Raw genomic sequence first — 144,179 nt, 5'->3', positions numbered from 1 at the left:
AGTTCAGTATGGGATCCACATACCAAGAGCAATATACAGAAAGTTGAAGCTGTCCAAAGACGAGCGGCACGGTTCATCCTTAATGATTATAAACGTGAAAGCTCTGTCACAGCCATGCTTGCATCCCTCCAACTCCCACCCCTCCAACATAGAAGATTCATCAACAGGCAGGTCATGATGCACAAGATGATCCACAACAATGTAGATCACCCCATTACGGATTACTTGGAATTTAAGAAACGAGACCCCTCTGAGTCTACAAGAAGATCTCACCCGCTCTCCCTTGAGGTTCCTTTTAGCAAGACCAACTGCTTCAAACAGTCTTTTTTCCCCAAATCTGCCAAAGATTGGAACTCCCTCCCCCACTCATTAATTTCCATCAAGGACTCAATGATATTCAAACAAAAGCTAAAGAGCATACAGCTCGATTAGATACCATTCCCTCACAGACCGCTATCAACGTTGAGTGATGTTCCGGATGGAGCTTTTCAACCGTGATACCGTGAAACCGTGAAATTGGCATTGCTCGAATTTAGGGTAATATCTCGCACCGACAATTACCCTCCATACCATACCCTCAATCATACACTACAGTCTACATACAGTCTACATACAGAGAGTAACGACCGTACAGTTAACAAGACTCAAGAGGCCACCGAACAAGAGGCAGATTTATCGGTCTACTAAACGTTAACGTTTATGTTAGGCAGGTTTTAATATTGGCTACCATTCACACTGCATGTATATGCACTGCATTGCACAGTGCACTGCCACTGAGTGCTGCACTTGAATACACTATTCACACTTGCTTGTTTGTGCAAATCGACCGTTTGCACTCTATGACACGGATTCCTAAAATAAGGGAACATGAAGTATGAAGTACGTGATCATTAAGTACAATTAACTAATTGATTTTAGAACAAAAGGATCTTACCATCAGAGAAAGTGTTAGCATACAAATGCCCTACTGTTCGAAGAAGGTAAACACTGGAATTCTCCATTCGAAAATTAATTACGTTACCGCGTACCATGTACCGCCGCCGCGCGCCGCCGCACGACTTCTTCTGGTAGCGTACCGTAGAGGGCGTACTCTTCAAAAAAAGAGTACACCGACCTCAGTACCCAGTCCACAGAAAGGATACATAAAATCTCCTTCTCCTTCTCCTTCTCCTTCAATAAGCTCAAGATTCTTGCAGACGGTGTTATTTACATTTATAATGCAGTTTATTTACAGATATTTACAAGCACATAACAAATATGAAGAACAAGACTAGTCACAGTGATCAACCGTTAGTCGGTTACGGAATGCTCCCATTTATGCTAACCATTAATAATCGTGTGTGCAAGTAATATTTTTGTGACCTCATGCAGCAGGCCTACGGGAATTTAACTTTGAGTATTTTTCAGGTTCTCCTCCCACCCCCCCCCCTCTCTCTCTATAAATAAGTTATAAGATGTGGTATGTGGGAATTTATTTTAGCGGCCGTATAATTCAGGTGGCCGCTGAGGCAGGTTTGATTGTTATATGATGTCATAATATTACAATGAATGATATATTACAGATGAATAATATTGATTGTTAGTTTTCTCTTCTTCACCATTTTCCTTTAATGCACAATAAGAATTTCAACTAGATTTCAGCAACTTAAACAATATTATAAAGAAAGGAAACACAACGATCGCAATTATCAACTTGAGATTGAAAGTATTGAAAAATTAAGAACATAATTAGAATACAATCATGTATATTATTATATATTACATAATTTATATATAATTATATCGTCAAATTATCGAAGAGTTTGGTCAACGGGTTAAGTACCTTTTTCAAACGTTTAAAACACTGGTCAATCACTATCTAATGTATCAGCACACTACATAAACTTCGCATCTATTATAGGACTTATAAGATGTGAAAAGAGCAAAATAAGACATGAAAGGAGCAAAATAAGACATTCTGGTGATACCTCACTTCAGTCACTTGCTACATAAGAGGGAATATTTTAGAAGATATAATCGAAATATTCCACATTTTCTTATTTGCTTTGTTGTTGTTGTTGTTGTTGTTGTTGTTGTTGTTGTTGTTGTTTTTAGCAGCTTAGCTCACTGAACATGAAGCTAACTTTTCTTAGTAACCGGCGCAGTATATCATCGAAAGATTATTATTCTTCCAATATTTGATGATGTCCTTACTATAAAAAATGACAACTTTAAAAAATATGGTGCTTTATAATGTTCTTGCATTCAAATTCTTCACGTACAATACGGTGTAATGAAAATATCAAACAGGTAATTTATCACGCTAAAAGCATATCTGTAATATTTTGATTTGATTTGATTTATTTTTTTCAACATATGAATCACAATTCTTTTCGTAAAATTTTAGAAAACATTAATTCAAAGGAGGAAAAACGTGTACATTGATTCCATTACTAAAATATATTGTACTTACCAGATTTTCACACAATTACCTAAGAAATTATGTAGAAGGACTGCCACTATAAGCGGATGCTTGAAAACTTGAAAACGCGGCAGCCCATGAAACCGGTTACAGCTCGTTATTCCGAAGGTTCGTTATTCCGAAGGCTCTTTATTCCTAAGATTCGTTATTCCGAAGGTTCATTGTTCCGAATTTCGTTTTCGGATTAACCAATCTTCGGAATAACGAACCTTCGGAATAACGCCACAAATTTTCGGATTAACGAACCCTTTTTCATTTTCGGATTAACGAACCTCTGGGTATAGGGAATTTGCGTGTTTCGGATTAACGACCCTTCGGAATAACGAACCTTCGGAATAGCGAACCTTCGGAATAACGAACAGCACCCCATGAAACCTATATGTTTAAATGTGATGTGTTTAGTTTAAAAGAATGGAGAAAAATCTAAGCATGCTATATATAATGCACTCAGGTTTCATATTCCAGTACGTATAAATACTAAGAATATAGCAAGTTATGATTATGATGAAAGGGTGATGATGAGAAGAAATAAAAAATAAAATGTGATCATGAAGATGAAGATGATGGCGATAGTGATGGTGATGATGATAAAATGAAATGGTAGACACGGAAACATTGTGTATACTTATTGTTTATTGTAGTTTTAAATCTACTTCACGGGTAAAAATCTGATCAAAACAAAACAAAATCGATGTTCACAAATTGTAGTCTGACAGTAGCATAACTTTCAATCTTGTCTTAAAAGAATATAACGTTTTACATGATCTAACATAGGGACTGGAAGGATATGTTCAAAAGATCTTGTCCATTATGTCTTATGGATTTTTGAGCAATTAATGTAACTTGGGATTTACTATATAATTATGACAATTTTGAGAAGTACCCGTACGAGTATATGATAAGAATGAATATAGTATAACTATTCAGTTTGAAAAACTCATGAAAAGAAGCTGATGGGAGTAAATTATTCAAATATTTAAACATAAACAATTCACAAACATTTACATTTCTCTATGTCAAGAATATGCTATATTCATTGATATTCATTTGAAAGCGTTTTAAGGTATTTAACTTTAAAGGCAACTGAAAACTCACTGGAGGGGGAGGGGAGAGGGGGAGGCGGGAGAGACAGCGTGCAGACAGACAGACAGACAGACAAACAAACAAACAGACAGACAGACAGAATAAAACTGACCGTTTGACCGTTAGACAGACAACTTGATCCTTCCTCTTCCCCTCCCTTCACCCACAGACAATCCAAGCAACAGAGAATTCACACACAGCACATTGTAGCAGGGGTGGATCCAGGAATTCCGTAAAAGGGGAGGCGCCTTTACAAATTAAAGGGGGCGCATGCCCCTTTTTATTCTCTTTAATTGTAAACAAAAAAATAAAGAGAGGTGCTACCCCCTCCTCTGGGCCCGCCATCACTGCGGTTATAGTATTATCATCAAGTTCGAAACTTACCAGTATATCCGTATACTCGTGGGTGCAGGAAACTCACAGGATAATGTGTGATGGGAAACAGCGCCATCTCACCTCCTATACAGGGCATCGATCATCATTCTGATACCCATTATGAGTTTTGTCCCCTGTTCACACTATTTCTTTATTTCAATGATTCGTCATCCTTTTACATGATTATGACCTCTCATATAGTTCAGATAGTATGATTATTTTGTTTGTATGCCGTACCACTTATCTTCTTATAATGAGTGTAATACCGTATAGCATTTAACACAACGCTGGCCCCGGAGATTTTTTTTGTATCACTGTGAATAATATGTTATAACACTGACAAAAAACAAAACAAAAACAAAAACAAAAACAAAAACAAAAACAAAAACAAAAACAAAACAAAACAAAACAAACTTTAAACAACCATAACTACCAGGTATATCTTCTCGAACCAATCCCAGGAATTCAAAATTCCTTGTGACCTTGAAATCCAGACTTTCATGGTAGAAAGTCAAATCTCCTTTATCTAATGCTGTGATACTCTGGTAGTAATTTGAATGTCAAGAATTACCAAAGCGCTTTTTTTTTTGAAGCGTGGCAAATAGTGATAAATAGCGATAATTCTGGGGAACACGCAAGCGGGGAGGGCAGAAGATCCCCTCCTACACGAGCTATATGATAGCTTTTGCTTTTTCTACTAGAATTTATCATTTTGAAAATTGTCATAAAAATGAAAGAAAATAAATATTCAAGGAAAATGTGATTGGTGAATACACGTGTATTGGTATCTGTTGTGTCTGGTGAGGGGTGAACCGGGCATTCCCTCTATAGACATATACAACACGAAGGAGTTTTTCCATTTTGTTTTGTTTTGTTTTTTTTTTTTGCATTGAAATGCCACGATCTGGTGCAAGTTTGGCATAGTATTTGCAAAACATTTTGTAAAAAAAAGTTAGAAAATACTAACTAATGTAAATGGATGGATTGTGTGTATAGGGACTATAAAATCTTTCAAATCGATTTTTTTTTCTTTGCGCCTATGCGTCACTGTGTGTTATGATCAAGAGGTGGACAAGATTATCAAAGAGATTTTCCCCGAAGGAGAAAAATCTCTTTGACAAGTATATATATATATATATATATATATATATATATTTTTTTTTTTTTTTTTTTTTTTTAGTATCAGAATTGGAATTCAACGATTCGTTTGACGATTTGGGGGAATTATGGTTTTTGGAAAAAAAATCAATTAAAATATACAAACAACTTATATCAGGGGAAAATGTAAACGGCTATAAATTGGGTATTTCTGTCAAGTATAGCTTTGTGTACCATCAAAATGTAGAGCCTCTGGAGCACCAGGTGCGCGCATGTATCACCGGCAGTGAACGCAAATGCTATATAGAACACGTATACTTTAATGCCGTGTGCACGACATTAAAGGAGGATTATTAATTGGTATAAAGAAAAATGAAAACAAACACCACACTAGATTCTATAATGTAACATGAACTTTCTCACTAACTGATCAAATTACTATTTGAAATAGAGTCTAAACAAAAAGGGAGGTTTGAAAGTTTGGTCCATTTGCTCCTGCGACATTATTGCTCCCATGAAATATCTGCACGCTAAGCCAAACATAAAACTCACCACAAAAAAAAAAAAACAAAACAAAAACAAAAACCATAACCCATATCCTATAATTGATTATCCCCATCAAACTAAAGCTAAAACCCATATCACAACTTTATAACCCTATATAATCCTAAGTCCTTGGAGAAAATAAGACTAATAAGGCCGCAGGAGCAAACATATTATTAAATGTCATGTCAGATTTTTTTTTCGGGGGGGGGGGGGGGGGGGGAGGGCAACTGCTCCTCCATGAGAATCATGTAGGCTTAAGTGATTAATTGCAAATTTCAAATATTTGCGTGTATACGTTTTATCTCAATACTATGATTGATTTCTCAATCGCAACAATTGACGGCTTTTGAGTCCGAAAAGTTGCGAAATCTTGCTGTCAATCGCAACCGAACCGAAGATCAAACGCAAAGTTGCGAATCGATTCGGGGGACTTGCGATTTATTCGAACACATCTAAAATTGGGAACTGATATTAATTCCATTTAGATACAATGTCATGGACATGGGTTATTAAGATTTTGCATACACCGGATTGTACCAGTTAGATGCATCATGGTTTGGTTTGGTTTGGTTTCCCGTCATGAAAAGGCATACAAATGAAATAACTTTACAAATATACAGAGTTTACAGAAATGCAATGTTATACAAACATATACAAATAAGAGAAAATTGATATTTAAGCAGTACGAGTATGAGTTTACAGACAGAGAACCTAAACAATAATAACAAAGACAAAGTAATAGATGAGATAGTGGAAAACGGCGGGCTGGAAAACCCATATTTAGCGACACTGTTGTAGAGTCACTGGTCCTCCATGGGGACCAGAAGAAGAAGAAGAAGAAGAAGAAGAAGAAGAAGAAGAAGAAGAAGAAGAAGAAAAGAACACGATAGAAAAAAAGAGGGAGGAAAGGGGGTTATCGTCTTGTAATAACAATAATGATATTCAATATTATCTTCTTAGGCCCTATTCAAAGTAGAAATCGATATACAAATCAAAATGATCATTAATTATACAAACATCATACATGAAAATCTTTGAATTGTTCATAAAAAGAAACCATTGAGTCTTATTCAGTTTAATCATTTAACAAATTGTTGGGCAGTTACGAATATAAATGGGAAGACTATTATGCAACTTTGATACCTCTATAAAAAATGTGCGTTTACAACTATATTGTTCGAGGTATCAATTTCACTAGTAAGCCTATAGCGCCGGAATGTTGTAAAGCTTAGCTATGTTATACAGATTTTAGCAACTAGTGTATCATTAATCTTATTGTATTTAATCTAACTGGCGCTCATCAGAAATTCGCTTTTTTTTTTTTTTTTTTTTTTTTTTTTTTTAGTTCCATTTGTAGGTCTGTGATCCACAGTTTGAGGATTGGGCGTCGTCGTCTGAATGTATGAACTGAAACCAATTCAACCGTGTGAACGAGCCGACTTCTGCACGCACGAGTACGAGTAGAGCTATGAGTCAATATAGCGAAGTGCAAGTGACGTGAGTGCATTACTAAGGGCGGACTCACACTGTGCGATTTTTACTGCGATTTACCCTTTGCGATGTCGCACGACGAGAAATCGCACAGTGTGAGGATGTCTGCGATACGACAACCGGCGATTTGGGGATATCGCAGGGATCGCAGCCCCATCGCAGAACTTTGAACATGTTCAAAATTCTGCGACAATCGCTTGCGACGATGATCGAAAACTTTCAGTGAAGCAAGGTGGTATAAGAAGTACTAATCAAGATTTGGCTAGATATGCTTCCTTTATTCCTCAATTGCTTACTGATCTATCTCAACATGATGACGAAGATGAGATGGGGAGGGTGTTTTACAACGACTTAGAGTGCAATCGTGAGTAATTCTACCATGAATATGGGCTTCTCGCGTCCATTGCAGCGGTTTTGTCCATACGTAGTCCCATGTGTAGAGTTTGAACGAGGGCAGATTAAACAGTCTGTGGGTTGGTTAAAATTTTGTTTGCGTTCCGCCGGACCGGTACTGTATGCATAGCCTTGGACTAACTTGTTAAGTGTTAGATCTAATGTTTAAATTATACTAAGCCTAGGCCCTACTGAGTATGCTATAAACTAGACCCATATCTAGCTGGGCCTAAATACGTGTGTGGGCCTAGAAGTGGTTCTAGGCCTAGTCTGCCCTAGATCTATGTACGTGCCTAACTCGTTACGTGTTCCAGTCGAATTTTATAAATTAAATCGACATACACGTTGTATAAACTACTAGGGCCAGGCCCCTGGTCTGGACAGGCCCTAGATCTAAGTCTAGACCACAATGGCTTAGTATTGCACTGCTACTGGATCGACTGACGTGGACGTGAACACTAACAGTAACAGTAAACACATAACGTTAGGGCCTAACGTTAGACGTGGTTTCTGTCTAACGACATAACGTTGAAAAACAGTAACCAACAGTTAGAGATCTAGTCTAGTCTAGTAGAGGCTTCAAATGTGAAACATTCTTCCTGCCCTGCACACACGACCATACTAACACACAGTTACAAAACGTTGGTGGAGTACAGTTAATTCTGAGTACCGGTAGACATCTATACCGACGGAACCGGAACAGAAACAGAAACAGATCCAGATATTTTTTACACGTTGATAGGAAAGGATATTGATAATTGAAAGTCTAGCCCATCAAGATGTAACTGATATTATCAGTGATAAGATCTCTAGAAATCTACATTTTCTTATTAGAGTCTTATATAGATTATTCACTAAACTGGTCTGTCTAGACCCTAAGCACTAGATCTAACAGTTGATTAGTCTAGCACTAGCAGTCGTAGCATGCACTAACGTTAGCACTGCTCGCAGTCAGCAGGCTTCTTCTTAGTTTTAGACCCGTTCTACAACATTAAACGATAGTAATGTTAGTCCCTTACGGTGATCTAACGTTAGGGTACTAACGTTAGATTGGTCTACATTTTTTTTTTTTTTTTTGTGCTCATGGATTTCAAAATCATACGGTAGGCCTACTCTGGTTAAGCTAGTGATGGCTACAGAAATACAGTGTCGATCATTACTTAGACCTAGGCACCTACTGGATCTAGATTGTCAGTAGCTGTGCTAGCCTTTCCTGCCCTTGGCTGTGGTCTAACGCTAGAACCGTAGGCTTAGACCTATTTTGTATTAAACATTAGAGGAATTAGAACTCTAACCGTTGGAGTTAGACCTACGTGTACACTGTAATTGAGATCCATTGCTATAGTTACAAGCAGTATGAATCCAGATCCTAGACAAAAAATAAACAAACTGTTCCCAAACTTTTTTTAAGAGTAGACGTAGTGTCTAGTCTCATGGAAATTACCTAACTAAGCCAGGAGTATAGCACTCTAGATTTTTAACAATAAGGCCTAAGTGGAGCTGAGGTAACTTAGATTGATCAGTTGTTCTTGGAGATTTGTACAGAAATTGTAGTCTAGAAACACACACACACACAAAACAAATGCAATGCATTGAAGTGACCCTCTCTACATGTAGGTTACTAGGTGATTAACATTTTATCCATATTTGTCCGAGTTTTTATGTGATGATCGATCATGCACTCCAAACTGAAAGTTGTTACTGTATGAGGCTGTAACATGTTCATGCTCAGGTCTGCAGACTAGTGCTACAAAGTATTTGATTATCCGGCAGTGCGTCATTTGTTAATCTGTGTTGATAATAAACACAGCCTTGTCGTTGCTGACTCAGCAAGTCACAAACGTGCTGTGCACAGCACTTGGTAAGGCTATATAGTATACAGTAGGCCTACAGTACCGGTGTACATGTCACACTCTCTGTTAACTTTAATTGCCCTTTAATTTCATAACAAAGTATATCAAAATGAACTCTCAGTCTGAAATCATCAAAGACCCTGCCCCAATCTGTAGGGTGTACAAACTGTACTTGCAGTTTGATTGCGGAATGTAAAACATCATTCAAGGGCAGTCATGAATTATCCAAAATTGCAGACTGTAGGAAACAATGCTGTGTGCGTCATGTGTTACACATGTATGTATATTGACATACTTGTACTAAACGTACACTATATGTAATGCATAGTGTAATTTAGTTAAGCTTTCGAGCCCGTAGACCTTAGTAAATGACTGAAATAATTATGATTATGATATATGAATTTATGAAGCACTTATGTACAGGCCTGTCCAATGATCAACAATGGCGAATAGTTGAATAAATTTGTATATCACTATATGTGTTTGTTAACTCTAGATTCATTCCCAAATGTTGTCCTTTTTACCCAAATGGTAAATTTAGAGTCTACTGTAATTATCATAAATGCCTGAAAATAGTTGTCCCTTTGTGTCACCCTAAACAGGTCTGAATAAAAATGAAATCTCTAAGGAATTCATACTGGAGGCTTGTCTCAATGTTGAAAAGGAAGAGCAGAAAAGGAGCAGCTGGCAACTGGTTGTCCTGCAGAAGTACATGAATCCCTCTCTTACCTGCAATTTCTGAGGACAAACATGCCATGAGGATACCTAACCAATTTTGGAGACTGAGGTACAGTATATATGTTAGAAGATGAAATAAACACTTTTTCATACTTTCCAAAATGTTTATGTGACTGCATGTGTGAATACATCAGTTTCTCTTTTTCTTTTTATGGTGGCTTGACAATTTAAAAAAACACATTAAGTTGCGAGCAAGAAAGATATCATTTCAAAAAGTGTGATTTAATTGTCTTTTACAGTATTTTGAAGAAAATAGAAATTTCATTCATGCTACCCTAAAAGTGATGAATAGTTTATTCATAGAACTTCAAATAGAGTCATTGTAAGCAATTTCTAGAAATAAATGAAAACATCATTTCTTTGAAAGAATGAATCCATTGTAAGACATAGGGGGAATGCATCCCTCTTCATCATTCTAATTCAATACAATATGTAATCATGTTTGTGGTTTTTTTTTTCTTTTTCTTTTTCTCCTATTTACTAGGAATTACAAGATGGTAAAGACTCTACCAGCAAGGCGTCAAAGGCTGAAATGCTACACATAAGGAGCAGGAGAAGGAGAAGCAGGACCTGTCAAAGCAAAACCTAAGAAGATAAGGAGGAGTCAAGAAGCAAAGGAAACCAAAATTTTATCAGCAGTAGGTACCCTGCTGATGCACTAATGGAAAATGTTTGCTTTACCTCTAAAATAGAGAGAGAAAGAAAAACAAAAACATGCTTGTTGTTGTTGTTTTTTTCCTCTCTCTCTACAGACAAGTGCAACATATTTATGTATTTGGGGTGTACCTGAAAATCCCAAATTTTATTTACATACTTCAAAGAACATTGTTGAGTAGACTTTATTCAAAGAATTATCATCCAGGGATACTTCTTTTTGTCAGGGCGTTCAGATCTATGATCACTGTGGAAAGGATTATTCAGGCGTAAGTTCTCTAAGTATAAAATAAAAACATGCCACATTGTTCTTTTACTTTTTCAAGAAAATAAAATTCCACAGTCAATTCCATGGTCGAGGAACTTCATAAAAACTCAACTCGATAACTCAACTGTGGTTGTCAGTTGCTAATGTGTGTAGTTCAAGTGCTGTAAACACTGTAAGCAAATGGGCGGAAAGTTGGAGGCATCCTAAACTACAAACATTTGCTTCACAGGGAACCTTATGCATTTTTGTAACAATTAATATTTCCCCTATTTTCTCCCTTTTGCTCTCTTTTTTGTGTTTGTTTAGCCCTTGCTATGTAGTTCACCTCAACACTTACACCTGTAACTGCAAGATCGGTGTGGGATGACATTGCTGTCTCTCTGGGACTTACTGGAAACAAAATGTGACTTTTCAAAGCAGGAAAGTGATAGCTACTACAGCAGGCAGTCGTGAAGGTGGAACTTGAAGAAACTGACATATTAACTTGTTTCTTTCATTTATGTTGGACCAGTGCAAGTTTCCATGAACTTTACATGCATTTGATGTTAACTTACAATGGCTTGATTTCTGTTTTCCGACCAACTATAAACACAGCTACTCTCGAAAAACTCAAATTTACGTGCAATCACCATGAGTCATTTTTTTTTTCTGAAATACCATCAAACAGCTGAAGAATTTCAATATGCAAGGTTTTGTCATGATTTTAAGGCGATTATGCACTGTTACTCCGACAATGCACTTTCCCTTTCTCTTTAAAATGTATCCTGCAACTTTAAATCATGTACAACAAATGTACCATGTTTTGTTTGTATCACTGGAAAACTGGAGAGGGAAAAATTCCACAAGCTTTTGTTTGATTTGTGAGGGCCATTACAATGTTCAGAGACAATAGCAACACTCTTTCCACTACTGTTTAGAAATGTATGTTTTGTGCAACTTTACATTAAACTCAACATGTTGGCCAAACATTGTTTTAATGGCTCGAAAACTGGGGAAGAAAGCTGTTCTTAAAGCCGTTACATAACTTTGAGGGCAATTAGTGCTGTTACCACGGCATCACACTTTGCAGTGAGCTGTAAGCAAAACTTCTTTTGTAAGCAAAACTTCTTTTGAATCGATGGAAAACTTCAGAAGTTCAAGAGATGTTTTAGAAGTTGTTGTATATGACTTCCACTGTTGCAAAAGTAGTAGTGACATGACATCATATTTCTTCGTCACTCACAGGACTGCACAGAGTAAAAACACCTTAGGCCTTTGTGGAAGTGAGAGCTTATTGCAAGTTGTCTAATATTAGTTTAACTTGACCATTGAACAACTTAGTTTTGTAAACTTATTAATCACCCTAATAATGCCAGTCTACATCAATAAGGCTTTTAATAATCATTGCACAATGATGGAATTGCACAGTGTGTTTTCATCGCCCTTGTCTAAGCGTATTGAAATGTGAGTCTGACAATGATACATGTATTGCCAGAAATGTTTGAGATAGAAAAATGGAGAATGGCACATGTATCATTGCAATAAGTTGTACTATAGCTGCAAACAAGAAATCATGTTACTGTGCAATTCTGAATTTAGAGCAATGTGAATGCAGCAGTCAGCGTTTTGAGATAGCTATTTTTTTCCTATGCAGTCGTATGTATGCTACCGTATAAGTGCTGCATGGTATTTTAATCATACATATTTTATCTGCTGATCTCCCCCCTCTGCACAAAATTATGTTTGTTTGTTTGCTTATTTTTTATCATACCTCTATCTGTATCGATGGATAACATTTATCACTGTACTCAACATCTGAGAGTTTGAGTCAGCAAATTGTTATAGTTGTATTTGCTACATTGTAGGCTACAATTTGCCACTTACCCTTATCAGTCAAAGCAATTCAATGTTCATTCATTTGTATCTTCCTGATTTATTGGTAACACAATTGTATATTTCTTGCTTATAAGTCAATTCTGGAAAGTAATACATGTATGTGTAACCAAAATTACATGTACTCTAGCCTTGAAACTTTTATTTTTTTTCTTCCGCACATTTTAACCAGCACATCTTCTTGTAAAGAATGCCTAAGGTAGGCACCAACATAATCTGGGATGGACAGAAAATGGACAATGTTGAAGATGAGATCTCCTGTAATGATATTACATTTTTAAGGTATACAATTGACAAGGTTCACATACAGTTGGAATTTCAATTCAAATGATCGACTGCTTTGCCACAGTATTTTGCAGTGTATGCAGTGTCTGATTAATCTGGATTAGGACCAGTAGCACATTTAGTGCATCTCAAAGCACCCCTTCGGATGCTGGTATAATCATTTCAATTTGGCATTTTTCAAAATACACTGTATGTTTACAGTAAGTGTCTATGTACCTTTGTACACAAACTCTAACTGTAAACATTGCTTGTAGAGTATGTTAGATTGCAGCAATTTCCTCTCTGAGGTTTGTTTGTTTGTTTTTGCAACATTTTTTGGGAAATTATAGTGGCATAGGTAGTTGCCTCATGCAAATTGTAATGGTAACTCGTTGAGCTGAACTTATTGTAGATGTTCAAGTTGACTGAATTTATTCATTGTTTATGTGGAAAAGAAATGGAAGTTGATGTTTTTTTGTCACTTTGTGTGATACTTTTAAGAACTATGACATCCATACTGCAGTATGTATATATGAATTGTACAGCACAATTATGATATTGCTTTTCCTACTAATTTTGCATTTTTTTTTGCATTTTTTTGACAGTACAATTGTATTGAACTAATTGAAGCATACAGCTGTCGTCATGATATAGAAAGACAAATCGACAACTTGAACTGCTTTGTACCATCTTATCTTTTTCTTTTTTGATGATGAAAATAAATAAACTATTGAATTGACTTTAATTGTGATCAATGTGTCTATATTTTAGATTTAATTTAATGACTTGAATATATCATTAACTTTATTCTTGTCACGTTTTTATTTGTGAATCAATATATATTGTAAATAAGTGTGATTCCCTTACATCTGGATGGTAAGTACATACCGTACACAAAACAAGAGTGAATTTTTCAAGGGCCAACCAGAAAAATATGTCAGCACAATATTTTATGTGTTTGAGAAACCACAATGCTAGAATTCCACTATCAAAGCCTTAGAAAAGCACTCAGAGAATACAGACCTCCACCAAGCAGTACTTTTTCACCCTTACTGTGATTTCTACCCATTGTAATAATTATATAAATATGCGTAATATGCTGTAAATGACTATTTCCAATGATCAAGAATCCTACAACCACGTAACCCCCCCCCCCCCTTTGATCCAGGCAGTGATCCAAATTAATACCAAAATATGGCATTTCTTTTTTCTATCATTATTAACTTTATTTCTTAGAATATACAGTGTTATTCGATTCATATCTAGTAATTTCTGTAGTTACTTTAGAATAAAAAAAAGCAAGCTTGAACATACATGTACTTTTCAAACCAACGTCGCAAAAAAACAACAACAAAAAAAAACAGTCACGAGTGACTTCCTTCATGGTGACCGTTCTTCATGATGAACAGGTGCCGTAATGTACGATGTACGCATGCGCACGGTGTAAATCGTAGGCCACAAATCGCACAGTGTGCGGTATACATCGCAGCACCTGCGACAGAGTGCAACAGGCTGCGATATCGCGCATTGTCGCAGCGCAGCGCATCGCAGTAAAAATCGCACAGTGTGAGTCCGCCCTAACGGCACAGCTTCTGAGCGGGCGATAATCGGACTAGTATACCGTACCAAAACTTCCAAGTGAGGCTTTCAGGTGAGAATCTAAACCGTTTCATGACATATAGTTCGTCTAAATTATTTTGTATGAGCTTATTCACCATAAAATAGCATCCCGATTGCTACTGTATCTGGCAAAACAGGCTTTCTCTCGCGTTCTACCTCTCATCAGCTGCTCCCTTCATCCGGCTCTGTCGCTGAGGCAAGCCGACGCGTCGGCGGCTAGAGACACGGAGAATGGTGCACCCACTGCACTGGTACTTCGCGCGATCATTGCGGTGAATGATAAAGCGAAAAGGTGGATCCGTTACTTTTTAGGGAGGGCCTACCCATCCGGATACCGGGATAGTCAATCAATGAATGAACGTAGTGATAAGAGGAATCTGTGTGGTGTCTGATCCTTTTTATTTTCTGCTCTGTTTCATTATGCTAAAGCTAAATAGGTAGGCTTGGATGGCACTTACCCAATTGGAAGTTCAGTGTCTTTTTTGACTAAAATTACACTCGTACTCGTACCTTAACTGCAACTTGACAGTCAATGAATTAACTCATTCACATTTTTAATCACTTAAAACGATAGTTTAGGTAATCGGTTGATATAAATGCCTGCATATGCTGTCATGCTGAAGGTACTAAATCAAAAGTAAAGTGGTAGAGTTCAATCCTTGTTTTGAAATTTATGGTTATTGTGCAAGCCATAAAAGCAGACAAGCAATTTACTGATCTTGAAGCAACTTTACATGTGCTAAAAGAATGACAGTGCTTTGTTTTATTTTGAATAATTGGTGGGTCTTGCTCTTGGGGCTATGGGGGGGGGGGGGGGAGTACAGTTTTATATGTTGGTGTGTGTGCTCTCAAACTATCAGAAGTGGGAACTCTGCGTTGTGCAATAATGGAGCAAGATACCGGTGGGTATCAATGTACATGTTGGTCAGAATAGTCTACTCTCCACTTAATTGGGTACCTCGTGGTACTGCTTAATTGACTTTAACACGCTGAAAACAATTTTCAGTGTGTGTTTAATATTAACCGGATAATCAGGTAGGCCCTATAGGCATTCCAGTTAAACTGGTTGCAATTTTCCAGAGTAACCTGACCTACACAGTATTTCCATAGTTTCATGCAGAAAGCCTTTTTATGATTTGTGTAGACCAGAGTTAAGAAACTGTGAGGTGCTGAAATTTGATCTAGAGAGAGCTTGGGTTGACATCTTAAAGGGTGTGTACAGTTCTGGTTGAGGTGAGGATTTAGCTTTTAACGTTTTGCGAGATATTCAGAAACCAATCTATGAGATGTCAAAGAGCATTAAAGGGATGTCAAAGAGCATTAAAGGGGTATCAAAAGTTTATTTGATGAAAATCAGTTTTGAAATGGCTTAGATATCCAAAAACAAGATGAAACAAAGAGATCCTAATAAAAGGCGTGGCCTGTCGCCTTTTATTATTATCACTTTTTTTGGATATCTCAGCCATTTGATAACCAATTTTCATTAAATAAATGTTGAATCCTTCTTAGAATTACATGCTCTTTCATATTTCATAAGAGGTTTCTCATTATCTCACTTAGGAATGTTATAAACCTGAATCCCCACCTCAACTAGTACTGTACAGTCCCTTTAACATTACTTTAACATGTTTTAAAATGAGCAGTGTACAACCTATTTGTCGTATAACTGGTACCGGTACTTTATTTTAAGCAAACGCATTTATATGCATGCTGTGCACAAACCCTTGCACCAGCACCACACACATTACAAACACACACACACAAACGCACACACAGAGTGGCACACTTATAATCACTGTACACATGTCTTAATAGCTAGCTCTAATCTTTCTTCAGGCCATTCGTTGAAAACAAACATACCATTGCAAAGAAACACACAGGAACACAGCAGAATTCACCACAGCATTTGGCTGCATGCATAATATACAGTGTAGGAATCTAACTTCAAATGATACATGTTCAGAAGCGTGCATGGTGAGAATTTTGGGCTGCTTGCAGATCGTTTGCAGAATTAAATGCTGCAGACACTAAACTAAGGCTGTTGTGTGACATTAGATGAGCTGTAGCTACTTTAAGTGACATACCTTGCTGAATGCCTGATGCAGAGAGGTTTGTGATTAGTGTCATGGTATCTGCATTGTGAATAAATTAATATGCTTTGCAGTAAATATCGGATACTCTGCTTAATCGGGTAAGAAATGCTCTGCCAGACACTACCCGGTAAAGTGAGGACTACTGTATTAGCGCAAGATAAAAGGCATTGCATTGAGAGGGAGAGAGAGAGAGAGAGAGAGAGAGAGGGGGGGGGGGGGGGAGAGAGAACAGGGAGGAAGGGGTAGTGATTTTAAAATGGAAAGGTATAACAATTTCCCGTATGTTATAATGTATACTCTTAACGCAGTGTCAACGATACCCTCTCCTTTTTCAGGCCACCCCTTCTAGAAGGAAGTGAAGGGTTTATTATTTAAAAGAGAAGCCCTGTTTGAAAACGAGTTCCAGGAAGTCCCTGCCAGGAAACTAGATCCGCCCCTCTTCGCTGTCTCGCCTTAAGTCATGATGTACAGCATATCAAATGTCTGAACAACAAAACAAAACAAAGCATTGGGGATGGACTGGGATGGACAGTGAGTGGACAATAAAGGCCGGTCAGGCTACCATTAAAGGTCATCCCTGTTTGAGTATTATAGGTAATGGGTAATCTTTTCATTAGCCAGTTAACATACCCTGTAATGATTTACCTTGTGATATATTTGTACATTGGTAGTGGGCAGGTCTTGATATGATGATAGATCTCAATTTATAAAAAGGTTGTAATGAAAGGTGAGACCCACCTTTTATTAATGCCACCTTTTTTTTACTTTGGCTTTGGATATCTCAGCCTTTTCAAAGCTGATTTTTACCAAATAGACTTAATACATCTTAGAATTGTATGCTCTTTGATATTTCCTAAGTGATATCTAATTATTTCGCAAAATGTTAAATTCTGAATCCCCCATCTCAACCAAAACTACAGGTATACCATCCCTTTAAACATGCTAAATTTTCAAGTTATCAGGACCTTTTGACAATTGGCTGTCAAAATATGCAGTATACAAATGTATCTGCTGCATCATGACCCTGTATAATGTTGCTGTCACAGCAGTTGAATTCCTTCTGGGTTACTATGTGACCTATCTGTAGAATTTTGGACAGAAATGCATCTAGGTAATTTTCTTCAGACATTTTGGAATAATCAAACATCAGCATGAGTAACTATATACTGTTATACATGCTCTTAAAACAATAATCAAAATGTTAAATGTACAATTTTAAGTATATAAGATATGGGACTATTAACTTGTCATAAAAACTTAGCTACAAGATCTATCAAGTGCTAATCTTTATGAAAGTTTTGAACTGTATGCCTGAAATCTGGTCCAAGTATTTTACTGACTTGAACCGTTGTACATATGTAGGATTTCAACATTGAAGGAACATGATATTTGATAATTGAAAATGAAATGTCCAGATTTTATAGTTTGAATCCATGCAATATGATCATTATTCCTGCTCAGCCATTCAATAGTCATTTATTTTTCCTGCAAATTATACTAATTGAAGTATGGTACTGTACCTGAACAAATGTGAAAATCTTGAAACCTTTAAATGTTCTGCAGTTTATAGGTTAAAAACAAAGGCAGCAGCACTAGTAGAACTTCAATGTACACTAACATTGGGCCTCAGGGAAACTTCACTTCATATAACAATGCTGAGTATGGAAGGGGAACTTGGGTGTTCAAAGTTGTCCATTGTTTACTTTGATGCACGGGGCTTTACAAAGTGCGGCTTTGCACGGCAGCTGCCAATCTAGGGTCTAAAACTACTTGTATGACGCATCCAGTGCCTCACCAGTTAAAGGTGCAGATTTACCGTAGACTTGATAGTCTGTATGTTGACCTAGCAACATCTCACAGGCCAGCAGCAGTATGGACTGATCTGAATTAACAGTTCAATCTTTATGCTTCAGTAAGTGACTGTAAAGCCAGAAGTTTTTGTGTGCATTTTAACTTCGCAAATTTTGGGCAAGAGCCAAGATTCGCGAAATTACTGTAAAATGTATGCGAAAGTTCTCATCTGCACTATGCATTTAAAGCCAGTGGCAATTGGGGAAAATTTCATGCCAGAAAGAAAATGGTCACCAGCTCCAAATTGTGAAAGTTTCGTGCAGTGAATATTTCTGGTTTTACAGTAATCTCTTAAAATTGCTCTTACAGTATTCTGAAATAGCAAGTACCACTTCACACCTTGAGTGCTTAAATCATCTTTCATGGAGTGAAACTCTGTTACAGTTTCAGGAGCGAAACCCACTTGAACAGCAACTGGCACAATTGTGAATGGTGGAATATGAAAACATACTACCATTGTTCTTAATGAGCATAATATGTAGGTTAAAACTCAACATTAAAGGGATAGTGTGGTTATGGTTGAGATGGGGATTTAGGCTTTAACTTTTGCAAGATAATTTGAAATCTCATATATGAAATGTCAAAGAGCTTTCAATTCTAAGAGGAATTCAAAGTTTATTTGATGAAAATCGGTTTTGAAATGGCTGAGATATCCCCAAAACAGAGCAAAATTAAGTGGTCCTAATAAAAGGTAGGTCTGACCTTTTATTAGGACCTCTTTGTATATCTTGGCCATTTCAAATCTGATTTTCATCAAATAAACTTTTAATTCCTCTCAAAATCATAATATGCTCTTAATATTCTATATCATTGGTTTCTAATCCTCTCTCAAAAAGTTAAAACTTGAATAGACTGCATCTCAACCAAAACAAAATCATCCCCTTTTATTTATAGATTGATATGATTATGATACATACCCGGAAAGCTCCATGAAAGACACAATAAAGCATATCATAGTTTTTAGTTGGTTTGTTTATTTTTTTAATTCATTCTTTTTTTTTCAAGGAAGCATGTTTCAGAAATTCATGTATTAAATTCAACTGAAAGCAACTCTTGTGTGCATATCACAGTAATGGTCACACATGCTACAATGTATTAAAGTTGATTATTTCACGAATCATGTAAGGAAAGGAAAATATATCAATTTTTATTGTTCTTGTTCTGGGTACATTGGACTATTAAAGAGGTTTGTGATCATTGCAAAGTGCATTGATACTTTATCAATAAATGAGGCTTATCTGAGGTTCAGATTAGGACCTCTGCAATCAAAATGTTTTTCCAAAAGATCCTACACATAGCATGACTTTCAATCCTTGATTGATTAGCCTCTGTTATTTCCTGAAGGGATTCTCAGGTTAAAAAATACTTGCACTGGCCATGAGTGCAGCTAGGCAACAAGGACTCGACTGTGAGTGGGATTGTTGTTGTGGCTGCCATGGAAACTGCCAGTCACAGTGGATGGAAACTGCCAGTCACAGTGGATGCAAACCTCTGCATGGAATATGTTCCTGGCCTATAAGTGCTAGTACATCTTCTGAAGCAAAGGTACATTCATATTGCAGCTAATGGACACTGCCCAGGAGAAGCATGTCCCGTGTAGACCGGGGAGGAGAGAAAGTTCCCCACCTGGCTGGTGTAAAAAACCCTAGCCCGTAGGCCTACTGCAAAACGAGGAATGTTTGCGTGCATTTTAATTTTGCCAATTTTGCGAGAGCCAAGATTCGCGCAATGAAAATGCATGTGAAAGTTCTTGTCTACACTCTATGCTTTGAATGTTAGAGGCAACTCGCAAAACTTTCATGCTGCAAAAACAAGGTCGTCGGCTCCAATTCGCGAAAATTTCATGCTGAGAAAATATTACACATGTTTTACAGTATTGGGTGCTGCAGCTGTGATGTAATGAAACCAAAGTAACATTTTTTTTTTTTTTTGTCTCTCCAGAGGGAAGTGATATGGAGAAGTGTGGTACATGTCTGTAATTGTTGAGGCTACTAATTAATAATAAAAGGGGACAACCAATCTCATTGTCCGCTTTTACATGTACCTGCAACTGAATGATTGTAAATGTTCTTTCAATCAACTTGTATGGATTGTGCACTGTAGGAAGTGTGTCCTTGGAGACTAGGAGATGGTTTACCACTCAAAACTTGCACATATTTTTTGAATAGCTACCAAAACGAATAATTATAGTCCCTCTGAATTGAAAAGAACTAGTGCGTACCATCTGTTTATTAACTGTTACCAAGTTGGTGTGCCTTTAATTTCTTTTAACTTCCCTGAGTGTAGTCCATTTAATAGTCCAGGATGTTAATATCAGAACTCTTTATTATTGTAAGCGAAAAATATGTACTCATTTATATTTTATAGTTTGATATCATTGATGATGATGACATATGATGAGGAAAACACCTTGTTATAGAGACTCTTTTCTGTAATTTAGCAACATCTGCTTGTTGACCTACATTGTATGTCTACAATTTCTTTTTATTTGCTTTTATAAAAATGCAAAATTCTTTCACATTGGCAGCCATCTCATACAAGATCCTCATTGAAGCCTCCTCGGCAGGAGGATTAGTTTAAGACCATCTTGATGTGGTATGTACGTGACCACACCCCCTTTGAAATTAAGGTGGGATGTGTGTGTTCACACTGACAACAATCTTTCACGTCATGCTGGCAAGTTGCGCATCATCTCCGGAGTATTTTGAGTACAGTTGAACCTCTCTTGTCCGGCCTCCCTTTATCCGGATCTCTCTATTATACGGACGCAATCTCGCCGTGATTTTTATTTTTTTTTAAATAATAATGGGAGGAAAGGGGGATTCCCAACTCCTTGAGAACTCCTACACAAAGAACAAACACATATGAATTACGTATTACTTCCAACATGATTAACATACATTACATCAAATTTCCTTCCAAATTGCTTACCTTCAGACATTTTAACATCCCCAAACATCCCCAAATGTAACAATGAAAAGGTTGCAGTATACACATTACTACGTACTACAATGGGCTACATCAGTACATGTGTATGTATATATGTACACTGTATAAAGCATTGAGTCTCCCGTATCTGGCCAAATCCCTTATCCGGATGAGCCCCGGTCCCGACTTGTCCGGATACGAGAGGTTCAACTGTGCCTGGTATAGGTATATTTGGCTGTGTGTGTGATGTTACTTATATAAACAAAAATATTTTTCTTCAACTTTGAATGTCGTCCGTCAATCACCATTTTTATTATATTTTAACTTTTTCCAACCCACCATGGATGACTCTAACGCAACTTTCAAAAGAATGACCCTTCCTCTGTTGAAGAGGTGCAACTGTATTTGTCAGGATCAGGGATTCTGCCGAATGGAAAATGGCATCACAAACTTGAGCTGCTAGCACTAGAGCAGTGAAAGCTGTTGACATGTGCCGGCCCATTCAGCCATGCAACTGGTAAGAGTCAGTGAGAAGCAATGGCGACCATCCACTAATGGCAGCTCAGTGTTGGGGACTTGAATTGAAAGCTAGTGACATGCACCACTGGCTGGGAGTGCCTCCGAAAAATATAATGTGCTGATACATGTATTTTTATCTCGCTGTTGATTGAGGATGGACTGCTCACATACTCAATGAGAGATGACAATTACTGCATGCAGTGAAGAATGGCTGGATTCGAGATAATGAGGTGGCGGAGATAATTGCATTGTGAAATTCTTTCATACTGCAATGTGTGTGTGTGGTAGAATGCAGCACTCGCACCTTGTGCTTTTTGCTTTAAAGCTGAGTGGAAGTGTATGGGTTCCAAAAGTTGTCACATGAAAAAAACAAAATCAAAAAAAAAAAAAACACACACACACATAGAGCAAGAATTTGACATCTGGGTGCTTTTTAGAACTATTAAAAATCAAAAGCTGGATTTACACGTATGTTTTAAGCATTTATAACAACAAAGAGCGCCTTTAATAAGACAAAGGGGGGGGGGGTGGTTATGTCTCTGAATAGGCCCCACCCATACTAGGCCAAGTATAATAATATCCACGCCAGCTGAGCTGACTGTTAACAGTGAGTCACAATGGAAGTTAATGTACTGAGGGAAACTCCCAGTGTCATACAATAACTACAGCCATGGCTCAGTGGCTTGTGGAAAAAGCTGGGTGGGAATGTTGTTTTGAATTGGTGCATAACAATGTGGGATGTAAGGACATGACATGTGGGGGATTTTTTTTTTTAAGGTTCTATTTACGGTATTTCCCCACATTTCAACAATTTTCTCAATAGAAAGTCATGTCATTTAAAAATGATATGATAATGGACAGTGATTATATTACAAAAGTTATGCCGTAATTTTTATTCAAGTTTCAATTCAATTTAGATTCAGTTTCAGTGTACTGTTCAGTGTAATGATTAAGGAAATACTCAAATTACACAAATTTCCCATAAGTAGTACAACATATAAACACACATTAATTTCTTTCCTTGCAACTCGTGTTCACTCATTAATAGCTTTGTTGCAATCCAGGTCAGAAGATGTGGATATATTTTAAGTGGGGACTTCTGTGAAATTTATATTTCACGCTCACTTTTGTGAACCCCCACTTGTGTTTCTTTTCTGGAATGAGAATTTATCTTTACATGCTAATTACAACAGTTGTGTATTGGTTTTAATAGAAAAAGAGCAAATTTGGGAAAATTTCCTTTTCAGGGAATATACCTCATGATTATGGAAGAATGTCACAATAATGACAAGCAGAGATATAAGGGTTGGGGTTGATTGTCTGTAGATATGGTATCGACAATCACACATAAAGCGAAATTGTTACCTCAGCACTGTTAGTCTACGTTGCTATGCAGAGCAGGTTTTTTTCTTTTCTTATCATCCCCACAGAATCATCCAGTGCCTGTAGTATAGGGGAGAGAGATAGAGATAGTGTGTGCATCTGTGTATATCATGTTTGTTTGTTTGTTTGTTTGTTTGTTTGTTTGTGTGTGTGTGTGAATGTATGTTTGTGTAACAACAATTGTATACCATGTGCATGTGTAAGAGAGAAAAAAAAAGAGGATGGTTGAGAATGTGATTACACCAGTTTATCTCAATTCTGAACAATCAGAAGGAAGCTACAGGGTGATTTTTGCCTCTCAGGAAGAAATTCCTTGAAAGAAGTTGATTATAATAGAACTAGAAGCAGTAGATTGGTGAAAATTCAAGGAAACATGTAACCAAAGTTTAGGAAGTATAATAATAGATTGAATACATCAGTGTTAATCCTAGGTTTGCTCTGTACACTGATTGGTGCTCATGTTTGAGTTTGTTCTTTCCCCATAGGCACAGATGTCTGGAAACTGCTCTGTCAATGAATAGAGATTACCTAATCCCCCTAATCCCCATTGTGTCACCATGGCCATCCTGTTGGACTGAGGCACATTGCTACACCTGAGTGAGCTTGCTAAACTTTACAACCAAGTCAAGCTTTTCATACTGAAAGCTGATGAAAAGGTTTCGCAAGTTAAGCAAGCTGCCTGGGCACGTAGAGGATGAACAGTCATGAAATGGTGTCCAACATGGCTATCAAAAAAGTACTTGTAGCCAGCCATCTTGGTCATAGATGAGGCCATGTTCCATATTTGTGGAAATGAGCATATCATGTGCTCACTATAGGACCTACAGTAATCAAGATGTGTCTTGAATTTGAAATAACGGATCACATGGAGTAAATAAATGTTGTAACTTCAGTCATGAATGACCTACTGTATAAGCTGTTATTTTTGTGAGGGTTTAATTTTCGCAAATTTCGCAAAGCACAGTTAGGTTGCAAATTTAACAGCACGCGAAAATGTCTCCATGCGCTTGGGTAGTAGTGCATTTACGTTAGCGTCGGCGTCAGTTCGCGAAAACAACATCTCGCGAATATGTCTATGACCTCCTCATTTGCGAAAATATCTGTACGTGAAAATAACAGTGTATACAGTATGATTTTTTGCTCAAAAGTAAAAATGGATGCAGAATATCAGATATGGGACATTTTTGATACACATACTTGTACATGTAGCTATTAAAAGACAGCACTTGAAGTCTCCAGGGAATGCATGGATAGACTGTAAAAGCATTTGATAGGTTGTATCCTCTTCATATACCTATTACAGTCAAATTTTCACAGATCTGCTTTGCACCTTGGAGGCACAGAGAGCAAAAATAGTACCCCTATGCATGTACATTTTCATGTACAGTGTCGAGAGGTCAGTGTTGAATATTTTGGTTCAACAGTTTGTGATATTTTGATAACAAGTTGTACGAGTCCCAAGTATACTTGGGCAGGTGTCTGTGGGACATGCATGTTGTAGCAAAATCAGCTTGTCCTCAACAAATTCCTAGTGCTCAGCACACTGAACTCATGCGGACAAGCAGTGATTCGGTATGGGGGGATGGGAGGGGGGGATCAATTTGAACAGCCCTGGTATGCTTCAGTGGTTGTCAATCAAATGCACCTTTTAACTCAGCCTCTATATTGTTGGGTCATGGAAATGCTGGTTCTATAGCATCCTTCAGTGCTTTGACAAATCAGGAAGTAGAACTTGCTCACTTACGGAACCACAGTGAGTCTGCTCTGTGCAGTGAAACTTTAGGGACTACGGAAGTGTACACATTTACAATGTGTACTACTAGAGTGTCACTTGCCAGTATTCTCGCTATACCCCAAAAAACAGAAGCACCTAGTAGTACTAGTAGGCTGTTTGAAGGGAGCTGTTTTGGGACAACCAGTGTTGTGCTCACTTCAGTCAAGTGTGTCGGCAGAATTGTAGGTGAGATTACTGTGTGGGATTTATTCTTTGAATTCATTCTAGTCTGTTTTTGAGCGAGGGCATCACAAAGACCTGAAAAGAAAGATACACAAGTCGTAGGTGGGTGATTGATTGATGCATTCATGCACTCTGTCATTGTTGTTTACCTAGACATTTCTTTGACCTATTATTGTATTGTATCTGTGTACTGAAATTAGATGTCTTTGAATGCTCAATAATTACCAAGTGTTTGTTTACAAGTGTTTACAGGCAATACAGTGAATGTAATATTGATAAGAAATGTGAAAAATGATCGTCATTTACCTCAAAGTTAATGAACTGTTTTCTATGTACACATGCACAACTTATGCATAATATGTTTAATCTTTTTCGTCGTACATACACGATGTATATGCCTAAATATACTGTAGGTATTATACGAGATCATTTAGAAGTTCTGATAACCTATAAAGAGACTTCATTCGTGTCTGTGGGCGTATCAGATTCAGGCAGAGATTGAATGTTGAGATTGTTACAATTGAAACATACATCAGTTGACAAATGTCCAAGTTTCTATTGCAGTCTGGTCTCACATTTTACAGTCCAAGACATTTCCTTTGCAGACGTTTGTTGCATTGCAAAGTATGTATGTACTGCAGTTGCGTGAACTGACTGAACTACAATTATATATAGACACTTCTGATTAATGAAGTCTTTTTTTCTCTCTTTCTCACTCATTGTGCCACAGGTGCAGACCTTTTCAGCCATCACACTGACAAACTAAAGGCTTAATTGTTGGTCGGAACATGAAGTGCCAAGTTGAGACGGGGAGTTAAGAGTGGAATTCAGAGTGGAGGAGAGCAAATTGCTATGTCCTGAGGGAGTTTGGAAGGACTAGATCATTCAGTAGACCAGACCCACAGAAGGAAAAGAAAATGGTAAGATATTGTTTGTTTTTTTGACTATTATTTTTGTGGTAATTCAAGTATTTATCCCTTTTGTTTTCCATGCCTTATTGCCATATGATGTACAAAGTGTATGTACTGGATGGGGCTCTGTGGGTGAATGTGGTTGACGTATACTCTTTAAATCCCATATCTGCAGACTTTCGGTTATGATCATGACCGTTTTTTAACTTCCTTGAATCAATCTTGTGGTTGTGCCTACACTCTTAATTGTGTGATTATACGAAAAGTATGTTGTGTATTCTGTTAAGACTGCACTCTTTGATGGATTACTTTTTGCATCAAGTGATAGCTATATTGGATGAAAAAAGCTAGGCATGCGATGTTCCTTGCTGTGAAAGTGAGATTAGCAAGGCTTGATGACAAGGGAAACTTCTTCTTGACAACAAAGCACACATTGCTGAATAAAGTGCACGTACAATTATGTACATCAAACCCTTTGGGAAAGTATTGATGGTGTCTCACCGGCTCATTTTATGAGGTACATGTAGATGGGACAATTGTACTTTGAACTCGTGATCTATCATATCGACAACCATACCATGAACCAATATCATATCGCATTGTATTTCTCTGTACGGTACATTATGATCAGCTCATTTGCTTTTAATCATTGATACATTATGATACAGTGCCCATTTAAGTCAATCTTCATGCACTGGGTGTGTGATGTTTGTGTATGTGTGAGTGTGTCATTGCCAAGCCAGTACAAGGAATACATACTTGTGTATGATATGTATGCATTTCTGCTCAAAAGCTGTAATTTTGAAATAGACATTTAAAGCTACACGACACAGTGAACAGCAGGTCAAGAGAGTTATTGCAACACAATGTCATGGTAACAATAATAGTGATAATAATAATAATCATGAATGACATTTGATATAGTGCTTGATGTGGACATAAATTTCTAAGCACATTGATACAGATCTGAAAAGTTGAATTGATAAACAGAATATACTTGCATAGACTGAAAAGTGACTCTTATTGAATCAAAGCCCCCTACAGTATCCCATACTGTCCACTCCTGTACATGTGATTGTAATAAGTGTCAGATGTGTGCAATGCATTTGTTGCCTAGTGTTTGGCTAATATTGAGCAATTGACCACTTTGAAATGCCACGAGGTAGTCCGCAGGTTTTCAATCGCAAAGAACCTCCTTGTACATTAATACGTTGTGCATTGCTTCTGTAGTCGTTTTTGTTACGTAATGAGAGGCGATGATAGAGAATGTGTGCATTAAGATCCGCAGATACAGTGTAGCTCAGAATAGAATCTTGGAGTAAAGCTTTTATTATGCCTCCGCAACGAAGTGGCCGGAGGCATTATGTTTTCGGGTCGTCCGTCCGTCCGTCCGTCCGTCCGTCCGTACGTCCGTACGTCCGTACGTCCGTACGTCCCGTTTTGTTTTTGTCGATATCTCAAGAACCGTGTGGTGGTTTTACATCAAACTTGGTATGAGGGTATATCCTTGGGGGATAATACTTTGTGTGGATTTTAGGGTCACAGGGTCAAAGGTCAAAGGTCACAGGTTATTTTGTGAAAAAAAAATTGAAATTTCATGTTTTTCTCCATATCTCGCAAATGGTTCAAGGTATCTTCATGGAACTTAGTATATATGCTTGTACTGATGGGCAGTGATTATCTAGGGAAGTTGGGGTCGTGGGTCAAAGGTCAGGGGGTCAAAGGTCAAGGTCAACTCCTCAAAATATCACTACTTTCCTTAGAATGCAATATGCCTGAAGGTTTTTTTTTTTTTTAACTTGATGTATGGCATGTATTACCCAATATATATTTTTGGGGAAGTTTCTTGCCAAAAGGTCAAAGGTCAAGTGAAAGTGCTAAATTGCACTTTTTCCTCCATATCTCGAAAGTAACTCCAGGTATCATCATGAAACTTACATATTTATGCATGTTCAACCTAACAGTGATTCTCTTTGGAACTGTGAGGTCAAAGGTCAAAGGCCAGGTTTAGATAATGCTATTTTCCCATTTGATACTGAAATTATACTTTTCCTCAATACCTTGAAAATTACTCAATGCATAAACTTATAAAAGGGTCAAAAGTCAAGTAAAAATCATCAGTTCCCCAAATACCTGCACTCTGACATTTTAATCATTCATCCAATTGAACCTAGTTCTAGGAAAGTGAACATTCAGCACATTTGTGTCAAACCTGTCCTTTTAATATTTTGCCAGTTGTGTGAAACTGTCATCACACATTGTCAAGACATTGTACTATAGACCTATTAGGAGAACCATGCATTATGGCGGAGGCATATCAGTAGCCGTAGCGATATGTCTAGTTTATCATGACATAAATCTTCATTTGGAGACAATGGTGCATAAAACTGCTCAGGTACAGCTACAATGCAGAGAAACAACAAGTCCATTCAAAGATTCATAAGGCAATTGCAATTTGCTGCTGGACAAGTAAAAACAGGAGTGCACTTGCCCTGACTATTTACTGTAAGACGAGGAATGCATTTTAATTTCGCAAATTTCGCGAGTGCCAAAATTCGTGAAATTGAAATGCACGCGAAAGTTCTTGTCTACGATATATGCATTGAATGCCAGGGGCAATTTGCAAAAATTTCATGCCGCGAAAAAGGCTGTCGGCTCCAATTCACAAAAATTTCATGCCTTGAATGTATCATGTTTTACAGTACACATGTAGGCAATTGCAATTGATGCTGTGACTCAATGTTCTCACCATGAAAGAGAAAATATACAAATGAGATTGAGAAAGGGTTGTCCAAAGCACATCACTACAAAGCACTGATGTTAGGAGCGTACGATATGCACCAACTGTTCACATTTGTAGCAGTAGAAGTAGCAATAACCCGAATGAGCATTAGTAGGGTTTGTAGTGAGTAAGAAGAGTGGTAGTGTAATAGAAAGAGTGGTAGTAGTACAGAAGGTCTAGGAACATGAAAAATGTGTCAAGAGGAGGAGGAAATGAAAAAGGAAATGGAGTAGGATCATAAAGTACATTCTCTTTTTGGTATTGAATGAAGTTGTTTAAAAGGAGATAAGGCTTGTGAAGCTGAAAACGCAAAGGGGGCTCATTGTGTCTTCCTGTGTGGATTACGCTCTGTATTGGCTGAACAAAAAGAGGGTAAACCAGATTATGTGCAGTGGTATAAAAATGTATGATTCAATAAACAAAGTGCCCTCTGTGTTTGCAAGATTACGCTCAGCAGGAAATCAAAGTGAGTGATATCCCCTCAAAGTGGACTTATCAGTTACACCCACTCATTTTATATTTTTGTTCAATTTCTGTGATGTGTGAATTTTGTGCCATATAAAGTCATAGTTTGGAGTGTGTGTATTAGTGAGATATTCATCATTCATGTACAAAGGAAGTTGTTAATGATTCATTCTCTTTATAAAATTTCCTATGACTTTGCAACAATCTCAATGCCACAGAGTGATGTATAAATTATGTGAATGATGGTCTGTGCAGTATGGTGCTCTGATAATACGGATTGAACTTAAGACTAGAGCTTGTCTCTTTGTCGTAGTAGTCACTAGTGACCAATGTGTTTACATCATACACATGTACAGCTGTACCTGGAGTTCAATGCTATTAAAAATAGTCAAATTTGTGTTGTGCTTTCATGCTTATAAAGAGACTTAAATACAATAGATCACATAAATAATCATGATCATTTGTGTTTTTTCTGGTTTCATGTGCGTCAAATAATTCCCTTCAAATATTCTACTGCCTCAAACTGATGTTGGTTGGTGTTGACTATGGTTTCCTTGTGCTTGGTTCATAAAACAAAGTTCTTTTTGGCAATCTTGAATAAACTGGACAGTGAATGCCTGCTATCGATGGAAGGAGCCTTGTATGAAAAATGTTGTGTATTAATCTTTATACAATTCATACTCTTTTGATGTAAAAACGGAAGTTAGTCAAACATTTGAAAAAAGTAACCAGTAACCTTTTCAGATTTTGTTCCACACTAAAGCTACTTTTACACAGAATCCTGATGTAGTATAAAGTAAGAGGTTTGTCATTAAGGGGCTATCATACAGCTGTATGTAGATGATACCCCTTTCATACTTTAAAGGCCCTTTTAGACTGATTTGGAACAAGAGCACCTGGGGCTGAGTGAAGTGAAGCGGATGAATTTCTTAGATGAATTTCTGAAATGTCTGAAATGTCTATTGCATGAAACTTTTTAACGAAACTTTAGTGAAGGTACCTTCCTCACCTCTTGACTAGCTAGAGATTATAGTTCAGTGTTGATTCAATGGGAGGCACTGGTAAAAATGGCTCTTCAGGTGAAATCGCGATTATGAATGTGTGCATACTGGTCACTGATGAGTTGGTAGTGCTCACTCCTGCACCACCCTTCCTATGGATACACCCTGCAGACAGAGGTATACCGTTGTACCTACTGCCATGCAAGGGGGGGGGGGGGGAGTGTCTTTATACCATCTATTATTGGTATGCTATTTTCAACAGGTGTCATTGCCTTATAGTCTGGGAGAATTCATTGCAGATCAAAAAACGTACAATGTAAAATTATCTGTGTGGAGTCTGTGTGGAACTCACATGAAAAATCACTGCGCAAAGTTAGTGCGAAGGTGGCATTTACAATAAAGGCACGGTGCGTCATTCTGTAATGCTGCCAACATTGTTGCATCTAGATGATGGTGAATTCTCTTTTTCTTTTTTCTTTTTTTTTTTTTTCACAGGCCTACCACTGGCAGAGCCAAGGGCGGAAGCAGAGTGGGGTGGAGGACATGGTGCTCCTCAGTAAGATTCAGGAGGGCGCCATCGTTGACAACCTGAAGAAGAGGTTCTTGGATGACTTGATTTACGTATCCTTTGACACAATGTGGGTGATTGATTGCATGAGTGGATTGATGGATTGACTTCTTTCATGGATCAAATGTCATATAATCTGCCTCATGCATTGCATTTTCCATCACTGTTCAACAAGTGGAAAATATTAGATAAAATCATTATACAGACATTGTACCGCATTTGCACTGGGCGTGAATAGAATGTACAATGTGAATATGAGACCTTTAAAGTAGAGTCCACTGTATGGGAAAATGTGAAGGCATTTTGGATCTTTGTTTAAAAGCAAACTTTAAGAGAGAATTTCATTTGTAAGTGGAGCATTTTAAATGTCTGTGATTATTATGTGGTTCAATAAGAGGATTTAATATGTCTCATCAAGCCCTTGAAAAAGACTGGTTACACAGTCGAAAGTTTGGGAGAATAAAAGGCCATAGTGAACATTACTGCAACATCTGCAAGTCATTCCTCTGTCACACACACACATATGTCTATAGCAGTGAGGTGACATAACATTCTAACTACCCAAATTTGGCCATGAGAACTGCCAATTTCAGGCTGCACTGATGACATCATTTAGCTTGAATTGTCCATGAACTGTGAGAGTGGTGTCGGTTTAGGCATCAGTTTCTAATTGGCCCGACTCTGTTCCTCTTCCTGACCATTTCTACTGACTGCTGGCCTTGCTAGCTAATGCTGACTTACAACACTTTTTTTTTTCAAAAGTAGTAATACATACTTGAATTGCAAAGTTGTGCCAGCTTAGATGCATCTTTCAATAAAAGGTGCATTTGCATCAGAATGAATGTGGTACACATTTTGTATCACTTTGTATCATTTTGTATGTTGTGTCAGTTAGCCTTATCGGCTAGATTTCACTGAGGATTAATCCATTGAGGACGAGCTGATTTTGCTACGTACAGCAAGCATTTTCCCAAGACATCTGCCCAAGTATACTCTGGACTAGTCTTCAACAGGTTAAACATTTCAAACTGCTGAAATGAGTATATCGAATCACATACCGTACAGACACCAAAATTTAGACATGACATGAACACAAGCTCACTCACACATTTTTAAGATATATGCCTGCATGTAATTAGTGGCTGTTTTAAGTCCATGAAATTTAAGCCAATCATATTATATGAACTACATAAATGTTGTGCATTCTGGCCATTGATTTTGAGTCCTTTTATATTCTATTTCACTGGTATCATCTTTGTTCAAAATTCTGCTATTCATAAAATCGCAAAGTCATGTGATACCGTAGACTGCAGCAATTGATTCTAATGCAGGAAGGAATAGGCATCTGTGGTGTTAACTGTCTCCTCTTCGTCCTGCCGGTTGGTGGGCCTTAGTGCCTTTTCAATTCCTGGACATGGTGTCCAATGTCTTTTGGGCATCTGTGGTACTTACCTTCTGTCTGCTCATGCACTTCTGAGCTTATAATACATATATTCCTTCTTCATCTCTGTAGAATATCATTTCACTTCCGCTTATCTCAGTTGATAAGGGCTATTGTTGTAGAAATACAACATGTGTGTGAGTGTGTTTGTTGTGTGCATATTTTTCTAAAATTGCTGTGTGGTTCTAACTGTGAAACTCACATCCTATCCCTGAGGAAATACTTTGTATGGTTTTAGGTGCTCTTTGTTACCAATGACTCATCACATAAGGTTTTATTCAACAGGAATTCCACAAAAGTCAAAGGTTTCTATTTTATAACCAAATGGTGGCTAGGCAAAGTGTGAAAGTTCTATCAACCACTTTTGAACTTTCCAATTTCCTTCTCATACTTCAATCAGTTGATATACAATATAGTACTCTCTTGAGCTCAAGTGGGAAGCGGGAAGGTGTCTGTGCTGAAATCATGTCCAGCTAACACCAAGTTTACCAGACTAGAAATGTATACATTTACATTGGTTTACAGGGCTCGACACTAACGGTGGCCCGGTGGCCCGGGGCCACCAAAATTGAAAGTCGGGTCACCAAATTTAAAAAAAGAGCAAATTTGGTGGCCCACCTCGGGCCACCAATTTTTTTTTTGAAAAGTGTCATTTATTTATGTTAAGATGTTGCAACCCATGTGCCTGTCAATGAATATTTATACTTAGTCTTACCATTCAGCAGTTAAATTTGTTAAAAGGATGGATGAAAAGGACTGAATGAGTACCTGAGAGTGAGTGTTGCGAGTTTGTTGAGGTTTATTTATGAGTAGACATGTCCAGCTTCCAATTCTTACTATGATAAAACTTGAATATTTGACTCATCAAAAAAAAAAAAGCAAGAATTTTAATGTTTTTCGTTGTTTTGGGGGCCACCAAATTTTTCTCTCGGGCCACCAAAAATTTGAAATTTATGATTTTGGTGGCCCCATCGGGCCACCAAATAAAAAAGTTAGTGTGGAGCCCTGGTTTATATCTGTATCACATTCTTTTGAACAGAAAGCTATTTGCTGTGATCGATATGTTTGTTATTAAGGTGCTTGACATTTTAGTACTTTAAAGTTTCTGTCCAGCATCTACGTACTTACTGAAGTACATATAAACAGTAAATTCTACACCATTATTAGGGTTTTGTTTCTGACTGGTATGACTTGGGCATGCAAAGAACCATTCAAAATAATGAGAACAAGTCAAAGTGATATGATATATGATTCCAGCCAGGAAATACAGTACATATAGATTGTATATGTGTGGGTTATGTAATCCATTCCACACCCGCATCTTGTCTTCTACTGAATGAGGGTGTACTGTAACACAAGGAATGTTTGCGTGCATTTTAATTTCGCGAGCGCCAAGATTTGCGAAATTAGAATACATGCGAAACTTCTTGTCTACACTATATATGCATTGAACGTCAGTGGCAATTTGCGAAAATTTCATCCTGCGAAAAAGGCTGTTAGCTCCAATTTCCAAAAAAAAAAATTAATGCGGTGAATATATCATGTTTTGCAGTATATGGAAATATATCTTCATATTATATCATGCTACGTGTTTAGCCATGTACCCATAGATATTGCAAGTTTCAAACTCTAGAATGTCTGTCAGCCTGATGAATTGAATACATGATGGATTTTAGTGTACTGCTGTTAAAGACAAACACTGTTATAACGAAATTCTCTTTACAATTTCAAGTAAAAATTTGCGTCTCTAAATTATCATAGATCTGTACTTTTTATCTTTTATGTGTAGTGTACAGTTGTAGCAAAATTTTGATATCATGAAAGAAAACTGCTGGCCCCAAGAACTACACGTATATTATTTATAATTGGAGTTGCATGATATGGGAAAGTGCATTCATAACTTGTTGATGCAATTATTGTTCTGAAATAATTCTATGTTTAAAGGTGACACATGGTTATGTTCTTGCCAGCAATTAATAGTTCAATTGCTGTTTGAATCTGAATTAATGGTTTCACACAAAGGCTTTATTACATTTATTGATGAGGATATGGTCCCTCAGTATAGTTATGAAACTAGCTAATTACAGCCCCTGATACAATATTATCCAGAATGTAAATGTATGGCATGCTTATTTGCTATTAGCAGAGGGTTGTTTCAATCTACAGTGTAGATAAATCAAGCATTGCACACTGTTACTTCATGTCCTTGATTTATTTCTAGAAGTCTTATAATGCCTCGTTGGCACAGGATTTGTAATGAAATTAACACATCAAATTTCCAGGGACTTGTATATCTGGGACTCTCCCCCGAAAGGCTTCCAAAGTCAGGGACATTGTCATAACAAAAAAAAAAAGATAAAAAAAGATAATAATAATATTAATCTGACATGAAACTTGTGAAGTTTTATACTGCATGTCTTCATAACTATGAAAAGTTGTGAAATTAGCTCTGATGAAAAAAAAAAAAAGATTAAAAGTTTCTGGAAGAACTGTGCATGGCCAGTTTACTCATTCAACACGCGCTCATAGAAGAGCGGATATGGAATTCCCATGAGTAACTTTGCAAGTTTTCTACTATATGTGTGTTCTTGTTTAGTACAAAACACCGTCTTGCAAAGTTTCTTGCCAAGTTTCCTGTGGAATTTGGCTAAGTTGCTAGCCAACCTTTACCCTAACTTTGCAAGTTTTCAAACCCAGTTAAGATGGCCTGAGAGTTTAAAGGAGGATGTCATGCGACTGACTTCATTCACTTGAATAAAAGAAACAGAAGAGTGAAATTATGGATATTTAAATTGATGAATAGTGAAGAATGTAGAACCAGGGAAGAGGAAGAGGGCAGTATACAAGGACATTCTTCATCGATTTGTGATGAATTCACGAGTCTTAGTATGAAAAACATCATTGTTTTTATAACCTGTGAGATTTATACACACAACTTCCTTCTTGTCTTTTACGTGTCAGTACCCTCTGAATCCACTAGCAGGGCAACCGCTCCAAAAGATTATCACAGTTGGATTTACTTCGGAGAAGAAAACAAAAATCCTTGGTAATTGCATGTAATTGCGTGCATGTGGCGTCAAATTAAGGCTAAGTTTAGAGTCAGGAAACTGTCCTGTAGATAGCAAAGGTAGTGCCTGGACTCTCTCCCCCCCCCCCCCCTTCAGTGGCCACAACCTTATCTCGCCTGCTTACTTTAGATATCCTGCAAGTCTCCAGATTTCATTCTGACTCTGTTTTCTCAGGATCCCTGTGTTTCACAATGTATACATACTGTAGTCAATGCATGCTTCGTACATCAGGTCTGCAACAACGTTTAACACTAAACAGAAAAAGTTGCCAGAGTACTGTACGAGCTGAAATTTTCGCGTACAGATATTTTCGCGAATTGCTACTTGGAGGACATTTTCACATGTTGTTAATTTCGCGGTTGCAAGGGTCTAACTCGGCGTAGTTATTTGCGCGTTGAATATTTTCGCATGTTGTTATTTTTACGGTTTAAAGGCAATTCGCGAAATTCGCGAAGATAAAACCACCGCGAAAATTTCTGCTCGTACAGTATTCTGATTCTCGTGAGTGTACAAGGTGTATGTTGATTTTTGGTGTTGAATACTGTATTATGAGTTTTCTGATGTGATGTGTAAATTGTCAAGATCTAAAGACTGCAGAATTCAGTGGCAGGTCAGTTAAAAATGCCATTGGGGCATAACCACTTCTCCCATCATTCCTACAGAATTTTGAGGTCTCTGTTAAACATCTAAATTGGCAATGCTTTTGTTAAATTGTTGACAATTGTCATTCACTGCTCCACTGCTTTCTTTAATATTTAGTTCAGGTTTAACAACAACAACAACAACAACAACAACAACAACAACAACAACAACAACAACAACAACAACAACAACAACAACAACAACAACAACAACAACAACAACAACAACCTCTTTTCAAGTTCAGCACCCTTTAATGGTCTGCATGGTGAAGTCTTGCATCTCCGGTCATTACCCTCCCCTTTTCTGGCTGCAATTTGGAAAACAGAAATCTGTCTCGGAGTGTCAAATCTGTTGACTGTCCTTGTGCTCTGAAAATTAAATGTGTACACATAATACTGTGCAGTTTACCTTCAGCATTACAAGTGTTTAACTGCAGGAGGACTCTACAAGAATTTTAAGGACTGCAGTCTGTTGTCTGAGCATCGTGTACTTAGAATTTTGTCACCTTTCTAGTAGAACTATGGGCATGCATCTTAAACACAACAGATATTACTTTTAAACCGGAAATGCTCGCTTGCATTTTAATTTCGAGAATTTTGCGAGAACAAAGATTCACTACATTTAAATGAGCATGAGTGTTCTTGTCTACACTATTTTAGATGTAAATGCATGGGTTGCCAGTGGCTATTCACAAAAATTTCATGCTATGAAGAAGGCTGTCAATTTCAATTCATGAAAATGTCATGCTGAGAATATATCTTGCTTTGCAGTACCCTAAATACAGTTGTATTGTAGCAACTGGCATGTTCTTTAACCAATATATTCCTGTTGACTTTTTACGGAATGCAGTAAAGTGCTAATTCACCAGTGCCAGATTTAATGGCAGAATTAGGTACATTGTAAATAGCAGATCGTTGACTCCAGCACAAGATTTCTTTAACCGGGCAAACATGGGGAACTACAGTAGGATACAGAAAGATTAAGGAAACAAAGGAATCTGTCAGGCATACAGTGCAAACCGCCAAGATAAATAGGCATAGACAGTGATTGTCTGCTGATTTTGCTTGTAAACATGAAGTTGGCTCTCTGTCAGAGGAAAATAACAATCAACAGTTGTATGCTGCCCTCATTTGTGTGAACTACCTTTTGGAATAGCAGCTTTAACCTCAGCAGGAAATTTAATGTAGACATATTTGTGGATTCCATAATTGCAGAAATACTAGTATTTGATGCATCAGTGAAGTTTTAGGAAGATGAGATTGTCAGTTGAAAAGCTATGAACTTTAAGAAGCTTTGGTTCAATCCATCGCTGGGTATTATTGTGCAAACTAATCAAGGCTTGGGTGATTATCCTGAGCCCAAATCACGGTTTCATTAATAGTTCGGGTTAATTCATTCAGTGCAGGGTAATCATTCTATGCCAGATGAGAATTTCCTTGTTTGCTCTGCAGCGAGCTCATCAAAACTCCAGTCTAAACACACAACTGCACATTATGCATTTATGGTTTTGATCCTCGTTAATAGCGCAAAATCAGAAATCCTAATGGCTTTGAATTGATCACAACCAACAGCTTTGCGTGTTCCTCAACTAAACTATTATTTTGTTGCGAGCGTACGGTTTACCTTGAAATCTGTTTACCTTAAATAGTGTATGGTCGTTTTGATAGCATATGAAGCAATACTCAGCGGGAGGTCATGTTTGCACGGTCCAGACCTGCTTTCCACAAGAGGTTTATTTTTAGAACTGCTGCAATCAAGTATGACAGGCCGAATATGTTTATATTGTTTGCCATCAGGCAACCGCTGCATTGTATGCAAACATAACAAAAGACTGGTTATCCCTTGGAACTATTTGAGAGTGTTGCCACATTGTGCAAAACATAGACAACTTACATTGAACCTCATGAGAACTCTAGTGGTATGTTAACCCATTTCATCCTGAATTCTGACATCCCCTGAGACCTTGATGATTTACAAAATGCCACCAGGTTCCCACAGGGAATGGGTGAGTTGTACTAGCATGAAAAATTGTAATAAAGTATCCATGAAAGTGTAAACAGTGGCTTTAAATTTGGTAGTCTCCTTGAACACTTTAATCAAATGTGTTCAATATGTATGATTGAATATCTACATAGATTTGTTTTCAACTGTAACATATGAAAGAAGTATTTACACTTGCTTTGATTTAGCTTGAAATCTTAATTTTTATTGCAAGAAATGGTTATAAGATTGATATTGAAACATTTATTTTCTGGTTCAAATACATTGTATTTGTCCTTTGAGTCTCTGCTGGAAAAAAAAAATACATGTACATATACCGCATAGTATTTGGTGGCCAGTGTAAGGAACAAGCACGGTACAGGTATGGTTCTACAATTGTAAATGGCCTAATGAAGGCACTGTCTGAAGTTGTGTTTCTAGTTTGTAAATCTGAGTTCCGTGGTCATCCTTGTATGCGTACTACAATTGACTGGATTTACTGTGCTAAATGTGTCCCATAGACAATGGCAGTAAAATAAATCATCAACATTAATATTTTTGATACATTTGAGCATCATCATACAACCAGAGCTAGCAGAGTGGGACTGTACACTGTATTGGGAAATTGGCCACTACAGTGGCAAACAGTGGCTTTTAATCGAGTAACTTCCTTAAATTGCGTTAATAGTCAACTATGTGTGTGTGTGATTGAATATTTGTATATAGCTTTCTTTAATTGTGGGGTTCAGAGATCCAAAGAGTAAAATAACCCTCTTTATTCCATCATGCTTGTTGGTATAAATAAAATACTTAAATGGTACAGTAGTACAATAGGTGTGTAATTGTGTGTACAGTTGAACCTCTTGTATCCGGGCAAGTCGGGACCGGGGCTCATCCGGATAAGGGATTCGGCCGGATATGGGAGACTCCATGCTTTATACATGTACATATACATACACATGTACTGATGTAGCCCATTGTAGTACCACATGTAGTAATATGTATACTGCAACCTTTTCAATGTTACATTTGGGGATGTTTGGGGATGTTAAAATGTATGAAGGTAAGCAATTTGGAAGGAAATTTGATGTAATGTATGTTAATCATGTTGGAAGTAATATGTAATTCATGTGTGTTTGTGTAGGAGTTCAAGTTCTCAAGGAGTTGGGAATCCCCCTTTCCTCCCGTAATTATTAAAAAAAAAATCATGGCGAGATTGCGTCCGTATAATAGAGAGATCCGGATAAGAGAGGTACAACTGTATTTATGTGCAGGTCTGTGTTTGTATCATGGGGGGGGGGGGGGGGGGGGCAGTAGGATGGATAGGATGTCATGGACTAGTCAAATCTGTCAAATGCATGTATTATTGTCTCTGCTGGCTACATTACAATGTGATATTGTTAGAAGAGACCTTGGGGACATTTCATGAAGCGTTTTGTCCCAACAAATTTGTCGAACAATTTTGCTCTCAACCAATCAGATGCAAGGGTTTCAGTAGCTTATAACAGTTTGTCAAACAAAATATCTGACAAAACACTTCATAGAATGCCCCCTGGCAAAACAGGAAGTTATTACCTGTAATATCAAAAGTCTGTATGGAGGGCATGCTTATACAAGCTATGTCATCTGAGAAATGCATCACTATGGCAAAAATAATCCACACTACAGAGCACTTGGCATTGTGGATTTCTGCTAAAGGATAATTGCACAGTTCTTCCAAACCTTTAGTGGGACTTTCAGTGTGTGTATCTTTAGTTGTTTGACACTAAGAAGGAATTAAAATGTGCAGACATATTCATCGCGTTGTATTAAGGTATTTGTCATCCTTTTGAAAAATGATTGTTTCTAAATCCTGTCATTGAGACTATTAAAAGTGAGAAAGGTTGCAAAGATTTTGTGCAGAAGGGATTGACATGGTTTCACTCTGCAATTTTTCCTCGACTTTAACATCTCATAGTGCATCTAATATAATTGCAATAATGATCAGAAACATTGTTCAGCTATCAAATGGAATGACACTGTATTCTTCTCTGCATATATCAAGTTAGGCAGACTGTAATGTCTCATCTTCATTCGTTTATGCAGGAAGTGATGGACTAGCCCTCCGAGAGAGATTGATTTGGTTTGTTAGTTTCGATTTTAATGGTGTGATTTTTTTTTTCCTCAAATTTGTTTTGATACATAATAAGACGTTATTTGCTTGATGTTGGAGCACCACATACAGGAGCCAGTTTGCAAGCAAACCCCTGGATATGCCTGAGAGATGTTTTGGTGGTTTCGTGTGAAAACATCAGCCCTGGGTAAAAATGTCAGGGGGGTAAAAATGTCAGGAGGTAAAGATGTCAGAGGTTAACATGTCAGAGGTAAGAATGTCAGAGGTAGAAATGTCAGGGGGTAAAATTGTCAGAGGTAAATATGTCAGAGGTATTAATGTCAGAGGTAAAAATGTCAGAGGTAAAAATATTACAGGTAAAAATGTCAGAGGTAAGAATATCAGAGGTAAAGATGTCAGAGGTAAAAATGTCAGAGGTAAAGATGTCAGAGGTACAAATAGCCGGGTTCACACGTACAAAATAGCGGGATGATGATCGCGCTCCATATCTCGAGATTTTTTGCAACCGTTCACATGCTCCAAATAAGTGGGATAGGGATCGATCGCACTCAAAATCTCGAGTTTTTTGCAACTGTTCACACGTACAGAATTATCCCGCTAATTGCCGATCGAGAACAGCAAAGCCTGCAAACTGGGTCACACAGCGCCCTTCTCTATCACTGCCTGGGCGCACTTCTCTGACTGTGATGTCATTTACTTTCCTATGTATCAGCAGGAAATCACCTTTCTGGGAATTGCAGTTAATAGTGATCGGCGATTGCCGTTCTGCATGGAAAAATATCGTAAACTGCAGGAGACAAGAACCTCTGCAGAGCATATACACGCTTCTTGGAGTGAGATTGTGCAGTTACCATTTTATGATGTGGTATGATGGGCGGCCGGTTCCTCGCTGGTTTTGTTTCAGACACTTGACAGTGTCGGAATCGTACATGCAGATTAAAGGACAGTTTACCGCTCGTGTCGTGCTTCCAAAAAAAAAAAAAAAAGAGAGAGAGAGAGAGAGAGAGAAAAATGGATGGGATGGGGAGGGTGAGGATAGGCAAATCGCACACTACTTGTTTCTGGTTTATTAGTATTCTCAACCCATAGAAGCACAGCCAAGGATTCCATACTAAACTTTCAGCCAGAGGTCCGCATTCAAATTCAATCCACCAAATGTTAACCTAGGAATGAGAATCAGCATGAACATTTTTTTGTTGTTGTCTTTTACTTTAATTGCTAATGATTAGGAAATATCCATGTAAACTTGTCGTGAGATCACCTCCCACTTCCTTATATTCCTTAAGTGTTTTCACATCAGCCCGATGTTTCGAAATAGCTTGATATTTTCTGACTTGGGAAATTAACCCGATCACGAAATAGCGCGCTATTTGATAATGTGAATACAAATTATCGCTCTGATCTAGAAAATTTCTTGAGTCCAACTCGGAGAAATTTCCGAAATAGCAGCATAATTAATGCGAACTAGTGTGCTATTTGATAATGTTCGGGCTGATGTGAATAGGAAATGAAATAGTGCGCTAATTTGCGATCGCGGAAAATATCTGGAGCTTGGATTTTTATCAGGCTGATGTGAAAACGCCTATTATTTATACATGTTATCATACATACTCATAATTGTACGCATGATATGCATGCAAAAAGACTGTGCATTGGTGATATTCCCTCCAAACATTTTTTTTTTTTGAAGGGGAGATTCAGTCAGATATTGAGTCTTTTCCTTAACCATTTAGCTGCCAGACTTACATTGGCCCTGTGCTCATATCAGTCAACCCTTTCAAGCAGATGCCCTACTTCACAGACAAGGAGATTGACATGTACCAGGGAGCCGTGAGTACATTTTTCAGAGAAAAGCTACTCGACATTTCATTAAAATCAGACTTGAAATCAGGAAGGATTTTTCACGAACAGTAACATTGATTGCAACAGCATATTACATGCAAATTAGATGTCGTGATTGAGGTAATGATGCCATTACTTCACAACCCTCATATTGTTTGTACATTAAAATATAAAAAAATGTCATTTTTGGTTGATAGTTTTGCAAGTCTGATCCTCTCCCCATATCATATACTGAATTCCATGTGGCGAATTCATAAAGTACAGCACTGTACATTCTTACCAAATTTTGCTATGCCGGCATTCATTGCGCCATTTTGTTTTTGTTTTTGTTTTGTTTTGCAGGCTATTTATGAGAACCCCCCACACGTGTATGCCCTCACAGACGACATGTATCGGAACATGCTGATCGAGTATGAGAACCAGTGTGTCATCATCAGGTAAGTACAGGGGAGATGCATGGTGCAGCGGAATACGTTCGAGCGTATCTCATAATGTGGGCTGGGATATATCACCACTTGCCTCCATGTGCTGTACAAGAGGGCCATCTATAAATATGTGGTGCATCATCACATACTGTAGGCCATATACTGTAAGAGCTGAAATTTTCGCTGTGGTTTTATTTTCGCGAATTTCGTGAATCGCCTTTGAACCGCGAAAATAACAACACCTGAAAATAACAACGCTAGAATAACTAAGTTCAGTTAGACCCTCACAACCGCGAAATTAACAACACGCGAAAATGTCCTCCAAGTAGCAATTCGCAAAAATTTCAGCTCGTACAGTAATATTCAATAATGATTCTTTGGTTTTCAGCAGATATGAATTTGTCAGATGCTAAGCTTTGAATCAATATGTGATTTGCCCTATATCAATACAAAGAAAATATCTTAAAATGGAATTAAAGTTCGAAATCTGTAAAGGTTATAATGCCAAAGTTAGCGTGACACACATTTTTCTTCTGTCATGATCTTCAACTGTATAAGGGTGATGTGATGACGTACTACATATATGTGTTCCCTCTATTGTTTTGCATGATAACCAGCCTTCACAAAACTGTTTGTGACTCTTTTTGTGACAATTTCCTTTTTGCTATTTTACTTCTTGTTCTTCCTCCTTTATCACTCCTTGAAATGCCGACGTGTAAGACTAAAGTACCCATGGCCGATTTGGGCATTTTTCTTTGTTTTGTTTAAAGCTGTGGAACAGTGATAAAAAAACAAACAAACACCCAATCAGTAATTTCTTTCAGGACTGAAGAGCAAAGATGCACCTCTTTGCGTCAGCTATTCCTCCCTGTTTAAATTATTGCTAAAAAGCAGTTTGCATAGATGAAAGGGAAAAAATTACATTTTAGCCCCTCCTTGCAGTAACCACTGTTATAATGATCTACCTTCATCCATGCTTCATCCAAGGCAGTAATTTAATTTTATTTTTTTTTTAAATGCAGGAGAGTACTCGGTTTATCTTTTTGCTTCTCTAAATGTATGGAAATTACTATTATCATCACTATCATCATCATCGTCATTATCATCATCACTATCATCATCATCGTCATCATCATTAACAACAACACCATCATCAACAACACCATCATCATCACTACTGCTGATATGTCTATTATGGTCATCGTTATCATTATGGTTAATGTCCTTTGCAAGTCCTTTCACTTGTCCTGCGGCTGAAACTTGAGTGTTGCGGTATTCCTTCATATCATGACTGTATGACCTATTTTCCCCATATTCAGCAGCAGGCCGCATCAAGGATGTGTTACTTATATTACTGCATTTTAACTGGTACAAGGGATAGGAGAAAAAGAGGCGGGGGGGGGGGGGTAGTGGAAAATACCCAGAAAGAATAAGAAGAGTAAATGTACAACTTGAACACACCCTATGGCGAGACTATTTACTGAAACTGTAGTTGGGTCCTTAGTATAGAATTGCAAGATTTGTTATTGGAGCTAACCTTCAATGTATACTGTATCAGACAGCGGGTTTGCTGACTTTATAAATTACTTCCTTGTCTGTTTTTTTTTAATCTCATACATCATAGTCCTACACTTTTCCTTCACACCCAGAGTGAAATATTTGAAATAGATGATAGTAGGGCACCTAGATATTAGGTAGTCTGAGCTTGTTAGTGACATTAAAGTTTATGCAAGATATACTTTTCTTTGTAGGCCCTTGTATTCAACTTTGCAAAATATACAGATGAGTAAATATGTGACCTCTTTTGACCCGTTCTGTACTGAATTCTGAAATTCCCATATAGACTTAATACACAGGCCACCAGGTTCCCGTATGGAATGGGTTAACTGAGACAAGGGTCTTACTCCAAGGCTGTCACAGTTAAAGAGATAGTTTAGTTTCTGTTGTGGTCCAAATAAAAGAGGCACCTACCTTTTATTCGGACCACTTTGTGTTTTGATATCTCAGCCATTTCAAAACCAATATCCAAAACCACTTATAAGATATGAAAGAGCATACAATTTGAAGAGGAATTCAAAGTTTATTTGATGAAAATCGGTTTTGAAATGGCTGAAATATCAATAAAAAAGAAGTGATCCTAATGAAAAGTGGGACCCAGCTTTTATTGGGACCACAACCAAAACTATACCATCCCTTTAAAGGTAGGGAATCCCATTTGCATGCCTTAAATGAAGAGTTGTATAAATACAGTGGTATGTTGAAGAGAGTATCATTTTAGAAACTCCCATAAAGTATTGAAAGTGGAAGGTAACATTTAGTACATTTTTATTGACTGTTAGATTTTGAATTGAATTTTTTATGGGACTCACCGTAAATTCCAGTACATTACTAGGCTAGCTTTGCAGACCCATGCACTGCATGTATGTCCATCATGTATATTTTGTGAAGAAAGTTCATCAAAACTTACAGACATTTCTATATACGTTCTTGCCACACCCTCTATATGTGACCGGCGACAACGGTTTCAGGCAAAAGTCGGGAATTTTGAAAATTCATTTTTTCACTGAATCACATTGCTCATTTCCTAAGCTTTGCATTGATATAAAACACTTGTATTCTTCGGCACCATAAGTGGGCATAGAAAGAGAAATAAAATGCACTTTTTAAGTTGTTAGCCCCACAAAATTGCGAGAAAACAGGCTTTGAAGATTCACCTCTTTCTCAAGGACAATGTCCGAGCGGCGATGCGAGGGGAGAATCACCCATCCGTACGATGGTGTCAATCGATGTTAAGCCCCGCCTTTAGCAACCACATCGCCTTCTGATTGGCTCCCTGAGAGAGTCAAATTTCCCGGGCACCTTCCTCGGAGCTCAGCGTATGGAGCCGAAAAACAATGCGTTTCGCTCGGGTTTGTTTACCAGTACATCTTTCAAGATGGCGAATACGATAATTGCACGTATGGTGTACATGTACATGACGTGTATGGTGCACGTATACGCAATGGCATCCACACGCCATGACTGTGCAATGTGCATGTGTAACAGGAGCGGTGGCGAATCCACACATTTACAAATCGCGTTTTCATTGTGGTTAATTTGTCTTTATCATTGGCGACCCTTTTGAAAGCAGAATTGCTAGTGCTGGCAAGGGTCATGCTTAAATTTAAAAAAAAAAACACAACTCGTTAGTTTGATGCGATTTTGACGTGTAGTATTTGAATATAATTGGTCAAATGTGACTGCTCCTTTCCTCTTATCTGCCTTCCATTGAGTCAGTCTGCTGTCATAATCTTTACTACATGTACAAGTAGACACATTTGAGAATATTTAGTTTTCTTTTCACACGATTATGTCATGCTACACGATTTTTGTTTCACTTCCGTTGTCGAACATTGCGGTAGAATAGTTTGGACAGAAAGCCACACGAAGAGCACGCACTACAGAGCGAGCGAGCGAGCGTATAAACCACTATAGCAAGAGCAATGGAGCATGTAATCGTGCACGCGTGGACAAAGCATTCCCCACACGCTGCAACTGGTGTCTTCGAAAGCCGAATTATGTAAATGTATGCGACGCACCAGCCAATCGCATGCGAGACCGTGCGCCGTAGCAACGCTGGGGATATTGGCGCGGCATTCGAAAGAAGCTCGAAACTGACGAGTGCGATCCAACATAGGGTGCTTAAAATTCCATTTTCGATAGGAAAAACTTAGTCTTATGCTATGAAATTTAATGTAGATGTACAAAACATACCAAAGATTCGATTTCTGCAAAAAAACTAAATCGACAAAAATAATGGTCAAAATCTTTGTACCCCTCCTAGGAGGGAATTTGCTCTTGCGACTTTTGCCTGAAACCGTTGTCGCGGGTCACATATGTTATTACATCAGCTCTTATACTTTTAGATTTGTGTTTATAGATAAAAAATACAGAAGACTGCAACAAAAAGGCTTAAGTGTGGCTGACACACAGAACTACTGAGTAGTTGAGTTTTGTGCATTATTCAAATTGTAGATAACTGTTGACTTCCAAATTTCTCAGCAGTGGCCTAAACAAGTCCCCTGAGGTTCATATTTAATGTTTTGCTGCATTTTGGGAGGTCTGTAAAAGGTATCCCCTACCTTTAAGCTGTGGCGACTGTTACCTGTTTTTGGTTCTGGGGTGAATGGCTGTGTACAGAGTATCCAGTCTACTGCCATTTGCCCCATGTTGAAATACCTAGTCCTGTATGTCCTGATACTTCTCTGCATTCTTTACTGCAATCACTGGCTAAGAACATACCTCTGTTGCCTAGCAACCCCTGTTTATTGGGCACTCCTAGCCTTAAATGAGCCCTGACTGTTGGGAATGTGGTTTGTCGATTTCATTGGCCTATTTTTTTTTTTTTTTTAAGGTAGTCTTCATTGCTAGGCTCAGTATACATATTGGCTACATGTCTAGATACACAACCAAAACAAACAGACAAACAAATAAACAGTGACCATTCTGTCATAATCTTTTGAATGGAAGACAGACATAACCTTCAGATACTTTACTTGAAGTTAGTCGTATCATTATCAGTGAGGAAGGGCAAGAAGGAGGTACAAATGATTGGAGTAAAATTTGGGTTAGCAGTACAGACTACAATCTTGCACTAGAGTGTGATGTACTTCGCCAAGTTACTAAGTTAGAGCCGTGGGGACTTTGCTTTTAGCCAAGTGATTCATGAATGCGGGATTTTAAGAGCTAATCTCGTGCTGTTTTTTTCAGACCCAGAAAGCGTCTCTATTAGTCACTACAGGCCACTGCACTGCAAGAGCCAAAATCACTCCAAACCAACACAATGGCTGCATTAGCTCTGCCTCTTGTGATTGTATTTGACTTTGAATGCAAAAATGATTATGATTATACTTGTAATGATAGTAATTGTGACATATTTATTGTATAATAAATATGGATTTATTCTCTTTGTCCACATCATACATGTGATAGAAGTCATATACACACATAACAGCATGAAAGTATTTACTACCCAAGAATTAAAGGGTGTGTGACGTTCTGGTTGAGGTGAGGATTTAGCTTTTAACGTTTTGCGAGATATTCAGAAACCATTCTATGAGATGTCAGATAGCATGCAATTCTAAGGGGTCTCAAAAGTTTATTTTATAAAAATCGGTTTTGAAATGGCTGAGATATCCCAAACAAGGTGAAACAAAGAGATCCTAATAAAAGGCGTGGACTGTAGTCTTTTATAATTATCACTTTTTTGGATATCTCAGTCATTTGAAAACAATTTTCATCAAATAAACGTTGAATCCTTCTTAAAATAACGTGCTATTTCATATTCCATAAGAGGTTTCTCATTATCTCACATAGGAATGTTCAAAACATGAATCCCCGCCTCAACCAGTACTGTACAGTCCCTTTAGGGAAGTCATAAAATTGATTTCTCAAAAGTATTTTTATAGTAATCAAGGAAATCAGATCCTGCTCCTTTACTTTCAATAGGTATTGATCTTCCTGTTTCATATACATACCTATCTCTTTGCTTCTTTTGGCACATCTTGCTCACTGCAGCATACCAGTACTCAATGCAGAAGGTACCATCCAGTGTTTGGTGACCTGGAGAACATTGCTGCAGAAAATACCTTACTTTACAATCGTTCAAATTGGCAGCTCTGAATTTCACTTCATAATTTATAAGGGAGAAAAATTTGATGAAACATGTTAAATTGATTGAATCTGCAGAGTGTCAGAAAGATATTAAGAAAAGGAAAAATTCATGTGTTTAGAGAGAAACAAGATCTTTTGAAATTTGCAGAATTTGAGGATCAGTCGTGAGTTGATCAGTTTATATTTTTTGTATTTTGTATTTATTTATTCACCACTCATGGGATGGATAGCCCTTTCAGGGAATTGCTGTTTTTTGAAGGGGTACCACAAAAGTAAAAACAACATAACAGTACAGTTATAAGGGCCTTTTGAAAATTTGTAAACCAAACAAACAGATGGTCTTTAAACAATAAGGAATTGAATTAAAATTTTTTTCTCTAAGTTTACCCTTTCTAACATGAACAATAATGATGATAATGATGAATAAATGGTAATAATGACAATAACAACTTCAGCAACAGCTATGCTCGAGATTATTAATTAAGATGATAATACAGTTGAACCTCTCTAATCCGGCCTCCCTTTATCTGGATCTCTCTATTGTACGGACGCAATCTCGCCGTGATTTTTTTAAAAATAATTACGGGAGGAAAGGGGGATTCCCAACTACTTGACAACTCCTACCCAAACACACATGAATTACATATTACTTCCAACATGATTAACATACATTACATCAAATTTCCTTCCAAACTGCGTACCTTCAGACATTTCAACATCCCCAAACATCCCCAAATGTAACAATAAAAAGGTTGCAGTATACACATTACTACATGTGGTACTACAATGGGCTACCATCAGTACATGTGTATGTACATGTATAAAGCATTGAGTCTCCCGTATCCGGCCAAATCCCTTATCCAGATGAGCCCCGGTCCCGACTTGTCCGGATACGAGAGGTTCAACTGTAATGACAATGATAGTATGCTAGCAATACAAGCTTGTCTGGAATTTGGTATCACAGCATTACTGTATCATTCTGTAACTACTACTACACACTACAACAACAACTAATTTTACTACTTCTTCTACCCCTACTTCTACTGCTACTACTTAGATTTACAATAGATATTTACTGATAAATTGCATCCACTGTTCCTACTACCAGTAGTACTACAGGTATGTTTGCAGAGACTCCAACCCAAAGTACCTTCTGATCTGGAGATTCTCCCGACTGAAACCTCGAGTAAACGGGAGACTCAAAGTTGATGTGTGCGAAGCGCGAAATTCCTAGGGTTCTAGATGCTCTCTGGTGCTATCTAAGGCTTATTTTTTCAACATACGATAGAAATATGCAAGAAATCCTTTCCAACGGGAGATAAAGAGCCAGGGCGGGAGAAATTAAATCTCAAACGGGAGAACGGAAGATTTTGCAAAAATGGGTTTTCGGCGGGAGATCTCCCGTCGAAAACGGGAGAGTTGGAGTCTCTGTGTTTGCAGCGCAGACAGTACTGCTGTTATTGCTTTGTTTGTGGCTGAATTGTTCTTGCGAGTAGAACCTCTGTAGCCCACTCTACCAAGTTTCCCAGATAACTGTTTTCTTTTTCTTTTAACTCTTTATGTGCCACGTTCGCACGTCCGGCTTAGTCGACGGCGTGCCAACTTCGCATATTCTGCTCAACAAATAAAGCAGCCAAAACCGATCGATAAATCGCTAATCCTGCGGTACAATCAAAGCGTTTCTTGCGCTTTTGTTCCTCTCACATACGGCTTGCATTCTATGTGGTGATTGACTATCAAGCGGTGTTCCAAACTAGATTTGCGTATACATTCTAAGTTTCTGTCACTATTTTATGTGCAAAAGTCATGCCTTTACAGTAGTGTAACAACTGGTAATTCAAAAGAAAAATTGAAAATAAAATTGTTATACATTATATATGGAGTTTGGCATTCCTCTCTAACTTTGCTCACTATTATGTCCAGCTTAACAGAAATTTGTAGAAGTAATGCATATTGGAAAAACATAATTCTTTCTCAAAGCATGACTACCTTTTTGTCTCAGAATAACGTGGCACATAAAAAGTTAAAGCCCTGATGTGTACTTGGTGTAGAGTAAAAGTGATTCAATTTAGAAGTGACTCAGTTGATCATTTCACAAGAGCAAAACTGATAGTCAGGTTTATTACTGTATAAAATAAAATTTAAGGAAGTAATTTGTTTAAATGATGTGATAGTGTTGCACACACAGAGCTCTAGAAGATATCTGACAACAGTAAGCCATACTTAAAATGTCATCAGACATTGTTAGGCTGTTACCATAGATGTTCTTGCACCTATGAAATGTTTTTATAGCCATGTGTTCTGCAAAACATTCTTACAGTTTTTGTTACAGGTATATATTGTAAATATATTGTAAATGCAAAAATTCAATTTCTCATAATAGAGAATATCCAGTTGCCTTTCATTAGGCCATTTTTAATTTTATTATTATTATTTTTTTTTTTTTGGGGGGGGATGTTGTTGTTGTAGGAAAGTATGTTATTGCTTAGTCCCTGTCAAAAGGTGACACTGTAAAATGGATGCTAAAAAAGTGGACGGAGAGGGCTACGAACAGAAATAGTGGATCAGCAGGCAACAAACTGGATGATGTGTTCCGGTTTCCCCCTTTCCCCTGCACCACCATCACCACCACAACAGCAACAACCACCACAACAACCACCACCACAACAACCACCACCACAACAACCACCACCACAACAACCACCACCACAACAACCACCACCATCACCACCACCACCACAACAACAACAATAAGAAAAACAACAACAACAACAACCGCAACAACAACAAGAAAAACAAGGAAACAACCCCCACAACAACAACAACAACAACAACAACAACAACAACAACAACAACAACAACAACAACAGCGGGGGTGTCTATCATTCCTTTGGCTAACATTCACATGTACATGTAAGAGTCATTACATGATATGACCATGGGAAGGAATGCTGATTAGATATATCTGCATTAGTGGGGTGGGTACATCATGAAGTCTACGTTGTGCGGATGTAAACGGTGCTATTTCATGCAAAATTTTTTGTTCACATCACTTGAAAATCAAACATGCATGCTGTAAAACAACTAATGTTCGCATGCATTTTAATTTCGAGAATGTTGCGAGAGCCAAGATTCGCGAAATGAAAAAGCACGCGAAGGCTCTTGTCTACACTATATGCATTGTGTGCCAGAGGCACTCCATGAAAATTTCATGCCGCGAAAAAGGACATCGGCTCCAACTCGCAAAAAAGGCTGTCGGCTCCAAATCGCAAAAATTTCATGATGCTAAAATATCATGTTTTACAGTAGCTTTTGATGTTGTTTTGGTTTTGATCATCCCACAGTCCAAGTCGCGTTATTTTTCTTTTCCTCCAACGTAAATTATGTTGCTGCTGGTACACTGAGTGAGATTTGTCACTGTTGCTGCATTCACATTTGATGTCATGAAAGCTGCATCATACTTACAGCAAAAGGATGTTGCATCCATGTTGTGAAAATAACCATGACTATTGTTTCCCATGGCATTGATATGTTTGCCTGTTATGGTTACTTCAGGCAATATTGGCCAGCTTGAAGACTTAACTTGTACATGCAGTCGTGTGACTGCTCTACAAAATTTGATGCCGTCATGGAGAATTTGGCATGGGTATACGACTGCATGTAATCATAGTTTCAAATAAAACCGGCAGGTGATGTGAGAAGATTCTACTTGATTTTTGATATTTTAGTCTTATCTTGTGTCATCCTTGGCAATTCCCTCACTTCCAAATTGTTTTAGTAATCAGTTACATTTTTGCTCAAAATAACCACTAATCAGGAAGAAATAAAGCGATATTTAGTCGTGTAGGGTTTGCAGATATACCATGAAGTATTCCTCATAATCGAGCAGGCGATGTATGTGGTAAAAAGCATTGAAAGACCAATATTGAGCAGTTCTAGGAATTTTCATATTGTAGTGACACACAGCATTTGCATATTATGACCCCACACTGAAGGCGTGCCTCCTCTTTTTTAAAATGCTTCATGATGAGCCTGGATTTTAATCAGGAATATGTGCAAACAATGACAAAATTATGAAATGATCTGAAGTGTGCACCAGAGGATGCCACACATTATGCCCTGTACAATGTACTTTGTACATTGACACACCCGTATCATGTGTGATGCCAGCTGCTGCAAGAATATGAATTCGGTGTGAAAAACAGCCTGGATAAAATTAGGAGAAATTGATGTTAAAAGACCTATCATGTTTTATGTGAGCCATGGCAACAAATGCAAATTTGGTGTTAAACAACAATGCATCAAAAGACAACATAAAGACAGAGGGAAGAAGATTAGCTGACATCTTTTCCCTATGCTTACAAGTACAGAGCATTTGCCTGTGCAGCTCCCAAACTCTCGAATGATCTACCATTGGAAGTCCAGAAATCCCCAACTGTAGCAGTCTTTGAATCACGACTCAAAACACATCTTTTCATTTAACTGTTCATTATTATCAAGCACATCAGAAGCTTTTGCAGCGCAGAAGAATACATGTCTATAGGTTTTGTGCTTTATAAATTGATATATTATTATTATTATAGAAGAATGTATGTTTTTATTCACAATCATTCTTGCTGTCATTCATATTGACATGAATAGAAGAGCGATGGGCACATTTTATCTGTCAGACAAAGGGCATAATAGAATCTCTCAGCAAGAATTAGAGAGACTTGGGCAATTATGCAGTGCTCCATTAAACATCTAATGAGTCAATATATTGGGATGTTAGCCTTGCGTGGAAGTGTGTTATATGAAGTGAGGGGAGGAGAGAATTCTGTTGATTCATTCACCCAGCTGTTAATCCTTATTATAGACTGTTAAAGTGGAGCAACTGTGGCATTTGTTTCTTCTTATTCCTTTTTTTTTTTGGTATCTTCGATCCGAGAGTTCAGTTATCTTCCATTACCAGTCATGCTTAGAATTATCATATTTTTATGTGAAGAACATAACTTTGTCACAGTGCAATTAGAATGTTGATATTGTTGTGTTAAAAAAGGGACCCAATTAAAAAAATAATTTTCCCCAGACAATACTGACATGAAATCAGACCATAATAGATTATAAAGAAGTCATACATTGTTATGCTAATATAATGTCTCCACGAGCGAGCTCATAATGGGAGCTTATAAAAATGTTAATTATTACGATAATAATCAGAATGTTTTCATGAAAACACAAACCAGTTATTTAAAGGTGTCAGTTTTCTTCAATTTTGTCTCCTTCTAGAAGTGAAATTTGTAAGACAAAAGTGAAGAAAAGTCACACCTCAACTTTCACCTCTCTGCTTTATTATCTCTTGCTTTCAAGTTATTTCAAGTTCATTTTTGAAGTGTATGTATGTGTCTGTATGCATGTGTGTGTGTGTGTGTGTGTGTGTGTGTGTGTGTGTGTGTGTGTGTGTGTGCCTACATTGGATCTCATGTCATATCATTAACATGATAATTTCAAGTGAGGCATGAATTGACCAATCTTTATTTTTTAAATAATTTTTTTAAATAAAATTTTTCCTTCTCTGTACAGTGGTGAAAGTGGGGCTGGTAAGACGGTTGCAGCCAAATACATCATGGCTTACATCGCCAAGGTATCCGGGGGCGGGTCCACCGTACAGCACGTCAAGGATATCATCATCCAATCAAATCCACTACTGGAGGCATTCGGCAATGCTAAGACAGTGCGCAACAACAACTCCAGCCGATTCGTGAGTAGAGAACTCCTTATTTTGCCCGTTAACTTTCTTTTGCTTGATAGACTGATGAGCATGAATATATGCAAATGAGAAATTGTACTCCCACGTCCCCCCCCCCCCCCTGCCCCTTGCTGCTGTGAATAATGGTTGTATGTAGTTGTTAGATAACAATAGCAAGTCCCCTGACCAAGTAACTGCGATGTGTCAGATTAAAGCTGATCATTTTTTATTTGGTTATTTCAGCTTTTATGGGATTAGAACAAATTAGAACACTAACACAGTTAACTCTCTTCATAAAGGCACTTCGTAATCACATATTTTTGTATGAAAGTGTTTGAGAGTTCTAGCATCTGATCTAATCTGAGTTGTAAGATGTACGAGTTGAAAGTGCTCATCAGGAACTCCAGAGAAAAGAGAAAGACACTCGGTACAGCAGCTTCTCCAATGTCTTCAGCTTGTGTGCATATATATTTATCTGTAAGGTTTTTGGCTATATGCCCAAAGGTTGGTTGAGAATCCTACAACACTTACCCAACATATCAGCTATATGTCTACATATGTAATTACCATATATTTGCTTAGAAATATTACTTTTTATTTCTTTCAATATCAGTTTCACTCCATTGTTTTATACTATGCTATGGCAGGAAATGTGTTTATAGGTATATGGTTTATGGAGTTGGCTTATTGACAACTTGACACATTGGTCCTCTATGAGATTTATATAGTCAGGTACCTACTCCCCCTTTGGTGGTTAGTGCATGTGTGAGTATCTTACAATACCCCAGTGAAAGTAACGATACAAAGTTTGAAGGGGGTATAGAGGAATCAGCTTGTGGTTAGTCAATCAGGCAGTTGATCTACTGCAAATGTTATGGATCAAACTAGTTCTCCAGTTTTCTGGAGACTTAAAAGAAATTTGACGCACATGTTGAGCTGAATGGAAAGTTGTGCAAGACACATATTTCAACAGTAGCAGAGAGTGTATTGCCGTGCTAACAGCACATTTTGACCCCAAAATGAGGTAAAAGGCTTGCGGATTGAACTACTTCTTCAGTTTTTCAGCAACACTGGAGAAAACTGGCACATATGAAAAACTTTATTTGAAGTCGTGCAAGACACATTTCCCACGAGTACTGGAAAGTGTTTTGCCATGGTAACAGTACATTATGGCCTCCAAATCAGGAAAAAGCCTTGCAGATGAATAATGTCTTCTCCAATCTATTATAGCAAATCAAATCAACTTTGGTACACTTGTTGAACTTACATATAATTCTAATTTGTGCAGGACAAATTTGTAAGAGCAAAAAAAAAGTGCATTGCCATGGTAGCAATAATGCATTATGGGCCCAGAGGCAGTGTTTGAAAAGGGGTATTTATAACCTTCAACGATATCTCGTAGTCATGATAAAATTGGCACAGCTTGTGTATGAGATGAGCATTTAACTTTGAGATTGAACCTCATGACTTGCGCAAATGTTTCTGTCGCAGGGCAAGTACGTCGAGATCCAGTTCACGAGAGCAGGAGCCCCGGACGGTGGCAAGATATCCAACTTCTTGCTGGAGAAGTCTCGGGTTGTGAGCCAGAACCAGGATGAGAGAAATTTCCACATCTTCTACCAGCTGCTGACTGGTGCCAATCAGGAACAGAAAGGTGAAAGAAAAACCTCCATTTAACCACAGAAACAAACAAACAAATCAAACGGGAAAACCCACCCAGACCAATGCTGCTTTTTGTTCAATATGCACACAGTGTCCCTGGATTCACTGTATAAGCTGTTATTTTCGCTTACAGATATTATCGCATATTTGGGGAGGTTACAGACATTTTCGCGAGATGTTCTTGTCACGAATTGACACGGAGGCTATTATGGGTTATTACCCCGGCGCATGGTGATATTTTCATGTGTTGTTAAATCAGTGCGCTCCACCTCTGATTCGCAAAATTCTTGAAACTTAAACTGTCATGAAGATAACAGCTTAAACAGTGTGTCATTCATTTTTTGCTTGCTGTTCCTATTTTGGAAGATGTTAAATGTCATTGTAGCTCAGTGACATCAGGCCTTGATACATTGAGATGGGAGTCAGATGGGGGAGGGGGGGGGGGGGGGGAGGGGGAGGGAGGCACCTGGGCCAGAGAAATTCAGTTAGCTTTCTTCCACACCCAGGCATCTCATCTTGGTGCTCTTAGAGCCTGAGATGCTGTACATCATGCACGGGACTATACAAAATTATGTAATGTAAATGAGTCAGCCTATTTCTTCATATTTGTTTTTCTTATGATGATGCAAGGCAAAATACAACAAATAACGAGACATGAAAACTCGTCACATTGAGGACGAGTTAGGTGATACGCTTGTGGTCATCAGATGACGGTCATCTGTGATGGACAAGAAAAGAATGTGATATAGGCACCTTGAAGTTATATTGAGCGTGCATGCGAAACCGTTTCTGTAACCACTCGGCCACGGGTCATCCACGGAAATGGTAAGACAAAAAAAAAAACAACAACAATGTATAGATGTAACAGGGGGAAAGTCAATGCCCACTCAACTAACGTGGCCGTGTGAACATCTATTGCATTGCTAGACGGAAAAGCGGCCTTATAACGACTGAGGTCGCTATGCCATTTCTGGCAACTTGGGAAAAATACGTCCCGCAGACATCAAACCTATAATCGGCTGGTTTTGATACCTTGCCTTTAATCACAATTTTCAGTGTAATGACGTCATCAAATTACAAAACAATGACATCGTCTTGAAAGACAATTGTTCAAAGTACAACACCTCAGTCGTCGTCATTACATACTATGATCGGTTTGACAAAGTCAACCTGGAAAATTTTGCTGCAGTCGAAGCAATGTGGTCTCCAACACACAAAAAAGAGGGATATTGCGTGTGTGTGTGTGTCTGTGTGTGTGTATAGGTGCGTTTATATACGAACATGATTTCTACATGGACGAATATGTAATACAAAATTGAAGAAAAAAAAGTAAAATAGCTAAGTATTTTGTTTCGTGATCTTGTGGGGTTCGAACCCGCAACCTCAAGTCTCTGAGACGTCGCCTTTATCCACTCGGCCATACGTCTCGACGAGAAAATATGGGGAAAGTAAACTTATGTATGTGAAAGATACATGAGGAATCGTTTTGTCCACATTCCATTTTCATTTTCAGTTTTAAACTGCAAAATTGTCAATCTGATGAGAAGATTTCAAAGAATAAAATGCATGATTACTGCAGCTTATTGTCTCAGCTACAACATACTAAAGTTTCAGAGGAAATGGAGCAAAATCAGCTGAGATAAAGGTGCTTAAACGTTGTCAAGTCAATGCATGGTTTTTAAAAAAATCACCTCCCATAGACATAACACGTAAACTTGTCCGATTTTGTGTCTTTACTTTTAATCACAATTTAAAGTATGATGACGTCATCAAATTTTAAAACCATGACATGGACTTGAAAGGCAAATGTTCAAAGCAAAACATATCTGAATTTGGGGTAATATTAAGCTTAAACAATAGAGATACGAGCAAATGAATGTCAGAAACAGTACCTCAAAAAAATTAATTCCACTTTTTTGATTTCAGATGATGATATGATGACGTCATGAGTTTTCCTGGCAATATCGGTACTTGAAACGTTATTTCCAATTCATATGCTTTTGTAATATGCAAGAGAAATATAGGGTCAATGGACGATTTAAAGAGCTATGGCGAAATAAACAAAGACATGTTTTTTCACTATATTTGCAGAAAGACGCGCGCGCGGAATTTCAACTTTGACGCCAGTGCATTCCTTTGTTATAGGTCAAAATCGATCGGACATCAATGAATATTGTTACTCAAAGTATCAGAAATCCAAATCGGTCAAAAAAATTGCATTTTCATGTTAGTTACGCCCTCTGCGCGTGAAATTGCGCGGACGGACGCGCACGCGAGAAAATGTTTGAAACGCTTAAAATTGTCTGAAACTTCGAGATTTCCCATTGGGAAGTCGTTTTGAGCCTTTTAAAATTTTGACGCGCGCGCGTAATGATGACCTGGGTAACTAGCGTTAAAATGTAAGATAGAGCGTGACCTGAACTTTATGTCCACCGAAAATGATACAGAAATGATATCTAGTTATGAAGTTATGATCGATCATGTGACAAGGTCCGAAAATCACAAAATGGCGCCTAGATGACGTCATAGATATGTTACTGTCATGAAAACCTTATTGTAGCTAGATATTGTTATGAGACATGTTGACTGAAAATGTCATGTTATTCCGTAATGTCATTGTTGAGATATTGACGACACAAAATGTGGCAGAAAGAAAGAAGAATAAAAAACGAGATATGAAACTCGTCACGCTGACGAGTTAGGTGATACGCTTGGGGTCATCAGGTGTCGGTCATCTGTGATCGACAAAGAAAAGAATGTGATATAGGCACCTTGAAGTTATATTGAGCGTGCATGCAAAACCGTTTCTCTAACCACTCGGCCACGGGACATCCCCGGAAATGGTAAGGCAAAAAAGAAATGTATAGATATTACAGGGGGAAAAAGTCAATGCCCACTCAACAATCGCGGCCTTGTAACGACTGATGTCGCTATGCCATTTCTGGCAACTTGGGAAAAATACGCGCCGTAGACATTAAGCCTATAATCGGCTGGTTTTGATACCTTGCCTTTAATCACAATTTTCAGTGTGATGACGTCATCAAAGTACAAAACAATGACATGGTCTTGAAAGACAATTCTTCAAAGTACAACACCTCCGTCGTCGTCATTACATACTATGATCGGTTTGACAAAGTCAGCCTCCAAAATTTTGCAGCAGTCGAAGCAATGTGGTCTCCAACACAAAAAAGAGGGATATGGTGTGTGTCTGTGTGTGTATAGGTGCGTTTATATACGAACGTGATTTCTACATGGACGAATATGTAATACAAAATTGAAGAAAAAAAGTAAAATAGCTAAGTATTTTGTTTCGTGATCTTGTGGGGTTCGAACCCGCAACCTCACGTCTCTGAGACGTCGCCTTTAACCACTCGGCCATACGTCTCGGCGAGAAAATATGAGGAACGTAAACTTATGTATGTGAAAGCTGAATCGGGAATCGTTTTGTCCACATTCCATTCTCATTTTCAGTTTTAAACTGCAAAATTGTCAACCTGATGATGAGATTTCAATAAATAAAATGCATGATTACTGAAGCTTATTGTCTCAGCTACAACATACTTAAGTTTCAGAGCAAATGAAGCAAGATCAGCTGAGATAAAGGTGCTTAAACGTTGTCAAGTCAATGCATGGTTTTAAAAAAAATCACCTCCCATAGACATAACACGTAAACTTGTCCGATTTTGCATCTTTACCTTTAATCACAATTTAAGGTATGATGACGTCATCAAATTTCAAAACCATGACTTGGACTTGAAAGGCAAATGTTCAAAGTACAACATATCTGAATTTGGGATAATATTGAGCTTAAACAACAGAGATACGAGCAAATGAATGTCAGAAACAGTACCTCAAAAAACTAATTCCACTTTTTTGATTTCAGATGATGATATGATGACGTCATAATGTATTTAGGGAAATATTGATACTTGAAACGTTATTTCCAATTCATATGCTTTTGTAATATGCAATAAAAACTTAGGGTCACCTGACGTTTTAAAGAGCTATGGCGAAATAAACAAAGACATGTTTTTCGCTATATTTCCACATAGACGCGCACACGAAATTTCAACTTTGACGCCAGCGCATTCCTTTGTTATAGGTCGAAATTGATCAGAAATCAATGGATATTGTTACTTAATGTATCAGGAATCCAAATCTGTCAAAAAATGTGCATTTTCATATTGCTGACGCGCACTGCGCGCGGAAATGCGCGGACGGACGCGAACGCGCGGAACGCTTAAAATTGTCTGAAACTTCGAGATTTCCCATTGGGAAGTCGTTTTAAGCATTTAAAAACTTTGACGCGCGCTGATGCGCACGTAATGATGTCCTAGGTAATTAGCATTAAAAAGTAAGATAGAGCGTGACCTGAACTTTATGTCCAACGAAAATGATACAGAAACGACCTTTAGTTATGAAGTTATGATCGATCATGTAACATGGTCCGAAAATCACAAAATGGCGCCTAGATGACGTCATAGATATGTTACTGTCATGAAAACCTTATTGTGGCTAGATATTGTCATGAGACATGTTGACTGAAAATGTCATGTTATTCCGTCTTGTCAATGTTGAGATATTCACGACACAAAATGTGCCAGAAAGAAAGAAGAACGAGATATGAAACTCGTCACGCTGACGAGTTAGGTGATACGCTTGGGGTCATCAGGTGTCGGTCATCTGTGATCGACAAAGAAAAGAATGTGACATAGGCACCTTGAAGTTATATTGAGCTTGCATGCAAAACCGTTTCTCTAACCACTCGGCCACGGGACATCCCCGGAAATGGTAAGGCAAAAAAGAAATGTATAGATATTACAGGGGGGAAAAGTCAATGCCCACTCAACAATCGTGGCCGCGTGAACATGTATTGCATTGCTAGACGGAAATGCGGCCTTGTAACGACTGATGTCGCTATGCCATTTCTGGCAACTTGGGAAAAATACGCGCCGTAGACATAAAGCCTACAATCGACTGGTTTTGATACCTTGCCTTTAATCACAATTTTCAGTGTGATGACGTCATCAAAGTACAAAACAATGACATGGTCTTGAAAGACAATTGTTCAAAGTACAACACCTCCGTCATCGTCATTACATACTATGATCGGTTTGACAAAGTCAGCCTCCAAAATTTTGCAGCAGTCGAAGCAATGTGGTCTCCAACACAAAAAAGAGGGATATGGTGTGTGTCTGTGTGTCTGTGTGTGTGTATAGGTGCGTTTATATACGAACGTGATTTCTACATGGACGAATATGTAATACAAAATTGAAGAAAAAAAGTAAAATAGCTAAGTATTTTGTTTCGTGATCTTGTGGGGTTCGAACCCGCAACCTCACGTCTCTGAGACGTCGCCTTTAACCACTCGGCCATACGTCTCGGCGAGAAAATATGAGGAACGTAAACTTATGTATGTGAAAGCTGAATCGGGAATCGTTTTGTCCACATTCCATTTTCATTTTCAGTTTTAAACTGCAAAATTGTCAACCTGATGATGAGATTTCAAAAAATAAAATGCATGATTACTGAAGCTTATTGTCTCAGCTACAACATACTTAAGTTTCAGAGGAAATGAAGCAAAATCAGCTGAGATAAAGGTGCTTAAACGTTGTCAAGTCAATGCATGGTTTTAAAAAAAATCACCTCCCATAGACATAACACGTAAACTTGTCCGATTTTGCATCTCTACCTTTAATCACAATTTAAGGTATGATGACGTCATCAAATTTCAAAACCATGACTTGGACTTGAAAGGCAAATGTTCAAAGTACAACATATCTGAATTTGGGATAATATTGAGCTTAAACAACAGAGATACGAGCAAATGAATGTCAGAAACAGTACCTCAAAAAAATTAATTCCACTTTTTTGATTTCAGATGATGATATGATGACGTCATAATGTAATTAGCGAAATATTGATACTTGAAACGTTATTTTCAATTCATATGCTTGTGTAATATGCAATAAAAACATAGGGTCACCTGACGTTTTAAAGAGCTATGGCGAAATAAACAAAGACATGTTTTTCGCTATATTTCCACATAGACGCGCACACGAAATTTCAACTTTGACGCCAGCGCATTCCTTTGTTATAGGTCGAAATTGATCGGAAATCAATGGATATTGTTACTTAATGTATCAGGAATCCAAATCTGTCAAAGAATGTGCATTTTCATGTTGCTTACGCGCACTGCGCGCGGAAATGCGCGGACGGACGCGAACGCGCGGAACGCTTAAAATTGTCTGAAACTTCGAGATTTCCCATTGGGAAGTCGTTTTAAGCATTTAAAAACTTTGACGCGCGCTAATGCGCGCGTAATGAAGTCCTAAGTAATTAGCATTAAAAAGTAAGATAGAGCGTGACCTGAACTTTATGTCCAACGAAAATGATACAGAAACGACCTTCAGTTATGAAGTTATGATCGATCATGTAACATGGTCCAAAAATCACAAAATGGCGCCTAGATGACGTCATAGATATGTTACTGTCATGAAAACCTTATTGTGGCTAGATATTGTCATGAGACATGTTGACTGAAAATGTCATGTTATGCAGTCATGTCAATGTTGAGATATTCACGACACAAAATGTGCCAGAAAGAAAGAAGAATAAAAAGAAAGAAAGGAAGATTTTGACAAACACAATAGGTGATACGCTAAAAGCGTATCACCTAACGAGACATGAAAACTCGTCACATTGAGGACGAGTTAGGTGATACGCTTGTGGTCATCAGATGACGGTCATCTGTGATCGACAAAGAAAAGAATGTGATATAGGTACCTTGAAGTTATATTGAGCATACATGCGAAACCGTTTCTGTAACCACTCGGCCACGGGTCATCCACGGAAATGGTAAGACAAAAAAAAAAAACAATGTATAGATATAACAGGGGGAAAGTCAATGCCCACTCAACCAACGTGGCCGTGTAAACATCTATTGCATTGCTAGACGGAAAAGCGGCCTTGTAACGACTGAGGTCGCTATGCCATTTCTGGCAACTTGGGAAAAATATGTCCCGCAGACATAAAACCTATAATCGGCTGGTTTTGATACCTTGCCTTTAATCACAATTTTCAGTGTAATGACGTCATCAAATTACAAAACAATGACATCGTCTTGAAAGACAATTGTTCAAAGTACAACACCTCAGTCGTCGTCATTACATACTATGATCGGTTTGACAAAGTCAACCTGCAAAATTGTGCTGCAGTCGAAGCAATGTGGTCTCCAACACACAAAAAAGAGGGATATTGCGTGTGTGTGTGTGTCTGTGTGTGTGTATAGGTGCGTTTATATACGTACGTGATTTCTACATGGACGAATATGTAATACAAAATTGAAGAAAAAAAAGTAAAATAGCTAAGTATTTTGTTTCGTGATCTTGTTGGGTTCCAACCCGCAACCTTACGTCTCTGAGACGTCGCCTTTAGCCACTCGGCCATACGTCTCAACGAGAAAATATGGGGAACGTAAACTTATGTATGTGAAAGATACATGAGGAATCGTTTTGTCCACATTCCATTTTCCTTTTCAGTTTTAAACTGCAAAATTGTCAATCTGATGAGAAGATTTCAAAGAATAAAATGCATGATTACTGCAGCTTATTGTCTCAGCTACAACATACTAAAGTTTCAGAGGAAATGGAGCAAAATCAGCTGAGATAAAGGTGCTTAAACGTTGTCAAGTCAATGCATGGTTTTTAAAAAAATCACCTCCCATAGACATAACACGTAAACTTGTCCGATTTTGTGTCTTTACTTTTAATCACAATTTAAAGTATGATGACGTCATCAAATTTTAAAACCATGACATGGACTTGAAAGGCAAATGTTCAAAGCAAAACATATCTGAATTTGGGGTAATATTAAGCTTAAACAATAGAGATACGAGCAAATGAATGTCAGAAACAGTACCTCAAAAAAATTAATTCCACTTTTTTGATTTCAGATGATGATATGATGACGTCATGAGTTTTCCTGGCAATATCGGTACTTGAAACGTTATTTCCAATTCATATGCTTTTGTAATATGCAAGAGAAATATAGGGTCAATGGACGATTTAAAGAGCTAGGGCGAAATAAACAAAGACATGTTTTTTCACTATATTTGCAGAAAGACGCGCGCGCGGAATTTCAACTTTGACGCCAGTGCATTCCTTTGTTATAGGTCAAAATCGATCGGAAATCAATGAATATTGTTACTCAAAGTATCAGAAATCCAAATCGGTCAAAAAAATTGCATTTTCATATTAGTTACGCCCTCTGCGCGCGAAATTGCGCGGACGGACGCGCACGCGAGAAAATGTTTGAAACGCTTAAAATTGTCTGAAACTTCGAGATTTCCCATTGGGAAGTCGTTTTGAGCCTTTTAAAATTTTGACGCGCGCAAACGCGCGCGTAATGATGACCTGGGTAACTAGCGTTAAAATGTAAGATAGAGCGTGACCTGAACTTTATGTCCACCGAAAATGATACAGAAATGATATCTAGTTATGAAGTTATGATCGATCATGTGACAAGGTCCGAAAATCACAAAATGGCGCCTAGATGACGTCATAGATATGTTACTGTCATGAAAACCTTATTGTAGCTAGATATTGTTATGAGACATGTTGACTGAAAATGTCATGTTATTCCGTAATGTCATTGTTGAGATATTGACGACACAAAATGTGGCAGAAAGAAAGAAGAATAAAAAAAAAGAGAAATTTTGACAATCACAATAGGTGATACGCTGATAGCGTATCACCTAAAAAGAGAAATTTTGACAATCACAATAGGTGATACGCTGATAGCGTATCACCTAAAAAGAATCATTCACATTATATCGCCACTTCTGTTTCAGTTTTCTTTGATAGACATTCAGAGTGATTACTGCCCATGTCCTTGTGTCTTTCTGCATGGGAAGGGCTTCCCATCCTTCCTGTATCTTTCCTCATTCTGAAAGCTGCATTCATTAATTTCTTACCTACAAGCTTCCTTGTGCTCCGGGGTTCTTCCCTGTAATTCCATGTTGCAGGATGTAAGCTTCTATAAACGATTATTATTTCTCATGTGCAGCATCATAGATTATCTTTACTAAGTCTTCACTGAATTTCCTTCCCTGACAATCATCCAAAAGAAAAAAAGAAAAAAAATATTTATATATTGGGTCTATGATTTTACTGATGTAACAATGGTGACTGAGTAATGTTAAAGGGGAGGATATTAGTTGCTTAAGCATGAGTGTGATTTTATTAGATTTTTATGCACAAACAAATGAAAGAATATGAGGCAAAGATGTCTTTGAGGTTTTCTTGACCAATTTGCTCTTGTGAATATTGCTGATAGCATTGTATTGCTAAACATGATAACTTCACAAGTATCAAAGTAACTTTTTCTTTTCTGGCATGCCAGTATCAATGAAACTGTACTATTGTGCATAGTTCATGTTCCTCTTTGCACTGAATAAAATATCTTGACCATGTCATATAGGGCTTTCCTTTTGTAGTTTCCAAGGATGTCTGAATTGTTCCCTGCTCATGTTTGCAAATACTTTTCATGAAAGCCATCATACATGTACATCTATTACACATTTACTTGAATCCGTCCGTTGTTGCAAGAAAGTTTGAGCTGTACCGTACTTCACCAAAATGTTTTTCAGTTTTTCACTTCCTGGTTGTACCATGCATCTCTGTTCTCCAGGAATGGTAGTTGTGATTTGTATTAAGAAACCATTCATAGTTCCTACGACTGGAATCCTTTTCAGTGTAATTTTGAAACCTGTTTCATGAATAAAAGCAGTGCCACAGAAAAAAACAAAACACCCGTAACAATACTTTAATAGATTGTGAGAAGAATAATTGTACCTTGTCATCACTTTGAGTAGAATATTGTTAAAGCATCTATAGAGAAATAATTGTGTGCTTGTGAGTGATATCATTCAACAAAAGAAGCATCCAGCATTCCTCGCTTTTGAAATATTTTGTAAGTACAATATGAATGTCTGTGATTGCACTGTTAACCGAAGGCCATGTATAACACAGAGTAGTTCTCACAAGTTACTTTTACTTTCAGTTGAAGGGAGACCAAACTCGACTTTACAAGGCCTGTGTAGAATGTCGGGCAATCCTCTTAACTTAAGTTTGCACATTATGAAGACTCTTTCTTCAGGAAGATGTTCAAAAAGGGAATTTTCTAATTGAAGGTTAGATTTGAGGAAGAGAGGTTGCTCCTAGAATCATAACTTTCATATTCCAGTACAGGAAAGGCACACATGCAATTTCCTTCTTTCATTTTCATCATAGCAATGTACTTGTTGTTGGTGGTGATGTTATTCTCATGGTCAGACGTGAGGGTATTTAGCATTGGCTGGAGTGAAAATAAACTCACAATTGGCATATTTTTGAGATGCAATGATCTACTTTCTTCCACAATTGGCTTTGAAATGCCATGAAACTGTCCGATGTGGTCCATCTTAACATTTCTGATAACCACAAGAAATGTTATTGATAACTTACATCAACAACAACATGAAAACGAAAATTAAAAACTACCAACATTTTGCAAAGGCTCACATCAAATATTGGAGGAAAGGAATGAATCTCAAAAGAAAAAAAAATCCAACCGTTCCTATTCGACAGTCTTACCTCTAAAGAAGTTACGGTAAAATCCTTCAAGAAGAGAGAAAAATATACATTTCATGATCACACAATGGACATGTTGTCAAATAACATACTTTGAACATTGTGCAATTTGTGAAATGATGTTAAGAACAGAATTGTAAAAATCCTACACTTATACTAGGACAGGAATAATTTTTGGATAACAATAAAAGATGAAATCTAAGTGTTCCAACCTGCATCTGCATCTAATTCAGATGTCTTGTGCTCCACTTGAGTAACTGCAGTATCACATGAAAGTCACAGGGAAATTTTTCAGCTGCTGAATGGCTCGGTGGGGGTGGGGGGTGGGGGGTGGGGGATGTTTAGTTTGTATGTAGATGATGCTGGTGCTCCAGGGGTTGCCCTTGGGATGGGGCCAAAATTTTATATTTTTCAGCTGCTGAATGGCTCGGTGGGGGTGGGGGGTGGGGGGTGGGGGATGTTTAGTTTGTATGTAGATGGCCCATTCTCAGTAAAAGCGTTCAAATACGGAATTTTGGTGTCGCCGACATTCCATGACAGTTTGCGGTTCCCTGAAACCTATTAGATACTATTTAAATGTTTATAATATATCACGAGGACTTTATTTGTTAAAAATAAACACAATCAAATGCGGTTGTCTGCCTTTTTGTATAAAATTTTGCTGTTAAACTTCGTTAAGACCCCCAAAACGCAGTGTCGCCGGCTATTTTAGAATTATGTTTTATTGCTCCACTCCGTCCACAAACACACTTTCCAAATATACTTTTCATGGACGATGAGCATATCATATGTGCTAATCACAATACTCACAAAGTTCAAAAATTTTTATTGACTCCTTCTTTATAGCCTTTTGAAACCTGTCGCCAAGTTCACCGCCAGATACGTTACCAGTTTCTTTAGTGTTACAGCATTGCGAAAATAACAAGACTATGCAATGACCCTGTGTATATGAAACCCTGAGGATATACTTCATACATTGCAAGTACTTAGATTTTTTGTGCAACAGCTCCTTATTAAGAATACGGTACAATGTTTGAAATATCGGTTTTCTACACTTTTATTTGGACAGATACGTTACATACTTTTCACGCCACCCACTGCGACAGATATTGCAATGTCAGACAAATTGTATATTATACATTACTCCTCGGAATGACGCATCGATTCAACATTAAAGTTTAGTACAAGTGAGAAATATTTGGTAGATATCGCTCTCACAATTATATGATCGACCATATACGTTACCACAGATACGTTACCCCAGATACGTGACCGAATTTTGCTCATTGGTCTTGTGCTTTCTGGGGATCAAATCTGGTCAAAATTCATCCCTACACATTACATGCTTCGTTTTGTTGGACCTCAGGATTGTATTCTAAACATCAAAAGGACAGAGAGGTGAAAAAGAGCAACACTTCCACATGATTGTTCTTTCTGCGTAAGTGTCTCACAACTTAATGCCAAGTTTTTCGACAGATACGTTACCACATAATCAAAATGCTGAAAAGAAATTGTAAATGTTTTTACAAACAAATCGTTGTGTGCTCATAAACTCCAAAGTTCTATTGTATAAAACCCAGCCACTTTCATATTCTATGCAACAACTTTGAACGTTTATTTTACAAGACGAAGCTAAGATTCAGCATATCAGTTTTTTTGCTTTTCAGATTTAGCAGATACGTTACGTATAATTCAGGGCACCCACGGTGACAAATAATGTTATGTAAAACAAAGTGTTCATAAAACAATTCTGCATAGAAAGACGCTTCCATAAAAAATTAAAGTTATGTTCAAAATGAAGAATATTCAGTAGAAATTGCTCTGTAACTTCACCGACAGATTCATTTACGGTACGCCAGATACGTTACCAAACTTTGAAAGAGTAAAAAGTAGTTTATGAAACGCTTCCGAGAAAAGTTTCAGTGTTCTGTTGCATATTTATTCTAGTGTTTTTCAACATATGAAGAACTACTCAAAATTCATTGATAAGTTGAACAATTATTTATTCATTTTCATTAAAAGGGATGAGCCAGATACGTTACCATAGGTCAAACAACTGTTTAGCATATCGAGTTCATAAAGACTGTACCTACTTCCTTCTAAGTGCCTGCAAAAATATATTTTTTAAACCTTGTTTGTGTTATCCATCAAAACTTAATGAATATTTATAGTCAGATGGATGAATACATTCAGACGTAAGATGAGAATATTCTGTGAATGAAGAACTCAGCTTTCACATTTTGGGCTCTTTTCCACTACATTTCATAGTTTAGATATTAAGTACAATGTTTAAAATGGTTAATTTGGGCTTACATCATTCATTTTTACATCAATTCATGAGGTAAATAATTAAACAGGTGATATTTATTAATTCATACACAGCTAAAATTATTACTTATATTTTACCAGATACGTTACCAAAGGTGATTCGATGTTTTTCAATAGTTATTTCCCCAGGAAAGCAATTCATATTTGTTACCTGTGGAAATTCCAGATCGGATCGTTCCCTTTGCATGATTTGTGGGATTCGAAACTTTATTTGTAAGCGAAATTTGCTAAAAACACAAAGTGAATCTTAAGGTTATATTTCATTTCAGCAAAAAACATATTTTAACCTACCACACAAATAATTTCTACCAATTAGCAAGGGATGACAACATCTTTACCTCTTGAAAAACCCCAAAATCTTTAGGGGGGACAGATGTCTTTTCCTGAACAGAAATTGGATCAAAACAATGAATTTAATTCAAAGTTAGGAGTCCATTGCAACATGTAAATTTGCGGTAACGTATCTGATTGGTGATCAAAAATCATATATGATGCTCTATTTCAATTCATTTTTACTCAATGAATGGCCATCATTTAGAATGTTCCACTTTTTGTCTCGTATTTGACCGGTTTTGAAGTTACCGAAAACACATCTTTGAATGTATTACTTTGTGGTTGATTTTTCGGTTTTACTCACAGGGAATTGAACACTTAATCTGAGAATGGCCCAGATGATGCTGGTGCTCCAGGGGTTGCCCTTGGGATGGGGCCAAAATTTTATATTTTTCAGCTGCTGAATGGCTCGGTGGGGGTGGGGGGATTATAGAAAGGGTGTTGTAGCACTTTGTTTGAAATTCTGTAGAGGTGGAATTTTTTACATGAGTAATCCATTGCGCTCGTCCAGGTAAGATGAATTTCATGTGTTTTAAGTTCCGCAGAATCAAAATATAAGATATTATCACATGCATAGGAAGCAAAAATATTTGCATGCTTGAATTTTTGTGCAAGTTTCATGGCATGCAACATGTGTGGAAATTTCAACAGTGGAAAAATTTCCACTTTTACAGTAGTTTGCCTCAAGTGAAGTGCCATGAAGCCAATGTGTCACAGGCAGGTGAGTCCTATACCCACAGGGCTCTTGTTTTGTCTCTTTTGGCAAGAACTCTTTTATGGTACGTTGTACAAAAGAATTCAGTGTAACTCTTTGCTCTTCCGTCCCACTTTACCTGCAGAGAACCTCGGGCTGACGTCACCAGACTACTACTTCTATCTGAACCAGAGCGGGTCCTACGTAGTGGATGGCACCAATGACGCCAAGGAGTTCAAAGACACCCTGGTGAGTTGACTGGTTAATCTGTTGACTCTCACATGGGTTGATTCCTGTCGCTTTGACACATGGCTTATCTGACTCCAGCGTGTCACAGGAATAAATGTTTACAGTTCCAGGGAGCTATGCTTTCCATGTCTTGGTAAATGGAAGTTAAATACTCGTACTGGAAATGTCAATGTTTTTTGCTGATTGATTTTTAGCGCTGAGGGGCTCAAAAACATATTCATGGGTTCTTGAATTCGCACTGTGCAGTTGTCAACCCATTCAGAATGTGCAGAGAAAATTGTGATGATTATTTTGTGGGTTTCAGAATTTACGCTAGCCAGAAGTAGTGCTAAATACACAAAAATTAATGCACTGCAAAAATTTCTATGTTTACAGTAGTTGTCTTTTGTTGATTTGAACCCTTTCTTTGGGTTTTTCTGTGCTACTCAGCACTCAGAGCACATCAAGGGTTAGGGGAAAATAAATTACCTCCGCCAAGGAAGGAGGTTAAGTGATCATCGGCGTTGGTTTGTCTGTTTGCAAAATAACTCAAAAAATTGTGTACAGATTCAAACGAAACTTGCACAAAAAGTCAATATTGACGCAAGGAACACCTCATTCAATTTTGGTAGTGATCCGAGAATTTTTATGGATTTTTGAAGGATTTTTCGTCTTTTGGCATATAAGGTCAATGAACTGGGAGGTTTACATACGCGCACTGAAGCGCATGCTCTGCATGGCGCCGTGCAGTGACGTAAACAAAAGGCTTCTATTTGGGGAAATTGCTTGTGTGTAAGGGTGGAAATTAGTTGCTGGCTTGGCAGAGGTCTATGCTCTCCAAGTGCTTTTGTAGTTTTGTAAAGAGATCTTTGAGCGAGTATGATATAGGGCTGATGTACTTTCTCTGTGAGAATTGTGAGATATCTAGCTTGCTTCCATGTGTGACAATGATAGTACTCTCTCACACATGTTGATATTCTCATCCACTTGACTCACTTTCCTGGTTCATTATCATCTTTGCACGTCAAGTTTTGTGCTTCAACTTTTACTGTGAAGCTTCTTCACTTTCATCTATTCATTACCACATATGTGTGTATTCAAGGACTGCTAAAGGCTACTCAGGCAGTGGAAGTAGGCTGATTGTCATATCAATCATTTATATGAATAACTGTGAGTGCAGGATTCAGGAAATGGCTTTTCCTTTGTCTGAAAGTAATTCACTCCTGTCCGTCTAGATGAAAGGGAGATGCTCTTTCTCTTTCAATACTGAAAATATTTAATACTTCAATAACTGAAACCATTATCCATTTTCAATACTGAAAATATTTAATACTTCAATAACTGAAACTATTATCCATTAAGCTTCAAAGCTGATCTATGGGATATCCCATAGTGCTTGCAAATGCTGCAATCACCGATCTACTGGATATAATCCATACGACGTAGCAGATACAACTTGAGCGACAACATCATTTGTAGAGCTTTACACAGCCAGTGAACTCTGACCCAACAGTCCACACTCTCTTACCTCCTTCCCTGTCACTGTTGTATAAAGTGGTTACTTAAAATTGGAGTTTACAGCTAACAGAATAGGTCTGTATCAATGTTAATGGTATGATATCTACGATTGTTGGAAGAGCAAAGTGTTTATTCTCTTTGTTTTGTTTTTGTTTGTGTTTTGGGTTTTTTTTCTTTATAGTAATTGTATGCATTATTACTATCATTATCATTATTAAGAGGTTCCTTGTAGTATGCTTTGCTCGTACTGATGAGTTGTTTTTATGGCTTGGTTTGAAAGCATCAAACTTTCCATATAGGTTAGCTTCTATTCCTATCTCGGTAACTCATGTGATTTGCCATTAAATCTAATATAACTTATATAAGTATTTAGTTTCGAGATAGAGTGTGATGTCATGTTGTTTAGTTAACACTAACTGCCCAGTTCAATGGCGCTAACACCTCAACAGTGTTAATAAATTGTTCAGTTTTCATCAACATTGGCCTTGCATGGAGACTATTTAACCTACATGAGGTGTTCCAGCAAGACACACCCATGCAGGGATCTAAGTTGATGACCCATACAGCTACACATAGAGTGTGTCCTTCTGACATTGCATGGCATTGTCCTGGACGTACATCATATCATTATTGATAGCCTTCTTTCCAGACTGGAACCTCCATTATGTTTGGCAGGGTGTGTGTGTGTTGGGGGGGGGGGGGGGGGGGGAGAGGGAGAAACAGCCAACTACCAGGAAACTACAGCAGGGTTTATTGCGGACATTGTAGCAGCCTATAAATCCAAATGGAAGACTGCTCCGTGACCTGTCACTGTTATTGCCCTGTATTTCATCGCTAGGACAGTCGCGGCTCTGTGCGCTGTGCAATCCATCATGATCCTGTTAACATCAGAGCCATGCTATCCAGTCACGACGTTGTGCAATTCTCTGTACATGTAAAATGTAAAGATGCAGCCTGGGGAAATGAGCTAATAATCAACGGCATATGTCTCTTTGGGCACCTACACATGATATTTCAATCACTTTCACCACTCGCCACATCCTATAGGCTCTATCCCTGCAGGAAATGATTAATATATCAATTTATGTACGTTGTAGCCTCCTCACACCCTATCATTCTACCCCACCCCCAATTTCTTTCTCATTACAAGAACAATACCTATAGGGGTTTCTGGGTATGTCTATCCCCCGCCCCCACTTCCTATTCATATGAATGAAGTCTCAAGTGTACTCGATACAATGTTGGTGGAGAAGATGTATGAATGAAAGGAATACATGTATGTAGCCTTCCAAGCTTTGGCATAGTCTTTTGATTATGAGAAGCAAAGCTTTGCGTTGGGTTCACTTGAACGACCAAGACGAGTTTACAACGTTGTGTCCCGCACCATTGATCGATCAGAGTTGCAATTTATCATACTACACCTTGCTAATCATCAGCTTACAATTGATTATCAGTCTGCTAATGCAACCATTAATCTCATCTGCGGTCTAATCAATAGAACGGCAGGAGAGTGTGACTGAGATGTGATTTGATTTGATTTGATTTGATTTGATTTGATTCAATTCGATGCCATGCCATGCCATGCAATGCGATTCGATTCGATTCGATTCGATTTGATTCGATTTGATCCTGGCCAACACAGTAAGCAAAATGGTCGAGAATGTAAACATAGTGTAGAAAAAATGATTTATCTTCTTTTTTTTTTAATTGATAGTGTGTTTATTTGCAGGAGTAACATAATAGGGATAGAATCTGTACTTATAAATGATAAATAGATAATATAAGAGTGCTCTCATCCTATCGATGCAGAGCGTGAGAATGCGTGTACATTATGCAGACCAGTGCCTTGTAGCCTAGAAAGTTGCCAGTGATACTGAAACTGCAATTAAGACCAAGCCTTCATGTGAACGGCTCATGGCCAATGTTCATCTTTGCAGTGAGAGTTTCAGATGCGCAACTACATGTACAGTGTGTAGGTACAATGGTCTTAACCATCCTTTAAAATATGCATTATGAGCAGCTAGTATGGCAGCATGAATAAGGAAAGAGAAAAAGTATTTGACTCATGCTCTCCCCATTTTTTGCTCGCCCTTTCATTTTCCATCAAATTAAAGATATTGTAAGTGTGATAGTTGCCTTGCTGAGAAAATACAACAATCTTTACCAGATGCAAGCTTGGAATTGATAGCATGGCTGACAATGGTGTGACAAATGCTGCACTGAATGGGCTTGAAAATCTGTCAGCTTGATGGAGTGTGTGCGGCTGCTGTGCCAACTACACACACTACAAAATCAGTGTTTGAGTGAAAAGTTGTGAATTTGTACATTTTGGGGAGAATTGTCACAGTTAATGGATTACGGTAATCCTCTCTTTTGGCAAAGCAATCTGTGTGAAGTGTCGCAAATGCCAGTACCCCACCAGGATGAGCCAAAAGTTTGACCAATGCTGTGAAGATTGGACGTTGATATGTTGTGAAGTGGATCCAAATATTGGAGATTTAGGTTGGGTGGAGATGGGGAACTCATTCAGAAAAAAATAATTGATGTCAAGGTTGGGTGCGACCTGGAGGCAGTAGAGAATGCATGTACTTGTGTCAGCAGCTGGCAAAATGATATTGAATAGTAAATCTACTGATTTAATTGATTTCCATTACAGTAGGCTGGCAGCTATATACATCAAACCTATATCTCATCCTTGGCTCTTATGTATGAAATAATTTTCTTTGTACATGTATCGCTACATGTGTATGTATTTATAACAGTTTTTTTTTTTTTCTCCAGCTTGTAAATAATGTATGTCCTGGAATCTTTGATTGTTGTTATTATTGTCATTGCTGTTTTTATCATCATATCATTAGCTGAAAAAATATGATGTGAATACTCATGCAATTATGACATGACCATTGTTATCTATTATTATTTTTGCTTATTATTATTATTATTATTATTATTATTATTATTATTATTATTATTATCATTATTGCTTATTATTATTGTTGTTGTTATTATCATTATCATTATTATTATTATTATCATTGTTATCATTTTCATTATTATTATCATTATTGTTATCATTATTATTATTATTATTATTATTATTATTATTATTATTATTATTATCAATATTATATTTTTATTATTATCACATTTATTATTATCATGTTATATTGTTATTGTTGACACCTTAAATAGTTTGAGTGTATCATCACCTTTGTTATTGTTCTGTCTGTAGTGGCTTTATGCGATCATGAATCTGAATTCATGTTTGTTCTTGTCACTTGTCAGTATCATCATTAGCTTTAAATTCATAGTCACATGGCTGTGCTGTGAAGTGCTTATTCTCTCATGAAGTGCTCTTGTGCTGTTTACGTGTTTTTGGTGTTTTTGTTGTTGTTGTTGAAATTGACCCTTTTGATTTCATTCCCCCTTTCTCTGTGTTGCAATGCTATCCCAGAATGCCATGTCAGTCATCGGCATCTCGGAGGAAGATCAGGAGAATGTCCTGTCCTGCGTGGCGGGCATCCTGCACCTTGGCAACCTGCAGTTTGTGGAGAAGGGCAACTATGCAGTGGTGCACGACGATGAGTGTATGTACATTGTAGTGCTTACATCCATCCATTCCTCCTCTTCTGAAACTGTAAATTGACAGGGGGCATTTGTTCTTGCCACTGTCGTTCCATTCTGGCGACAGATGACAGAGAATGATCTCTGTACTTTAATACCATGTACTATGATTTTGAAGAGCGCTGACGTGAGCCCACATCAGTTTTCAGGGGAAACTGAAACCTTTGGATTTCTCTGTAAAATTTGTAGGTTTAGGAATTGCAGATGTTAGAAGTTTACAAATATGTTCCCTTACTTGACAGGTACATGATCAGCGAGTGTTACTCGTAATGTTTAACAAATCTGAAAGGACAGTTACTCGTATTAAATATTTGATGTTCACAAGTCTGATGAAAAAATATGCCACGAGGAAACTTGCCTGTAAGTACATGTAGACGGTGTTATACGCAATATAGAAGTAGCAGTCCAATGAAAATCTGTGTAGAAATTGACCAAAACAAAATAGATGTTATGAGCATTTTGAATGTTAGCACATCGTATGGAGTACCGGCAATGATTGCTTCCTACACAGAGTAAAGATGGGAAAGTAATGTCGTGTCTGCTAAATTTGTTTTATAATGATTCTATCCCTGAAGGTGTTGTACAGAATACAGAAGTGGCAGTCCGATGAAAACCTGTGTAGAATTTGACCAAAACAAAATAAAGTTATGAGCATTTTGAATGTTAGCATATTGTATTGAGTAATAATTGCTTCCTACACAGAGTAAAGATGGAAAATTAATGTCGTGTCTGCTAGATTTGTTTCATAATGATTCTATCCCTGCATTGGTCAAGAATGAAGTTTTGAACATCCGCATCCATTTTTGTCCTCCAATAGTTCTGGACTTCCCTGCATTCCTGTTGGGCATTGACCGTGAGGCACTACGACAAAAGCTGACCAGTCGGAGGATGGACAGCAAGTGGGGCGGGAAGGCGGAGTCCATCGAGGTCACGCTCAACCCCGAACAGGCTGCGTACACGCGGGACGCCCTCGCCAAGGCTGTCCACTCCCGCCTCTTTGACTTCCTCGTCGATGTGAGTGGATCTGCCCCAAACTTACCTTTGGACCAGAGCAGTTAATGCAGAAAAAAAAAATGCTGAAGAGATTGGTGAAATGCTCAGTGAAAGTTTGACAGCAATTGGACACTTTGTGTAGAAGTAATGTATTTTGAAAATGTTGATTGATTTAATGTGCTGCCATCTCTTGATGGAAACTCTACAACAATTTACGATGTCACAGTGTCAGAACAATTGAAAGGGAATATCAAAAGGATTTTCAACAAAATCATGTCATAGCTCCTGTAAAAAACATGGAGAATGACATTTGCCATACCATATCTCAGTAATACATCAAAGGAATGTGCACATTCAATAAGAAATTAAAATTCTGTTTTAAATGATGAGCAAGAGATTACTTGTCTTTAGGTCCTATTCCTCTAAGCTGCTTGATTGATGCAATTCACCCTTTTGTGAACAGAGAGTGCTGACATGCACATTTCATGATAGGAAAGAACAAATGAATATAATTATAGTAGGTGCTTCATAATCAAACTATCAGGTGTTGAACTGTATCTTTTGTGTGACCTGCCTTCCTCCCCAGTCAATAAACCGTGCCATGCAGAAGGATCGGGAGGAGATCGCCATCGGGGTTCTCGACATCTACGGCTTCGAGATCTTCCAGCAGAATGGCTTCGAGCAGTTCTGCATCAACTTTGTCAACGAGAAGCTCCAGCAGATCTTCATTGAGCTCACTCTGAAGGCAGAGCAGGTAAGACTGCAGCTTGATCTTTCCATCTTTGATCCTCAGGGCAGATGTTGCGGTCTAGAGGATCACACACTGCAGTCTTAAATGAGGTTTAGGGTTCAGGGCCTGCTACTATAACGCCTGTATTTTTTTAGCTTGGGACTTATCCAGAATACACCTTTCAAATGAGGGGTGTATACATGGATGCTTGTTGGGAAACAAACTGTTAACATTGCTCGATTTAGAGAGTATGTACTGTAAAACAAGATATATTCGCGGCACGAAATTTTCGCGAATTGGAGCCGACGGCCTTGTTCGTGGCAAGAAATTTTCGCGAATTGCCACTTGCGTTCAATGCATATAGTGTAGATAAGAAATTACGCGTGCATTTTAATTTCGCGAATCTTGGCGCTCGCGAAATTCACGACATTAAAATGCACGCGAACATTCCTCGTTTTACAGTATGCCCAAAAAGTAATAGCCTGATGAATATGGAGCAAAGAGAGAAAGTAATGAGTAAGTAATGTAAGAAGAGTCCAGCGAATGCCTTAATAATACATTGCAAAGTGCTTTGAGGGCTGCAGTGTCGTCGAAAGGTCATAAAACAGACAGTTGTAGTCAATACTAGAATAAAGAATGGCAAGCAGTATGTGGATGGACTCTGGTACAACAGACTTGGCTCTGCGAATCCTAAATTTTGTTTCCCTTTCTGTGGAAGCGTCATACTTTCCTTTGATACTTGGGAGCAGAGGGGGTACCTTAAAAAGATGTTGCAATGATGACGGTGGGGTGTTCTGTAAGAGCAGTGCTAAAGCTGTATCATGGGGTTGTACCATTTGCATCTTCACAGCTCTTGGGTGGGAAAGTAGTGTCTGTGTTACAGGTGCAGCTACCACTTTGGTAGAGACCATGTTGAGAAAGTGATACAAACAAATCATTTAAACTCACTTCATAGGAGAGTTCATTGAAAAAGATGTTAGTTATTGGTGAAGCTTATATTTTGTTAACAATTGTTACCTCTTTTGTCGTTCATTTCTGTATTTCAGGAAGAATACATCTCAGAAGGAATCAAGTGGAAGCAAATCGACTACTTCAACAACAAGATTGTGTGTGATCTCATCGAAAGCAAAGTAATAACGATTTACATTTCTTGTATCTCCTTTGCTGAAAATACAATTTTATATTAACACATGTTTTGGCAGAAAGTTGTACGTTTGTATGATGGGGCATATAGTTATGTTGTTACTATCCTAAAGAAACTTACTTTTGTCAGTGACATAATGGTATTGGTGATAACGATGATAACAACACTCACAATCCTAAAACCGAAAACTGTTAATTGCCAGTGATGCTCATATGTCCTTAATTGTTCAGCTTTTACTGATGTACTTGGTCAATGTATTTTGTGTAGATTTACCAATCACATCTCATAGTCATGCAGTCCAACCTGCTCTAGAGACCACCTGTCTATACTGACCACCTATTAATAGGGACCACATGAAAATCCCCTGAAAAAACAAAAACACATTGTTTAAATCTGTGCACAGGGAACACCTGCCTAACATGACCAAACAACAACCACAGATTCGGTTCTGCTGTATAAATGATTAAAAAAGTGTTTCCAACAACCTTCCAGAGGTGTGCTGTATGGGAAATATCCAGCTCACTACAACTGAAACCTGTCGACAATGCAACTGAAACTTGTCGATTACTCTTTAGACAAGTGGTGATTGTTTGATTCAGGGAGACCAGCAAACATGAATAAGTTTACATAAGTATTATATTTGCATAATGTAATACTGTGGTGTACATGCACTCTGCGTACAGGACATCAAAGATATCTCTCACAATAACTTCTGCATAGAACCTGTCTTCAACAACCACATTTCGTATTTCCCTTGAGCGTTCCTGGTACACAGGTTTAACTGTATATGCCTGAAGTGTCATGTATGTTATGTATAAGTTTAATAACGGGAACTTCCATTTGATATTCCCTTGCCCTAACTTTTAGCTAGTCATCATACACCACACAGTTCACATCTGTCTGCCTACCCTCCCTCCCCCTAGGTATCATTCCCTACCTTCCCGCCAGAAAAATAATATTTAAAAAAAAGATAGGTAAACGCTATAAAAAAAAAAGTAATGAACAAACAACAACCTCCATTGTTGATGTTTGGTAGATACCTCCTGGGATCATGTGTATCCTTGACGATGTGTGTGCCACCATGCACGCTGTCAGCGAAGGCGCCGATGAGAAGCTGCTGCAGAAGATGAACAGCGCCGTGGGAACGCATCAGCACTACCAGGTCCTGAGCGGAGGGTTCGTCATCCATCACTACGCTGGACAGGTGAGGGAGGGTGACATGATTATCATGAAGATTTTGTTCTCTTTGAAAAGTACCTGTTGGCTGGAAATGTTATTTGATATACATTTGTCAAAAGTATTTAGCTCCTCACCTTTTTCTAGTAAAGGAATTGAGAGAGTGACCCCTGGTGACCAACAGAGCACATGATGTCTAAAACTCTTGATATTTGACTGTACTTGTAGCCTCGTGCAGTGACGTAACAAGAAAGACCCTCTATTCCAACCATCCTTCCTGTTCTTCTTGGCATACCTGAATTCTTCTCCCTTCTGCCATATGCCCGTGATGTTTTGTATCCATTGAGTACCACGTGGGGTGTACATCACCAAAGACTTGATGTGAAGACTTAGTTTTGACACTATTTGATTTTCTGATGTCTTGCACAACTTAGAGGCATGTTAAAACCACCTGCTCCGTGAGGTATAGGAGCTGATGCAAGCACCACAAAGAAAAAAGCCTCAGTAGCAGTATTACAGTCATGGTAATTCTTGCTTTTTCTGATACAAGAGTTCTTGGTCCATCTGGACTCTCTGAAAGTCTGTGTTGCCAGAAGGGTTAAAGGGATCATACAGTTTTAGTTGAGCCTTAACTGCAGGTTTTTATCATTTTTTGGTGAGATAGTGAGAAACCTCTAATGAAATATGAAAGAGCATGTAATTCCAAGAGGGATTCAATGTTTATTTGATGAAAATTGGTTTTGAAATGGCCGAGATATCCAAAACAGAGCGATCCTAGTAAAGTGTGGGACCCACATTTTATTGCAATCGTTTTGTTTCACTTTGTTTTGGGATGTTTCAGCTATTCCAAACCCGATTTTTATGAAATAAACTTTGAATTCCTCTTAAAATGGTATGCTCTGGACTATTTCAAAAGTGTTTCTTGGTATCTCGCAAAAAAAGTTCAAGCCCAATTTTCATCTCCACCAATACTGTACCAGCCCTTTAAATTGCTGTTCAAATATGAGATGATTGAAATGTGTGGGTTTTTTTTGTTTGTTTGTTTTTGTTTTCAGGTGAGGTACACTGTGGAGGGATTCTGTGAAAGGAACCGTGATGTACTCTTCACTGACCTGATCGAGTTGATGCAGTCAAGTGAAAAGTGAGATGCTAAATATTAGGGTGAATTTGTTACTTTAATGGGCAATGGTTAAAGTAAGCACTTTGTATGTTACATATAGAGCGTAGAATCCATGAGGATGTTGCAGTCTTGTGTTTTACAGCTCTTGGAATCATAGACTATAGAGTCTTCTAAACTGTTGTGCCCATATGCAATGAAATCCTTTTTATAGGGTGGTATGACAAGTGTCAAGAAGAAATTATATTTTCATTATGTGTAGCAAATGAAGGCTATTCAGTATACCTATTTGAACTCTGTCTAAGTTACAGGGATGGCAATAGCACTGTGTTTCATCAGCATAAAGAAAAAAAAAAACCCATGTCATGTTCAGGTTGGATTTGATTCATACAGTAAAATTAATAACTAGAACAGTAGTAGTTTTGGTAGAATCAAGACAAATCATGAGTGAAGCACTTTGACTTTCTGCACCTGAAACAAACAATAAAAATGCATGAACCAAAAAAAAAAAAAGCTGAAAAAAAAGACAAAAATATTGCTGTACCTCATGAAACACTAACAATGAATAGTAAAACTTCCAACAAAAAGAAACTACACCAACCCATGGAAATGTGGCCCTGGGACTCAATGGGATACACCACAGATTATCTTAGCACCAAACGTTCTTTTGTTATCATTTTGGTATAGTTTGAGTAGGGTTTACATGGTTTAGTGTGGATGCAGTAGGTCACTGGGGATACCACACGCAATTTATACCACTCTGGATAAGAGTACCACCTGGTGTGTTTGTTCTTCTGTCCCCATACAGCTCATTTTTCCACACACTGTTCCCAGAGAAGGTCTCGGGGCAGGCCAAGTCTCGACCCAGCACAGCCAGCAGCAAGATCAAGGTAAAATCTCACCTGTTTCCAGGGCAACCACATCAGGACTTGCCCTGTCTGAATGAGAGACCAGTGATCCTGTTTCATGAAAGTATTATGAGAGACTTTTTTGCTCATAAGACACACTTATGACAGACTTCATGAAATGGATTTGAAAGTCTCGTAATAGCTACATTGTACGTGCAAGCAACTTTGGCCATTTTGAGAGTTATGTAATGACTTTCATGAAGTAATCACATAACTGTCTCTACATAAATCTCAGAATGGCCAAAGTTGCTCTTACATAGCTATGAGAGATCTTCAAAGAGAGAAGTAGAATCCATTTCATGACGTCTCTCGTAAGTGTGTCTTGCGAGCAAAAAGTCTCATGTAAGACTTACGTGAAATTGACCCCAGGTAGCGTGGGGAAACATGGATGGTCAGATTGATACAATCTTTATTCGCTGCCCACCAGGGTACATTGACCCTAACCAGGCCGGGCTTTTTTGGGTGTTCTGTGGCCGGGAAGGGGTTGATTCAACCCCCCTCCCCCCCCCCCCCCCCCCCCCCCCCCCCGCAAGATCTCGGCCGTCGCTCGCGCAATCGCCATGAAAATTGGCACATACATTACCTGTGGCGTAATCTACCAAACTATACAAAAAGAAATGGAAATTTTTGTCGTAATGATTAATTATGTTAATATATGCATAAAATCCTACTTTTTGCTCTAAATCAGAAAATAAAGCTCCTAGAATCCTAATTTTTGGTGATAACATTTGTAGCATTCCTAACAATGTACTTGAAAAAAAAATCTGGTATCAAAATCAATTTCTTATTTTTTTAATTGTTTTATGAATTTCTTATATATTTCTTTGTTTTTTCGACCTTTTGTTTTATCATTTTTTTCGCAAAATTTATGACAGAACCTATTTCAAGCGTAATTATGCTAAAATTAATTAGTTTCAGCCTATGAAAGTGAAAATAATCATATCTTTATGAATAAGAAGAGAAAACTCCATTTGCTTAGACTTTATACACAAAATCACGTTTGTGAGCCATTTTCGGTCCGAAAGGTATGTACTTTGTATAAAAGGTTGTGCAGCGTCGAAACGATATGCGCAATTTTCGCGAAAATGGTGTCAAAAGATGCGCGAGACTTGAAAGTAAAAAGTCAGCAGACGCCGCAGTCAAAAAATTTCGCGCAGTGGAGTAGTCGCGAAAAATGTCGACCGGCCTTTTTAGGGTTAAAAAAACCGTAAATAGTGCCCGGTCAGCAAATAGGTGCATCAAAGTGTCACTCATTGATCGACTCCCAGTCAAGATTCTTCAGCTGTGTGTGTACTTACATAGGGATCAGTAATAAAGCTGAACACAATTCGTAATGGCGATTCTCAAATATGCCTGATCCAGGCCAGCCATCGTTAGATACTACTTCATGGCATCCCCATGTTACCAGGTCCTTTAAAGGGGACTGCTGGGCTTATGATGACTTAAAAATTTAATATCCTGAAATTTAAGAAAAAAATAATCATTCCTTCTGTTTGTACTCCTAACTCCAAACTTTGATGATCAGAACAAGAGACAGGTTTACCACGAATTCATGTCAATTCCTGTCACAAGGTTAAATCGAGGCCTGTCAATAAACTTTTGTTCATGTGATTCTTATTGTATGCAGACCCAAGCTAATAAACTGGTAACAACGCTGATGCAGTGCACCCCACACTACATCCGCTGCATCAAACCCAACGAGACGAAGAGACCCCATGACTGGGAGGAGAAAAGGTAATGATAAAATATTTGTCTGTGATGAGAAAAGATTCAAGAGATTTGAGGAAGAGATGTTTGCGGTAACACCACGTATACATAGTCTTTACTGGGACCGTTGCTTGGCTGGAGCCTACAGAAAGAGGAGAGTGGAGGAGGGACGAGACATAGGGAGAGTGTAAGGAAGGCAAATAGTAACAATCCAGGGGAGTGTTTCACAAAGCTGTTCGTAAAGTTACGAACGATTTACGAGCGACTGGTGATCAGTTCTTGTGCTGAATTATTGAAATTCTGATAAGTACATGTATAGCACTTCAGAACTGATCACTAGTCACTCGTAAGTTGTTCGTAACTTTACGAACAGCTTTATGAAACACCCCCCAGGGGCAGTGGTGAGCTGGGAGTTGAAGTTGCGCTAGTGGAGACGGGAGAATAGGAAACAGAGAGAGTTGTAAAGGAGAATAGAGTAAAAATCAGGTAAAGAGTTTGGGAATCGTTGGGAGGAGAAAGATGAAACAGAGAGGAGTGGAGAGAGGAAGAAGTTCAAGGTTGAAAAGTCATGGAGATAGGAGAGAGAAGGGAAATAGACGTGAAGTTCCAACAGTTTCATGAAACGAAGGGAGATAAACAAAGTCAATGAGCAGTGCAGACTATGGAACATGGAATGGAAAAAATGAAAGGAGGACATATGAGATTAAGGAAGAAGGTAAGTCAAGGAGAGATGAGACTATAGTGTTAGAAAAAAAAAGGAATAAAGAATGAGATTTTTTTTCCTTGAAAGAAGGGAAGCTAAATAATTTGAGAGAAAGATGAAAGATGAAATCTCTTCAGGTTCACTTTGTCAATTGCAACTTTGAAAAACACATTTCAGTGTGTGGTAAGAATATTTCTAAAATTCTTCAAGGTGCATTGTCATGTTCAGTGGCAATTATGTTTAGCTGTATTTGTGTATTTATAAGCATGTACAGAAAAACAGTTATTTCAATATGAATGTTTTTGTGAATGCAAGTAGAACTTTATGTTTGTGACTAAATATTAAATTCATAGGCATTGATACAGTTAAGCATTAGATTGGGATATACCAGGAAGAGAGGAGTTCTGAGACATCCTAAACATGCACATGGAAATCTGTCACATTTGCTGTATGTTAGGTAAACATTTAGTTTTATGTTATGGCGTGATATTGAAAAATAAAAGATTATAATCATTGAGCAGTAAGCTTTTGCTACCAATGGTTCAGCATGTATGGCTTGGCTAGTATTTAGATCTGAATCTAAACGACAGGCAGTAAGAGCATGTAAACCAAGATGGTACAGGCGTTTGGCAAGATGAGATGAAAGCTGCTGGTTACAGAAGACTGCAGACAAAGTGTCTGGCTTCAGACCATGAGACAAACTCCATAAGACTTTGGAAGAGACACTCGCAGAGGACATTAGAGTATCAGGTCTTGCCTCATTAGATATCACAGACCAGGCAGGTTGAGGAAAGGCCATTTCATTCATTTTCATTCATTTCATTCATTTTCATTCATTTCATTGATAATAGAATAAAAAAAGGTTCAACCCTGCAGAGTGAGAAAACTTGAAGTTAAATGATGATTTTGTAAAGTTAACAAGCATGCACTAGGACTTTGCAAAGTTTGTGATGTTGTTGTGCAACTGCATGACAGTTACACATTGTTTAGTGGTGACATGGACCAGACTGACTGCAGTGTGAACATCATGAAATTGAAGGTATGGTTTGAAAAATATATGTATGTATATATTGTCTTCTTTAGGGTGTACCATCAAGTCGAGTACCTTGGACTGAAGGAGAACATTCGAGTGAGGCGAGCTGGATTCGCCTACAGGAGAGAATTTGACAAGTTTCTCAGGAGGTGAGTTGGCCATGTTGTTGGTGTTGTTTTATAGAAAGAAAGAAGAGAGAGAAAAATGGGGCCCTATACAAATAATTTTCCCCAGACAGCACTTAACATAAAACAGACATTATGAATCTTAGAAAAATGTAAACAAGATTATTGAATATATATGTACCAAGTCTCCACGAGGGAGCTCATATCGTCTCCACGAGGGAGCTCATATTGTCTCCACAAAGGAGGTCATTAAGTCTCCACGGGGGAGCTCATATTGTCTCCACAAAGGAGCTAAATAGGTCTCCACGAGGGAGCTATATGATATTTATGAATACCTCAAATTCTTTAGTTAAGCAAACTCAAATTAATATACAACACATGCGCGCGTGTACCGCACATTAACTCACCCATGTGCACATATACTCAAACACTTACACACATACATCTCCAACCACGCACACACTTACTAATATCAGTACGAGTACACCTGCGGGCTTCAAGCCAAAAAAGAATTTAAAGTAGAAATTTAGAGCCAGAAAGTGGGAGTCATAAAAATCTTCAAAATGAATTTAAACCACAAGTTTATAAGTATTAAATAAGTGCAGGCGACTCATACGAGAGGGGATTTGCAGAAATTAGAGTTGTTCTCACTATACAAAAAAAAAGTAAAGATATATCATTTATAGATACCTATATTTTAGTATGGACAAAGAAATCCCCTGTTCTTGCGAGGGAAATGCAAGCAAGGAACGCAGGATAATATATATATGTACATGTATATGTTTTACATAATAAAGACAAATTGAGGGAGATGCCGGGATCTGCAGCAGCGAGTGACAAGCCATGCTTGCTAAGTTAAACAAGCCCTGGTTGGTCTTCTCACTGTAATCTTGAGACTGCATCTTATAATTGTGTGTTCTTGCTGTAGTTAGTCATTCTATGTGTTTGCCTTCCTTTTTTTTCTCTCTTCTTTTCAGTGATTTTTTGATTTGATTTGATTTGATTTGATTTGATTTATTCATTTTCCGTATGGCATCATTTACAATTTTTTTTTCAACGTAATCAAACGTAATGATATACAAATATGAAACTCATTATAGCTAGTTTCCAACAATTTTGATTACAAATACATTTAAGACAAAATTACAATACATGTGTTATGAATTGCCATACAGAACGGTCGCCAATAATAAGCTATAAGCTTGACCCTTTGGCAACCGATAATACAATACGTTAATGCAATAAAAAAAGGGGGTCCAACATGATGCTCGTGGGTCAGGGGGATAATAGGAGAGACAGAAAGAGCAGGAAAAAGAGGGTGATAGAAACCTTCCGATACCAGGCTTGCCAGATCAAACTCACAGTAAATACATACAGGTGTACATATGATTATAGATTACAGTGATGTATTCACATTTCACGCACACATAGACATGATACAGTGTTGCTATTGTCGAATAAAAGTTACATTGAATTAAGAATAGAAGAGCAGTAAAAACAACTACGAAGTATACACAGTTCAGCGCCCTACCAGGGCGTATAGAAGAGGATAACTTGTCCGACATAACAAGAATAATAGATATCTGAGACAAGATATCAGAGACATGTTCATTTATATCACTTTGTAAATTTATATCATGGTATCTGTGTTTGTGTTTGTTTTTGGTTTGTTTGTTTTTTAGTCTTTGCATGGACATGCTGAAGAACAGCTCAGGCTGAAGCTTGTACTCTACTGACCCAAAATGAATGAAATGAATACTGCCAAGAGCTGATTCCATACTTGTATTTGCTTGTGCTTTCATATAACTCTGTGATTGATATCAACAACTGCAATATCGTTGAAGGAGACACATTTCTTCATAATCAGAAACAAGCACCATCATTCAGAAAAATATGTCGGTATTAACATACCTATTCTCCCACCAAAATTTCCGATGCCTGTTTTAGCCCGTAACAAAATAAAGATGCATTAGCTTACAATTCTGCTGCTGTGGATCTTTTCCTATCAGCTACTACACGTTTGTCACCAATCTGCATTTCAAGCATGCATAGAAGTCGGGTGAATATCATTATTATTATGATTATATCTTTCATCTAACAGGTATGCTATCCTGACGACCGAGACGTGGCCGCACTGGCGTGGAGATGTGAAGGCGGGGGTCACCCATCTTCTACGTTCAGTGAACATGGATGCAGATGAGTTCCAACTGGGCAAGACCAAAGTGTTCATCAGGAAACCAGAGTCGGTGAGGTCTTGTCAAGATTGTTTTTCATCCATTGCACACTCACATCTATTGTTGACTGCTGTTGACTGGAGACACATTGTTCAAAAGCTACTGCTACCTCAACTACTGACTCATGATTCTGTGGAGATTCCTCCCCTATTAGTTGCTACAGACACAAAGTGGGGGGGGGGGGGGGGAGGGCTGGTGGGTGTCCATCACATTACTCCCGGTGGTCAACTGCAAATCAATTCTTTCCACTGTGATCAAGAAGTCAGTTTTACTTGGTCATTTAAGAGTAGCAAGTTATTGCATTTGTTGTGCAATTTCTAATTTAGGTAATGATACCTTGCTAAAAGTGGAGTCCATGGATAATGATATGGCATTTAGATGTATTTTTATCTATGAAAGGATGATATTCTTTATGTATTTGTGATGATGAGGATGATAATGGTGGATGATAACTTCTTTTCACATGCAGCTGTTCCTTCTGGAGGAGCAGAGAGAGCGGAAGTTTGACTACTACGCCCGTATCATCCAGAAGGCACTGCGTCGCTTCAATGCACACAACTACTATCTCAAGCTCAAAGAGCAAGGTAGGAGAATGCACTCTTTGGCCCAAATTTACAAAAGTAGCTAAAATAAAATCCATGGTTTAAATTTAGTCTGTGAATTAAACAAGCACAAAATAGGTTTACTTTTCACATGCAGTAGTCAGCGCACATTCATTTTGTAATGTCTCTTGGCATACGCAATATATCATGCACATTTATGCAGTTAAAATTTGCACTAATCATTAATTCATAAGCCTTGGACTATTCTGTGTCTGCAGACACCTGGTTTATATCATCCTATAAAGCAAAAAAGCAAAACAAAAGAACAACACATTTTGATGGTTTGGTGTAGTATCTTTGTATTATCATGCGTACCATTTATTGTTAGTGGTTCATAATTTAGAGTAATAAATCTCTTTCATTTGAGCCGTATGCCGTTTATTTGTTGGTAACACATTTTACAGGATTAATTATCCTGTTTCTCTCACAGATAAGCAAAGTTTTCTAAATCTCTTTCTGATTGTGTATAAATTTAATGAAATGAATACATAATGTAGTTCCATCTAACTCTTCTCCAATTAAAACATTTGGAGATGCTGGTTTAATGACAGCAAGATAATGCCTGAAGGCAAATTTCCCTCAGGACTCAAAGAGTTTATGTTACAAATGATGAAATGTTCTGATGCACCAGTAAGTTTCATAATATTTCTATCTGCTCTGTGTGTTGCCAATTTGCTCTGTGCGTCTGCAGCCAGCGACATCCTGTTCAACAAGAAGGAACGAAGGCGGTACAGTCTCAACCGCAACTTTGTCGGTGACTACATTGGCTACGAGCACAACGTCTCCCTCCAGGCCCTGGTGGCGCGGAGAGAGAGGATAGAGTTCGCCGACAAGGTCAACAAGTACGACAGGCGGTTCAAGGTCAGCAACAGAAGGCGTCCTCATGAGAGAGAGAGAGAGATAGAAAGAGAGCTCGCATGTTGTATTTCAATATTGAAGGTTGCTATTCTGTGCTCCTGTCATATCAGGATAATTACCCCCGGCTAAATACTGGTTAGTGATAGCTTAGAGTAAAGATTAGGGCTAGGGTTAGGTTTAGGGTTAGAGTTTGGGTTAGGATTAGGAATAAGATTTAGGTTCAGGATTAGGATTAGGGTGAGGGTCAAGGGAAGGGTCTGGGGTAATTGCCCAAGGGGTAATTTCCCTAGAACCACTCCTATATTGTGTGCTAAAGTTCACTTTGCACACTTTGGGTTTGTTTTGTATTTGTGTCATGATTTGCAAGGACATGTTCTAATTGTCAGATGCATACAGAGGGAATGAACTTTGGTGTGGATAATACATCTACATATTGATCAAAGTTAATCAGTATCCAGGCAAACACAACTCCCAACTATGTTGACAGGTTGAACCCAACATTACGATTCTCAGCTCTTGGCCCATTCACTGAAATTTACTCCAAATATTGACGAAGTTTATGATGATGGTGATTATCTGGTAATAATGTCAATGATGGTGATCATCATGATGATTCTACAAAATAGAAGACAATTTGAAAGAAAATATGTATAATTTGATAAATACATATATGATTTTGATGATACATAGAAAAGACTAGTTGACATGTAGAAGATACACACTTTCGATAGTAGACAACTGTTCAGTATGAATGATGAGGTGAATTCAAGGTATGTTTTTCTACCAAGTGTTCCCGATCTAGTACTCACTGGTTCCTCTTTGCCGCTGCCCCCAGATAACAAAACGAGACCTACTCCTGTCAGCAAGGAACGTCTACCTGATTGGTCGAGAGCAGATCAAGAAGGGGCCGGAGAAGGGGCAGATCAAGGACGTGATCAAGCGAAAGATTCCTCTCAATCACATACGAAGTGTGTCGCTCAGGTGAGGTGCTGCTTCCCTTGAAGCCTTCAAAACATTGGTATCAGTCGTGTGAGTGTGGGCTCGTTATGACTTTCACCTGCAGAAAAAGCAGTGAGAAGATCCGAAGAAGTGAATTTAAGTCACAATGATATTCACACACAGTGAAGCTTAGAAAATTGCAAAGTACGGTGATATTGCTTTAAAGAAAAAGAATAGATAATGATTTTTGCGCAAAAGTTAAACGCTTGATACCTTGTCCACCTCCTGGCCCAAAGAGCATAGTTGAGGAGTATTTTGAACTTGAAAACCTTGAAATGTGGTTTTTTATGACCGATTCTTTTGGAATATTTTATTATCAATAGAATTTAGGTGTCATAGCTTAAAGGCATAATTTACCATTTGCCAAAGAAACAAAGACCCTGCATTAGTGCTTTGAAATAGTTTTAAAATGTGAGTTAGGGACAGAAACAACTACTGTAAAAATTTGAATCTGTATAATCAATGTTCAATATTGTTAAATACACAAAATGTGAACAATACTTGTAATCAAAATGATTCCAGACTAAACGTCTACAGTTATGGTTTAATGAGAAAAGTACTAATATCTCATATTTTAAGCCTAATTGCAAAAATTTTATATGGTAGGATGTGGTAGGATGTGATACAACAGACCTACACATATGCATCAAATGTGTAATCTTGAACATTTTTAAAATCACAGCTCCCAAAGGTAAACAGGACCTTTAAAACACTCATACATGGGTTTCATTTAAACTTCATCTGTTTATCTGCCCACCTGCCCCCTCCCAATCTCAATCTCTGTTCTGATATTCATCACACTGAGGCCCTTTAAGTTTTCCTTTACTTTTCAATTTCTGTACTTCTTCTTTTTTTTTTCTTTTCTTCTTCTTCTTCTTCTTCTTCTTCTTCTTCTTCTTCTTCTTCTTCTTATTCTTCTTCTTCTTCTTCTTCTTCTTCTTCTTCTTCTTCTTCTTCTTCTTCTTCTTCTTCTTCTTCTTCTTCTTCTCCTTCTGCTTTTTGGGCATCCTATTTTTTCTTGTGAATTTCTTTCTCTGTTATTCTAAATCCTGATTAATTTCTGACAGTGGACACAATCGCCATGAGCAGGGAATACGTCATGCATAGACATCTGTGCACATTTGTCCATTCTGGTACTGGGTGGAATGAAAACAACAATTCAGATATTTCACATAATTTGACTTAATATGGTTGGTTCAATTATGAGAAAAAAAAAACACACAACCAAGAAATTCTTCCTAACTCAACAGAGAATGAAAAACTAAGTACACACACCCTTCTCCACATGTTGCGGGTATTTACATGATTGCAAGGTGATGTGACAAATTGATTAGAATTTTCGAATAGGGGTTTGAAATTTCAGTGGAAACAGCAGTTCATAGTTAAATTTCAAACTTGAGTCAATTTAGTTCCTACATACAAGTTTGCTGGGCTGTTCTGGAATCTGTCCAGGTCTGCGACTCTTGAGGGGAAAGAAAAATTTCTTATCAGGCTGTATAAATATCAGCAGGTAATTAGTTCCAATTTGCTGGCACATTTATTTTCATGTCCCGCAATCAGTTTTTGTAGCAGTTACGGAGGACTTCCCTGATGAATTTGCACCATGTGGGTTACATCACTAATTGACTCATTAAGCCCACGTGCAATTTCCCTTCCCCAGCTAGACAGAAGTGACTGGATATTTTCACTGTAATTCCTTTCTTTTTGCTCTTTCTTTTTTTGCTCTCAAAAAACCCAAGATGTTATATATGCTGTCAATGTTGACTATTGCTATCAAAATGCTGCCATAAAGATGCAGAGAGACAGAGAAAAAAAAAAGTTAATACATTGCCCTTTTCATGGAACAATTTGAAGTGATTCATCATTAGTTTACTCTTGTAAGACATGGGCTATCATAAGTGTAGCAAGCCAACATCTCCAGCCTAAAACTACATCTTCCTCAGTAACGTAACTTTGCAATCTTCTCTCATTTCGAGTACTGTCCCTCTGGCATAAAGATTCAATGAAACATGTAATTCCAATGTATCTTTTTGTGGTATGTAAGACATGTGGAGTCACTTTTAGTGTCTTCTTGTGATGCGCTTATGTGATTTCATCTCCATTACATATGTATGCCCTGATTATTCAAATGATTGTGGACATTTGCTGCATTCACACATAAGAGTAAACTCAGAAGCCATGGAATGACATTGGTCCCTATGTTGTAGATGATTTATAGAGTGCTGGAAAAATTCATAGACATAGTTGTACAGTTAATCAATTTCACATGTAGTATTTTGAAAAAATAAACGAACAAACAATCTTTTGTAAGCATATGCTACACAATCTTTTAAACTTATGAAGTATACAATGTCAAGAACGAATCTCTTGAAAGAAAAACAGTCTGCATTCCATTATGTATTCGTAATGTGGCGCTGCATCATGCTTTTAGTGTCTGTCTGTCTGTCTGTCTGTCTGTCTGTCTGTCTGTTTCATCCCTGTCTCTACTGTGAGCATGTCTGGTTCACTGTCCATTTAAAATATCATTTTGTAACATTCCCTCCAATATGTTCTTGTAAATTGTATGATTTCTAATCTATTGTGCTTCAAACTTACTGCTGTCTCTTGACTTCTGTCTCTTGTGTTTATGTGATTGTCTGATGTGTCTCGTTATTTTGTGTTCCTCTCTATACCAAGTCATTATATTTCTCTGGCCATGCAAATCAAAAGCTACGTTCTCTCTTATTCTTCACACACCCAGTACTCTACAAGATGACATGTTTGTGCTCCACGTGGCGGACGAGTACGACAGCCTCCTAGAGTCCGTCTTTAAGACAGAGTTCCTGACGGTGCTCGACAAGAAGTTCAACGAAACGCTGCAGCAGAAGCTGGTCGTCAACTTCAGCGACTCGTGAGTGATGTTAAACGTGTGGAGGGCCCAAACTAATGAGAGGGACATTCCACAATAGACTTTATTCATGCATTTTTGTCTGACTGTTGTCTGTTATTCTGTCAAAATGTCAATATCTCTGTAGCTCTCTTAACTTTTCATACAGTATTCATCTCCTGATCTGTTTTTCTTTATGACAAGACTTGACAGTTTCGTCAAGTTTTCGTAAATCATGGGCATAGGATACTACTTGGCAGAGATGTACGTTTTGTGTGTAATCCATTAGCACGAACTGCCAGATACACAATGTACATGGAGACTTTGATATTGCACATGTCAAAATGAATTACCATTGTGGATCATTTTAAAGGTTTTATTACGTTGTCACTGTGGCTACATATTGAGGAATTTTACATATGTTTGTTCACAAAACATGTGATATATTTGCCAAAAATATAAAACCTGCAAGTGCACATGGCACTTTCAGTAACCTCTCCCTGCCTCTGTCCCCACCTCCCCCCTCCGCCCCTCCATTAACCTTCACTTTTTTTGACCTCGGTTTCTGAAAGCCAGGGATACAATATTTGCCGTCCAGCTGACCATATTGTTTTCAACCAAACAGACTGCCCCCGATTAGACAGTGACCCCCACAGTGACATCTGCAGCTGTGAGCACTCGTCAGACACGCAGCGTGTTCTGAGCACTCGTTCCAAGGACCTTGATACTGCAGCCACAAGCCCCGATTGTCTCAGAGAAATAGAGATAAACAAAACCAAAAGTTAAATGTGTGATCGGTGGTGTATTGACGTAGGGGCATAGTGTTTCTGTGTGCTCCAGTCATGATGCTAGTAGAATCAGCACAAGTCAGAAATCATGATCCAAGTAACACAAAGTTGTTGAACCAAAAATATGTGGCATTGACGCATAATTGTTATTTGGAGGAAAATTGGCTAAATTACCTTCTGCACAATTGATTACGAATTTCAGATTAAAATCAGGTCTGGACAGTGTCAAGCTGCAGGCATGCCGAAGTCTAAAACATACTTTGTAATCAACTGAATGTTATATATTCCATAACCAAATGCCAATACCATTTAGATATGACTGACTAGTATTTTGCGGTGTGTGTTCTGTTTTGAAAGTATCATGTGTCTTTTTTTTTTTGACTGGATCATCTGAATCCATCCTTGGAATGATAATTTTGTCCAAATAAATCTCTCCTGCATTTGTGGTGTGCTATGTCTTCTTTTGTATGACTACAAATAATAAGAATAGAGAAAAGAAAAAAAAATGTGGATAGTTCTTCTAGCACAAATCTTATATACAAGACTAGTTTAAATGCTTTTTCCTTTTGTGAAAATAAGGTGTTGCAGCAAGAGATAGAGTGAAAGAGAGAGATAGAGATGAGGCAGAGAGACAGAAGTAGAGAGAGAGGGGGTGTGATTGGCACCCCATCTCAATCAAACAGGAAATGAGGTTTAATGGTCTCACTTCCATCGCTCCCCCCCGTCCCGCTGAAACAAAATCCCCAGGATACGGAGCGCAAACCTCCGGCGTGGCCGTACGATGTTGTCCCGAGCGGTCATGTCTGTGTGCCCCATTATCGCCTCATATTAAACTTGTCCAGCCCCACACAGCTCTGATAACATTCCTCCCTCCCCACGTGTCTCGGCTGTGCGATTACAACGTCTTATTGGTTTACCCTTTGCCTGAGTCAATCTGTTTTTCTAGCTTTCTTTCTTAAAGGAATGATATCCTATATGGATGTATGGATGTCGTTTATAGCATATATTTTGGAAGTTGGCCATATCTGAGGCTTATCATTGAGCAGAGAATGAAGAATCTATAATGTACTTCAGTGTGAAGTAGGATCTGGGGTGCCATCTAGATGTAAAAGGACAGAGGGAAAAAATCTATTTTTAAAAATGGGCGGTGATAGTACCCAGTTAAAACTTCATCTGGTTTTATTTGAAGAGAATATAGCCTCTTACATGTATGTTTATGAGTGAATGTGAACTTCTATGAAAACTACATTGACAGCTAAGTTCACCCAGACTTCCTACATATGTATTAATGTAGGCTGTTTTCAGACTGGTATTGATGCAAAAAGTTACTTAAAGAGTATGATCACTATTCTCATATTTGAGGCCATCTTCACTGTATGATAAAGCAAAATAAAGATCCTTAGAGTAAATTTTTGAAATATAGCAAGTGAAACATCATGGTCACATGATTTGTTTTATGAAACAAGCATAATGACCTCAAGTCAATCAGCCGCCAGTTTTGGTTTTACTACCAGGTCGTAACTGTAACACATTGACTGTCATTATGGATCACCTTGTCACATGGCGTACATTATCTTGGGAGGTTGACCAGAAGTGATTTTTCCAGGAAGTTAACCTCCATGTTGACAAATTGAGGAAATGTTACATGGATTCCCAGAACCACTGCTGAGGTGCTGTTTTGACTCCCCTCCCCCTTCCATGAGAATGAGCGTAAATTTAAGAGACACCGCTTGATCGTTCGTATTCTCCATACGTGTGGTTTCCTCACTTCCTCATCCTTATGTCTGTCACCAGGAATGACGTGGTTGACTACATCAAAAAGGCAACCTGTTTTGTCCGCCTCTTACAGCTCTCTTATCCTATCCTGTTTCTTAAAAAAAGAAGTAGTCAATTATCACATGCTTGTTGTGGTGGTGTGAGGTAGAATGCATTGTCTTCACTGTAGAATGTGTCAACTGGGAGGATGCAGTTGCTTTGCTGTTTTTGCAAGTGGGAGTCCAGAGTGGGTTGACATCTGTCAGAAATGTTTTGCAGTCCTCTTGAGGATGTAGTGTCCCCATCATACTTAAATGTGTATGTAACTCGCCCTAATCATAGAGGTATACCTACTCACTCTACTTAATGACCCTCTGCACCTCAAAATAGGTCACCAGATCGATTATGTTTTACAAAATGCTGGATTGGTTATTATCATCATTACAGACATGATGCTCATAGCTGTTTCGTCTGTCACAATGTTTCTGCTCCCTAGGAAATACAGTACCCAGCCTTATTTTGTCTCATGAGCTTTATTTGTTTGGATTGTAATGCCTCTTCACCCCCTTCTGTCTGTACCCCTTAGATCATGTTCTACATACATTAGACTTTCACATTCTCAGACCAGCTCAGCCATGTAATAGTCATGTGATTTTAACTTCAGGGTGTAACTCTGAAGCCAATTGAATAGTATACAACTGTATTATATAACTACTGAGGGATTTGAAAAATTCCTACTTGATTCAGAGATCGATCTATGTCGTCTTCATTGTATGGTGTGATCAAGCCTGGAATGAACGCATTCTGTGTGTATCCTATGGTCAGTTGTTGTGTTATACAAATTAGTGCTACTGTAAATCTCTTAAAAATGCCTTTCTTTTATGATGTTGGCACAGTTTTGCTGAAAGCAGTGAAGTATACAATTTCTTGTGTACTCTGCCACAAGGCACCAGACTAGATGAGTGTATGTATGAGACAGCTCTGACATTTAGTTCACAGGCAATAAGTTTATTACAGTATATCGATGTACAATTTAAGTTAACGCAAATGATGATCTTGTAATGTAGTCTGTCCAGACTATGCACAATGAGGCTTCCTTTTTGTCCAATATAATTTTTGAAAATGGAAATGTGGCTATTAAAGATCATGCAGGCAGCAGATTCCTGCAATTGGAGCTTGGTAAGACTCTCACATGAGTGAGAGTATCCAAACCGTAAATGGGAAGTCCCTCGCAGCTTTGGAACGTGGTATCACCAGTTCCTGAGAGGGGAAATGGGCAAATTTGCGTGACCCCCCATGTGGCTTACTGGAACTGGCTTGTTTTGATTTGGTCCCTCCGTTTCCCAGATTGATGTGGCAGCCGAGATGGACTCGGCGTGAAATCGTCTTTGCCAGCAAATTAAGTCGTATTCCTTCAGACAGGATCTTCCTCTCGCAGGTAATCTGTGACTCAGAGGAATCGGTCCCCAGACCGGAGTGAGAATCCGAGGACGGACGGAGAACTTCGATGAGAATATTACGTTTTTCTGTCACTCGTTATTAGGCGCTCGCAGAATCTCGCGTTCGAGAGAGAATTTGAGAAGTGATTTACAGCACAAGTGATGTGAAATTTGAAAAGGCAACATATTCTCATTTCCTTTTAGCAATTTGAAAGCGGTTGTAAATTGAAGACTTGTCATCGAGAATTTTTTTTTTCTTTTCATTTAAAGATGTAGTGAGATATTAGCCTGAAATTCCCCTCTTTTGACAAGTGTGCAATATGTAATGAGGACATTGCATATTTGTATTATCTGTACATGAATGATGGACTGCTTAAAGTGCTGTAGGGTCATTGCCCTTTCTCTGAATTTATGTGAATGAGTTTGATGATCCCATTCTTCCTTGAAAAAAAAGTAAATCACTTTTGGAAACAAGTTAAGGAGGAACGGGCAAGTTGTGTATTCTTCAGCAAGTGCGATCTGCCCCAAACTGGGTGTTATGTAATGTGTGGGAGTCTTGAAGTATTAGAAGTAGTGTGCAATCCTGACCAGCGACTCATACAACGTAAGTCAAGGGTTCAAGCAGTGCTAAGATGCCCGTTCTAGGCTGCGGTTACACTGGGGCAGCTGCAGTGGGCTGCAAAAGGTAGAGTCATGTGGCGAAGGCCATTTCCGTGAAGTTGCACGGAATTAAATTGAGTCGTGTCTTTGTGGTCGCACTTCTCCCAGCTCACAAAACAGAGGTGGGACTGCTGCCAAGCAGTCGAGTATGCCACCAAAAGCAAACCCTAAGGGTGGGATTTCACGGAGCACGCGAACGATTTGCGAAGGACGCGAATGGCAAAATCCAGCATTCGTATTTTAGTCTGCAAAAGTTCGCCAAACGGTCGTGAGCGTTCGGAAGCGTCGTCAGTTGTTCGCGAATGTCGTTTTTACTTCGGCGAGAATTTCAAAAAAGTTTGAAATTTTTTGCGAACCTTTTCCGCACACTTGGTCGTGATTTGCTCGTGAATTGTTCTCGAAATTGTCTTGAAAGCTTCGTCATATGCGCAAGACCTTCGCAAGACACGCGCGATGTTCGCAAAATGTTCGTGAAACCCCAAACAGACTCCGAAACTTTGGAGAATGTCTCGCGTATGTTACGCGAAATCTGCGAAGTTTTTCCGATCATTTGACAACGTAATCGCAAACGGTTCGCGTACCTTTTGAGACATTCTCGCTACGTTGAGCGCACGTTTGGGTGATGCATGATTTATACGTTTTCTGCAGATAAAAATTGTAGAATACATCTAAACATCAAAGAATTATTAACAACTATAGTAACAAAAGAAATTAAAGACTAGCAAAGATAAAGAGATGTTTGATATACAAAAAAATCGCAGAATACACTTAGAATATATCTTAACTATGTAAAATTTCATTTGAACTATAGAGATTATGTGTCGGAGGAACTGAAAAAAAAAATCAAATGCTCCTTACTATAGTGGAGATAGGTATTAAGAAAAAGAATGTAGGCAAGCACACGATAGAGAAATGAGAGAAAAAGAAAGGAGAAATAGAGGAAAGAAAAAAATTCAACTCAAGACAGCTTCCACCTCTCCTTGGGTACATTTTCTCCCATGATTATTGAAAATTTTTCGTTGTTCGCATTTCCGTCGCGTGTTCTTCGTGTACGTAACATGCTGTACTTTAGCAATGATACACACGACATTCGCACATACGTCGTGGAAACTTCGCACAAATTGCGCAAGAATAGTTTTCGGCTTCATTGTCGGAAAACATTCGGAGAAAAACTTTTCCGAATGTTGGATTTTGTCATTCGCGTCCTTCGCAAATCGTTCGCGTGCTCCGTGAAATCCCACCCTAAGTAGTCCAGATGAGTGGCGTATTGTGATGGCAGCAAGTTTACTCTCTTACAGCTTCCTTCTCTTCAACTGCTATGATCTCTTGCCACTGCCAGCCAGTCAATATAAAGTATGCTTTGACTGAGTGAAAGAATATCTCAGTCACATACTGTTTATATCTGTACTGTAAGTGGACATATTGACCAATTAAGTCAACATATTATATTGTTTAAAAGTTTGTCAATTTCTCTTCATTAGGTTGGGAGTCTGAGAGAAAGAAATGAAAGTTTGCCATGGCATCACCAACAAGGATGCCACTGTAGCATCAGGATGGTGGCAAATTGTCCCAGATTTGGACAATTTATGCTTTCATTTCACCCTTGATGACTCTGAGTGTATATGAGCTGTGGATTGATGTTGTTTTTATATTTGCCGACAAGTTTCAAAGACAGGTGTTTCACATTGAATAATCACATTATGCAGTTGATTAATTTTAGTCAGTCCAAGTGAGTGTGGCTGTTGTTTGTTTGTTTGTTTGTGTGACCATGGTGGAGAACGAGAAAAAAAAGGTTGCTTCACTTGGCAAGTGTTTGCTTGACCTCCATGGGCATTTTGAGAAAGCTGATCAACTAGTCATAGTGCCTCTAAATGAAATTTCCCATATCCTTCAGTAAAGATGATGATAATGGAACAAATACTTCATAAAAACCCACTATTGCATTCACAATGAAAATGTGTTCAGTTGATTCAGAGTCTCTTCTTTCAGCATATTAGATGCTGAAATAAGAGACTCTCAGAATATTGAGATGTGTGTCATGTGACAGTGTGCACTTTTGAACTCAACCTGTTTGGATATCAGCACAATCTGTCAGATGTCAGACATGTTACATCTTTTTCGACATAACGCGTCAAGTTTTGCGGTCTACAGAGTCAAATGAACACCAGACCAGAGGGAGTTACAGAGATTATGTGCTCTACGGTAATCACCAGGGGCCCCGCTCCATGATGACTCCAGTGTGTGGTGCAACTGTCCAATTGAAAGCCTTCTTGTAGTGTCGATCGAGAGATGCATAAATGTATTTTAAGAGGAACTATCAAACATTAGTGGGAATAATTAACTATGAGTTGGTGCCAGTGTAGGATATTGGGACCATGCAAACACATGTGCTGAAATCCACTTGCTGTACATGTACTTCACAAGACATCATTCTTTAACATTACAATTGTTTTTTGTTATTCCTTGTGAAAGATATTATTGTAGCTCTGAGGAAAATGTTTTGACTATTTGCCTGTAGGAGGAACATTTATTTCTGCCTGAGTGCATACTCTCATAATGGAAAGTATTTTTCAAATAAAAAGATACTCTGACAAGTTTCATTCCAAAGGGAAGAAATTGTTTATGTATAAAACATTATTTGGGGCAGAAGTCAAAATACCTTGTCGGAGGAACTGACATACATCTATGTAGTAAATATAATGAGTACAGTAAGGGATTAGAATGGAAAGAATTACAAATTCTCAAATGAATTAGGGGGAGAGGGGTGAGGGGTTGAGGGAGGGGTTGGCTGGAAAGTGTGATTGTGTCAGAGGGGATGTAGTTGTTCAGATCAAGTTTTCCAAGATGTGTGTCGGTATGTCATAGATGATATTCCTTGGAAAGAGGGAGAGATGAGGAATTAAGCTGCTAGATGGAGAAATCATTTTCATGACAAAATTTGAATGGACTGATGGAGGAGGAAGGGGAGGGGAAGCAGGAAAGAGGGGCGGGGCAGCTGGAAAAGTGAGCTTGTCAAAAAATGAAGAAAGTATGAAATAGACTCCTTGTTCTTAGGACCAGATGTAGACAGATTTTCAAGTCAGTGATGTCATGAGTTTGACAGGGGAGCAAAAAGAGGAAGGGGGGGGGGGGAGCAGAGACAAGAATGATCGAACTGCGGACTTGTCAAAGAAATTTTTGTCACAACCACAAGACTTGTTGTCTTTTTTTTTTTTTTTGGTCACAGCCAAACTTTTGTGCAGACTTTGCCAGTGCGCTGGCAATGTCTTGACACATAGGGGGAAAGGAGGGGGCCCTGGAATGATATATGGGACTTCAGAGATTTCCAGAGAGGGCATTATTGTCTAGTACCATACCGACTTTGTAGAGACTTGGATTTTGGTTTAGAGATGATGTGACTTTGACAGAAAGAGTTTGAATTGATTCTGAAATTGAAGTGCATGTATCTATTTCAAATTAATTGATCCAAATGATTGTTGAATTGAATTGAATGTATATATTTCAAATCATTTGTTTCAAATGATTCTTGAATTGAATTGAATTAAATGTATTTATTTCAAATCAAGTGATCCAAATGGATTTTACAACAGATAGATTTGGCAAACAGACTATGTTCACGATGAACAATGGACTGAAATTCTATCAGGGACACTTTCATTGTAATGGCCAAGTTTTTGAGAATTGACGTATTGGCAGTGATGTGGCACAGATGGGGCATGTAGGGGGCGGGGTTAAGAGAAATGTAAGCTCTGAGTGTAAACACATCAGACAGGCCTGTTCAGACCTAATTTTGTCTTATGCGTAGATATCGTCTGCAATATTGGTTCTTTGAGATGCAGATGTGAAATGGGAAGGAGGATTGGGTGGTTGGGATAGATGTGGAGGACAAGCACCTCCCCAGCTGTGGAAGGGTGATTTGAGTCAATGACTGACCCTCGATGAGCTGCATGCTTCTGACTATCGGTCCTGTGTGGAAGTTTTCAATTTGGACGACAGATGCGAGTTCGATGTTTTCGTTGCAAGGAGACACAACCATCGTCCCTTGCATCCTCTCATGGGGGATTTGGAAATTCTTAATCTCCAGACAGCAGCTGGGCGAAAGCCATCGACCCATATTTCTATGGTAACCGGGAAAGGCTTTGCGATGCGACGAAAGCTGTTGGGAACATTGACGCACATAGAGATGTTGTTTTCCTAGGCTAACAATAACTTTCGCCCGAGCAAAAGTTGTTTTTTGATTGAAGAGCACTGCAGTGGTCTGCAAATGATACAGGCTTGTCAAGTTTCAAAATGGCAGTGTGACCAATTCACAGACTCACCACGGTGTGATGTTGAATACTGACAATAAATGAGAGGAAAGCTACAGAAAGAGGGCCGTACTCACTGCCAAACACTGAGGAACTGTGATGAATATGACAGTGCCCCCTTGTACCAACAGTCATTTGCTTTCATCTCTTTTACATGTAATACCACTGATTACTTTGTTTATGGGAATAGCAGTCACAAACTGAAAGTCATCTTTGTGTTCAAGCCAATTTTTCATAAGTGGAATAAAAATCAAGCGAAAATATGTGATCAATAGAATGACTTTGTAACTGTTCTGTGTACCCACTATTAGAGAAGTTGTGAGGCCGTTACAGCACCACCTTTGATAACTAAGTCGAACATATGATTGTGACTAATATGACTGCTCTGCTAGAATATGAGTCTTCAAAATTTTATGACTTTCTGACGTTATATTTGATTTTAATTAAACTTTCACTTTTCTGTTTGCATGATTTTTACTCTATATTATGAAAGTAGACTTGAACAGGGGTGGATTTTTCACTTTAAGGAGGGGTCAACAGGGGATCGAAGAAACCACACTTTAAGGATGTCTTGGGGGAGGAGGGGGACATGTGGGAGAGCACTACCGCTCCTGGAAAAGGATGTTTGTCTCTTGGAGGTGTGTCAGCTTTTTTTTTTTGGGGGGGGGGGGGGATGAGGGGAGAAGAGACCCAAATGACTCATGCTTCATGATGGGGGCGGGGGAGTTCGCTGTGGTTGGAAGGGAACGTGTGAAGATCATCCTGCCGAATAATTGGCTTAATTATCCCAAGGTCTGCAGCGGTTCTTGGATTACAAATCTGGAGTTTATCCCATGACCGTGTGTACCATCGGATATTGTGTGTGTGTGTGTGTGTGTGTATGTGTGTGTGTGTGTGTGTGTGTGGGTGTTTTCAATTTTAAGATTTAATGATGATTTTGAGGTACTGTGATTAAATGTATCCATTGATATCAGCTCCATTTGTGCAATTTCTGTATTGAAAAAAGTGAATAATAGATATCAAAAAACAAATATGTTTTACAAGTAGAATCTTTATAAGATATTAAGACAATGTATAAAGTATGTTTGTTTATCTCTAAGGTCTTTGCAAGCATGTATCCAAATGTATTTGTTGGTGTTAATATCTAAGGGACAGGGAGATTATAGTTTTAATGGTTAAGATGTGGCAGTCCTGTAGATCGAGTTTCATACTTTACATGTTGTAGTAGATACCCAAGGTACAACTTTTGCATCACTTCGTGCTAAAAATTAATGTCATGATAATTGATATACAACTGACTAACTTTCGATAGGAAATTCATGTAATTGACAAGTGAAGTGCATGTAGAAAGTTATGTGTGCCCACTTTGATTCAGCTTGGCGAACCTGTAGGAAAGAAAGAGAGAGAGAAGAAAAAAAATCAAGCCACTAATCTTTGATCTTGTCTTGTGGTCCCCTTTTCCCTCTAAGCTTGGTTTCCCGCCTAGATTTCGCGAGATGAAACTCTGGCGGAAGGAAACATCCGTTAAATTTTAGAGTTCCCCTAAAACCTTTTGAATAGCCATAGAAGATGACCAGCTTATCTGATGTAGAGGCCATGCGCGGTTTGACATTTACGTAGGATTTCCTATTTAGGTCCTTATTCAGAAAACTCCTTTTTTCTCTTGTGGTTACCAAGAAATACCTACCTCAAGATTACTGTAATCTTGTATTCCTGTCACTATATATTCAGGTCACTATGGACTATTTAAGAACTTCCCAGAAAGGTGCATTGTGCAAATTTCCCTTCAACGTAAATTCAAGTGATACGACATCACAAACAAGGCGATATGTTTACCTCCTATTGCAAAGAAGTCAAAGTAGAGATGGAACAGTTTTCGTGAGTAAAAATAGAGTTTGTAGGTAGGAAGCCTCTTAAAAGTCTGCCATGGATTCTTATGTGTGGATTCTGTCCACACATTTTTTGTCTGCTACTGGGTGGATGATTCATTGTAGTGTGAAATCTCTCTGAACTCCTGACATTTTGTTGGGTGCAAGTCATATGTCACGCATCTGAAAATAAGAAGCCCTTAGTTAATAGACATGGCATTCAGTGGAGATTTTCCTGTTATGTATAGAAGCAGGGGAATCCAGTGACTGCAATTATTAGAGCTTTAAAGATAGCTGTGAATTGGCTTTGTGCCATATGAACAGCCCAAATGGCTCATGTAAGGCTTTTTATTTTGTCTTAAGTTACATTCACGTGGATAGATGTGTGCCCTTTAAATGTCAACAGTATTGTAAGACACATTAAAGGGATGGTATCATATTGGTTGAGGTGATAATTCAGCATTCAACTGTTTTGAAATACTTAGAAACCCCTTTATGAAATGTTAAAAGACATACAATTTTACGAGGAATTCAGTGTTTATTTGATGAAAATCTCTTTTGAAATGGCTAAGATGTCCAAAAACAAAACAAAGCGACCCTACTTAAAGGTGAGTCCTACCTTTTATTAGGATCACTTTGTTTTGGATATCAGCAATTTCAAAACCAATTTTCATTAAAAAAAAAACCAACAAATTTGAATTCCTCTTACAATTATATGCTATTTCATAAGAGGTTTCTCATCATCTAAAAAAAAATCATTGTCACAAAAAGTTGGAAACCTCAAGCCCAGCGTTAACCGAAACTGTACCATCTCTTTAACCCTCTCTGTGCTGGGGACTCTTAACCTCATAGCATTGTGTACAGTGCTATGGGGTTTTTCCGTGTCAATGGACAGTCAAGGCGCACCATGGGTTAAGGGTTAAAATATGGGATTAGCAGGAAATGGCTGTATTTTGTTTCTATGCCAAAACTTCAGTCTCACTTTTTGGAATGTTGTAGGACCTACTCTTTGGTTAATTGTGTTCTCTTTCAGTGATTTTGACTTTTTTTTTTACAGTGAGAATGATCAATGTGATTTTAACATCATGAAATCAGACTGTTAACATTGTGTAATTAATGCCAGTTTTGCTCACAGCAGTGTAATAACTGGTTACAATTCACACCAAAAATGCCACTATCATTCACAGCAACTGTTTTTCAGAATCACTTGTCTGCTCAAGAAAGTGTAATCTTATGATGATGCATGAAACCAAGGCTACATGAGCCATTTTATTGTATATTTTAGAAGGTACAGAGATTTATTCCAAAGCCTCAGATAATGTGCTAGTTGTGGTACTGTACCTTACAGTCATTTCATTCTATTGCTCTGATATCACAGTGTGTTGTTTTTTTTTCCTTCACTGCATTAAGTATGATTTTTCTTTATACATTGTAAATGTAGAGTAAGAAAATGTGTTTCTGAAATAAAAAGTGCTTTATTCAATGTCCGAAATTGCATTTTAGCATGTGCAATTTTCCCAATTTTGAACCAAATCATTATGTTTGCCTCATAATAAATTTCTGAGAGTGTACCAGTACATCTGCTATCTGCAGAGATTGTTAGCCCTGTTGAAGCAGATGTGTACCAGTTTATCATTACTGATACACAAATTTTTGCCACACAAATGCCCAGTTTGTGAATGGGCTGATGTTTGTTTTTTTTGTTTTTGTTTGGTGCATATGTTCCCCTACAATGTGTACTTTTGTATCTGTTTTTTATGCCTCCGCCACAAAGTGTCGCCGGAGGCATTATGTTTTCGGGTTGTCTGTCCTTCCGTCCGTCCTTAATGAATTTTGTGGACAGCGTAACTAAAAAAACATTGAAGGTATCCTAATGAGACTTGGTATGTATATGCATGAGTGGACGAAGTTGTGTCTATCAACTTTTGAGCGCACATGCTCGAGGTCAAAGGTCAAAAGGTCAAGGTCAAATGCTCAAAATTTCACTATTTCCCCCATATCTATGCAATGCCTAGAGGCTTTTTCTTGAAACTTGGTGTATACATGTAATACCAAATCAAGATTCTCCAGAGAGAGTTTTGAGTCATGAGGTCAAAGGTCAAAGGTCAGAGGTCAAGAGAAAATGTTAAAATTTCACTTTTTTCTCCAAATCTTGGAAATGGTTTAAGCTATCTTCATGGAACTTAGTACATATGCATGTACTGACTAGCAGTGATGATCTAGGGAATGTGGGGGTCATGGGTCAAAGGTCATGGTCAAAGGTCAAGGTCAATTCCTCATTATTTCACTTTTTCCCTGATTCTCTGGGAAATTTCTTGCCCAAAGGTCAAAGGTCAAGTAAAAGTGCTAAATTTCATTTTTTCGTCCATACCTCGAAAGTGACTCAAGGTATAATGATAATGATAATGAATAACATTTATATAGCGCTTAATACTGATGTTTCTAAGCGCATCAAATCGGGGAAAAATAATATATATAACGTAAAAACAAAATACAGCATTATGTACATATTATGATAACGACAGCAACAACAACAACAGCAAAATTAAGGTTGTGTAAACAGATGAGTTTTCAACAATGACTTAAACCTATCAACATTTTCAGCGTTACGAATATAAAAAGGGAGTTCATTCCAAAGAAGTGGGGAAATAACTGAAAAGGCCCTATCACCATAACGTGTACAGGTGCGGGGACCACGTGATAATTGGAGAGCGGAGGAAGAACGAAGAGAACGGGTTGAAGTGGAGGAGCGGAAGGAAATTAAATCTTTAAGATAAGATGGGGCAAGATTATTACATATCTTGTAAACAATAAGGAGGATTTTAAAAGTGATACGTTGATGGATGGGGAGCCAGTGGAGGGATTGGAAAACTGGAGTAATGTGGTCAGATCTTTTTGTAAGGGTCACAAGCCTAGCAGCTGTATTTTGAATTCTTTGAAGTGGTGCAGTACTTGAAGCAGGGAGACCAACAAGAAGGGAATTGCAGTAGTCAAGATGAGAGGAAACAAATGCGTGAATGAGACGTTCCGTGGAAGACTGATCCAATAATTTACGTATTTTACCAATTTTACAAATACCCCAAGCAGCAGAACGACATGAATTCTTAATATGTTGTTGAAAGTTCAGATGCTCATCTACAATAACTCCGAGATCTCTGACGGACTGAGAGATGGGGATAGTACTATCTTCAAAGGAAAATTCTGTTAGAGAGCTACCCCGCCTGAACTGAGAATGAACATATAAAAATTCCGATTTAACACAATTCAATTTCAAATAATTATCGTGAGACCATTGCTTGATATCATCAACGCATCTACTAAGTTTGCAGAGTGCTTCGACTTGGGTATTTGGTTGTATGATTATGTAGATTTGAGTATCGTCGGCATACATAACATGTAAAATATCGTTATGAGAGTTGATTACTGAAGACAGAGGGGCTGTGTATAGAAGAAATAGTAAAGGACCAACCACAGACCCCTGGGGGACACCATGTCTAAGAGGGAACGACTGAGAAAATGCACCGTTCACAGTAACCATCTGGTGGCGGTCGTGTAAGTAAGATGCAATCCATCTCAAGACTGTTCCCGTTAGACCAAAATTAGTCTCCAATCTGTTAAGGAGAATTTCATGATTGATAGTATCAAACGCAGCAGAATAATCTAAAAGCAGAAGAGCAACTTCATGGCCTTTGTCTACTGCTAAGAGGAGGTCATTGAGTACCTTCAATAAGGCGGTTTCGGTGGAGTGGAAGTGCCTGTAGGCAGACTGATTACTAGGAAACAACTGGTGTTCATCAAGATGATCTCTGAGTTGGCGAGCAACCACTTTCTCAAGAACTTTACCAAGAAAAGACAGATTAGCAATGGGGCGAAAATTATTCAAATCATTACGGTCTAAGCTGGGTTTCTTTAGAAAGGGCAATATGAGCGACCTTTTGAAGTGCTTAGGAACTACGCCTGATGACAACGAGAGATTCAGAATGTGAGTTATTGCAGGAAGAAATTCATCTAGACACTCTTTTAGTAGCCATGTGGGGAGAGGATCAAGAGAACAAGACTTGGACGGAAGAGAATTGATGAGACGTTTCATTTGTGACTCAGTGATTAAACCAAACTCAGAAAATACACACTCAGTGTTTATATTTATGCGAGAGGAATTAGAGAGAGAGATTTCAGGAGACACCGGGAATGAAGATGCAATGGTACTAATCTTGTTGTCGAAAAACTCAGCAAACTGATTGGCAAGTGCAGGATTTGAAGTATGGTCAGGAAGAGAAGAATCTGGATGTGCAATTGTGAGTCTTTTGATGATGTTGAAAAGTTGTTTGGTGTCTGCAGCAGCAATCTCCTCTCTTAGGTGCCTTGACTTGGCGTCGGCAAGGTGGCTGTAGTAGGACTCACACTCTTGCCGATACAGCTCTCTGTCAATGCAAAGACCAGACTTGATCATGCGGCGCTCTGCACGGCGTCTACGCTTCTTAGCCTCCTTCACTTCTGTCGTGTACCAGGGATTATTTGGCCGCACTGTTACAGATCTAGTCTTGAGCGGAGCGTACTTATCAAGAAGTCTTGTTACATGAGAGTTGAGAAGCAGGACAGCCTCGGAGGGACACGCTGGCTCTCTGATCTGGAAAAGTGATGCAGCAATGTCATTTTTAAAGGAGCAGAGGTCCATAGACCGTAGATTTCTGGAGGTAGTCTGCTTCTTGGGGTTCACTGGGCCTTTGAGGTTGAGAGTGGTGATGATGGCGGAGTGGTCAGAGGGCAGAAATGTGACAAGATTAACATTCGATACAATGTTGTCAACTTTTCTGCTTAGAACTAGGTCTAATGTGTGTCCAGCTTTATGAGTTGCCTCTTTAACATGCTGTTGAAATCCTAGAGAGTTAATGGTGCTTAGAAAAGATACAGCCAAATTATCCGAGCAATCGTCAACATGTATGTTGTAATCCCCAAGCAGAATGGAACGATAGTCATCGATTGCCACTGATTCCAGAAGTGTAGGGAATTCTGACAGAAATAAGTTATTGGTTAAATTGTTCTTAGCAGAAGGAGGTGGTCTATAGATGCCATATACTCTCAGAGCGGATGAGTGAGAAAGGTTGATTGTGACATCAAGGAGTTCAAATGATGAGAACGTGAAAGTGTCATTTATGGAAATACGTGCAGATGAACGGACAAGCAAGCAGATGCCGCCACCTCTGGAATTCGTTCGAGGGCAGTGTACAAAATCAAAGTTTGGAAGAGAGACCTTCAGATCCGCTATTATCAGATTGTCTCTTTGTGTACCAGTTAACCAAGTCTCAGTTATAACGAGAATATCGAGCTTGGCATCAACTACTAAATCACATATGTACGCAGACTTGTTGCTCAGGGAGCGAGCATTCCAAACACCAATACGAGTTACAGAGGATTTGTCACTTACTGTAGTTCTTGTCTGACGATCTGTTGAAACACGAGATGAAATATGTGGTTTGTGAGCTCTGCGACCACGATGTGTACGACGACGTCGTCTGATGCCGAGCTCACAGACCCTTTGCCAGACATCTTGGTGAAGAAATTGGTCGGTACCTATGTTAAAATCGTTTAGTGCGCGAACATCATATCTTACACGATGGGGTGGATCAGAGTCATGATGCACACGTAGGCTTACATTGTCACGTTGGTGATGGTCTAGCTGAGTCGGGCCAGGATTCAGCTGTATGTCCCCACACAACAAGATAGAAAGCTGGAAACATGCATGGTGGTTACTGTAGTATGCAATTGGATGACCATGGTACTTCCACGAGTCATGTTTGGTGGTATTCACGCACTTGAAGAGGTCCAGAGGCTGAATGAACTGATCCTCTGCGGATGAATTGAATGGTGACAGAACTGCACAAAAGATGAAAAGCCACCTGCAAAACCCCTCCATTGATGATAAGCTCAAGTACAAGAGTCAGTACACACTGAATACAAGAGTCTGTCTACACAGGAATTTGTGTCAGCTCACAAGAATGGATGAAAAGCTGCTTGGTGATCACCTCCATTGATGGTTGCTCGATCAAGTACAAGAGTCAGTACACACTGAATACAAGAGTCTGTCTACACAGGAATTTGTGTCCGCTCACAAGAATGGATGACAAGCTGCTTGGTAATCTCCTCCATTGATGGTTGCTCAAGAACAAGAGTCAGTACACACTGAATACAAGAGTCTGTCTACACAGGGATCAGTCTCCACTGAAGCAAAATATACAGAATGGGTACCTTTACCCATGTACAAAATGGTGGCACAGGGTAGCAGAATGACATTGAAATAAAGTATAAGGAAAATATAGCAAATCTAACACCAAGGATGCACCAAAATTGTCTAGGAGAACCCTAATGACAACAAAAATAAAGTGTTACATATTAGGTACCAAACAATCAACATAAAACACTTTGCAAAAGGAAATATTACAGAGCCCAATTTGAGTGGGGCTACCTAGACCAGGCGCACACCAAAAAAAAAGGTATCATCATGAAACTTAGTACATTTCTATACAGATGCATGTTCTACCTGACAGTGATTCTCTTGGGAATTTTAGGGTCATAGGGTCAAAGGTCCAGGGTCAAAGGCCAAGTTAAAATGCAAAAATTTTACTATTTGATAGTAAAATTACGCTTTTTCTCCATACCTTGAAAGTTAATCAATGCATAGACTTATATAAAATAAAGGAGTCAAAAGTGAAGTAAAAATCCTCAAATCCCCAAATACCTGCGCTCTTAGGCAGTATAGCCATCCATCCAATTAAACCTAGTTCAAGGAAAGTGAACATTCAACACATTTGCGACAAACCTTTCATTTTAATATTTTGCCAGTTATGTGAAACTCATCACACATTGTTAAGACATTGTAGTATAGACTTATTAGGAGAACCACGCATTAAGGCGGAGGCATACCAGTCGCCATAGCGACATTTCTAGTTTGTAATTGTTACACAACGAGAAACTTAGATAATCTTTGAAGGAAGAAGTTTACATGGTGGTGTAGATAACAGATACTGGGTTCGCGGTTCACGATGTGTGGTTCACCACGAGGACGGGCAGTCAAACTGTCCGAAACGTCAAGACCCCTCTCTTTGCTCTCCTTACTCTCACCCGTGGTTCACAGTCCTTTTCAGGACTATCACATTCTCAAGAAAGAATACTTCTACTCTCTCTCACTCTCTTTCTCGCTTCTTCCTCCTTTACTATCTCCTATCTCCTCTACTTCCAACAGTCCTTTTCAGGACTAACACATGGCGAACCGCAAACCCAGTATCTTTAATGGGAAACTTTAAGTGATTGTCACAGACGTTAGTCTCACAATCTCTATGTCTGCTCTCCGATGTGTTGCAGGATTGATTTCACGGTGAAGAAGGAAGGCTGGGGCGGGGGAGGCACCAGGACAGTCAGGTTTTCTCAGGGCCAGGGTGACGTCCCTATGATGAAACCATCCAGCAAGATTCTGACCGTCAGCATAGGCAGTGGGCTGCCACGCAACTCTAGTGAGTATACACGTACAATTGTCTATATATATATATATATATATATATATATATATATATATATATATATACATATATATATATATATATATACATATATATATATATATGTGTGTGTGTGTGTGTGTGTGTGTGTATCCATGATTCTTTTCTTCTTCATCTTTTCTCTCTTCTTTTACATCCTTGACATTGGAACATAAGCAGTGGTCAGGATAGTAAGTATTAACAAGCCCACTTACACTTAATTACCATTTTTGTGACATCATTTTTTTCCTTCTCCTCCTGTTTGAGGCATGGGTCATGGATCATGAATAAGCCCATGCAATTAACCATTATTAAATCCTTCTTCTTCTTCTCCTCCTCTTCGTACTTGAGCCAGGCTTCAGGATAAATCAGCGCATACATTTACCCATTACTGGTGTTACGATACGCCCTTCTCCTTTTTTCTCCTTCTTGTCATCTTCCTCTATTTTCTTTCTTCTTTATCTTCTCTCCTTCTTTTTTAGCTCGTTTTTCTTCTTCTTCATCTTCCTCCCGTCCTCCTCTTTTTATTTCTTCAACTTCATCTCTTCTGTTAACACTATATAGGTCATCTTGGGCGTACCACTTGATTCTAGAGTTTGCGTTTTTCTTTAGGCTATTTGGATACCATTGAATTTTGACATGACTCATGATCCACTTCTTAACTTTTCTTCCCTTGGAAAAGGTTGTATCTCCTTACCTCAGCCTCTCCCAAATTCACCAAGAATTTTGCCAGAAGATGCTTAGATGACAGACTGCAGGTCAAGCTATCCATTGGTCTGAGCAGCTAGGAGTATAAAGGCTTTTTGTATTCACAAAAAAAACAACACCTCCAGTTATTGATAAAGTTTGTTGTGATCTTACTTGCAGTGAGGTACAGAAGAAAGCATACACTTTTAATATATTTCTTATCTCTCTGCACTAAAATAATTTTTCCCAGAGACTCATGAAAAATCAATCGGACCAGAGAGAGAGAGAGAGAGAGAGCAAAAATTTGTGGGCTTTTTTGGTATTTCTTCCAAATTGATTCTGTCACTCCCAAGAGCTTGCTTCATCTCAGGTGGTAGAGCTGCTAGCTGGTAAACAGCAGTTGAAGGGATGAAATCTGAAGTTGATACCATCATCATGTGGTCATAAGGTCTGTTATCGGATGATTTCCACAAGCATCATGTTGGACCCCCTTATTTTGTTTCTTCTTTCTTTTTTTTTCATTGTAATGTTATTCACTGCCGGTTGCCAAACAGTCAAGCTTTGTACTTATTCTTGGCAATCATTGTGTATGCAAATTAAGATGTAACACATGTAATTACACGACCGATGTATTGTATAATTTATGAAAATTATGATGATTGTGAAAATACATGTAGTCATATTACTGTTATTTTGTATAATGTTAATAAAATTGCAGAAAATTGATGTACATGAAAAAATGGCATACAGAGAATAAATCAAATCAAATCAAATCAAACAGTGTGATTACACAGACTGAAAGTTGCAGCTAACAAGAACGCATATAGATAGATGTACAGTGCCTCTCTCCACAAAATGATTTATTCATTTTCTTTGGGATGAAGGTGCCTTCTTATCCACTGAGAACAGTACAAGAGTACAGTACTTCATTGGTATCACAATTCCTTCCATGTGCAAGATACAAGATGCAGGGTTAACAAAACATTGCACATTGCACATTTATTTGTCCTGAAGAGTTAAAACATGTGATATGATTAATGATTGCCTGTAACATGGCTGTCCCCTTCTTTCACTCATTGCTCGGTAGGACCCGGAGTGCGAGACACCAAGGTGACGGCAGGGGACAGGCAGTACGGCCACAGTGGCAACGGTCATGGCCCGAGGCGCGCCGCCCCATCCCAACCAGCCCCGGGACGACCCACGGCCCCGTATGCCCATGTACAGAAATTTGGCGGTCCCCCATCAAAAGGTATGACATGTTTATGTTGCAGAGATGCTAACTTCTACTTTCATCTGCAGTATTTTTGTAGTCACAAAAACTTGATGTAGCATGGATTGCATGATGCCGGTCAAATATGAAATCATATCATGCATGCAACTTCAAGGAAAATATCACATGATTCAGAGGAAACTGCCATGACTCTCAGAGCCATCTTGATTTGCCTGTATCGATGGATATTTGCGATTTGTCATGAAAGTTACAAAGTTGTAAAACCAAACTCAGCAAAACATCAATGCTTTACCAATATATTTCCATGAAGGGACAACTTCTGCGCGTGACAGACATGTCACAGATGTGTGATCTCCGGCTAACGTGGTCTTGAATATTTCAGTCAAAGGCACTTATGCAATGGTCAAATGGCTGATTACCAATTAGTACCAAATCATCGCAATACAGATTTCCCCTCGCTGTTCAATATTAATCTCACTTCACACTCTGTAATGAAGCTAATTATCCAACCTGTTGAGGAATGACTTGGAGGGCACTTACAACTACCACCATCCCCCCCCCCCCCCTTTGACCAAGGCGTCAAATTGAATTAAAGCGATACTTGTAGCCCCAACTATTTTTGGAAGTGATAATAGACTAAGGGGCTGCAAGTGGATCAAATTATTGATACCAGATCCTAATAGGATATCTGCTTTTTAGTTAGGTAGGAAAAGAAATTTGGCTGTGCTATTCTACATGATCTCTTCATAGATCATGTCAGGTATTTCTGACAAAAACCATACATAGTTTGGGAAAGCCACTTAAAATGTTACACCTGAGAAGGAGACATCTAACATTGTAAAATATCAAAAAACATAAATTCATACCAAAGTCCTGATGATTTAATTACTGAAAACAAAACTGTATTTGTACATTGCCTCATCTTGCTATTGAAAAGTTGCTGGCCTATGCATCAAAACAGACAGCTTAAATTCAGAGGGGAAAATGCACAACCATAAACTTGAAATTAGATTAACTGTGGACACTTTTCAATCAATGTATAATACACAAAGTTCCCAGTCCTTTATTTTTTCATACAAGTAGTCATTAAATACTTTGACTTGCGTGGGGCATGCAAAGCATCTTGCAACCCTCGGCCATCTCCTATCAGTATGTGAGCAGAAGCAGAAAAGTTATTTTGTGAAAGAGGAAGAGCATTTATCACTACTCTTATCATTCAGTAGTCGCGAAACAGTGGAAGCGACCTTTCTTTGGAATAGAATACGTCAAACAAGGATTGAAGGAATTATGGCGGATGCATTTGCAAAATGTCACATTAGTTTGCATCCCACCCTCACATGAAGCAGTGAAAGCAATGACAGGATTGCATCTTTTTAATTTTCTTCTGGATGCTGGAAACATCTTCCAGTATATTCAAAAGAAAAAAAAATCTGAAGGGTTCAACCTGTGAAGTGAAGATGTTTGCTTAGTTATGACACTTTTACCACCAACAACACCAGTATGATGCAGCTATGATGCCCTAGTTGCCTCACACAAAAAGGCAAGGCCTTGTCAGCGAGTTCTAGCCACCTTTTTGAAGGTGTCTGAATCGGATTTGAGAGCAAGCCACCTGCAGCTCCTGTTTTCGGTGAACGCGAGAAATCATTAAGCGTCCCCAGTCACTCAACGAGGAAGTGCAAGGCAATCAAAGAAACCGCAAATACATTTCATCTTCCGGACTCATCAGTCATCTGCTCCCCTTCCCCTCCACCCCCCCCCCCCCCCTTCATCCCCTTCCCTCCCCCCAGGGGACAGTGGGCTTTTAACCAGGTGTGCCAGCCATATGAGGACACCTTGCATTCTGGGAAGTCATGTGACCCATGGGTATAGGTAGTCAATAAAACTCGGCTAAACCCTTGAATGATGTGGGGGGGATAATGCTTGCTTCCTGCTAGTCTCATCACCAGACGTCTTTATCTCTGAATATTTATAATTACAAACAGTATTATCTTCTGCTTTTTTTCTAAAGCCTTTTGACGTAATGCCAAAAGAGTACACGTGTATGCCGAAAATCTAGTCTAAAATAGGACTATCTGAGGACTAGCTCAGCAGAATAAAGCCTGCGGGTTGTTTTTTATTTATTTTTTCCACCAAACCACAAACCCAGTGTGGTAAGCCTATGACTCCTTTCTCCATGATGCGTCCCTCATCAGCGGCGATAATCTCAGCCGTGCTGATTTATTGGCTGCCAATTAGGGCTGCGGAAAGAAAGAATAGCCCATCTCGGAGAGCCGGCAAATGTTCGACTTCCTCCGCCGGAGTTCATTGTCAAGTAAATGGTCCTATTTTGGAGGGGGAGGAGGTTTTGGCGGCTGCTATTTCGGGCTCCCCTCCTTCCCATGTAGAGTGAGCTGCATTGTGGCACTTTACTGTTACAGTGAAGAGTTGCAGTTCAGTAAACTGTGCAGAGATACATTTTAGTTAGAACTCCCATAGGTATACACACCAGCAATAGGGAGGCAGCCTTTTTCCTTATTTTTTTTCCTATTTTATCTTTAAAACCAGCCCACCTCTTGATTCCCCTCTCCTCCCTCTTCCCACAACATTGGATACAGACTGTACTATGTAGACCGTTTCTGTGTGTGTAGGTTTCTGTGAACACCAAAATATTAATGATCCATTTTAACTGATATCACAAGTTTGTGGATGTTACCATTCATGCATGATGTCTACACTGTGCTGAAACCTTCCTTCTCACGTACTAACTAACCATCGCAGGTCATGCTATATTTGCGCATGTGACCCCGAAGTTCTGATCAGTATACTCTTTAGAAATAGGTGTTTTGTTTGTTTTTTTTAAGTATGTTTGTACCCCTGGCACCAGCAATTACATCAGAAGGGCTCATATTTGAGACTTGTTCAGACAGCATAAGTTGAGTGTTACAATATGGCCCTGAATGTGTCACACCATGTTCAGGTGCTTGGTTCAAACTTAAAGATGACTTGCTTTTCTAAGCTTCTGAAATATGGAGATGCACTGTAATGCTCCAGAATAATACCTGTTACACGTCTGCTACCCAATATGAACTATTAAAATGATCTTCTGTGAACAAAGACTGTTTTAGATGTGTACAACTTTTTTTTTTACCATGTCTAAATACCACCCTTCATTTTGAGTGTCTTTCCATCGGCACAAAGTATGGTTAATGCACCATTATTACATTCATAGCATGCTTTGTAGCTTTTTTTTCTTCCCTTTTGTGTTTAGGTTGAGATTTTCTGGCGTGACAAGAATAGCACACTCCAAATTATCTGGTAGCCTTGGAGGGGGGGGGGGGGGGGGGATGGAGGGAGAGAGAGGTGTGTCGATACCTTAAGCTCTCACCTTGTAGATAGTAAGTGTTCCTGTATATATATCAGGGCTCGACATCAAAAGCAGCCCAGTGGCCCGAGGCTACGAAAAATGAATGTCGAACCACTAAACTTCCAAAAGATGAACTTTTGGTGGCCAATGGGGCAACTAAGATTCCAGTGAACTAATCCACAAATAACAATTAAAGTTGATTTATCAGTGCTATTCAACTTGATTTAAGATTATCTCCTTGTGACAGAGTCATCTCAATAGGCTTATCATTAAATGATTTGATCATTTTTAAGCATATATTGGTGTGAAAAACAATCTGAATTCACACTGAAAGTGCAGATCTGTACTTGATCAGCTAATCTATTTCGTTACATAGGCCTTCACACAAGATGTAGATACAAATGGGATTTCCATTGTTCCTTATTTTTTTTTTAAAAATATCAGGCCACTGCATTTATTTCTCAGGTCACTAAAATTTCAAATTGAAAGACTTTAGTGGCCACCAAAGGAAAAAAAATAGTGTGGAGCCCTGTGCATTTGTAATATGTACATGTTCAGTGCTGGGGCGACAAAATGTCGTATCTCAAAGATGTCAAATAATCAGGAGATCAAAAGAAAGAAAAAAAAAAGCCATGGTGGCCAAAGCACTATATCAAATGGGATAGCCTTTCCTTTGACATGCCATGGTGGCTTCATTTTTTGGGGTTAAGACAGCTAGGATTTGGACAAGAAATCACGTAACAGATCATACGACCATCAATCCAAGAAAGTCATTTTCACCAAAATTTGAGCTGCAAGGTCTTGTCACCCCAGCAATGATATCCTGGTAGGCAATGGGTTAAATGATAAGGTTAAGTCACCGTTGGGAGATCTGGTATTAAGTGTGGTTGTGTGCCACCTGCGTCTCTGTCATTGGTGGTTGGGGTTACTAGGATGCTGGGTGAAATCATTGGCCCCCTGTCAAACTTTGGTGAGCCACCGGTTTCCTATCTCTAATTATTACTTTTTGCAGTGGAGCATGTTGTGATCCAGGGCCCTGTTTTATGAAGAGTTAAAATTGATTATATCTTTTGATAAAATGGGGCCCAGGGTTCACAATGTCAGGTGTAGCAAGCCATCTACCTTCCTATACCTACATGGGGCATATTGATCTCTCCCTGTCTTCTTTCTTACTCTTTGTGAGAGACATTAAAAGAAGTAATAGAATTACAGATTGAAATGGAAAACCATCAAATATAGTTTAATTCAGTTTAGGTAGTAAAGAATTAGGCTCCATGTAAAGTATGAGTGCATACACAATAATAGAAGATATGTGTGCAAATTTTAGAGGTGAACTACTATTTGCCTGTACATGCAGGCACTAAATATAAAGAATGGGCAGGTGCATTATATACCCCTAAGGTACCCCTAAGGCCTGAAGAGGGTGCTTTTTATTTGTTTTAGTTACAGTCAAACCTTCCTTAGCGGCCACCTGCCGTATGCGGCCACTAACGGCATCCCCCCGCCCCCGAGAAAAGGCACATTAAAGTCCCCGCATCTCTACTTCATGATATTTTTGTCTCACCTACACGTGCACTCATCTTTTTCATTTTACTTTTAGTTTAATGCAGATCTCCAGATGTGCTCACACACACAACACACACACTCACCTATACAAAACACAGACACACACAGAGAAATATGATTCATTTGTATAAGAATGCAAAGAGGTGATTCTGACAACACACCGTAAAGATGTACACAGTAGGCCCAATGCCCGGAGTTCTTCAGTGTATTGCGATTTACTGTAATCTAAGGAGTCATTACACTTTTGATAATAGCTGTGTGCAGGGTGAACATGCCCAGGGTAAAGTGTACTTCAATAGGTTTTTGTTTTTTCTGAATATCTTTCCTTTCCTATATGAGCAATCAACAGTTGTGAGGCAGCGATTTTTGGCATCGGCAATGCCATTTGTCGTTTAAGGAGGTCACCTTTGTCCTTTTGTCTTGAATCGTTGCTATCATACGCTTCACTTTGCCTCCTTTTGGTATCGCCGCGTAACTGCTTCCCAGTTTTCCCCCCTCCAAGAGACAGAATACGCAGCTGCCGTCGCATTGACTTGCGAGCCTACCTTCCCCCAGTCTTGACTCATGGGATGTTGCCATGGCGACAAGACATCTGCCTCCTTGGGGCTAATCCCCCCACAGCCTGCCTGGCATGTGTGAGCTGATGAGTGGGATTAGTTCAACTTCACCAAGAGTGTCACCCCGTTCCTTCTTTCTTTCCTTCATGGTTCCCAAGTACACTCCAAAGATATCTAACAATAAAAAAAAATAACAGAACAAAACAGACCAGACTAGAACAAACAAAATAGAATAAACAGAACAAAACAAAAACACAACATAACAAAAGTATAAGGAACAGATTATAGAAAAATGCAAATATGGGCATCAATATCGAGCATGTTCAGCTCATGAGCATGACATAATTATACGCCCCGTCAGCTTGAATGCAAAATGTTTAAAGTTGTATTTAGAGCAAGCACCCTAGACTTGCAGATGTTTATAAACTGAATGCAAAAACACCAACACAAAACTAAAAACTGTCTCGATTTTATCATAAAATACCCACGCAACTAGCTATACTGAGTGTAAAACTTTACAGCAGTTTCAAAGTAAATGAAGAGAATAACAACCTAATCTTGAGTAAATCCTAAAATTATCCAGTGTGATTCACTTTCAAGCTTTTGCACACAGCAGTTCATCTCTTGGTTAATTTTTGAAAACATATCTGTTCTGAGGAATTCCATCTGTCATATACAAACCTGCACTATTTGTATGACAAAAAAAAAACCAACAAACTTTTAAACCACCTGTATCAAACTGTCAATCAAGATTCTGGGAAGTTAAAAACAGAATAGTACCTTTATGTCAGTTTCCTTTTTTTATGCAGATTAGAAACACTTGGAGGTTTTTTATGTGCTTCATCTTGTTTTTGGCAGAAACTCAAAAACATTGTGAAGGAACTCGCAGGCAAGGTATTGTTTCATGGACGTTATCAATGAGGGATGTCGTGACTCAGTAGTCGTACTATCTGTGCCAACAATGGCCTCATTTCAAAGCCCTGTATGATTTTTAGGAGCCGTATTGCACTGATGTAGATCACACCTTAGTGTATCATCACTCCGTATGAGGTGTGTGTGTATGTCTGTCTGTCTGTTTGTCTGTCTTTCTGTTTATGTGTGTGTCCATTGTGCAAGTGTGTGTTGTGTTTTTGTCTTGAGGCTACTTGTTACTGCAGGCTAAAGTTTACTTGGTTTAAAATGTCACATTATTGAAACTTTTTTGAAGTTCATTTCTGCTTATACCATGTTGATATACACAATAATATTATGCAAAAAAAGAAGAAGAAAAAAAAAAATAAGATGTTGAATCAGTTTGCACGTCATATATGTCACAAGAGATTTTCAGTTACCACACACACTGGACACTATCAACCTTCAGTTCTACCTTTATTCCCCAAACTTACGCATAAATCAATTCTTTTATATCATAGCATCTCACTAGTTTTATATGTGTTTCCCACAAGGGGGATTTATTGTTCAGTTACATTCTGCAGAGAAGGTGGTACTTAATTACTTGACACACAAGTGAAACTACTACTGGTTTACACACAATCTTCAGGCAATATAACATACCAAAGGATATCATACTAGGAGTCTTATATAGTTGAGACATTGTAACATACAAGTGGAACCGACTATACATATATGTGCAAACACACACAACACACACATACATAGCCACGATGTGCAGTGCCTTAGTACCCCCCACCCAACCTCAAGGTCTGGGGCACTCGTTTAAAGACTGCCGACCATCAATCTTTTCTCTTTTTCATCTGACAGAGTTATTGGCAGTGCATCAGGGTGATTGTTTGCTGGACAAGAATTCAAAGACTTGATCCAATTTTATGATTCCGACCCCCCCCCCCCCCCCCCCCCCGCCCCTTGAGAGTGGACATTTATTGGTGGATGTACCAGTCTATTCTTAATGCACAAACTGTGCGGAGACATTGAAGCATCAAATTAGATTACATTCATGCCTACACGTAGAATCAATGTTTCGAGAATTAATAATACTAACCATCAGAATGCTGTAAAACCAGAAATGTTCACTTGCATTTGTATTTCGCAAATTTTGCAAGAGCCAAGATTCGCGAAATTAAAAATGCACATGAAAGTTCTCGTCTTCACTCTATGCACTGGATGCCAATGGCAATTTGCAAGAATTTCATGCCGCAAAAAAGGCCACTGGCTCCAATTCGGGAAAAATTTCATGCCTCAAGTATTTCTTGAATTTCAGTTCTGTCAAAGTGTCATCCAGTGTATAGTGTTGCTCTTTAATCTGCCAAAACCATCTGATTGATATGTGTAATCAAATTATTCTTTTGTGCTTTTATCTTGACTGTATAATCCTAATGAAGGCACTTTCCTTGAGTATCAATATTTGTTTTTTCTGAAATTGGATTTCCCCAGACAAGTATGCTGATATTTGATGAAGGCATGTGACTTTCGTTAGATTGATCATTGTGTGTCCTGTATGACCGGAGTACGGAGTAATTTCATAGTGCCTGGTAATGCGTCGTAATGCCACCCCGTAAATCTATGATCTCACAACAAGATCAGGTGATCTGCATCCTTGTTGTTAATTGCAGCAAATTGACAACATTTTTATTAGTACTACTCATCGCGTATCACGATTCAGATTAATCTGATATATCTGTGTGATGAAATATTTTATCCTGACCACCTTTTTTCAAGCCATTTCATTTTCAGCAAAATCCGTCTGATATTGGAAACCCAGAGACTGGATTAAATCTTTGTTTTCTTTGCTTTGAGGCAGCCCTGAAGTTCAAGCATTATTATCAAAAATCTTTCTAGCATTAACATGCTTGAACTTACCCTTGAAGGTCCAAAATGTACTGTATCTTTTCTGCTTTGTTTCTTCATTTTTTACTGGCTTCTTTTAGTTGGCAGTCAAGTTACACATATGATGTCATATGGAACTGTAGCTACACGCTATCTTCAAAATAGCTTTGCTTCCCCCCCACCCCCACCCCAAAAAAGTGTAATATATCTTTATCCAGTTATATCAGTCATGTTACTTAAAATATGTGCCACTACATCATGTGACAGTCTCATAACCCCATTATTTCGAAACTGGCTTTCATGTATGACGACAATGCATGGCGTGCCAGACATAGCGAGAGGAAAGAGTTCTTGGAAGAGATCCCCATGTGAAATAAAGCAGCCATTTGATTTTTTATTTGGGTTGTCTGATGTGGATTGGACATCAGCCTACATTGTGTGTCATGATTCACATGGTGCATGTCCAGTGGGCAGTTACCCAGATGCATTTTATGGCAGTGATGAATGAAATGTGAAAACGATCTAATCACCCGCATTGCCAAACAATACTACCTCTAAGGGCTGTCTGGTTTTGTTGTTGTTGTTGTTGTTGTTGTTTTTGTTTTTAAGAAATGTATGCTCATCATTATCAATGACTGATACTTTTTAAAAGGGCTCTCATCTATGGAATAATGTGAAATTACATGTTCTATTGTCATACTATTCCCTGTATGACATTCATTGCTTAGACGACATGCTCTGTTACATATTGTGAATTTAGAATTTAGTGATATATGAAACTGAATATTTGATATTTGCTACCCTAGTATAGTGCATTATTTTTCCACTTATTTTTTTTTCCTTTTTTTTAAATGTGTTAACCCTTTGTGTGCTTGGATTGTAGATTGGCACTGAAAAGCCTATACCATTGTATGCACTGTCCAAAATCCCTGGCTCAGATAGGGTTGATTGGTCTTAGTTTTGGGTATATGCATCATTATTAAGACAGAAGTTTCAAAGTTTACTCTACATGGTATCAATATACAATTGAAACAATTCTGAAATATTGATTTGTCAGTTTTTCATATTCATATTTAAGAAGAGGAGCTGTCGTGTAATGCATTTCTGCGTCTCATTTCTGCGATGAGTTGAAGATTTGGTTCTCGTTTTGTGATTTGCAGGCATGAACCGACACTCCAGTCGCAGGCGAAGCGGGGGCCAGCCCTCCCTGCCACGAGGGGGCGCCAACATGCTCAGCAAGCAGCCCTCCCACGTCATCAACTCGCACAACAAGGACTTCATGCAGACACCGGATGCTGGCGTAGCAGGGTGAGGAAAGATCTCATTAACTTGTAGCAAGCTGTTTGTGTCCACATGCTATGATCTGTGTACTCGCAGCAGTAGTAGGGAGTCAAGGGGGATGGACACAAACACCACAAATCCTCATGGGTGGGACTAGGCAAAGTCTGTTGTGTGTTTATGTGGAGATTAAAACTGAATGAATTGCGTTCTGACATTATTACCTATCAAGTATATACACTAGTATGTGTGGGGTTTTTCTAAGATCTATGTCTTTTCAGCAATTTGTACCATGTCAATTTTTTATTAAATGGGTATGAAACCTTGCAGTAAAATTACAGGGTCACTTTAACAATAGCAGTGAGATATTTAACCTAAATCTGTCATGATGGCAAAATAAAAGAGTAGATAAAGATCTCTGTGTAGATTTAAATGACTGTGCATTTGACATCAGTTGAAGAGAAAGCATGTCTCCTTGTCTTCATAACATGAAAGTGCATGTAGAGAACCACAGTTGATTGAATACAAAATAATTGTCATTTCACTAGTTTCCCATCACAGAACATCTCTTGAGTAGGAGTGAAGTGTTAACTGGGGGAAAGTGAATGATGTAGAGCGGTGATGTAGTCTCCAGGCTGAAGTGAGATATAATCTATGTGTAACTTTCACAGTGATACATTTGTCCCAAGATATGATGGTTTTCAACCAATTAATCCTCACTGCACTGTCAAGATCGAATTTCAAGGAGGAGAAAAAAAATCACTGCTTCTTTAAATTCCATGCGCAAACAAGCAATTTCACAGCAAAATCAGACAGGCATGTCTATAAAAAAAAAAAAGTGTACCTAGCACTTGGATAATATGAAACAACCTTCTTTATAAAATGCGTACACATTATCCTGCTGAAGATGAGTCCCGAGTATACTCGGGCAGGTGTCTCTGGGAAATGCATGTTGTGGCAACATCAGCCCACCCTCAACAGGCTAAGAAAACAGAAGCAATATTCCTTGGCTGGCAGAGGTTGTCAAAGGGTCAGATTTGGGACAGCGTAAAGACCAGGCGACTGAGTCACCTTGACGCAACAGGGAGCGTCATAGAAACAGAAACGCACAAAAGGAGATCTCCCTCCACCATCCATGGCGCATTCATCTCCCGCACGAACACAACTCGTCGGATTCTAATCCACCTTGTGATTCGGGGCTTTACACGACATGCACCGTTACCACAGTACGTTGTCAGTGACTATGCGTCAGGGTGCTTGTCGTGAAAGGTACATACATGTGCACAATTTCCGGGAATTCGTGATGCAGAGTCCTTCGGCGATGAAGCTAAAGAAGCAGGGATAATATTCAATCATGCACATTTAAGCTCTTTTGAGTCTTTTTATTCTGCCAAATATGCATTTCATACATCAAATAAAGACAATATTATATCAGGCAATAGTGTTGTATTTCAGTCTTGTCCAACCACTCTGGGTTTTGTTTTGTTTCGTTTATCTTTTGCTTTTTCTGGAAGGGGGGTGGGGGAGGACTCACCTTTTATTAGGCTGTGGCATTGCGTTATTATGACTTGACCTACAAATTCTTTAAGTCAGGAATGTCAGAGTGTTGCTCTATATAGTGTAGTTCATAGGATCAGGTGATTAACTTGGCAGGTCCATACGCTGTCCAAGTCCAATCTGGATTATACTGAATCATCAGATGTGACAGAATTGGTGTGAAATGTCTGACAATCTGGTTATTGTCGCTAAGCCAATTTTTCTTTTATTTTTAAACGTACTCACTCAACCTTGCCAGAATGTCAGTAATGATGTGGGGACCATGAACTGATCAAGGCACACAATATATTTAGCCTTGGGTGTGGTGACCAATCTATTTCAAGGAGATAAATATCATATGTTCAGACATTTCTTTAAACGGTTGTGGTCATTCTTCAAAGCAGGTGCCTTGCCATTGTTGCAAAAGAATCGTCACCGAAGAGATGATTCACAAAGTGCAGAATGGAACAAAGTTTAATTTTGCTACAAGGATTGGTTGGGTGGCAGTTTTATAGTAACACACAGGTGCTGTTTTCACAATGCATTGCCCTCTGTGTGCACATACTGAATGGACCAAGGACCCCCCCCCCCCCCCCAAAAAAAAAAAAAAAAAAAAAAAAAAAATTATGTTTTGGCAGTTTCTTATGCTTTGAGGTAGTGGCCAACAGGTGCTAGCTTTAAATTGGCTGTCAGATGAATTTTGAAAGGTTGTGTGTATGACTCAAAATTCTGTAAATAATTTTCAGCAGGGATGTGCAGTATGCCTTGATATTCTTGAAGACACACTTTCTGTTTTAAGATCAAATTGTTTTCACCATAACCAAAGATAGATTTCTATCGAAACAGATGAATACAGTTGATTCTGAGTAAAAGTTATAATCCACAATTATCCTTTTGGGCTAGGGGAGAAGGGGTTTGGGAAAAGGGATGGGGGAAAAGGGACTGAAGCAGATTAGAAGGATGAGGGTAAATGGAATACCACTCTCTGTCTTTTGACAAATTCCTTATCCCCCCCCTTTTTTTCTGTCTTATCACCAAAAAGGTTGCATTTTGAGTCAAGGAAAAATAATGTGCTCTATGATCCTACCAAAACCTGTATTTACAATTATAACCCTTGCCAAGACTTTGAACTAAATGTCAGTTACTCTGGTTTCCCTCCTGTTGTGTAATCTGAGGACAATCTCTTGGTGGATGCAGCTGGGTTATAACTCTCCCTTCCTCGTCCCCATTCCACAGCTAGTTATAGATATTTCCACAGCATCCCTTATGTATAGGGGTGGGGGGAGGGGAAGGGAGGGTAATTCCTCACAGGAATACAACTGCCTGTGAATGTCAATACTTCCTGTTTCCTATTCTCAGTTTGTGTTGCTGTTGTTGTTGTTGTTGTTGTGGTTGTGGTCGTGGCTGTTGTTGTTGTTGTTGTTGTTGTTGTTGTTGTTGTTGTTGAAAAAAGGGAGTGAAAGTAGCAACACTAGAAGAACACATCAATGAAAGTTTGAGGAAAGTTGGACAATCAATTGAAAAGTTAAGAATCTTTTAAAGTTTTGGTGCTGTCATCAGTGGATATAAGGGGACTACTACACTTCATGATGTCATGGGCAACAATATAAAGAAAATATAAAATGGATCGGTGTATTTTCTTATTTTCTTTATTTTTATAATTATGTCATGAAGTGCAGAACTCTTCTTATCCAGCGATGACAACACCAAAACTTTAAAGATTCATAACTTTTGAATCAATATTGTCTGATTTCCCTCAAACTTTCACCGACGTGTTCAACTAATATCGCTGCTTTCACTGAGTCCACGTTTATAATTATAATTGGGCTTTGGTTTCCTTTAACGTTCTCAAACTTTACTGTGACTGCATTGATACTGCCTATCTGAGTTCAATGATTCATCTTGAAATGTGGTCTCTTGCACTTAGTTACAGTGAAACATATCATCTGGGTGTTTTTGTTTAAAAGACTACTTAGAGAGGTGATGCGAGTGTGTAATCCCGATTTGTATAATGGAAGTATGCAGCTGCTCATAGGTAATAATGATAATCATAATGATCATACTCACCATCACTGTTAGTATTTTAGAATACTGATTATGATTGTTATTATTATGATGATGGTGGTGATTTGTTATTATTATCATTTTTGATATGGTGGTAATAATTATGATAATGATAGTGATGATGAAGATACATTGTACCACCAAAACTAGGCAATACATAATCTCAATACACTTTCTGCAGACATATTTAGACACTGCAATAAATCCAGAGTGCAAGAAGAGCCTTTTTATACTGAATTTCATTTGTTCCTTCGTAAAAATGTAATTTTTGTGGGTTTTTTTTTTTGCTCCTCATACAGGCAGAAACGCAGAACCTTGAAGGGGAACCGGCCACCTCCCGGGGCGGGGCGTCCCAAGCCCAAACCACAACCTCCCGTCCCTGCCCCGCCCAAGCCCAAGTGCCGTACCATCTACCCCTACGAGGCAGGGGATGTGGATGAGTTATCCTTCCATGAGGGAGAAATCATTGAAATCATCTCTGAAGGTATGTCGACAAAGAGTGGCTTTGTTCTGCTGTCATTTTTTTTCCAGTGCACAGGAGCTGAAGGTTGTTTGGGTGGAAGAGAAATCATAGCACCTTTGAATCTTGTCTCTTGTCTGTGTAGTTGCTTAAATCATCTTTGAATTTGGGTTTGTTTGTTTGCCTTGTTTGTTCTTTTTTGTTGTTGTTTTCAACTTTGTTTTTTTTTTTTTTTTGGGCAAGTTTTCCTTGTAAAGCTAATCATCCCCCATTATGAAAATAGTGTGCAAGGAAAGAGTTTGGTGTATCGCCTGCAGTTATTGCAAGGTATAAAGGCAGTGTGTGATTATCAGTTTGTGAAGTTATTGAAGTCATCTGAGCTGTGTGGATTCTTTGTGTGTGTGTGTGTGTGTGTGTGTATGTGTGTGTTTCCCAGACATACTGCCTAAATACGCCAAAAATGCTCTGTTTGGCAACCACATGAGTTTATAGCTTTGTTCTTGTGTCATTGTCCTTTGGACAGAATGGACCACAGTGTTGAGACTGAGAAAATGTGGTGAAAAGTCTAGTATGCAGTGATTAAAATCAGATCTCTGCGATGATGTGAACTTTGTTTGTGGAACAGCATAATGTGCTGTGATGAAAGCACATGAGTGAAACTTTCTCCAGCAACACAGATCCTTGACAGAATTTTTGAACGCTTCATTGTGTTTTGAAACAGTGGCACACAATTTCCATGACACAAAAAAGCAAGTATTCACACTGCTACACCCATGTACATGTTACAAAGTTATAATCTTGTGGCCACACTAAAAACATAGTGTGGGCTGAATGGCCACTATGTAATACATAGTGTGATAGAAGAATTCACACTGTCAACACGGTTGACTGTGTTTAATTGTTCCAATTGTGTAGAGGAAGGTCTACTATCTCTTCGTGACTTAGTGCTCATTTGAGCTGTGTCAAATGTTCTTTGACGTACAGTATATAGCAGAGACCACCATATATAGCAGAGTTCCACATACAAGATAGTGTGCATTCAATTTGTGTGAACAACTTTCCCATGTTAGACTTCAACAACCACTGGCATGATTTTCTGCACTTTGATTGTTCATTCTCATCATCTTCATAGTAATGATGATGATAATGATAGTAATAATGATTATTTGGAATGCAGGGTTAGCATAAGAGATTAATGAAATAGATAAAAAATTCTGTTAGTAGGAAATGAGATAGCTTGAATAAAGTTGACAACACTTTAGAGTCAAGAAGATTTTGTTTGTAATGATAATTATGATTGTGGAGTGCTCACCTGACAATCTGGAACCACTGTAGTAGGAAAAACTGCTTGAGAGCAACAAAGACATAAGTGTGATATTTTAAAAAAAATTGATTTGTCATTAAAACACGACCTGCTTCATGGGAACTTGTTTTGAGGTGAAGCACTTTCATTGTCCCTCCCTCGTCTATGGTCATCATCATCATAATAATGATAATAACATGATGATAATAGTGATGAAGATGATGATGATGATGATGATGATGATGATGATGATGATGATAACGATAATGATATATCAATAACAAATTTTATCGTAAAGCAATAAATGTAGTCATAAAAGTAATAATACAAATAAGAGTTTTTAAATTGTGTAAATACTATCATGATATTGGCTTATTAATCTTAATCCATGGATTAAATAGCAATGTCAATGCTGTGAATTGCAGCTGTACACTGTGAATGTTGCTGATGTCACATCAAACAGCCCTGCAAAGTTACTAGATATCAGTGCCATCCTTAAAGCTCAAAGCAGCTGTGCCTTAAAATCATGGATGTGATGAAGTGCAAGGTTTGAGAGAGTGAGGGATTGCCACACCCTTGAAGAACAGTGATGAGATTACGCAGACCAGCAGAAATGCGGTGACATCTTAGTACTGAAGTCTTACTCTTAAGGGAGAGTTGGTGTTCTATCTCCCAGGAATCTACCCCTGGGAGATGAAGCAAAATACCACTTGTTCAGACAATCCATGTTGTGCACGTAGTCAAAGACAGCTTGTGGAACAACCCAGCAAGGTCCACATATTAACAGATGTCCCTTATCGTAGACAGAAACCATTGACATTTGTTATATCTAGAGATCTCACCCTGAGTTTGATGTGTTCGTCTTCTGCAATAATCAACCAATTTAGGAGCACACTGAAATGTTTCCAATAGAAATTTGAGGAAGTAGAGAAGTCAAAAATAAAAACAAAACAAAACAATCTAAAGCTTTTGAAAGAATGTAGATGGACATTCACAGAACAGTTCATTCCAGTTTGAAAACTGGGTTGACAGTATGACCTGAGGTTTGACAGTATGAACTGAGGTTTGATACTTATTCTGCCGATGCCACTAGCCAAAAGGGCTAATGCCTTAGAGCAATTTTTGTGAGTTTTTTCCCCTTTTTATATATCCCATGCCAGGCAGACAGGTCTTGGCATGAAATTTTCACTCCAAAATTGTTTTAATCTATTTTTGTTTTGAAAGCTCTTTCATATGATGCAATCATCATTTTTTGGGGAGGTGATTTTCTTCTTCTAGAGCCCTTCTGCCGGGCAAGTGACGATAGATGAGACTTCCCCATGTCAAGTTTTATGCTAATTTAGACCCTGCTCATCCTCTGATTATTCAAATCTCTGTCAAGTTTCTGGAGGGTTGGGCATGATTTGTCCACCTGTTACCCTGCCCACTCTGGTACTTTATCAATTCTCATGAGATACCTGCTATCCATCATGTCTCTAGACCCACTTGTACCACGTATACATACCCCTCATGCATTGGCAGAGTCTTGATTTGAGACTACTGTAACAACGCTCAGTGGACAAGTATATAGAATACACGTATGTGTAGGGAAGCAGTCCAAAGTCTGGAGGTCAGGCTAAAACGAACGTGGCAAGAAGTAAGGAAGGTTAGCCGGGGGAAGTGCAACAAATGCGACCTTTTACTTGTCAGATGAGGTCACATGTGGGATTGCCATGGAATTTGATAATTGCTATGGAATGTAAACCTTTCGTTATTTTCTTTTTCTTTCTTTTTTTTTTTCATTTCTGGCTTACTTGGCCAAGTGTTTCCTGCAATGACGTGTGCAGTTTCATATGTTGTTAAGACAAACCTTGATATTTACCAAGAAAAAAAAAAAGGCAACATCGATTGCCAAGTAGGTAACAGAATAAGGTGTTCTCTTTCTCTTGAATACTTTCATGGGTACATACCTGTCCATGTAATAAATCACTCTGGTAACAATGTTTTCACCTGTTGATAATTCTCCTTTGCATTGTCTTTTTGACCATCTTCTTTCTCATTCTGAGGTCTTCGTTTCTCTCATACTTGTCTTATTTAACATTTTCATCACTGAGCACTGTATGCAATTTTAACTGATTTGACCAAATCATGGGTTACAGTAATCCATACAATTGGAACTGAAATATGTAGACAAAAAGACCTAAATGTCAAAATATGCCTTTGAAACGTTTTTGCAAATTTGTGACATAGGTATTAGCTGTCAGAAAGATGTTGTGATTGATGACAGCTGTTCCTACATTTTACAATGAAGCTACATTTTAAGGCCTCCAAGCGGACAATCCACAATCAAAATGTCTCTGCAGATTGATGAGTAATAATATTTTTCTTGTTTTTTTCTCTGACTTCTCTCATTGTGATCCACCGTGACATATTACTCAATGTTTTTTTTTTCTTTTCTTTTTTTGTTAATGCCAATCTAAAGTTTATCTGGGGGCGAGTACAAACAAAAAAGAAAATATTAGCATTGCTTTGACTTCATGCAAAGCGAAAGACTCTTAGTGATTCACCCACCACTTACAAAATGAACAAGGATCAGTCTATAAGCCAGCTTGCAGCTCTGATTGTCATGGCGATAAGACTGTGACTGTTTTTGTTGCTGTTTTTTTTTATTCTAAGAGGAATAAAGTGCAGCAGAACTCTTCTCATTGTCTTAGAATGCAGGGCAAGACGATGAAGACTCGGGGTGGAGCGTTTAGTCATCATCCTCGTGCGGGATTTAGATATGCCTAGCTATCACGGTGACTCACCTTTTAATCCTATGTACCTGCCAAAGCCTCGACATATCTCAAAAAAAGAAAAAAAAAGAAAAAAAATCCTATTGAATTCAATTTCTTCCCCAATACTTTCCTATGAGGGGTATCACAAGAAAGGAAGGAGAAAGAATAGACTGCTTTCCTGCTCCTACTCTCTGTAGATGTGAAATATACTCACTGTGGGTTACGTCGTAGTTGTATCTGTTTGCATACAATCAAAACTGTGCACATGTTGCAAAGACTTTGCTTGAGGTGCCACCATTCTGTGTTAGAGGTCATGATAAATGGAATAATCGTTGCAGTGATCTCATATGGGTTTGAATTGTCTCTCATAGTGCTCATAAGGGTACCTGGAGAGAAAGTGGGCACTCACAGGCTATTGATGATTCATTTTGTGAAGGGGGGAAGAGGTAGGGGTTAATTAAAAGACAAACAATGCACATCAAGGAAACTAGTATTAGAAGTTGTCCACATTATTGCAAAGAGCATGCATGTGAGCCAATTCCTCACAAACTGCAGGAACATCCACAGCCATTCAGCATGACAGATTAGGTCCCGGTCGGCAATGGATTGAATTCCTATGATGTAGGTGGCAATGAGAAAAGTGTGGGTGTCTATTCCAAAATCTGCGTTGGTCAGGTATATGCCTGATTTACATATTTTGTGTGCATTATTTGTTTTATAAGGTGGCAATTGCAATCCTTGAATTACGTGATTGCATAGGGCAGGTATGTGAATGTGCTTGATTTGTTTTTTAAAGTGTCAAGTGCAGACATAGTCATTTGATACCAATACACCAAGACAGTTATTTTTTTTTTTTATCCTTTTGTAAGTTTCATGATGATGGTGTATCATGAATTGCGCCAAAGTTCAGCAAGCATTTAATGCATTAATCTATTGTCACCTTTCAGTAAAAAAGGACTGCTTAGTGGTAGCTTTCGCCTTTTGTCAGGCAATGTGGCTTAAGTTTATCTTCTACACCACATGGCTTGGAGAAAGGCAAAGCAAAGGCAAAAATGCATGACCGACTGGCATCAGACAAGGCCTTTTTGAACTTGGATCTGCCTCTCCTTGTCAAACCCCAATTGATGAATGATAGGTATACATTGCATCTTCTATTTCAGTGTAATAATCTACCAGATGTGCTTGTTTGACCAGTCCGAAATAATGGGTATTCTCACTAGTCCATTATTTTACAAGGTACAAATGTACAGAGACAAAGAGAGGTATCTATTTTCTTTCACTAGAGGGAATTTTTGAATTGTGGACCCGGGTAATGATTACTGATTTATTAGGTGATACGCTATCAGCGTATCACCTAATGTGATTGTCAAAATCTCTCTTTATTTTTTTTTATTCTTCTTTCTTTCTGGACAATTTTGTGTCGTCAATATCTCAAGAATGACATTACGAAATAACATGACATTTTCAGTCTACATGTCTCATGACAAAATCTAGCCACAATAAGGTTTTTATGACAGTAACATATCTATGACGTCATCTAGGCGCCATTTTGTGATTTTCGGACCTTGTCACATGATCGATCATAACTTCATAACTAGATGTCATTTCTGTATCATTTTCAGTGGACATGAAGTTCAGGTCAAGCTCTATCTTACTTTTTAACGCTAGTTACACAGGTCATCATTACGCGCGTGTAAGCGCGCGTCAAAATTTTAAAAGGCTCAAAATGACTTCCCAATGGGAAATCTCGAAGTTTCAGACAATTTTAAGCGTTTCAAACATTTTCTCGTGTGCGCGTCCGTCCGCGCAATTTCGCGCGCAGAGCCCGTAAGCAACATGAAAATGCAATATTTTTGACTGATTTGGATTCCTGATACTTTGAGTAACAATATCCATTGATTTCCGATCAATTTCGACCTATAACAAAGGAATGCACTGGCATCAAAGTTGAAATTCCGCGCGCGCGTCTTTCTGCAAATATAGTGAAAAAACATGTTTTTGTTTATGTCGCCATAGCTCTTTAAAACGTCTGGTGACCCTATATTTCTATTGCATATTACAAAAGCATATGAATTGGAAATAACGTTTCAAGTACCAATATTGCCAGGAAAACTCATGACGTCATCATATCATCATCTGAAATCAAAAAAGTGGAATTAATTTTTTTGAGGTAATGTTTCTGACATTCATTTACTCGTATCTCTGTTGTTTAAGCTCAATATTATCCCAAATTCAGATATGTTGTACTTTGAACATTTGCCTTTTAAGTCCATGTCATGCTTTTGATATTTGATGACGTCATCATACCTTAAATTGTGATTAAAGGTAAAGACGCAAAATCGGACAAGTTTACGTGTATTGTCTATGGGAGGTGATTTTTTTTAAAACCATGCATTGACTTAACAACGTTTAAGCACCTTTATCTCAGCTGATTTTGCTTCATTTCCTCTGAAACTTTAGTATGTTGTAGCTGAGACAATAAGCTGCAGTAATCATGCATTTTATTCTTTGAAATCTTCTCATCAGATTGACAATTTTGCAGTTTAAAACTGAAAATGAAAATGGAATGTGGACAAAACGATTCCTCATGTATCTTTCACATACATAAGTTTACGTTCCCCATATTTTCTCGTCGAGACGTATGGCCGAGTGGATAAAGGCGACGTCTCAGAGACTTGAGGTTGCGGGTTCGAACCCCACAAGATTACGAAACAAAATACTTAGCTATTTTACTTTTTTTTTCTTCAATTTTGTATTACATATTCGTCCATGTAGAAATCACGTTCGTATATAAATGCACCTATACACACACACAGACACACACACACGCCATATCCCTCTTTTTTGTGTGTTGGAGACCACATTGCTTCGACTGCAGCAAAATTTTGCAGGTTGACTTTGTCAAACCGATCATAGTATGTAATGACGACGACTGAGGTGTTGTACTTTGAACAATTGTCTTTCAAGACGATGTCATTGTTTTGTAATTTGATGACGTCCTTACACTGAAAATTGTGATTAAAGGCAAGGTATCAAAACCAGCCGATTACAGGTTTTATGTCTGCGGGACGTATTTTTCCCAAGTTGCCAGAAATGGCATAGCGACCTCAGTCGTTACAAGGCCGCTTTTCCGTCTAGCAATGCAATAGATGTTCACACGGCCACGTTAGTTGAGTGGGCATTGACTTTCCCCCTGTTATATCTATACATTGTTGTTTTTTTGTCTTACCATTTCCGTGGATGACCCGTGGCCGAGTGGTTACAGAAACGGTTTCGCATGCACGCTCAATATAACTTCAAGGTGCCTATATCACATTCTTTTCTTGTCGATCACAGATGACCGTCATCTGATGACCACAAGCGTATCACCTAACTCGTCCTCAATGTGACGAGTTTTCATGTCTCGTTATCTAATGAAATGATACCTTCATGCCTCAAAATATGATGTCTCATTTACTGCAAACATCAATGTATGTAGTATCCATATTTGATATGCAAAGGTGAACATAGGAAGTCCAAACCAAGTTCAGAAAGGCCCTGTAGCTGAGTGATGGCAAGCTCTTGCCATATCACCTATTGACTTACTTTTACTCTTGAATTATACATGCTGCATGGACTACAATCCTATTGCCATAAGCAGACCTCCCAACCATGCTGACTTTGGAGGAAAGAATCTGAATTTTGACCATTCCCAGCTTTTGTTTCAACAGCAGTTTCGTATTTTTCTGGATAATTTTACTACACACTCCCATGGGAACTGCTCTTTCTTTCCTACTTTTGAGCCAAATCATCCCTATTTTTCAGTCAGAAAGGTTGAGAGGTCTGCATAAGGCCTTGATAATGATACTAATAATATGGTTAATTCTATAGCATTCTTATACAAAATTTACATGATTGCAGTCAAAATGAGCTATCAAATGAATAAGTCTTTACACATTTCTTAATGGGGTGTAGTGATGTTCCGAATCTGCCTGTACTGGCTAGCATGCTCCGTTGCTAATAGGCACAGTTGTCATGAACTCACTATTGATGAATGAGGGGTTACATAATCCTCCCTATTGTATTTCAATGGTTTTTGTATATGACTGCCATATCATACACCTGTGTGAGTGTGTCAGACTTAGCGTTTGTCCAGCTTTCATTTATCTTACAAATGGAGGTGGGGGGGGGGGGGGGGGTAATTTGATTAACTGAATGGCCTTGATAAAACTTGGCAAGTGTTATCAAGATGTGAGAGAAATATTGAATGTATGGTCATGTGTGGACTGTCATCTCATGATTTGATGTGGTTCCATATTGTTACCATCAGTTTTATGATCAGTTAGACATGGTTACTAATGTTCATTGATCATATCTTGAGCAGTCCTCTGCCTATCCACAGAATGTGCAGTATCCCCCCACCCCTTTTTCCATGATGATATATATGTCCAGTTGCAATTGTCTAAACATTCGTGAATCTGTATTTGACATGGCATAATAGAGGAGTGAGATCTCAGACACTTATAAGACATTGAAATATTTATAAAAAAAACATTGAAAGAAAATTTTAGTATATACTATGTGTCAAAGAAAGTAGCTTTGCAGCTGTATGCTAAGAAAAAAGTACACTGTTTTTTTTTTTCACTTTCAAAATATTGGTTCGGAATCAAGCTCAGGCAATGTTAAAGGCAGGGCCCCCTGAGAGGACAGTGCTTGGTGTACATCAAAGAGAGACTACCCTGGGTGAAATGAGACTTTATGTCACTGAATAACCTAGTGAAGCGTTCTACAAGTAGGAACGACTTCACAGTTTTGTATGATAGTCGGAACAAGCAACCTGTCATTTTTTGTATGACACTTTAGGGTACACCCTCACATGACATGACCAAAAGGGGAGGGGGGTATAAGGATAGGCATGACAGTTAATACTGTAAGGCATCACTTTTTTTTCTTCACTCCATTGGCAGTTTTAAGGCTGTAACTCATCGTCCAACTCAATGTGGCCAAAAGAGAAAGGGTTAATTCTGAGATTTGTAGCGGTGTCAAAACCCCGTGATGTCATAGATTTGTGAGTTATTACAAGAGTGAATCATTTCTCCAAGGCAAGGGACCGTTAGATAGGTTTTTCTCACTCTGTCCTTTTTTAAGGAAAGTAACTTGGATGAAAGTGTCACTCATAAGGCGCCGCGATATTCGGGATTCTAAAATTAGCTTGGTGTAAGCTGCATCGTGACTCTTATAAGTCCAACCAATCTCATATTTCCCTCCCATGACCAGATATCTTCTTCTTTTTTTTTTCAAGAAACTTGTCCAGCAGAATAAGCATAACTAATGGCTGTATGCCTTTTACGATTGCTTGTATCTGACTAGTTTGTGGCATGTATATGTCCTGTATGACAATCGTGTTGCATTATGAATGCAAGTGTGATACTTCTGACGGAAATACTTTTTTCCTTGAAAACGATGCTTTGTGAAATCATTTTTAAGAATTTTTCTTTGGCATTGTTATACTAGTGTGACATCTAATCATGAGCACAAATTGTTGGTAACTTCCAGTTGCATACAGCAATTTATGGAATGAACCAGAATGAAAAAAAAAAAGTCTTAACTTTGGAATGGAATTTGTCCCATTTTCCTCCAATTCTAATTGGGTGTGTCACTAATGGTTTCTGCATCTGGTGAATCCACTGTGATATGGGTGGGGAAACTTACTTTGAAATCCCTCAGAAGCAGTATGCGCAACCTCACAACTGGGAGCTTTCATGACCATAGTTTATTTCTTTCATTTTTTTCTCTCTCTTTGTTTTCTGTGTTTCTATCCTTGAACCACATATACTTTCATTTCTCAAAAGTTTGGCAGAACTCCCCTCGAGTTGGGCAACTGTCGATAATCGCAAAATTTTCTGGAGATGCCAGCTGAGATATAGTGCGAGCACAGCCCATTTCTAAATTTAACCCGCATGAAATGTCAGAAGTGGATACCCAGTGCTCATAGACTTCCGACTTCTGATGTTCGACTTCTTGAATGCGCGGAAACTACAAGGCATCAGTAATTGATTATGAGCTAGTGTTATTGTCTCTCTACAAAGAACAGTGTCATTGTTTTGTGTCACTAAGTAAGCATTAAAGAGGCACACTACCTTTCTCTTCTTCCTTTTATATGTTTTCAACTCAGAGTCTTTGATTTCCATATGAGCAAACCCATTGTTGTCCTATCCCCATTGTTTTTTTTCCTCAATCTTTGATAATTTTTCTCTTAGCTCAGTTGTCTTCTGATTGTGTTCTCTGTGTAGAAATTATAAGAAATGCTCTTGTAACATTGGATGTAGCACTAGTCTTTATGTAGTCAGTTTGCCTTATGCTGTATACATATTTATGATCTCTCTCCACACACACACACACACACACACACACACACACACACACACACACACACACACACACACACATATATATATATATACAGTCAAACCTGTCTTAGCGGCCACCTCTCTATAGCGGCCACCTGCTTATAGCGGCCACTGAAAAATCCCCCTAACGAAATTGCTGTATTATGGACCCTTTATATAGCGGCCACCTGCCTAACGCGGCCAGCGGCCACTCATTTTGTATCCCGTGGTGAATATCTACCTGCGTATAGCGGCCACAAATATTTAGCTGAACCGTTAAATCAGCCATGAGTACGATGTCTTCTACGTTCATTGCGTGATTTCTACCGAGTTCTAGTTCAGTCATAATCACACAGACAAGATTGACAAAAATTGATGCAGCTCTTTGCCACGAAAACCCGTCCTACAATTGACTTCACTAGATTAGATCTGGGCTTCAGTAATGCCGCCCTGAATAGATGCTACAAAGGCAAAGACAACTCCTAATAACATCTTAGAATTTCACCAAAATGCCGACTAATTACTGTTGAAGTCCCTTTGAATCTATAGGACAATAATTATGGTACTTGTCTGGGTATTGTTTGGTGTTTACGTAAGCTTCACACAATAATTATCCATCTCCATCGAACTCAGCACTCGTGAACCCCATTCATGCAAACCGGTATAAACCAGAGAACTTACTCAGGCCCGAAATTTTATTTTTAACATCAAAAGAACGGAAGCAGGCAAAGAAAAAAATGATATTAAGTGACTTGCACAACGAAAATCCCCGTAATAGCACTGCTGCACATGCAAACTTATTTGCTGGTTGTTGTTGTTGTTGTTGTTGTTGTTGTTGTTGTTGTTGTTGTTGTTGTTGTTTTTTAAGAATAACATGCGGTATTTTCTGTTATTATTAAATGCAAGTATTGAAATTCAAAATGGCCGCCAACCTGTCTATAGCGACCACCTGTCTATAGCGGCCACTTTTGTTGTTTCCCTTGGGTGGCCGCTATAGACAGGTTTGACTGTATACATACGTATGTGTGTGTTAATATGTATACATACATAAATGCATCCAACAATGATATACCACATGAGTCGGTATCAAATATTTGTTGCTGGTGTAGATCTCTGTGTTTATTTATGACCTATGTGTAGTTTACAACCTACCTCTTAGGTATGCCTTTTTTTCCATTTTGTGATTTAAAAAAAAAGAAGAAAAAAAAGAAGATGTCCATGTATCTTGGTTCCCCCACCCGCGGGCCTTCCACTTTAACCTGTTGACTATACTTGGGTAGGTGTCTATGGGAAATGCGTGTTATAGCAAAATCAGTCTGTCCTCAAAAGGTTAATGTTCCATGTAAAGGAGAAATTGTTTGCCTCGTGCAGAGGTGGAAAACATGCTCACATGTAGTATTTGGCCCCAGTAAGTCTGTGTGGAAATCAAACCAGGGATCTACTGCATGTGAGTCAGAGGTGTTACCCATCTACCTAACTTGCCTTCCTCTTCCATATCCTCCTCCTCTCCCCTCTCTTTTGCTGTGTCTCTCTCACTGTGTCTCTCTCTCATATTGCTTACATTTTCTCTGTCTCTTCTTTTCTTTCTCTGTATCTGTCTTGTTGCTCTCATTTTGTTTATATCTCTCTACTTCTCTTTCTTTCCTCCTTCTTTCCGTCCCTCTCTGTTTCCATTGTGATCTCTATCTATGTCTCTGTTTCTCTTCCTCTCTATATATTTCTGTATATCTCTCTATGTATTTCTATATATCTCTATATATTTCTATATATTTCTCTATGTTACTCTATATATCTATATATTTCTATATATCTCTCTCTATATTTATATATATATATATATATCTTTATTTCTATGTATATCTTTATATACTGCCTTTGATCCCCCCATTCCTGTGCCCTGTCTTCCCTGAGAGCACTCCAAAATGTCTGTGTCTGCTAGAGGCAGTTCACACCTGAAGCCAGAAATAGTCCACCCTCTATTCCAGCTCTCATTTCCTGTCTAATTAGATTGACCCATTTTTCTCACATTTTTCCTCCAAGCACCTATTCTTTCCTCAGAACACAAGATCAATGCCGACTCGAGAGACCTAAAATAGAAGAGTTCTTGTCTTTTTTAAGACATTTATAAAACCTCCCAAACAACTAACTGGTAATCAGATTTTGCCAGACTTTGAACACTCCTGTGTTGAGTGGGCAGTGAATTTTTAAAGAAATAATCCCCCCTTCCTTCAATTATGAATCTGCCTTGCCAAATCTTGACATTTTTTTTTGTTGTACATGGTATTTGGGATTTTTTATTTATTTTTCATCTTTTTGTGTCCAGGTGAAAGCTGTTCCAAGTTCCAGAGTTGAATTGTAATATCAGATTCAGAATTGATGATTTTTCTTCACTTTAATATGTTGGATATGATGGACATTTAGTGTATAGGGAAAAACTTATTAATTCTGTGAGTACTGTGACTGCATGGCTGTGACTGATTTGAGGTTTGCTTAAAGGTTGACACTTTTACTCTCATTCAAGTTAGAACGTACCAATAAGTTTGATCCCTATCCAGAAAGTTTTAGGAGATAGTAATTTCTTTATTTTTGGTACCATGTAGGGGAGTAAATGACTCAATAATTTCAACGTCAGAGTCTAATCAAATATAAATATAAATATGCAGCGTGTCATCACATTACCCATATCAAGTCAGAGATCATAGATTGAAGAAAAATGCACATAAAGCCTACTTTGGCAATATAACCTTTACTGCTTCTTTTTTTCAAAAGTTACTTTTAATCATTTTTGAAAATATTTTCTTTGTATTTTACTAGGGTAGATTATATATCAATTTCAAGCTTGGCATCTGACAAATTTTTATCTGCTCAAAACAAAATCATTTCCGGATGTTATATGGTTTTCATGGTGACGCATCACATTATGTATATGATATATTAATACATCTTTTTTTTCAATTTTTTTTTTCAGTATCTTCATTCTTATCATTTTTTTTTAATGGGAACCCTTAGATTGAGCAAAATGCAAGGGCAGTTCTGCAAAGTCTCATCGAATACAAATTGAAATTCATTATCACGAACTTCTCTCACCCACAGCTGATGCTAGTGTGTCAGGTGCCATTTTGTTTTCATCTATCTGTCTCATCCCGCATCTTCTCTTTTGCAGACCCGTCCGGATGGTGGAGAGGCCGGCTGAACAGGAGGGAGGGTATCTTCCCGTCCAACTACATTGAGAAGATATGATGATGCAAATCCCCTGTCATGGCAGGTGGTGTCTCTCTTTCAAGGGGATATGTGACCCGCCACAACAAAAGGATCCCAAAGTCACTGACGGCTGAGCCGAGTAAATCGAGTTTGAAGTCAGATCATCAAAATCGGTCAAAACTGTCAAATTTCCGTTTTTGGCATAATGATGTAGTCTTATGTTTCGTCTATCATCTGCCGAAACTTCGAAGCTAAATGATCAAAGGAAAGGAAAGAAATTACCGTTTATCTGGGCCATGATTTTCCGACTTTCAACAGAACAGAAACGTGTCCGAAGATTTGGATTTAGCGCCGCAGATAGACTCCGTCCCTAGCAACGAGGGAGTGATCTTATTTGCCAGTGCGTGGCATCCTGGTAATTGATTGGTCGTGTGTAAACTGCTGGCGCTAAGCTTGAATGAACATTGCGGAGGTTGCTATGAGTGTACCTTCTATTGTCAAGAGGTGGTTACTGTCTTACCTCCCTTTGATCACGATTGTATTGGAAAGAAAACTTTGAAGGTGGTTTTCTCGAGAGCTGACTTCCTAGACCACTCATCATGGTCTCATAAAGTCATCAATATCTCCGCAACCGAGTATTTTCATGAGTCATGTTATATATGAAATTAAAGTGGAAGAGTAAGGGAATAATGTCATGTCATTTTCAGAAAATCAACCTCCCTCGACTTTCGGATCCTTTTGTTGTAGCGGGTCACATATTATCTGTCGATCTGTGAGTTGTGTCTTGTAAGTGAGATGTAAATTAGAATATTAGAGAGAGGTCCATGAGATTAGATTGTGTGTGTGTATCTAGTCGGGCAGATTCTATGAATCACTAGAGTATTTTTCTATAGTTTTGTGGGAGAATTATTTTTGTTACAGAGTTTTAAGCTATCATCTATCACCTTCTATTTTGAATGTAACTTTCACAATTGACAGCAATAATGATTGACCTCAGTGATTAGAATAAGTATCCATCGATGATTATACTGAAAATTCCATGGTCACTGTCATTATCACAGATCTGAAGGCCAAAGAGGCAATTCAAACACCAAACTGCATACATTCCTTAATCAGGGATATGGTGTAGTGTTAAGTGTATGTGTATGCCATTTGAGGCAGCTGTTTACTTTGCCAACAAAGGTTAAACAATCACCTGTGTTTGTCTGTGCAAATGTGGAAATGAACTGAATAGTGTAGGTCCAGTGGTGAATGGCGTCCACGGTGTAACAGTGTATTAATCTTCATGGTAGTGTTGCAGTAAGTATCCTTGACTTAACAAAGTAAGTCCCGTCTCATACTTGGGAGAAAATATATGAACTCTGTGCAGGCTCTGTGCTAGCTCTATGTTACTCTGTGTTGTAAGGAAAATTAGTAGTTGATCTACTTCCAGTTACCTTTGTAAAAAAAAAAAGAAAAACTGTTTAACATTACGACAGCTCAATGTCAGAAATTGGTGAAACTTTGCAGGTTGAGCAGAAAGATGAATTTCAAATACATGAACTCACCCCAGTGTACCAAAGGTTTGAGCATTATGAGGTCATAATCAGGAGATCTAAGAACATGATCACCATGTTAACAACATATAGTTTTAATAGTTTATTCTAGCACTTGTGTTAATGGGTAATATTAAATATTATAGATATTGGTATATGGATATATGGATTTTCACTTTTGAAACATTTTAAAGTATATTTTTCGCTTTATCAATACGATATCAAAGAATATGGTTGCACGTGGGACCTCATGCACCTTACATTTTGCAAACTGGAGACATTAAGATAGTGCCTTTAAATGACAAGCTTTACTAGTGACAAGGATTAACATGCCTCAAATTTTAAAGGTAAAAGTACATGATTTCAGTATTCTTGCAGTATGTAAGCTTTATTCAAATTTTAGTGAAAAGATTGCATCTTGTCTTTTTATTTGTTACTGTTGTACCTGGAGTGGTCAATTTTCATTTGTTGTTTCTTCAAGAATTTCTCATGTCTTTTACAACCTTTTTTTTTTTCTGTAATACTGGATGGACATTCATGTAGTGCAATTTCCACATTCTGCTGCTTAATATGAAACAGCATGTAATCACTACGCAAGATGTACCCTCAGTGTCATGGAATGTAAAGGGTACATGACGTCAAAGGCCCTGAGAAAATGACAAAGACCAAATACGACCGTCTTTCTTGTCTTTTGTAATGATCCAATGAGCTTTATTTTTCCATCTCTATATGCATGTACATTCCACGAGACAATTTGCGGACAGAATGGTTACCAGATGCAGTTGCCAAGCATAGCATAGGTGTGATATACAGAAAACAAGTCATTGGTGCATGGTGAACTGGCAGTGTAGTAGATAAGTTGTTTTGAGGCTGGTCCATCGAAATAGAAAGTCTTGAATGTCAGAGCTATTACTCTGTTTTGTTTTCTTGTAACTCCAAATGTTCATGTAGTACCAGTTAGTGGTATTTGAGAGTGACGCAAGCATGGAGATTATCGCATTGGATCATACATCATGTGAATTTGCCTTTTGAAGAACTGTGATTTCCTCTATTAATGAGAAATATCAGAATCATGCATTTATTACCTCTGAATGCCTTTTTCATACATTACAGAAGGTCTTTCATTCAACATAATTTTGTTTCATGTGGTCTTTGACATTCTATCAGTTCAGAGCATTTTAAGGAAAATCTTGACATTCATATGTGGTGTTGACAATGGTGAAATGTGTGTGATTTGATAACTTTGATTTTATTGAGATGTAACACATGTTAACCATGCCTTGGATTTATACTTTATCAAACAACTCATCATCACTGTGCTCTATGTAGTCAGCTGCAGAATCTTGTTTGTGGGTAATGTCTGTATATAAAAGGCGATGTCAGAAGTGTGACTGTAAATCACTCATACATAATTTTGCCTTTGCACCGTAGCAGCAATGACAGCGTACTCTGATAGCAGGATGTACATTGACAGTTCATGCTGCCTTCATAGAGACTGCACACAAGGCACCCCACAATGCATTGCGCGGGTACGTCACAGTATCGGCTTCAGACACTGATCCAAGCTCTAAAAAGTTTCAAAGTTTTGTTTAGATTAGCTTTTGACAGTCAAATTAACATTGTCTTACTAACACTGCTATATTACTGTATACTCCGAATATGTTGGGAGGTTTTTATTTTTCGCGAATTTTGTGAGTCAGGTGCTATTCGCAAAATTAAAGACATGCTAAATATATGGCACATACAGTAATGTTATAGAATTACTTGATCATGAGACCATTTCTGAATGTAAATCTAAATGGACATAAATATACTGGTAGTCTTTGGTCAAGGATACATCACTGGAATGAAGAACTAGGTTGAATATTAAATTAATTGCAGTTGCAGTATGAATTGTAACTCACAAATACAATAGATGAAGCTTAAATTAGGAAGATAAACATAACCCTCAGAAACTGCAGATACTGTAGACAGTGCCAGTTGTCATTTTTACTTTTTTCTTTTATTGGATTTAACAATTTTTGGGATACACGGTCTGAATTAGATGTAGAATGGAAAAAACTGTTTGGTTATAACTGATATAGAATGTAAAATGCAAAGTTAAATTTTGATTTCATTTTAGCTCACTGGCTTGCTGCCATTGGGGAGACACTTTTGTTAGCTTTTTTTGTTACATGGTATATTTTAAATAGAAGTCTTGTTAAATGCACAGAGATTTGATGTTTAGGAAAAGCAAGCAATATGGATGAAATATAGCTTGACATATATCCAGTTTAGCATTTCCATTAATTTTGTGAAATGTATCAAAGTGAAATGAATTCTTCGTAGAAAGTACTTTGCTATGGAGGAATGTTTCTATTTCACGGAAAGGGAAATAGCCATTGAGGAGAAATAGTAAACGAGTAAAAGACGTTTATTCTTAATGTTTAGCTTTAAGTAATAAGTAAGAATTCTGAATTTGGATGCATAATAAGCTCGAAGCCGCTAATTAGTGCATGTGATGAATCACAATACTCGTATTACAACTATGGAATCGTGACTGTGTTCAGATAGAACATGACATCAGGAGATTTGGAATCGTGACTGTGTTCAGATAGAACATGACATCAGGAGATTTATTATCAGTGTGTCTGTTTACCTTGTGTCTTATAAGATCACTGTGACATGTGAGGTAGGCAGACATGTAGCAGCAGTAGATGTGTGATATTTGGGAATGATGTTCAAGTTTTAAAGATAGCAGAGATATCTTTATTCTGTGGTGTCTCTTATTTGTACAATGCCTTGCTTTGTATTAAACACGCTGTAAATGTCTTTGATTAATGCGATACTGAATGACTTATGGTAATAAACTAACACAGGGATACAGTTCTTTCTCTGTCAGAT

General features: G+C 38.3%; 2 protein-coding genes across 2 annotated transcripts in view; one reads left to right on the top strand and one right to left on the bottom strand.

Annotated features, from left to right (window-relative positions):
• Window positions 1-4,809, bottom strand: part of LOC139721232 (uncharacterized) — a 24,636-nt gene extending 19,827 nt beyond the window's left edge. Inside the window, exon 1 of the mRNA XM_071632553.1 lies at window positions 4,764-4,809. Coding sequence (XP_071488654.1) covers window positions 4,764-4,809 — 46 coding nt within the window. The remainder of the gene's footprint in view (window positions 1-4,763) is intronic.
• Window positions 4,810-26,016: 21,207 nt separating this feature from the next.
• On the top strand, window positions 26,017-139,800 carry LOC139721220 (unconventional myosin-If-like). The gene is made up of 27 exons (XM_071632543.1): window positions 26,017-26,071; window positions 26,178-26,367; window positions 31,102-31,227; window positions 42,159-42,248; window positions 42,603-42,697; window positions 53,900-54,077; window positions 55,557-55,719; window positions 69,859-69,962; window positions 74,914-75,046; window positions 75,901-76,097; window positions 76,663-76,830; window positions 77,853-77,936; window positions 78,987-79,154; window positions 80,182-80,267; window positions 81,052-81,133; window positions 82,779-82,885; window positions 84,645-84,743; window positions 86,821-86,965; window positions 87,423-87,537; window positions 88,247-88,416; window positions 89,249-89,394; window positions 92,153-92,302; window positions 110,455-110,603; window positions 112,402-112,563; window positions 121,956-122,103; window positions 125,973-126,157; window positions 139,724-139,800. Exons 2-27 carry the CDS (start codon window positions 26,365-26,367, stop codon window positions 139,798-139,800), a joined length of 3,330 nt encoding a protein of 1,109 aa, XP_071488644.1. The 5' UTR covers window positions 26,017-26,071; window positions 26,178-26,364.
• Window positions 139,801-144,179: the final 4,379 nt, after the last annotated feature.

Source organism: Diadema antillarum, unplaced genomic scaffold, assembly GCF_040938485.1.
Source record: "Diadema antillarum isolate AM-2024a unplaced genomic scaffold, OU_Dant_1.0 scf00000140, whole genome shotgun sequence".
Taxonomy (NCBI): Eukaryota; Metazoa; Echinodermata; class Echinoidea; order Diadematoida; family Diadematidae; genus Diadema; species Diadema antillarum.
The sequence above is the reverse complement of the archived record's forward strand: the minus strand, read 5'-3'. Positions and strand labels throughout refer to the sequence as shown.

Coding starts and splice junctions, on each gene's coding strand:
- LOC139721220 (XM_071632543.1), top strand. Junction 81,134..82,778: donor CAGCCAGCAGCAAGATCAAG/GTAAAATCTCAC, acceptor TATTGTATGCAG/ACCCAAGCTAATAAACTGGT. Junction 122,104..125,972: donor CCGGATGCTGGCGTAGCAGG/GTGAGGAAAGAT, acceptor CTCCTCATACAG/GCAGAAACGCAGAACCTTGA.